Here is a 144179-nt window from a genome sequence, read left to right as displayed (position 1 = left end):
GATATGTCCAAATATTGACTAGTTTTCTCAATGTTGGAGGAGTAACCAAGAGGGTGAGCCCTCTTTTCCTCCCTTAGGAAGGCAAGATGAACAGGTAATTTTTTAGGAATATAGGAGGAACACTGATACAGGAAGAGTTTGAAGTCATATCTCCATTTGGAGATGGACCCTAGCCATGCCCCCAAGATGCCTGCTCTCCTCCTTATCATACTCTTAGTTCTCTTTATGGAAAATGCCAGGTGGCATAGAATCTTTGAGCCAAGAGCTAAGCTTCTTTAAACTCAGTCTGGGAAAATGTATCTGTATTTCAAATAAGGCTTAATCTCAGCTGTAATCTCTACTTTATAATCTCTAGAAAAGGAAAAAAAAAGTCTCAGTCTTTCACAGCACTCTGTAATACAAGTTTTACAACCAGTGATTTTGTTGCAGACAACCCCCTGCACCCTCCTAGTTATACTACTTCATCCTTTTCATGCATACTTTTACTGGGCTGCCTGAATTTCACTCTCTCTACCTGGTCACCCACACAGACGCACACAGCCATATCTTGTCTTTCATGGCTTCTTACTGCAATTCTTTACTCTGAACTTGCTTTGGATTTTGGTTTCCTTCACTGATTCATTCATTAATTTAGTGAGAAAAAAACATTAAGCATCTTCTGTGTGCCACACCTTCCTAATGCTGAAAATTCCACTGCCTATGGCAATCTCTATGACCTTAGGAAAGAAATTCTTTATTCCAAACCTGGATCTCATAAATATTTCCATTCAAGTTTGCATGGTTCCTGGAACATTCTTCTCCACTCCCCATCCCAAGATTCAACATCTTTCATAGAAAAATTATCACTACCTTGCTTAGGGCTTATGAGTTTCTTCATCAGAAGGGCTACTTTTGCTCTTCAAGATCCTCTGCCACTTACTGATATTCTTCTAACAATGGGTAGGTATCTCCAAATCATGAGAAACCACTTTCTATATCAGGTAACTGCTGCATAACAAACTACCTCAAAACTCAGTGGCAAACACCAGTTGCTACTCATTATTGCATATATATCCTTGTGTTAGTCTTTGCTCTAGCTCTAGGCTAGCCAGTCTAGGGCACCTTAGCTGTAGCAACTTTTATTCACATGTCTTTACTCATGCCTCTGGGAGCAGCAGACTAAGAGAGGCATGTTCTTTTCACTTGGAAGGAATAAGCACAAGAATGAGTGAGCCCAACTGTGCAAGTTCTTTTGAAGACACACGTTTGCTTGTCCCATTGTCCAAAGCATGTAACTATGACTAAACTCAGGAGCTCAGAATTAATATTCCACCTATGCTGGAGAGGACTGCAAAAGTACATGACAAAGCACATGGATACAGGCAGAAGTGAAGAACTGGAGTTACTGATACAACAATTTGCCCTTCTTAGGCCTCTACCCCCACTCATTTCTCTTGTAGTCTTTCCCCTAGACTTCATCCACATATCTGCCCAAACCACATTTCAGTTTGCCATGCCTTTTGGCATTATAAAAGGTGCCTTTCTCTGGAAAACTTTTAATTTACATTTAGGCTGCTTAAACTGTTTGTTTACTTCATTGTCATGTTCACACCTTTGTCCTATGTAGTAAAATGGCAAAATCTAGTACAAGAATAATCTTAATATACATAAAATTATTTTTAACTAGGAACCAGCTTGTGAAAATATTATTATTAAAGACAAATGATTATTAAAGAATATCCTAGATCAGAATTTTAAAAACTACTTCATGTGCAATTTGATTAGGAGATGGCCTTGGGCCCAGGTCTATAGCTTTGAGTTAGTTTTGAGAAGTAATATGACCAGGACATGCAAGAGGATGTACAAATTTAAATGGTGAGGTTTAAAAAGACACATGACTCCTCAGGCATTCTTTCATTTGGTGGCAGTGAAAGAACCGGTAATTCTGGGATGATATTGACGTGAACTTGAAGTCTTATCTCTTGCAGGCTGGTTCAAAGAAGTCAACAGAGCAGCAAGTAGTGGCAGAATCAAGTGTGATCTTAGGGCATTATGATATGGAAAGATCACTAAATTGGCAGTTCAGAGCTCTGAATTTTAGATCCTAATAAGCCACCATATTAGCTGTGTGTACTTGGATGAGTCTATTAACCTCCCTGAATCTTAGCTTTCTCATCTGCAAATATGGGCTGAAATTAGATATTCTGAAGGCTTTGCGTAGCTCTAATATTCCATGATCCTAAGAAGTAACATGACATATCTAAGAACTGGAATCCTTTCCAATTGGTTCTAAGCATATCATAGATGCTAAAAAGGAATGTAAGGATTTGCCAGAGTTAATTATGTATGATGAAAAGATAAACCTTACCATATATAATGTTCCCAGTCCTGTTGTATCTTGAAGCTAGACAAAAATATATAACTTACTTTAAAAAAACCCTCATTTTTAACTACTTGAAAAACAGCTCAAAATGTATGCCCTACTGATAATGGGTTAGCATAATCATGTTTATACGCAGAGAATCCTTCTTTCCCCATTTAACAAATGCATGCTCTAAATAATATAATGAAGACCTTGCTAATGAATGGTGACTGGAGTGTCTTTTACCACCTCAAGAACTGATTTTAAAATCAATTAATGATGGCTTATTTTTCAAATCCCCACTGCTGCTATTTTAGTTACATGCATAAAGGAATGGCAAAGATACTGTAATTCATTTACTGGCAAGTTTACAGCCTCCATCGGTGTTTTATTGGGTTTATACAGCTTCCTATGAATTTCAGCAGCTGAAGTTACCCACTTGTTATTTCCCAGTGCCTTAAGTCGGTGGTATGATAGGCTGTCTTTGGATGCAGGTTATATCTTCCATCTACTTCTCTCTACCATTAGTAAGTTAGATGGTTTTTAGACCATAATTACTGTCACTTGAGCTCTTAGAATCAACACATTCACTCTATAGTTCAATGGAGCTCTATCACCAAAAGCCAAATATTTTGGATACCTGGGAGTAAACAATCATTATGAAAAAAATAAGTTCTATCTCACATTATAAATAGATGAGGTAATGCCAGAGCACTTTGTACATTGTAAAATGCTATGCAAAAGCATGTTAAAGTTATTTGCATTTTTTGTCTATTTTTTTGTTCAGAAAGGTAAAATTAATGAAGTCTTGTCCATAAATGATTATTAGCTATTGTAGTTTTTACCACCAGTCTAATGTCCCTAATTGTCATCTCTAATTAAGACACTGAAGTTGTTATATGTATTCTTTTACACTTCTCTCCTTCTGTCTTTAGTGTCTTTGTTTGTGTGCATCTCTATTAATAAGTAAAAACTTCACAATGAAAAACAGCTACCATTCCCTGATTTAAGCCTTTTTTTTGGTCCTTTAATTAAAATCTCCCTCTAAGAAGGAAACAATCAACAAAACTAAAAAGCAACCTATGGAATGGGAGAAGATATTTGAAAATGACATATCTGATAAAAGGTTGCTACCCAAATATATAAAGAATTTATAAAACTCAAAATCCCAGAAACAAATAATCCAGTTAAAAAATAGGAAAAAGACATGAATAGTCATTTTTTCCAAAGAATACATACAGATGGCTAACAGGCTCATGAAAAGATACTCAACATCCCTCATCGTCAAGGAAATACAAATCAAGACTACAATGAGATATCACCTCACACCCGTCAGAATGGCTAAAGTTAACAACATGGAAAACAATAGGTATTGGTTAGAATGTGGAGAAAGGGTTAGTGGGAATGCAAATTGGTACAGCCACTTTGGAAAACAGTGTGGCATTTCCTCAAAACATTAAAAATAGAATTATCCTATCACCCAGCAGTTGCACTACTACGTATTTACCCAAAAGATACAAAAATACTGATTCAAAGGGACACAGGGAGGTGGGCAGGGGAATGGGTTAAATGGGTGATGGGTATTAAAGGAGGGCAGTTGTTGTGATGAGCACTGAGTGTTGTATGTAAGTGATGAATCACTAAGTTCTTTTTTTTTTGATATATTTTTTCCAATTTATTTATTTTCAGAAAAACAGTATTCATTATTTTTTCACCACACCCAGTGCTCCATGCAAGCTGTGCCCTCTATAATACCCACCACCTGGTACCCCAACCTCCCACCCCCCCGACACTTCAAACCCCTTAGATTGTTTTTCAGAGTCCATAGTCTCTCATGGTTCATCTCCCCTTCCAATTTACCCAAAAGCACATACCCTCCCCAATGTCCATAACCCTACCCTCCTTCTCCCAACCCCCCTCCCCCCAGCAACCCACAGTTTGTTTCGTGAATCACTAAGTTCTATACCTGAAACTAATATTGCACTGTATGTTAAGTAGCCACAATTTAAATTAAAACTTGGAAAAAATAAAAAGCTTATGGAGATAAGAAATAAAATAAAATAAAATCTCACTCTAACCAAAGCCACTGAATTTTATGTCCATCTTTTCTTGTCTCTTAAATTTTAAATCACCAAGAGATAAATCTGTGGAAACACTTTTAAGATTTAATCCTAAGTGCCCAATACCAATATGAATCTACGGTCTTGCATTCAAGTCTAGAAAACTGTTTAATGTTTTGTTAGGGGGTCCTCATTCTCTATTTGGTAAAATCCTTCCATTTTAATCCCTCTAAAATGCTGTTCTAAAATCACTTCTAGCTTTTGATGTTCCTTAAATTTCTAAGGAGACTCTGTATCAGAAAAACATGCTATGGTACCCAGGTTCTTTTGTCATTTCCATCAAATTAATCAATGTTAAGGAAAATCCACTTATATATCTGATATCCTCAATCATTCTACTACAGCATAAGTGAAATTGATATCCTAATTTATACCCACCAGCTTAGACTAGAATTTCTCAACCTCAGCACTAGGTATATTTTTGGCCAGATAATACTTTGCTGTAGGAGCTGACCTGCGCATTACAGGATGTTTAGCAACATCCATGGCCTCAATCCACTAAGTACCAGTATCACCTCCCTGAAATTGTGACAACCAAAAATGTCTCCAAATGCCCCTGCAGGACAGCATTTCTCCTGAGAACTACTGGCTGAGGTATTGAATGCAAGGTATTCCTCAGTTCAGTTTTTATATTTTTAAAGGTAGAAGCTTTGATTTGCTCAATTTAACCTGCAGTGTATGATCATTCTCTGTTACTAAGCCATTCTCTGTTACTAAGAACAGTTATTGTTCTATGCCTGGAGCTAACTATTCATCTGCAGTAGAGACCACCTACTTACACTGGCTTACAATGCTATTTCTGCTTTTAAGTGTTACTTATATAGTATCTCATTTAGTTCTACTGTTTCACCTATGATCAAAGTGAGGCAGGAAACCCAATCTCCGGGGAAATTCTTACCCAGGTTCTAGATAAAGCAAATGTTCTAGTCCCTTAAAACCCCTAAACAGTTTCTGCATTCTTGGCTATCCTCATTTTGTGACCTTGAACAACTTACTAAAACTCTAAATATTTTAATTTGTCAATAGTGTTAGTTATTATAATTATAGAAACTACAGTTTGAGAAAAAAAATTATTCTTTGGCTTAGAATTCTACTTGAAACCTCCCTCAGCAGAAGCTTTGGATTTCCGTGTAGCTTGTTGCAATTTTGTAACATTAGAATTGTTCCTTTTGTTTCCCCTCTCTTTGAAGTTTCAGACATTCTCCACATATAGATACCCAATAAATCCTTGCCAACTGACTGCATAAACAATCATGAATAAATACAAACTGAATTATCTAAAGAAATTCAAGGTATTTTTTCCCAAAGATATTAACAATCCTTGGTATCCCAGCAGTTGATGATTCACTATGAATATTTGTGTGTTTTGACATATTCTAGTAGCTTATGTCTCTGTATCAGAGGGCTCTTATCAGCATTTTTTCAAATTCTGGGCTGTCAACAATAGCTATTCCTCACTTGGGCCTCAACAGACATTAACTTTAAAATCTGAGACAACTTGCAGATGAAGGGCAAAGATCAGGCATCAATTTAGTTACGTGAAAGATCAGTCATCAATTTAGTTACATGGAGTTGGCCTTATAAAATTGAACTTTATCTTGAACCTTTCTGTCTTCACTTCCTTAAGACTGTGTATGTGGTCTGTTGCCTCAGAATAATAAGGCTGCTAATGTGTGGTCCGAGGCAAATGAGGTATTTCCATGTCACCATACTGTGAATGGATGGTCACAGGAAGGCAAACAATGGCCAGCAGTATTGGATACTATTTAGTAATTGATAAATGAGATTGAGTGTTTTCTTTTCTCCAAAAGACAAAGGGTGGAGATAAATATAAGGCACTGGCAGGGTGGGTAAATATCAGAGAACAAGGAACTGGGACTTTGGGATTAATTTATGTAGGAAACGAGCTTTGTTGCAGTGATATCCACTTTTGACAGTGCCAACACAGCATGTGCCTCGTATAGGAGAAAACATTTTGGCTGTTTTTCTTTGAAGTAATGAAGGGATAAGGAACATTAGATTGCATTCTCAAAGGTAGATCTGTAATCTCTCTCCTCAGAGGGTCTAATATGTGAATGCTTTTGGTTTGGACTGCATCTGAGTCTTAGTGGCCCAGTTCCATATTGGCCATTAAGTATTATTTCTGTCCGAAGGAAGCTGCTTTTTAAAACTGCATTGTTAAATCTGTATTTTTAGATATGGACATCATTCATTAGGAAGAGTTATGAGCCTTTGGTGCTCAAATCAATTAATGTGGCCTCTTAACACTGCCAAGAATAAACCATGCAAAGCTAATTGAAGTAGAGTTCACTCTTCTTGAACAAACAAGCAGAGGTTTTTATGGTCAAGAACATGAAAATTATTCTCTCTCTTATATTATATCAAGGAAATAGACCAAGTCTCAGGTCCAGGAGCTCCCCTTGAGTGAATACAGTTATAAACAGGAAACATGAGCCCAAAAAGCTATTGGATGAACAATGTTTAAGCTTTCTGGTAAGGAGATTCTCACCAATACATATTTCATGTATTGTTTATCAAGACACCTTTTTCAAATATATTGTAAATTAATGTTTAAAATCCTTGCAAGAAACACCATATGCTAGTCAAAGCATTTCCTTAGGTGGCCTAAGAAGCCAGCTCTGAAAATAAAGCCAGCATTGGTTAAGTCAGGAAGCATTACTGCAAATGTTTAATAAAACATTAAACACAAATGCCAAGACTGATCTACAGAACATTCGGGAGCTAAAGATCATACTCATGTGAAATCTTACCTATAAAATGGGATATTTTAAAAGATAATATATAGAATGCTGAGCACATGGAATAAGAAGCATTCAGTTACCTCAGAACCATTTATCCTTTCTTCCCAATATATCTCATATACATTTGTATAAATATAAGTACATAGGTATATATAAAAATACATACATATATATCACTTTTCAAGTTGTTTCTGGGACTATAAATGTTTATTATAGCAACTTTTAAAATTAGTGTTTGTATTTCTTTGATAGTTTTAATTAAGAAACTCTGGTTATTCTTTACTAATAGATGATAATATCTATACTGATTTAACTTTCAGTGAGGGATCTGGAAGTTAGTCTACGTTACTCTAAAACAGAAATGATTTAAGGTAAATTTCCAAAGCAATGGCTCCCAATGCACTGGGATTCTCAACTGTAAGATAGTGATAATCATATGATGTATTAGACAAAATAAATGTGTTTGTATAGATTAAATCAATGGAAGGAATGTTGTATCAAGAAGATAAACACATGGGGTGCCTGGGTGGCTCAGTTGGTTAAGTGACCAGGTCTTGATTTCAGCTCAAGTCATGATCTCAGGGTACTGAGGTCAAACCCCTGGTTGGGCTCTGTATTCAGCATGGAGTCTGCTTAGATTCTCTCTCTCTGCCCCTTCCCTCTCTTTTTTTTCTCTCAAGAATAATTAAATTAAAAAAAAAAAAGGAAACAGTCAATAAAACAAAAAGGAAACCCACGGAATGGGAGAAGATATTTGCAAATGACAGTACAGACAAAAGGTTGATATCCAGGATCTATAAGGAACTTCCCAAACTCAACACACACAAAATAGATAATCATGTCAAAAAATGGGCAGAAGACAGGAACAGACACTTCTCCAATGAAGACATACAAATGGCTATCAGACACATGAAAAAATCTTCATCATCACTAGCCATCAGGGAGATTCAAATTAAAACCACATTGAGATATTACCTTACACCAGTTAGAATGGTCAAAATTAGCAAGACAGGAAACAACGTGTGTTGGAGAGGATGTGGAGAAAGGAGAACCCTCTTACACTGTTGGTGGGAATGCAAGTTGGTGCAGCCACTTTGGAGAACAGTGTGGAGATTCCTTAATAAATTAAAAATAGAGCTTCCCTATGACCCTGCAATTGCAATACTGGGTATTTACCCCAAAGATACAGATGTAGTGAAAAGAAGGGCCATCTGTACCCCAATGTTTATAGCAGCAATGGCCACGGTCGCCAAACTGTGGAAAGAACCAAGATGCCCTTCAACGGACGAATGGATAAGGAAGATGTGGTCCATATACACTATGGAGTATTATGCCTCCATCAGAAAGGATGAATACCCAACTTTTGTATCAACATGGACAGGATTGGAAGAGATTATGCTGAGTGAAATAAGTCAAGGAGAGAGAGTCAATTATCATATGGTTTCACTTATTTGTGGAGCATAACAAATAACATGGAGGACATAGGAAGATGGAGAGGAGAAGAGAGTTGAGGGAAATTGGAAGGGGAGATGAACCATGAGAGACTATGGACTCTGTAAAACAATCTGAGGGTTTTGAAGGGGCGGGGGTGGGAGGTTGGGGGAGCCAGGTGGTGGGTATTATGGAGGGCACATTTTGCATGGAGCACTGGGTGTGGTGCATAAACAATGAATTCTGTTATGCTGAAAAGAAATAAATAAAAAAATTGATATTAAAAAAAGAATAAATAAATAAATAAATAAATAAATGTTTTAAAAAGGAAGATAAACACATTAAGTGTTCAGGGATCATTATTAGAAGCAAGGACAGGTAGCAGAAGGGGCATTGTTCAAACTCAGCTTCCAACGGCACTGGTAGTTTCTTGTCCATATACTACCTCTTCTCACAGAGAACTATAACATCTCAAAGGCTCTACAGCCCCCAAATATTGTTGAGTTAGCATCTTTAATCCACATTCATGACTCCATAAACAGCCTCTTTATTATACTTGATAACAAGGTCAACATCTCACACTTGTTCCATAAGAAGAGAGCCCCAAAAGTAAAAGGTTGTCCCCATTTGAGTCAAACTTAGGCCAGATCCAGAAAATGCTCCCCAGTGGATGATGGACAAATTAAGGGACCATGATCATCTCTGATAGCTGACTCTAGCCTTGTCAGTTTTCTCTTTCCTCATTAATACCTACTCCTTAACCTCAAATTTTTTGACTTGTGAAAGTTGTCCTAACCCATTGTATGACAAATGGCAACCCTGGAGATAATCAACAGCTTTCTTATTTATTCTTTATTCATTCACAATTTTGACACCACAGCATTGTGCTTGAAGCATCATTTTTAAGTTTGGGATGAAAGATATTCATATTTGAAAGATATTTTAGTATCAAATAACATATGAGAGGGCAACTATTTAAAATATTTTTATTAGGAAAAATTTTCTGGGGATTCTAAACTCAAACTACATAAGTGGTCATCTACTGTGTAACACTGATCTTGGAAAAGCTTTATTTGGACATTATGAAATGGAAGAACAGTTATTAAATAAACTTTGTTGAAGAAAGGATGTTGAGAATTTCATTTAACATGGAATAAGAAACTAAAAACTTTTCTTTTTCTCCCTTTGTTTCTTACAAGTTTTAAACAAATGTTAATTTATTCTTTCCTTCTTTCCTTTCTTCATTGATTTAACATGTATCTCTCCTTTCTGAAATATAAACTTTGTGAGAGCAGTATCATTGTTGGACTGGCATACTCACTGAAAGAACAGGGCCAGGCACAGAGCAGGTGCTTAATTAAAATCTCTCCAATAAATGAATGAATGAACACATGTACCACTGGAGATAGAGAATGGACCTTTTATACACAGCCTCAGTATTTACATATTTAACAATATAGTAAGAAAGACAAACAAAAATAATAATTCCAACAAAGTACGATGATTTCTACCAAAAGAAAAGTAGATGATATTATAATTTTTTGTCATGTGTGTGATGCGCTGTCCTACATACTGAGTATAACTTGGTGAACTAGTATAGTACCTAATGAAGTTCCCCAGAAGAATTGACATTTAGGTTGGAGACATGAAGGATAAGGAGGACTGGAACAGATAAAATGAAAGTTGTTCCAGACAGAAGAATGGCATGATGAAGGCTCAGAGATAGAGAACCCTGAAGAATTCAAAGAAATGAAAGAAGTTCTGGAGAGCTGGAAAACAGAGTGAGGAATAAATGGCAAGAAATAAATTAGTAGTTGATCCTCATAAAAGAGTTGGGGCATTATCCTAAAGGCAGGAGGAAAGACTTGGAAGATTTTTTAGAAGAAAACGAGTGGGTCTGATTTGTGTTTAGAATTATCATCTTAGCTACATGTTTAGAATGATTTGGGAAGACTGTAAGAAAGATGTCCTTCAAGAAACAGGATCAGTTTAGATGAATATGATGTTAGTGGGCTAAAAGTAAGAATATAGGGGTTCTCAAACCTCGCTGCACATCAGAATCAATTGGAGATTTTAGAAAATCTTGATGCCAAGGGCATATCTGAAACAAATTAAATTAGAACCTCTGGAGGTGGGACTAAGACATGACAATTCTTTTCATATTTTAAAAGATTGATTCAGTTAAAGTTGATGTGCAACACACTGCTTATATTTAAGGTATGCAATTTGATCAGTTTTAACATGGGTATGTACCCACAAAACCATCACCAAGAAATATGGGTATATGTATATGTATATGTATATGTATATGTATATATGTACACACACACACACACACACACACAAATATACACACACCCCCATCCCTAAAAGTTTCCTTGCTCCCCTTGGTAATATCTCTGTTCTGCTCTTCCTCCCTCTCCAAATCTCTAGGCAACAATTTATCTGATTTCTCTCATTACATATTAGCTATATTTTCTATAATTTTATATAAATAAAATAATATAGCATGTACTTCATTTTTTCTGGCTCCTTTCAATCATGATAATTATTTTGAGATTCATCCATGTTGCTACATATATTAACAGTTAATCCCTTTTTGTTGTCGAGTAGTATTCCAGTACATGAATATAACACCATTTGTTTACCCATTCCCATGTTGATGGGCAGTTGGGTTGTTTCCAGTTTGGGGCTACTTCAAATAAAGCTGCTATGGATATTTTGTACATGTCTCTGTATTAACATATACTTTCAATTCACTTAGGTAAATATGTGGGGATGGAATGTGTGGATATTTAGTAGGCATTTAACTTTCTAAGGAACTGCCAACTTTTTCCCCAAAGTGGTTGTACAATTTGACATTCCCAGTATATGACAGTTTTATTTGCTCTACATCCTTGCTAACACTTGATAACACCTTTAATTTTTGCCATTCTAATAGGTATGTAGAGGTTTTTCATTGTGGTTTTCATTTGCATTTCTCTGCTTATGATTTTGAGCATCTTTTTATGTGCTTACTAGTCATTCAAATACATTTTTTGATGAAATACTTCAAATGATTTTTTCCCTTGTTTTAGTAGGATATATATTTTCTTATAATTGACTTCTTTAAATCTTTTTAAAAATTTTTATAAACATATAATGTATTTTTAGCCCCAGGGGTACAGGTCTGTGAATTGCCAGGTTTACACACTTCACAGCACTCACCATAGCACACACCTTCTCCAATATCCATCACCCAAGCACCCTCTCCATATGGCCCCTCCCCCCAGCAACCCTCAGTTTGTTTTGTGAGATTAAGAGTCTCTTGTGGTTTGTCTCTCTCCCTATCCCATCTTGTTTCATTTATTCTTTTCCTACCCCCCAACCCCCCCACGTTGCGTCTCCACTTACTGATATCAGGGAGATCATATGGTAGTTGTCTTTCTCTGATTGACTTATTTTGCTAAGCATAATACCCACTAGTTCCATCCACGTCGTCGCAAATGGCAAGATTTCATTTCTTTTGTTATAATTGACTTTTGAGAGTTCTTTATATATTCTGGATACAAGTTTATAATCATATATGTAATCATAAATATTTTCATCTAGTCAGTGGCTTTTCCATCCATTTAATAGTCTTTGGAAGAATGGAAGTTCTTAGTTTTGATGAAGCCCAATTTATCAATTTTTTCTTGTACAGATTATGCTTTCAGCATCATTTTCAAGAAATATTTAACTAATAAAGTCACAAAAATTCCCTTATGCTTTCCTCTAGAACTTTCATTGTTCTAGTTTTATGTTTGAGTTTATATATGGACCAACTTTCATTTTTAATGTACACCTGAATGTTTATAGCAGCAATGTCCACAATAGCCAAACTATGGAAAGAGCCTAGATGTCCATCAACAGATGAATGGATAAAGAAGATGTGGTATCCATTATATTCCATATATACAATGGAATACTTGGAGCCATTAAAAAAAATGAAATCTTGCCATTTGCAATGACATGGATGGAACTAGAGGTTACCATGCTAAACAAAATAAGTCAATCAGAGAAAGACAATTATCACATGATCTCATTAATATGAAGAATTTGAGAAATAAGACAGAGGATCGTAGGGGAAGGGAGGGAAAAATGAAACAAGATGAAACCAGAGAGAGAGACAAACCATAAGAGATTCTTAATCTCAGGAAACAAACTGAGGGTTGCTGGAGGGGAGGGGGATGGCAGGGATGGGGGAGCTGGGTGATGGACACTGGGGAGGGTATGTGCTGTGGTGAGTGCTGTGAATTGTGTAAGACTGATGAATCACAGACCTGTACCCCTGAAACAAATAATACATTATATGTTAATTAAAAGAAAGGGAAAAAAAGAATATTTACATTTCTATTCATGAGGGATATTATTAGTTTGTAATGGTTTGGGAGGGGTAATATGCCCAATGATCTATTTCATTTGGGGTCACATGTAAATTTTAACAGTTTGAACTGTTTAAAAATTGGTCCATTTTATCTAAATTGCCAAATTTATATCAGTAGTGTTTTTCATAATAGTCCTTCATTATCCTTTTGATGTTCATTTCTGATGTTATCAACTGGTATCTTCCTCTTTTTGGTCAGTCTTGCTAAAGGTTTGTCAGGGTTTTTTTATTAATTATTTTTATTAACATATAATGTATTATTTGCCCCTGGGGTACAGGTCTGTGAATGGTCAGGCTTACATATCTCACAACAGGTGTGTCAGTTTTATTGTTCTTTTCAAAGAACTAGTTTTTTTTTCACTGACTTTATTATTTTTTTTGTTTTTAATTTCACTGATTTCTGCCCTTATCTTTTTCATCTATTTCTTTCTCCTTCCTTTGGGTTTACTTTGCTCTTATTTTTCTAGTTTCTTGAATTAGTGGTTTATATTACTAATTCAAGTTATTTCCTCTTTTATAATGTAAACATTTAGTGCTATAAATTTCCCTGTCAACACTAATGCAGCTGCATCTCACAAATTTGGTATGTTGTATTTTCATTTGCATTCACTTCAACAAATTTTAAAATTTCCCTTGAGATTTTCTTTTTGGATGCATAGATTATTTAGAAGTGTGCTGTATAGTTTTGCAATATTTGGAAAATTTCCTGTTCTTTCTGATTTCTAGTTTGATGTTATTGTGGTCAAAGAATGCACTCTGTAGGGTTTAAATTATTTTAATTGTTTTGAGGTTTGTTTTACAGACCAGAATATATTATATCTTGGTATATGTTCCATGGGTTCTTGAAAAGAATATGCATTCAGCTGTTGTTAGATGGAATGTCCAATAAATGTCAGTGAAATTCTGTTGATTAATGGTGTTAAGTTCTTCTATATCCTTGATTTTTCTTACTGGTTCTATTAATTTTTGAGAGAGAAGTACTGAAGTTTCCCATTATAATTGTGGATTTATCTACTTCTTTCAATTTTTAAGTTTTTACCTCACATATTTTGAAGTTCTATGGTTTGAATACATATTTAGGATTACTATATTTTCTGGTGGATTGACCTGTTATCAATATGTACTATCTCACTCTGTCCCTGGTAGTTTTCTTTGCTCTGAAGTCTACTTTAACTGATATTAATGGTCACTTGTGATTTCTTTTTATTATTATTTGCATGGTGTATTCTTCCATTATTTTACATTCAACCTACATATTTCGTTTTATTTGAAGTGAGTTTCTTGTAGATGGCATATAGCTGGGTCATTTTTTAAAGGTCCTCTGCCAATCTGTTTTTTAATGTCATATTTAGAGCATTTCCAGGTAATGTAATTGTTGTCATGTTAGGGCTCCAGTGTGCTATTTTACTTTGGGTTTTTTTTTTTTAGGTTTTTGTTGTTGTTGTTGTTCTCTCTGTTTTCTATTTCTCTGTTTTCCTTTTGCTGTTTTTCTGTGGGTTAATTGAATATTTTTATAATTCCATTTCTACCCATCTAAAGTTTTTCCTTTTTTTAAATGTATTTTTTATTTTCAGCATAACAGTATTCATTACTTTTGCACCACACCCAGTACTCCATGCAATCCGTGCCCTCTATAATACCCACCACCTGGTACCCCGACCTCCTACCTCCCGCCCCTTCAAAACCCTCATATTGTTTTTCAGAGTCCATAGTCTCTCAAGTTTTTCTAATTTAGTTTTAGTTTATCTCTTTCTATAGCTTTTTTTTTTTTACTAGTTGCAGTATGTCATCTATCTAACCTATCAATCATTATATATCTATCTAAAAGCACTCTAATGGTATTGTGGACTGAAAGTTTGTGTCCTTCCAAAATTCACATGTTGAAATACTAAACCCAAATGTAACAGTATTTGGAGATAAGACCTTTACAGAAATAAAGTTAAATAAGATCATAAGGGTGGGATCCTGATCAAGTAAGATCATTGTCCTTGTAAGTAGAGACACAAAAGAGTCCTTGCTCTCCCTCTCTGTCTCTGTCACCCTCTCTCTCTCTCTTTCGGTCAGGTGGGCACACAGCATTAAGGTGACCATCTACAAGCCAGGAAGAGAGGACTCACCAGAAGCTGACCATGCTGATACCTTGATCACAGACTTCTAGCCTTCAGAATTAAGAGAAAATAAATGTCTGTTGTCTAAACCATCTGGTCTCTGACATTTTGTTATAGAAGCCCAAGCCTACTAGAATAACTTGTGTCAATATATTAGAGTTTGAGGGAAGTGTAAAGATCATTCTTTCCTTTACATTCCTTTACACCCAATCATCTTAAATATTTTCTGTTTACATTGAAAACCATATCAGATCATATTATAAATTTTGCTGCAACTATCAAACAAAATTTAGAAAACTCGGGGCGCCTGGGTGGCTCAGTGGGTTAAGCCTCTGCCTTCGGCTCGGGTCATGATCCCGGGGTGCTGGGATCGAGCCCCACATCGGGCCCTCTGCTCAGCGAGGAGCCTGCTTCCTCCTCTCTGCCTGCATCTCTGCCTACTTGTGATCTCTCTCTCTGTCCAATAAATAAATAAAAATCTTTAAAAAAAATTTATAAAACTCAAGAGGAAAATAATAATCTATTCATTTGGCTCACACATTTACTCTTTTCTTTTTCTTTCTGATGTCCAAGATTTCTTTTATCATTTTATTCTTTTGAAAGAACTACCCTTACCATTTTTTTAGGTTCAGTCTACTAGCAACACTTTTCTTAGTTTCCTTTATTGTGACTACACTTTGCTTCTGCCCCTTAGGATATTTTCATTGGATATAGGGTTCTGGATTGATAATACTTTTAGCACTTGGAAAATATTGTACCATTTTTTCCTGGTTTCCATGGTTTCTAATGAGAAATATGCTGTCATTCAAATTGTTTGTCTCCCTTTGCATTGTTCTTCTTCAGTTTCTTTCAAGATTTTATCTTTGTATTTTTCTGATGTTTGATTATGATGTGTCTTCTGGATTTCTTTGAGATGATCCTATGTGATGTTCGTTCAGTGTCTTGAATTGGTAAGTTTTTCCCCTTTTGCAAAGTTTGGAGAAACTTCAGTCAGTATTTCTTGAATACTTTATTAACTACTCTCTTCTCTCCTTCTGGGACTCTGAGGAAAGATCTTCTGTTAAAGCCACACAAATCCCTGAGGTTATGCTATTTTTTTTTTTTTTTTTTGGTCTACGTTCTCCCGTTTTTTCAGACTGGGTAATTTCTATTGTTCTAGTTTAAAGTTTATCAACAATCCTTTTCTCTCTCTCCATTATTCTATTTTAAACCCCAAAATACACTGTTAGAATTTTTGCTCTAAATCATCAATCATCTTTCCAGAGAGTTAAATTATTAGCAAAGCAGTTTTTATGTTCTTACATAGTTACTATTTCCAGGGCTTTACATACACACTTCCTTCTAATATCGTTTTCCTTTTGCATGAATTACTTCCCTCTTTCATAGTCCAGTTCTGCTGCTGATAACTGATTACATGTCTGAAAAAAATGTTTGTTTTACCTTCACTTTTGAAAGATATTTTTACAGGATATAGAATTCTAGGTTGAAAGTTTTGGCTTTTTTTTTCTCTTCAGTACTTTATTTATTTATTTATAATTAAAATTCAGTTAACCAATATATACTGCATAATTATTTTCAGATGTAGTGTTCATTAATTTATCGTTTATGTATAATACCTAGTGCTCATCACATCATGTTCCCTCCTTAATACCCATCACACAATTACCCCATCCCCCTACCCTCCTCCCCTCCAGCAACCCTGTTTGTTTCCTATAGTTAAGGGTCTCTAATGGTTTGTCTCCCTCTCTGATGACTTCCCATTCTGTTTTCCCTCTCCTCCCCTATGATCCCTGTGCTGTTACTTATATTCCACATATGAGTGAAACAATATAATTGTCTTTCTCTTATTGACTTATTTCACTCAGTATAATCCCCTCCAATTCCATCCATGTTGATGTAAATGTTAAGTATTCATCCTTTCTGATGGCTGAGTCATATTCCAGTGTGTGTGTGTGTGTGTGTGTGTATGGCACACTTTCTTTATCCATTCATCTGTTGATGGACATCTCGGTTCTTTCCATAATTTGGCTATTTTGAATATTGCTGCTATGAGCATTGGGGTCCAGGTGCCCCTTTGGAACATTACCTTTGTTTCTTTGGGGTAAATACCTACTAGAGTCTTTCCTGGGTTGTAAGGAAGCTCTATTTTTAACTTTTTGAGGAACCTCCATATTGTTTTCCAGAGTGGCCGTACCAGGTTGCATTCTCACCAACAGTGTAAGAGGGTTCCCCTTTCTTTGCATCCTTGCCAAACTCTGCTATTTCCTGTCTTGTTAATTTTAATTAGTCTGACTGCTGTCAGGGGGTATCTCATTGTGATTTTCATTTGTATTTCCCTCATGCCAAGTGATGTGGAACATTTTTTCATGAGTCTGTTGGCCATTTGTATATATTCTTTGGAAAAATACCTGTTTATTTTATTTATAATTGATAGATCTTCTTGTTGGATAGACCGTTTAATTATGATATTGTGTCCCTCTTCATCCCACACTACAGTTTTTGGTTGAAAATCTAATTTGTCTGACATGAGGATTGCTACCCCAGCTTTCTTCTGATGTCCATTAGCATGATAAATGGTTCTCCAGCCCTTCTTTGTTACTTTTGGGCTCTCTCTTCACTTATAGAATCCCCTTTAATATTTTTTGCAGGTCTGGTGTGATGATCACAAATTCTTTTAGTTTCTGCTTGTCCTGGAAGCTCTTTATCTCTCCTTCCATTTTGAATGATAGCCTTCCTGGATAAATTATTCTTGGCTGCATGTTTTCATTTAGTACCCTGAATGTATCATGCTAGTTCTTTCTGGCGTGCCAGGTCTCTGTGAATAGGTCTGCTGCTAGCCTAATATTTCTGCCCCTGTAGATTAAGAATCTAATTTCTCATGCTGCTTTCAGGATTCTCTCTTTATCTCTGAAATTCACAAGCTTCACTATTTTGTGTTGGGGTGTTGATTTATTTTTATTGATTTTGGACGGTTCTCTCTACTTCTTGGTCTTGAATGCCTGTTTACCTCTTCATATTAGGAAAGTTCTCAGCTATGATTTGCTCAAATATACCTTCTCCTCTCTCTTTCTTCTTCTTCTGGGACCCCAATAATTCTAATATAGTTTTGCTTTATAGTATTTGTTTCTGGAAGCTTCCCCTCATAGTTCCTTAGTTGTTTTTCTCTCTTTTCCTCAGCTCCTTCCTTTCCATCACCTTCTCTTTTGTATTACTGACTCTTCTGCCTCATTTACCCTAGCTCTTAGAGCATTCAATTTAGACAGCATCTCAGTCATTATTAATTTTGGAATGATTAGATTTTATTTCGGCACTAAGGGATTCTCTAGGATCCTGTTTGCTTTTCTCAGGTCCAGATACTAACTTTATAATCATTATCCTGAATTCCAGCTCTGACATTTTACTTATATTCATATCAGTTAGATCTGTGGCAGAAAGTATTACCTCTGTTTGTTGTTGTTGTTTTTGTGAATACCTCCTTCTAGTCATTTTTCCCAGAGAAGAATGGGTGAATAAGAAAACAAATAAAAATATCAACTATGACCCAAGTGAAATATATACTAGACAAATCTGAAGAGGTCAGAAACCAAAAAAGAAATGAAAAGGAAGAAAAAAAGAGGGGGTTAAAGAGAGAATATACTCTCCAAGATGGACAAAACAGGGTGATTCATTTGGTCCTGGGTGTGTTTCAGTAAACCCTCAGGGATAAGCAATCTTATCCTCTCTTCAGTAAACCCTCAGGGATAAGCAATCTTCACTTTTGTGTGTGTGCCAAACTCTGCAAACTTCTGCTGTTTACACCCCTACTATTCCTCCCAGGGGAAGGTGGAGGGTTGCTGTGTTTCTGCCCTTTGCAGTGTCCTTGCATGGAGAGGAGTCACCCAAACATGCATACATCCATGCTCTCCCTCCCAGGGGAAGACAGAGGATCCCTGTGTTTCTGCCCTTTGTAGGGCCATGCAAAGAGGGTTGTTACCTGATGGTGCCATGGTTCACTGTTTATGGTTAACCTAGCTGAGAGCCCCCTTGTGGACTCACTGACTGTAACCAGGTTCCCTGCTCCAGTGCTTGGGAACTCTGCCAGCTCAGGCATCTCCATTCTTTCTGTGACCCTGGGGTTCCTGAGACCACACTGTCCCACCTAGGGTTCTGCCACATTTCACCACCTGAGCACCTTTTAGGAAGGGACATCTCTCACTGGAGCAGACTTCTATAGATTCCAATTTTGAGCTCTGGGACTATATCACTTTTCAGAAGCTGGTTCAGGGAAGCTCCCTCCCCCCATCATTTATCTTCTGAATATCACCTGACATTCACTTTTCCATACCTCCTACCTTGCATGAAGTAGTTTTTCTATTTGTAGAATTCTAGCAATTCTTTTCTTACATTTCAGATTAAAATTATAGGTGTTCAGGATGATTTTATAGTTATCTAGAAAAATTCAAGGGACCAGAGGAAATGAGGTCCCCTACTCTTCCACCATTGTGTCTCCTGTGAAGATATCAACTAACTAAGTGATTCTCATTTTTAGTTGAGATATAATTCACATATCAAAAATATAGTGCCACAGTATTCTGGTTTGCATTATTTTCAATAAGGAGTCTATCATAATTCTTTGTTACTCTCTTATTAGTGTATATTTTTTTCCTTGAGCTGCTTTTAAGATTATTTTTATCTGTGTTTTTAAAATTATTTGATTATAATGTGCCTTGGTGTTTCTTGGTGTTCTTATTTCTTGTGCACAGTTTTGTTCAGTTTCTTGGCTCTGTTGTTTATCTTTCATGCAGGATGGTAAATCTAGTCCCAGTTAGTCCATCTTGGTCATTAGCAAAATTCTATATTACTAATCTTTAGAGCCCTCCAGGCATTTCCACTGTGCTTCTAAGGTTGAGAATCACATGGTGATAAAGAAAAGTGGACAAATGTAAGAAATAATAAGTAAGTAAAATGGCCAGACATGATTATTGAGTAGACATGTATGGAAGTGGGGTATAGTTAAAGAGCATGAAGAGACAAAATGGGTTTCTTGCCTCAGTAACTATGAATTGAAAGAGATGCTGAAATACAGAACTCCATGATTAATATTATTTCGAGAGGTAGAAAACACTAAATTTTAGATACCTGAAGTGTATCCAAGCAGAGTTACTTTGTAATCAATTACTTGGAAAATAATAAGAGAGATATTAACTTGAGAACTATACATAGGTTGGGTTAATTTGCATGAAAACAGTATGGAAATTCATGAGTTAACAGTATTATCCAGGAAGAATGTGCATAGTAACCCATTTTTATCTTTAACCTGGTATTCCTTTTGGAGAAACAGTGATTTGATAAAACTCAATATCCAAATGGATATTTCAAAATTAAAATTGAAGAATGTTTCTTCCTTTTACCTTATATTTCAACTTTCCATTAAAAATTTTGACAAAACTGAAACAATTTTTAAATATGTTACAGTTAGAATAGTAGCGATTCATGAGCTGTTAAATAACTCCAGGTGAATTTTTCTTTTCTTTTCAATGGAGGCAGACCCACCTTCATATTACTTATGAGAAGTTATATAGAGTCTAAAACTTTAAATATGAGGTCTTCTACTTTTCTAAAGCTATAGTGAACTCTGAGTGGTAGTTTGTATGTTAATTCATCTTTGATATGATTACAGCAGGATGCACAATGATGTGGAACTTCACAGTTTTTTATGACAAGACAACTACATTGGAAGTTCTATCAGTTTTAGGTACAGAATTTAACTCACCTACTTGCAGATCTTCCATATTTTTTTTAGGATTGTATTTATTTATTTGACAGAGATCACAAGTAGGCAGAGAGACAGGCAGAGTGAGAGGGGAGAAGCAGGCTTGCCGCTGAGCAGAGAGCCCCACATGGGGCTCGATCCCAGGACCCCAGGATCATGACCCGAGCTGAAGGCAGAGGCTTTAATCCACTGAGCCACCCAGGCGCCCCAGATCTTCCATATTTTAAGAAAGAATTCCAAAGCCTTGCTTTAGTTATACTTGTATAAGGCAAATAGCTCTAGTGAAGCAATCTAAATGCCATTACTTTAGGCTATAAATGTTAAATCCTCAGTTTAATAATGTGAAAGGCAGTGTCAGTGCTGCACAGAAGTTACTTGGATATTAAAGTATTTTTAAAATGTTCTGGAGGGTGGTGACTCATTTGTCACTGAGACTCTAAAGAGAATATGGGAGCAGCTTGGAAACTGAGCTTGAAACCTGAGGTCTAAACCAGGTAGACAGTACAAGTCTCCCTGTAATGGGACTTTCGGGTCATTGGGGCTTGCTAATCAATTTCAAGTGTTCTTTTTTCTGTATTATAATTCCTTTAGAACATCCTGAATACTTCAGCAGCTTGGAGTCAGTTTTGTGTGTGTGATACTTAGGGAACAAGAGGAAGGGGTTATATATATCTTTTTATAAATCAGCCAAAAAAACAAGTTTCTATAGTTATTAATACTTCCTTATCTTTTAGTTGCACATTTTGTCCATGTTGTTGATTATATATATACTTTATTCAAGGAGTCTTACTGAACTTTAGAGCTGTTCATTCTTTGGACATATATATGTACACATTTTTGGATTATTTTTATGGTCTCCATTAGCTCCTAATCATTATTTTCTTCTTGGATTGTTGAAGGGGCAAATTTTACATCCTTCCCAGACTGCTATAGTGGAAAGAGCACTGTCACTTGAGGTAAAAGAACCTGAATCAAATCTGGCTGACTGACCTTTGGCAAATCCATTTGACTTGACATTGACTTTATCTTCTGGCTATTCTCATCTTAAGCATCTTTCTCAAACTATTCTCTAAAACATCAATCTGCCGCTTAATGGCAGGCAAATTAGATTTGCCTTTTCAAAGTATAGTTTCACTGTTTGTGGAAAAGTAAAATTATAAAGAAAAAGCTTCAAAATAAGAAGGATATCAAAAAATTCATTCTGTGGACCTAGAAATCACTCTTTTAAAAGTCTTTCAGTAAAACAATCATCTGGTAATAAAATATAAACACTTGCCTTAAAAACTTCCTTACAAAGTCTTCAAGAAAGTTGAAACAAAAAAACTTCATCTGTGTTTAAAAAATAAATATGAGCCCTAATTGAAAAATAGCTCTCTTCCCTTACTAAATGTGACACCCTCCAAATAACAGCCATATGAAAGTAAAATGTTTGTTTGTATCAATAGGTGGTTTGGTTTAGCAGCAATATGGCTAAATAATTTTTTTAAAGACTACAGTGCCTGGTTTGTAATGCTCAAAATCTTATTTTGGGGGGCTCACTGCATGGTAATGAGCTGTAAGGATGATATGACATCATTAATAATGAAGGTATTTAAAATAGGACTCAGGCAAGGCTGACTATTTACAGAGCTGCCTGACTGGTGTGAATCTGCACAGACCTATTTCTGGGCTTTTGTTTGCAATTCATGGTAATTTACAGAGTAAATGGCTCAGGATTTGCAAAAGGGAACAACAGCCTATATAGATTTCAGAGGGCTAAATGGAAATTTTCCTCTTTGACACAGGCAAATTGGTATATGATAAATAGCTGATGGTTGGATTTTTATGCTCTTGCATAAAATTCAATTTAATTTCTTTGGATTTTAAGTCAACTGATTGATAATGTGTGAAAATGAAGAAAAGAGAACTTACTTAGCCTTTGGGAATGTATTTACTCTATAGTAGATGCTATTTAATAGATAAGGCTTATTTGAAATATTGAATTACTTTCTAGGACTATCACATCTACTAGTATTATGGTGCAATATAGTGGAAGAAACACTAAAGTTAGTAAATATGTGCATAGAATATAAAAAAGGTACACTTATTGAGCACATAGTATGCCTTAGGCATTGTGTTAAGCAATTTATATATATTATTTTATTTCACCTGTATTCCAGCTCTATTTCTACTTAACAGCCATTCACCCTGAGATAAATTATTGAACATCTCTGAAAAAAAATTATTTTGTCTCATCTCTATAGTAGAAACTTTACTAAGTGTCTTGCTTTCTCATTCACCTATTCATTAATGCAACAAATACTTTCAGAGTGCCTATTACATGCCAGTAGTTGTACTAGGTGCTGGGGATACAACAGTGAATCAGACATTTTCCCTACCTCAAGATGAGATATGTAGGTATATATGTATTTTTTCCCAACACTTGTTCAAAAAATATTTTAAAGTGGTAAATCTAATGGAGTTGTTATTGGGATCAATTGAGATAATGTACATGAGGGACACCTGGGTGGCTCAGTTGGTTGAGCGGCTGCCTTCGGCTCGGGTCATGATTCCAGCGTCCTGGGATGGAGTCCCACATCAGGCTCCTTGCTCGGCAGGGAGCCTGTTTCTCCCTCTGCCTCTGCCTGCCACTCTGTCTGCCCGTGCTCACTCACTCACTCTCTCTCCCTCTCTCTCTAACAAATAAATAAATAAAATCTAAAAAAAAGAGAGATAATGTACATGAAAAGTGCTTGATAAATGATAAAAGGACACAAACCTATTTTGATTGGAAAGTGCTTAGCAGTAAGTCAAAAAATTCCTTAAAAATAAAAAACACCTTCAGGCTAATATTTTAGATTAAACTCTGAAGGAATGTATTTTTTATTTTGTTAACTTGAACTACAAGCTATTGCTTGGATAATTAAAATATGCCAATACTCATCAAAGACTACTGCTTGGTAAGATTATAATGTGAGGATGATATTAAAACAGTGGTCTTCCTTTTTTAAATATTTTATTTATTTCTGAAAGAAAGAGAGAGAGAGAGTGCATAAGCAGGAGGGAGGGGCAGAGGGAGAAGCAGACACCCCACTGAGCAGGGAGCCCAATGTAGATTAAATCCCAGAATCCTGGGATCATGATCTGAGCCAAAGGCAAGCCCTTAACCAACTCAGCTGCCCAGGGGTCCAACAGTGGTCCTCTTTTACAAAGCAGACTGGACCTGATTGTCATGATAGTTAAAGATATCATCCAAATGAAGAAGCTTATATGTAATTTGGATGATAGCATTTTTATTCAAGGAGAGCTAATAAAGCTGAATGTCAAATTCTTGTGAGAACAATGTTTGACTTGGAAGATGTACTACCAAAAATACAAACTCATTCATTCATTCATTCATTCATCCATAAACCTTCTCAATCCAAAAATAACTTGGAGCCCAAGGACCGACCTCCTTAAATCCTTCACTTCTTTTGGCAGATAATGGAAGGGCATGATAGCTGAGGGGCAGCTCAAAGATACAATAAAATGAGACCATTAAAAAAATTTTTTAAACAGAACCAAAAGACAACTGTCAGAATGGGAGATATTTGCAAATGACATATCAGATAAAGGACTAGTGTCCAAAATCTATAAAGAACTTAGCAAACTCAACACCCAAAGAACAAATAATCCAATCAAGAAATGGGCACAGGACATGAACAGACATTTCTGCAAAGAAGACATCCAGATGACCAAAAGACACATGAAAAAGTGCTCCATATCACTCGGCATCAGGGAAATACAAATCAAAACCACAATGAGATATCACCTCACACCAGTCAGAATGGCTAAAATTAACAAGTCAGGAAATGACAGATGCTGGCGAGGATGTGGAGAAAGGGGAACCCTCCTACACTGTTGGTGGGAATGCAAGCTGGTGCAACCACTCTGGAAAACAGCATGGAGGTTCCTCAAAATGTTGAAAATAGAACTGCCCCATGACCCAGCAATTGCACTACTGGGTATTTACCCTAAAGATACAAACATAGTGATCCGAAGGGGCACGTGCACCCGAATGTTTATAGCAGCAATGTCCACAATAGCCAAACTATGGAAAGAACCTAGATGTCCATCAACAGATGAATGGATCAAGAAGATGAGGTATATATACACAATGGAATACTATGCAGCCATCAAAAGAAATGAACTCTTGCCATTTGCGACAACGTGGATGGAACTAGAGCGTATCATGCTTAGCGAAATAAGTCAAGCGGAGAAAGACAACTATCATATGATCTCCCTGATATGAGGAAGTGGTGATGCAACATGGGGGCTTAAGGGGGTAGGAGAAGAATAAATGAAACAAGATGGGATTGGGAGGGAGACAAACCATAAGTGACTCTTAATCTCACAAAACAAACTGAGGGTTGCTGGGGGGAGGGGGGTTGGGAGAAGGGGGTGGGGTTATGGACATTGGGGAGGGTATGTGCTTTGGTGAATGCTGTGAAATGTATAAACCTGGCGATTCACAGACCTGTACCCCTGGGGATAAAAATACATTATATGTTTATAAAAAATTAAAAATTAAAAATTAAAAAAAAATTCTTAAACAGAAACTACATCTTTGGTTTTCCTTCATTTCAGACTTTATTTTGTATTGGTTTTCTTAATTAACACAGTTAGGTTGTTTTTCAAAGCTTGAGTTTTCACTGTTTCTCCTAATTTTTGCCCCTGACAGACTATACTGGGGGAAATGAGTGACCAGTGAATGTTCCTTCAAACTGAAAAGTTTTTGCAAATTATTATGTATTGAATTTTCCTTAAGATAAGGCATAGAAGTTCCAACATGAAATATCTATAAGTTAAAGCAGGGAATGGCAAATTATGGCTCAAGGGCCAAATGTAGCCAATTGCCTATTTTTGTAAATAAAGTTCATTGGAATATGACCACTCCCACTTATTTACAAAGTATCTGTGGGTGCTTTCACACTACAAGGACAGAGCTGACTAGTTGCAACTAAGATTTCATGACCTACAAAACCAAAAATATTTACTATTGACTCTACAGAAAAAGTTTGTTAACATCTGAGCTGAACAGTTATCTAACATTAAATATATATGATCCTTTTACAGATATATAATTGATTTATAACACTTACAGAACCATGGTGGTTAATAATATGCTTAAATTGGTATTTTAAAGATTTATTTATCTACTTCAGAGAGAAAGAGCACACAAGAGAGAAAGTGGGGGGAGGGGCAGAGGGAAAGGGAAATGAAAAGAGAGACAATCTCAAGCCGACTCCCCACTGAACATGGAGCCTAATGTGGGTCTTGATCTCACCACCATGAGATCATGACATGAGCTGAAGTTACAAGTTGGACACTTAACCAACTGAGCTATCCAGGTGACCCTATATGTTTAAATTCTTTTTTTTAAAGATTTTTATCTATTTATTTGACACACACACAGAGAGAGAGAGAGATCACAAGTAGGCAGAGCAGCAGGCAGAGAGAGAGAGGGAAGCAGACTCCCTGCTGAGCAGAGAACCCGATATGGGGCTCCATCCCAGGACCCTGAGACCAAGACCTGAGCTGAAGGCAGAGCCTTAACCCACTGAGCCACCCAGGTGCCCCTATATGTTTAAATTCTTAAGTAAATTATTTGTGAGAATCATTTTAAAAATATCTAAGTAGGCAGGTTTCCTTCAAAGGCAGAATTCAATCAAGTCTTCCCTCTCCCAACTTTTCCTACCACCTCTAAAGCAGCAAGGAGTGCTGGTTATTTAAACATCTTAATTACAGTGCTAAAGAAAGAAGGCATGATCATTCCTCTCCCAATTGTTCAGCAAAATCATTCCTTTTCAACAAGAATACTAAAGTAATAGCTAGAGTGATATAAAATAGCTGATGCATAGTATCATCAAATTAAATAATATATTTCATAATTTTAGTATAACTCAACCTAAAGTTTCATATAGAAACCATGCCTTAACTTTGAAAACTCCAAATCTTATAAGGGAAAGGATCATTCTCATTACTAGAATGTGATTGTAAAATTTCCACAATAATCACAAACTATTCTGTCTGAAAAGTATAGTTTTATTTAATGCTTTCAAAAGGAGAAAGGAGGGCATAAAGGGCATATCTCCTTTCAAAAGGAGAAATGTCAGATCTTGTTCTTCAGACTATAGCTACTCCAGAGATATTAATTTAGTATGATAAAATCAGCAATTATTTTAAAAAGTGAGGATTTATATTTGCCAAGTGAATCAATGAATCATAACACCACTTAGGTTTAGGTAATTCACAAAGTAACTATACCATTTGTTTGCAGGGACATGAAGATGCCCTTTGTTCTCAAATATTTTCTGATGTATCTCTGAACCTGAGTGTGGGAACACAGGGAGTAGACACTGTTCTTGATAAAATGAAACATCCCCTTGACTTTGGTCAACTATGCTTACCTAGTTATCTTTCCAAATCAATAGGTTGCTCCTTTTTGCCTCCTGTACCTGCCTGTTTTCCTTCTCTCTCCTTTTGTATGTAGACATTTATCAAAGTGCTTCCTCAGTACTTCTTCATTAAAAAAAAAGAAAAACAAACCTTTATTTAGCTATAATTTCTAACTTAGAGGAAAGTTGCAAGAATAGTACAAGGAATTTCCATTTCCTGTTGTCCAGATTCATCAATTGTTTACATTTTGATCTATTTGCTTCATCATTCTCTTTTCTTTCCTCTCTCTCTCAACCTCTCTTCCTTTCTCTCTCCATATGTGTATGTGTGTGTGTGTGTGTGTGTACACATATGCATGTGTATGTGCATATTATTTTCAGAACCATTTACTAGCATTGTGCCCTTTACCCCTACATACTTCAGAGTGTACCTTCTAAAAACAACTACCTTCACTTACATAACCAAACTAAAGGTATCAAAATCAAAACATTTAATATTAATGTGATAATATTAATTCATATCCAAATTTTATCAATTTTCTGAATAATGTCTTTTACAGTTATATTTTTTTTCAGTATAAGATCCCAATCCAGGGTCATTTCTTTCATTCAGCCATCTTGTCTCTAATTTCCTTTAATCTGGTATAGTTACTCAGTCTTACTTTTTGTTTCTTGGACTAGACATTTTAAAATAGTGTATTTTGTAGGAGTCCTTTAACTTGGTTTATCTAATGTTTTGTTAGCAGTTATCAATTTATTACTTCCCAAACAATCTGTCTTCTAGATCTCATCTAACTACCTAGCTTCAACATCTTCAATCAGTTCTCTTGTCTTAAAGATACACTATGACTTCTATTTCTGGCATGCAGCACAACACCTATTTTGGGGGAAAAAAAAAGAGAAAGCCCTCCAATATAAAATGTCTTGCTACGCTGGATTAACATTATTTTAAATGCATAAATTGAGCATACACACAAAATTTAAAATGCCCCAAGGGACAAAAATGTGATGACAGCCAGAAACCAGGATGGGAAACTATCTCCGGCCATCCTAAAGTCAACAGTTGGGGTCTGAACCGAGATTCCTCAATAATTCCTTATAGGGGTACATAGCCAAAGAAAGGGTGAAATGGAAGACAGAATCTACCAGCAAAAGAAAATGACAAAGAAATCTGCTTGCATTGACAAATTGATCTGGGCTCTAGATACAAATTTAAAACTCTTTCCTGAGAATTTGTGACCACAGGTTTACTTTGTACAGATTTGGGGTTCAAATTTATACAACTTATATATTTTAGGAAGCCCCAAATCAGTGTAAGAAATTAAAGTGATCCTGAGTTTCCCTGGAAGAAGCAAATTCATATCTTATTAGAAGGATCACACTCCAGCACTTACAGGATTCCCTTAGATAAAGACTAATCAAGTATGAAGTCATAATCAAAGGTTAGAAAACGCATGGAGGAGGAAACCTACCATGAACAAGAATTGGAATTCAACTCTCCAAAAACTCATATGATAGAATTATTGGCTACATACCACAAAACAAGTATGCTTAAGGTGAGTAAAGAATAAGAAAATAAAAGTAATGACATGACTCAGTATAAAATATTACCAGGAACTTCCAGGAATGAAAAAATAAAGTCATGAAAGTAAATGAAAATAAATTGGTTAAACAGCAGAACATATTCAGCAGAAAAGAAAGATGAAAAAATATTATCATGATTTCAACACAGAAATGTAAACATAGCAAATATAAAAGAGATTAAGAGACAGAGAATAGAAAGAGATCTAACCTGTTTTTCAACAACAAAAGATTAATATCTTCTGCATGCTGAGAGAAAACAACTGTGAAATTACAATTGTTATATATAACACATTATTCAAGAATAAAAATGAAATATTTTTTTAAACAAAACAGAGTTTACCAACAAAGCTGCATTAAAAGAGCTTCTAAAGTACATGCTTTAAGAAGGAAAATGACTCCAAAAAAGGACTGAATTCAAGAAAGGATGGTGAACAAAGAAATTGGAAAATATGTGGCTCTAAAAAAGTCATGGAATATTAGTAACTTTAACTTGAATACATCCTAACTTGCTTAAGTTGGGCACACTCATTTCCTTCTACAGCTTCCTGAAATTCCACTAAAACAAATATAAAGAAAATTTTTTAAGGCATGAATTCACAAGGGCATTGCAAACAAAGAAGAAGGATAGCAATTGTGGATTATGGAAAACAGAGAAATAAGTATTCACTAATTTAGCAAACCTGAGAGAGCTATATCTTAAGCCTAGAGCAATCTGATTTGTATCACGGAACTCTGAATTGGAGGTATGAGTTACCAGTGGAAATGGAGGTGCATTAGAGTTCAAAATAAGAGAATTTATTGAAGGTCTGCTTAACATGCAAATTCTCACAATCCCCTCCTATTACCCAGCCAGGTAACTTCCTTTCTGAATGCAGGGTCTTTTTTTTTTTTTTTCTTGAAAGAGAGTAAAACAAAGAAGTTCTAGGCTTGAAAACAAGGGTATTGTACAAAAAAAAAAAAAGAGGATTAAGTCAAAGATTACATGCAAAATGTTAAGACTTAAGATTTCTTGGGGCACCTAGGTGGCTTAGTGGGTTAAGCCTCTGTCTTTGGCTCAGGTCATGATTTCAGGGTCCTGAGATTGAGCCCCACATTGGGCTGTCTGCTCGGCGGGGATCCTGCTTCCCCCTCTCTCTCTGCCTGCTTCTCTGCCTACTTGTGATCTCTCTCTCTCTCTCTCTCTCTCTTTCTTTCTCTGCCAAGTAAATAAATAAAATCTTAAAAAAAAGAAACCTTAAGCTTTCTTTCACTTAACACCAAGAATGCTAATAAGCAGCCTTATACCTTCCAGTCAAGGTACTGGAAGCTTCTTTTCAGGGTTATCTAACCAGGCTGAGAAAAAAGGCCAAAAGATAATGATACACAGGACTCTTCAAGGAAATGGCTCAGCCACATTATTCTAGAATGGTTTAAGCATATTGAAAAAAAGATTTATATAACAAGGGGAAAGTTTGGCCTTGAATTTGTAAGTATGGAGAAAACTAAGCAAAACAGAACACAACACAAAACAAAACAAACAAAAACCCCATTATTATTTTTTTCCCTTCAAAACTACCATTATCCTCAGAGAGAACAAAACCATTTCCAGGAAAGGAAGTGTGACCATAGCATGCTATCTGGCCTCACATGGATTAATATCTGTGTAGTCATAGTAACATAAATGTTGAATTTTGGTGTTGTACTTTTTTTTTTTTTAAGATTTTTATTTATTTATTTATTTGACAGGCAGAGATCACAAGTAGGCAGAGAGGCAGGCAGATAGAGAGGTGGAAGCAGGCTCGCCGCTGAGCAGAGAGCCCGATGCAGGACTTGATCCCAGGACCCTGAGATCATGACCTGAGCCCAAGGCAGAGGCTTTAACCCACTGAGCCACCCAGGCGCCCCTTTGAATTTTGGTGTAACATCCTGTTTTTTATGCTGGAAGAAAATAGACAATTAGTAAAACCAAAGACTCAAGAAGTAATAGTATTTTAAATATTCACTTAGAAATATGGAGATAAAACCAAAAGAATTATTTAACAGCACTGAAAGTAGTCTCTTTTGGCCTCAGAAAATGATGGGGAAGAATAGGACATGGCCCAGCTATTTTTCCCAAGAACCTTATAGTTTTTTAGACTCTAAGTCATTCTACATGGATAATGTTGATATCAAATAAAACAAATTAAAATGTAATAATACAAAATCAATTAATGTCTAATTTTGGGATTAACAACATGATAAAACTAAGACACTGGAGAAAATACGTAAGAAGAGAGGGCTTGACTGATATGAGGAAGTGGAGATGCAACGTGGGGGTTCGGGGGTAGATAAAGAATAAATGAAACAAGATGGGATCGGGAGGGAGACAGACCGTAAGAGACTCTTAATGTCACAAAACAAACTGAGGGTGGCCGGGGGGAGAAAGGTAGGGAGAGGGGGGTGGGGTTATGGACCTTGGGGAGGGTATGTGCTATGATGAGTGCTGTGAAGTGTATAAACCTGACGATTCACAGACCTGTACCAGGCGAATAATACATTATATGTTTATAAAAAATAAAATTATAAAAAAAGAGAGGGCTTGAATGTAATTAAAATACTCATTATACAGGAGATATTAAGTTTAGTCTTTGTTAATGATGCATTTTTAAATATTAAGAAATGGATATAAAATATACCTTTCATGCCAATAGAAGAGAAAAATTATATTTACAAAATGCAAACATATATTAAAATACATAGAAAGATATAGGTATAGATGAGTTAGATAGAAATGCAGTAGATATAGAAGCACTGCTATCACAAAATCAGGGGTTCTACTACAATATCCAATATTTGAGTCATGCTATAATTTCTTATTGACCAGTTAATACTAAAATTTTTTTCAACCGGGACGAGGATAGACTAAAGTGGATCATTACCATCATTTTTTATAATTACATTAATAGCTCTAAGTTGTGATGTTTGTTTTAAATTTGCTTCAAGGGAAGAATAAGAGACTTTTCAGCTAGGTTTATATGATATGGATAATAGTAAAAATACTCCCGAATTAAGCCATAGGCTCAGCCTAGAACCTATTGAGTTTAGACTACATTTGATTCTCAACAAGATCCTAGCTAATAGGATCCAAATGTACCTTAAAAAGATTATCTACCATGACCAGGTGGGATTTATGGTTCAACATTCTCAAATCAAACAATGTGATAGAACAAATCAGTAAGACAAGAGAGAAGAACCATATGGTCCTCTCAATTGATGCAGAAAAAGCATTTGACAAGATACAGCATCTGGATGTTCCTGATTAAAACGCTTCAAAGTATAGGGATAGAGGGAACATTCCTCAACTTCATAAAATCTATAAAAAACCCACAGTGAATATCATTCTCAATGGGGAAAAGCTGACAGCCTTCCCTTTGAGATCAGGAACATGACAAGGATGTCCACTCTCACCACTGTTATTCAGTGTGGTACTAGAAGTCCTAGCAACAGCAGACAACGAAAAGAAATAAAAGGTATTCAAATTGGCAAAGAAGAAGTCAAACTCTCTCTCTTTGCAGGTGACGTGATACTTTATATGGAAAACCCAAAAGACTCCACTCCCAAACTACTGGAACTCAGACAACAATTCAGTAATGTGGAAGGATACGTTTGAATGAAGAAATAGGTATCAGAAGAACCACACTCCATATATGCAGCATCCTCTTAAAGGAAACCAAAGATTTTTGTTGTTGTTATTTTGTCATTAGGAGTTATTATAGAACAAAATCCTACTGAATCGTGGAGTTATTTCTGGAACAACATATCAGATTTCTTATTTCAGTTCTAAAACAAATTTCCAGAATCATGGAGAGAAGTATTGGAAGGAAATGTTCTATGTATTTTTAATACAGAATCCACCAAAACTAATATATTTCATGATAAGACGTAATAGCAAGATAGGAAGCCCTCTGGGAACTTAGGTTTCATTTTCTTCTTTTATTTTAATAGATTAGATACAGAAAACAGAAGCTGACAGGGTAGGTCTAGGAGTACAAAACAAAGAGTTGACTTCATCTGTATTATATGCCAAGGGTAATATGAACACAATACAGTCTCATTATTTTTAATTTGAAAGTGCCTAACATATTAAAGGAAAATGAACAAATTGTCAGAAGGAAAACAGGTTGCATTTTGCAATGTTGTTTTCTTTTTCATTAAGATTCTGACTTCTTGTCCCTCTTTGTGCATTTTATACCTGTACGAATCTTACCACATAGCAATCATTTGTCCAGTTTTACTTTAAGCAGTAGTTCTCAAACCCAGTTGTGACATTGGAATTTCCTGGGATACTTTAAAACCTACTGATGCCTGGGCCCCACTCCCATGGATACTGATGTAATTGGTCTAGAGAGCAAAAGGGAATATTGGGATTTTTACTCCCCAGGTGATTCTAATATATAGCAAAGAAATAATGAGAAACACTGAGTTGGAGGGTCCAACTTAGGCTTCTTACAACATCCAAACCCCTGGGTTCCTAAGGGCTTTGAAAAATTAAGGAAGTTAATTTCTCTGGTTAAAATTAATAATGTTAAACAAAAGCTCTCCTTTTTTTCTTCCTTTAAAGTTAACGAGGCCTGCAAGTCCTCTCTCTCTCCCTCATCTTATTTCCCACCCACTTTACTTTCCCAACCATTTAAATATTTACCCTGATCCCAGGCAGTACAAAGGGTGGACACCCAGCCCCACTTTCCTCCTCATGACTCATCCTAAAAGCTGTTTGCCAAATGGGGTTTTGGTTTTTGTTTCAGACTGCGTGCAGGGGCATCCACAACCCTGCATAACAATGCCTGTTCTAACTCTACTCCCCCTCTGTCCCCGCCCAACCTCCCACTCTCTATTTAAAGCCAAGCCAGAAGAAAAACAAGGCATTTGTCCCCAACAGTCTGCAAACCAGTCATGCTTTTCCAACATATGCAAGGCTAGCATTCAACAATCCAGGATTCATGAAACTAGTTCCCTAAGCATCTATCAAGTAAACCTGCAGTTCTCTGAGGACATTCAGAATTTCCAGCCTCTGACTAAGGATAGACTAGGGCTCTCACCACACTGATTTTCAAATATTTATAGGATTTCTGTATCTTATACCTCTAGGCAGCATATAAGTCCCCTTTTAGAGCTATTTGCTAGGCATTTGCACCAAACTCTCCCATGAGAGCTCTATTTGGCTGTTTCAGACACAGTTGTGTATCTGTTGGTTAACCACAGAGGAAAGAAACATGATAGGGACTTGGGAAGGAGAGATAGAGCCAGATCTGCCCAGTAGTAAGGATTCCACAAGCAAGTACATTGATAAGTGAACTTTGGGAACCAGAAGGTGACTAAGGACAGTGGGTGATAGTCCTTGCCTGACATGGGAACCATGAAGGAAGAAAAGAGGATGACAGATCTCTGAAACACGGCCAAGAGGAATCTAGCACGAACCTCCTAAGCTCCCAGCAGGCCAGCAGTCAGTATTGGGTCAATCCCTCCATGACCCTCACTCCACTTGTTAAGAATGGGATGGAGTATGAAATGGTTTAAAGTGGCAGTAGAGTAGAATAGAGTATAGTAGGGTCCTAAACCTCGAGGAAATTAGACAGGGACCCGTTAAGAATCATCATTAGCTTGTCTTTCTTTTTAAACTAAAGCGCTGTTAACTTACAATGTTACATTAGTTTCAGGTGTACAACATAGTGATTTGACAAATCTCTACATAATGCTATGCTCATCACAAGTGTAGTTACCATCTGTTGGTATATAATGTAATTACAAGGCCATTTACTATATTCATTATACTGTACCTTTTATCCCCATGACTTATTTATTCCATAACTGGACATGTGTATCTCTAACACCCCTTCAGTGATTTTATCCATCTCCCCATTCCCTTCCCCTCTGGTAACCATTTGTGGTTCTGTGCATTTATGGGTTGGTTTCTGCTTTCTGTTTGTTTGTTTCTTCGTTTTGTTTTTTAGATTCCACATATAAGTGAAATCATATGGTATTTGTCCTTTTCTGTCTGACTTATTTCACCTAGCATAACACCCTTTCGGTCTGTACATGTTGTCACAAATGGCACGATCTGATCCTTTTTATGGCTCAATAGTATTCCACTGTATATACAAATACCACTGATTTATCCATTCATCTATCAATGGACACTTGGGTTGCTTCCTTATCTTGGTTAGTAAATGATGTTGCAGTAAATGGAGAGATGCACATATCTTCTTGAATTAGTGTTTTCATTTTGGGGGGAAATATCCAATAGTAGAAATACGGTAGATCTATTTTGAATTTTTTGAAGAACTTCCATGTTGTTTTTTATAATATCTGCACCAATTTACATTTTCACCAACTATGTATGAGGGTTCATTTCTCTATATATCCTTTTTCTCTACCCTGGTTATTTCTTGTCTTGCTGATTCTAGTCATTCTGATAGGTGTGAGGTGGTTTTGATTTGTATTTCTCTGGTGATTAGTGATGCCGAGCATCTTTTTTTGTGTCTATTGGCCACTGTTATGTCTTTGGAAAAATGTTTACTCAGATCCTCTGCTCACTTTTTAATTGGATTATTTTTTTTCTGGGTATTAACTTCTATAAATTCTTTATATATTTTAGATATTAATGCCTTATCATATATATCATTTGTGAATATCTTCTTTTTTTAAAAGATTTTATTTATTTATTTGACAGAGAGAGAGAGAGAGTGCCCAAGTATGCAGAGTGGCAGGCAGAGGGAGAGGGAGAAGCAGTCTCCCCACTGAGTAGGGAGCCCGATGTGGGACTCGATCCCAGGACCCTGGGATCATGATCTGAGCTGAAGGCAGTTGCTTAACCAACTGAGCAATCCAGGTACCCCATTTGTGAATATCTTCTATTGACATGTCTTTTAATCTCAGTTCAAGATATAGCTATGAGAGAAAAAAATTTTGTTAGGAGGCTGGCAAGATGGAGTAAGAGGACCCTAAACTCACCTCATCCCAAAGATAAAGCTAGATAACACTCACATCAGTGTAATAACCCAGAAAATGACCCAAAGACTGACATAATAAACTCCACAACTAACAGTAGAGAAGTGAACACATCCAAGAGGGTAGGAAGGTGAAGGTATGGTGGAAAGCCAAACAGACCATTGTGATCCATGGAGCGGAGGGAGCCAAAGGTACAGAGAGGTAAGGGAAAGAAACCTTGAAACCAGGGAGCCTGAATGGAAAATGAACTCTCATAATATTTAGCCTAGAAAAGAAAGAGGGGCCAAATTTCATGAGTTCTTATTATCAGTGAGGCTTAAAGGCTGGAATTTTAAAAATCAGTGGGCTCAGCTCTGGGAGAGCCTGGAGTATGAGAGGAAGATGAGCCTCTGTCCTTTAAGAAACAGCATGATAAACAGTCCATAAAGTTACAGCATAAAATCAGCAATTGAAAAAACACCTAGGACATATTGGGGGATACTTATTTACTCATCTCAAAGCACATCCTGGAGGGATAGTGTTCCCGGGGAGATTCCCCCAGGAACAAATGACCTGGCAGGTGCCATTTCACTCTTCTGCCCAACACCCCCAGCACAAACATATGGTCACCTACAAGAACCAACAGAGAATTAAAATTCATGACCTAACATGCTTATACCAAGCCCCGCCCTCATGCACTTTGGTGGGTCTGTCTGTTCCACTCACATTTGCGTCAGTACCATCATTGCTGGTTCCCTCTTGGAGAAGAATAGTACAAACATTGCCAACACAGCAACTCTCTACCTGTGCGTTTTACAGTGTTTCAGTCCACACAGTGGTGGTTGTAGGCCCTGTAGAAGCCCTATGTGCACCTTGTTAAAACTGCCTCCCTTTCAAAAAAAATTGCCTGCCCTTCCATGAGTGATTTTCAGATCTGCCCAGGCTAGCCCAATCCCAGCAGCAGTGGCCAGTATCATTTCACAAGCACCACTAACTACATACCTTGTTAAAACTGGGCACCCCAGACCAGATGGGGACCAAACACTATCCACAAATGGCAAAGAAAGTCACCACAGATGACTGGACTGAAGGAAAAAATAGCAGGAACACAGTATCAGGGTGCATGCAACACATAGGAGACACCCCTGAAATACCAGGTTCTGGTGAAGAGAGGACACAGCACTGCAGGACACTATAGGACCTCTTCTTCATAAGGCCTACTGTCAAGAGAAGAAGATGTAGCTAACTTTCCTGATGCACTGAAATAGACACAGAGAGTTAGACAAAATGAGGAGACAGATGAATATGTCCCAAATGAACAGGATTAAAGCCAGAGCAAGAGACCTAAGTGAAACATATATAAGTAATATGGCTGATAAGGAATTTAAAGTAATGATCATAAAGATACTCACTGTACTCAAGAAGAGTGTGGAGGACATCAGTGAGACCTTTAACAAAGAGAAAAAACACAAGCAAAACAAAACAAAAGAGATTAAAAAACAACCAATCAGAGATGAAGAACGCAATAAGTGAAATTAAAAATACACTAGATGGAATAAATAGCAGGCCAGAGGAAGCAAAGGAATGACTTAGTAACCTAGAGGACAGAGTAATAGAAAATAATCAAGTTGAACAAGAGAGAGAAAAGAACCATGCATAATGAGAATAGATTTAGGTAATTCAGTGACACCATCAAGTATAATAGCATTTGCATTATAGGGATCCCAAAAGAAAAAAGAGAAAGGTGGCAGAAAATTTATTTGAAGAAATAAAAGATGAAAACATTTCGAATATGGGGAAAGAAACAAATATCTACATCCAGGAAGCATAGAGATTCCCTGAACAAAATCAACACAAGGAGGTCCACACCAAGACACATAGTAATTAAAATGGCAAAAAGTAGTGATAAAGAGAAAATTTTAAAAGCAGCAAGAGAAAAGAAAACAATTACATACAAGGGAAACCCAATAAAGCCATCAGCATATTTTTCAGCAGAAACATTTCTGGCCAGAAGAGAGTGGCATGATATATTAAAAGTGCTGAAAGGGAAAAATCTGCAGCCAAGAATACTCTATCCAGCAAGGCTATCATTCAGAACAGAAGGGGAGATAAAGGGTTTCCCAAACAAACAAAAGCTAAAGGAGTTCATTACCACTAAAGCAGTGCTACAAGAAATGTTAAAGGGGGGTCGCCTGGGTGGCTCAGTGGGTTAAAGCCTCTGCCTTTGGCTTGGGTCATGGTCCCAGGGTCCTGGGATCAAGCCCCGCAATGGGCTCTCTGCTCAGCGGGGAGTCTGCTTCCTCCTCTCTCTCTGCCTGCCTCTCTGCCTACTTGTGATCTCTGTCTGTCAAATAAATAAATAAAAACTTTTTAAAAATCACAAATGAAAAAGTAGAAATAACAACCAACACCAAGGAAATACAAAAGATTGTAAGAGTGTCATAAAAATTATAAATTGGACAACCCAGAATAAATGAATAAATTCCTAGAGACATATAACCTCCCAAAACGGAATCAAGAAGGAATAGAAAATTCAAACACTGACTACCAGCAACAAAATTGAATCAGTAATCAAAAAACTCCCAACAAACAAAAGTCCAGGACCACATGGATTTACCGGTAAATTCTATCAAACATTTAAAGAAGAGTTAATATCCCCTCTTCTCAAACTATTCCAAAAAACAGAAGAGGAAGGAAAACTTCCAAATTCATTCTATGAGGCCAGCAGTACCCTGAAACCCAAACCAGATGAAGACACCACTTAAAAATGAGAACTGCAGGCCAATATCTCTGATGAAAATAGATGCAAAATCCTCAACAAAATACTAACAAACCAAATTCAATGATACATTAAAAAAATCATTCACCACAATCAATAGTATTTATCCCTGGGATGCAACAGTAGTTCAATTTTTGCAAATCAATCAATAAAAGAAAGAATAAAAACCATAGGATCATTTCAATAGATGCAGAAAAAGAATCTGACATAGTACAACATCGATTCATGATAAAAAGCCTCAACAAAGTAGGTTTAGAGAGAATATACCTCAACATAATAAAAGGCCTTATATGAAAAACCCAGCTAATATCTTCCTTAATTGTGAAAAACTGAGAGCTTTTCCCCTAAACTCAGGAATAAGACAAGGATGTCCACTCTCATCACTTTTATTCAACATAGTACTAGATGTCCTAGCCAAAGCAATCAGACAGCAAGAGGAAAGAAAAAGCATCCAAATTAGTAAGGAAAAAGTAAAATGTTCACTTATTTGTAGATGACATAATACTATATATAGAGAGGCGCCGGTGGCTCAGTGGGTTAAAGCTTCTGCCTTCAGCTCAGGTCATGGTCCCAGAGTTCTGGGATCAAGCCCCACGTCGGGCTCTCTGCTCAGCAGGGAGCCTGCTTCCTCCTCTTTCTCTGCCTGCTTCTCTGTCTATTTGTCATCTCTGTCAAATAAATAAAATCTTTAAAAAAATACTATATACAGAAACCCCAAGAGACTCCACCAAAAAACTTTCAGAACTGACAAATTGAGGGTTTTGAAGGGGTGGGGGGTGGGAGGTTGGGGGAACCAGGTGGTGGGTATTGGAGAGGGCACAGATTGCATGGAGCACTGGGTGTGGTGCAAAAAACAATGAATACTGTTACGCTGAAAAAAAAAACCTGACAAATTAATTCAGTAAAGCCACAGAGTACAAAATCAATGTAATCACTGCATCTCTATACACTAATCCTGAAACATCAGAAAGAGAAATTAAGAAAACAGTCCCATTTACAATTGCACCGAAAGTAATAAAATAACTAGGAATAAACTTAATTAAGGAGGTGATAGACCTGTACTCTGATAACTACAAAACAGAGATGATGAAAGACAACAGAAAGAAATGGAAAGACATTCCATGCCTGTGGATTGGAAGAACAAATACTTTTAAAATATCTGTGCTACCCAAAGCAATCTACAGATTTTTGCAACTACTATCAAAATACCAACAGCACTTTTCATAGAACTAGAACAAACAATCCTAATATTTGTATGGAACCATGAAAGACCATTAATAGCCAAAGCAATCTTGAAAAATAAAAAGAAAACTCGGGGTATCACAATTCCAGACTTGGAAGTTATATTGCAGAGCTGTAGTAATCAATGCAGTGTCATACTGGCACAAAAATAGACACATAGAACAATAGGATAGAATAGAAAAACCAGAAATAACCCACAATTTTATGGTCAATTAATCCTCGACCAAGGAAGCAAAGAATATGCAATGGGAAAAAGACAGTCTTTTCAACAAATGGTATTGGGAAATCTGAGCAGCTACTTGTGAGAGAATGAAATTGGGCCACTTTCTTACACCATGCACAAAAATAAAGACCAAGTGTTTTAAGGACCTGAAACCATATACATCTTAGAAGAGAGCATAGGCAATGATTTCTCTGACATCAGCCATAAAAACGTCTTTCTAGAAATGTCTCCCAAAGCAAGGGAAACAAAAGCAAGAGTAAACAATTGGGACGACATCAAAATTAGAAGCTTCTGCACAGTAAAGGAACAATTAACAGAGCTAAAAGACAACTTACTGAACGGGAGAAGATATTTGCAAATGACGTATCTGATAAAGGGTTAGTATCCCAAAAAGACAAAGTACTTATATGTAACTGATAAATTATTGAACATTGCATCTGAAACTAATGATGTATTATATGTTGGCTAGTTGAATTTAAATAAAAAATATTTTTAAAAAGAACATAAAATTCAACACCCCCAAAACAATCCAATTAAAAATGGGCAGAACACATAAGTAGACATTTTTCCAAAGAAGACATAAAGATGGCCAACAGATACATGAAAAGATGCTCAACATCAGTCACCATTAGGTAAATGCAAATCAAAACCAAAATAAGATATAAGAGTTCTGAACCTAAGCCTCAAAATGATCTCACACCTGACAGAATGGCTAAAATCAACAATATAAGAAACAAAAGGTATTGGCAAGGATGTGGAGGAAAGTGAACCCTGGTGCACTATTGGTGGAAATATAAATTGGTACGGCCATGGTGGAAACAATATAGAGGTTCTTCAAAACTCTAAAACTAGAAATGCCTTACAATCCAGTAATTATGCTACTGAGTATTTACCCAAAGAATACAAAAACACTAATTCAAAGGGATATATGCACCCTTATATTTATTGAAACATTACTTACAATAACCAAACTATGGAAGCAGCCCAAGTCAACTGACAGATGAATGGATAAAGAAGAAGCGATATATACAATATAGTATTATTCAGCCTTAAGAAATAATGAAATCTTGCCATTTGCAATGACATGAATGGAGCTAGAGTACAATGTTAAGTGAAATAAGCCAGCCAAAGAAAGATACCATATGATTTCACTCATGTGTGGAGTTTAACAAACAAAATGAACAAATAAAGGGGAAAAAGGAGACAATCCAAAAAATAGACCCTCAACTACAGAGAACAACTGATTGTTATTGGGGGAGGGGGCATTTGAGGATAAGTGAAATAGGTGAAGGAGATTGAAAGTATACTTATTTGATGAGCACTGAGTAATATATGGAACTGTGGAATCATTATATTTTATACCTGAAACTGATAGAACACTATACATTAAGTAAACTGTAATTAAAATTAAAAAAAATATATATATATACATACACCTGTTAGTACTTGAGAAGTGACTTAACATTTTGAGCCTTATCTTTGACATCTTTAAATTGGGTTATGTAATACTTGCCTCTCAAGAGTTTGATAACGATGAAATGGCATGGGGGTGCCTGGGTGGCTCAGTGGGTTAAGCCTCTGCCTTCCGCTCAGGTCATGATCTCAGGGTCCTGGTGGGATCGAGCCCCACATTGGGCTCCCTGCTCATCAGGGAGCCTGCTTCCCCCTCTCTCTCTGCCTGCCTCTCTGCCTACTTATGATCTCTGTCTGTCAAATAAATAAATAAAATCTTAAAAAAAGAATTTTTAAAAGGCTGTTAAAAAAAGATTAAATGGCATGATCAATGTATAGCAACTAAACAGCATCTTTGGTAGATTCTATATAAAAATGGCCTTATTATCCCTTTTTCTACATCCATACCCATTGTAATGTGACTTTGTAGCTCCTTATATCAAGAGATGAAGTCTCTCTCTTCCCTTCTTGAGTCTGGGCTGGTCTTGTGACTTGCTTTGGACAATGGAATATAAGAGTTCTGAACCTAAGCCTCAAAATGCCCTCTTGATCTCTTGGAATGCTGCTGCTGCTGCTGCCATGTAAACAAACTCAGGCCAGTTTGCTATGGGCTGGAAAACATGTGGCCTTATTGCCTGGAACATCTGAGGATAGCCAGCAAATCCCCCAGAGCGTAACCACTTAGCCAACTGAAAGTTGACTTTAGACATATGGAAAATAGTCAAGACCAGAAATGCCCAGCTGAGCCCAGCCTCTGTTGCCAACCCCAATTTTGAGATAAATTAAAAATTGTTGCTTTAAGCCACTGAAGTGGTTTTTAATGCAGCAAAAGCTAACTGGTACAATAGCTGACACATATTAAGAGCCCATTGATGATGGCAGTTGTTATTAATAATGTTAACTGAGTACAAGATGGGAGACCTGGAATCAAATGAAATTCAAAGATGTATATTGTGTGGTCCAAACAGTGGTGACTATACATTATATGCTTTTAAAATTGATAGCAATATTTTAAAACTGGGAGACTTTACATCTTAACATAAAGTCAGCTAGGTCTCCTTTCCTAGGCAACAACTGTAAGCTCTGAGTAGTTGCTGCCCCTTGAAGTGTGGTAAGTGTACCCTAGATGTTCCAGTCTTCCCCACTCCCTATGGTTTCTAATACACAATTATTCATTCAACAAATATTGGTTCAGTTCCTAATATGTGCCACACATTGTTCTAGGGTCCGAAAATTCAATGACAAACAAGAAAAAAAAAACAAGCTTCCTACTTTACCATGGAGTTCATATGTGTGTAAAATGTATGGAATGGGCTGGAAGAATGGAGGTTGTAGAGCGGCTTGGGACTAGACCACAACTAAGTCAAATCTTTCATCAGACTATAAAAAGCCAAAGATAAATAAATTTGTTCATTATTTCTAAAAGCAGGATAGCTTAGAAAAGAAAGAATAATAACAACTCATTTGCTGAACCATAAATCGTTTGTTGCAAACGGTATTATGGCTTCATCCAAACTTAGAGCAGAGTTCTCAACTGAGGCTACTGACATTTCAGACCAGATAATTCTTTGTTGAGCAGGGGGTGCTATTCTGTGCATTACATGATATTTAGCAATATCCCTGGCCTTACCCACTAGATGCCAGTAACACCTCCCAGTTGTGACAACCAAAAACTATCTCTACACATTACTAAATATCCCCCAGCAGGGAAAACTGCCCCTTGTTGAGAACCATTGGCATAGAATGCATAAGTAATATGATGGGCAAGAGCTGAGAAAGTAAAGGTCCGCATTTGCCATCTGCATTGGTGGGGATAAATCTAGCTCCTATAACAAATAAACCCTCAAATTCAATATCATGGAAATAATTTCCTGCTCACAGAGTAGTCCAACATGGAACTCCTAGACAGCAGTCAGTATAAATGGCTTTCCAGTTTTCCATGTTAATTTGCATCAATCCAACAAATGAAGAAAGAACATGAAGGATAGTACCTTGGGGTGTTTTATGGGTGATGCAGGAGTTTGTGTATATCAATTCTGCTTATATTATATTGACTAAATTTCAGTCACATGGCTTCACAGGAAGCTGCAATAAGCTAGTTCAAGTTATGTGTTCAGAAAGAAGAAGAAAGAAGTTTGGTAAACAGCTTTCACTTTTCTCCATCATTCTTACACTAAACTATATTGGTCACCACAGATAACATTTCTATAGAAATTATAAATAGAAATCAATAAACATTGAGCCTTTCATTGTATTCTTCATTTTAAGGAGATTTACTGACCTTCGTATTAACAACACACTGCTAATCAACGTGGTTGTTTCAAGTCCGGCAAGACCAATTTAAAGGCTCAAATGAAAAAAAAAAATCGAAGGCACTGCCTAGGGAATATATTCAGTGATATTATAATTGTGTTGTATAGTGACAGATGGTAGCTACACTTACATAGCATAACCTATAGATATGCTGAACCAGTATTTTATATGCTTGAAACTAACATAATATTGTGTCAATTATACTCAAATAAAAAAAAATAAACAAAAATAAGAAAAACAGATATGTTTATATATACAAATCTCAGAACCAAGCATAAAGACTTCCCTTCAGAAAACAATAGCAGAAAATTAAAGAAGCCCCTCATGGGACATAGGAAGGCTATTGACTTATTTATGGAGGGGGAATAATAATGTTATTGTTGGCTCAGAGTATAACAGTGGGATTTCCATATATTACCCTTGGGTAAAACATCGATGTGATGGTTGCATGACTACATACTTATGCTATGATATTTCCACATACAAAAAAATGCTTCTTTTACCTAAGCATTACTGGGAAAAATGATTGTAATGTGAGTAAATTAAAATTCCAACAGCTTTCACTGCACCCTTTGTCCCTTTCCCCTTGTCTCACAGGTATAAGGCATGCAGAAGAACTGAGGAGCATTCTGTGCAAAAATAGAAGTATAAAAATGGATGTACAATGTGAGATTGAGTACCTCTCCTTTTGCTGTGTTTGATATGGAATCTGTACTATTTTTATAGTACCCATTCTCATTATTGTTTTTTACATTAGGTATTGGAATGATTTTTCACATGATGATGTTTCTCTCTCCTCATTCTGGGCTGTGGGGGTTGGAAGCAATAGATATGCTTACTCATTTTCCAAATCCTTTTAATTTTGTAATTCACCAATCCCACCAAATTGGAACTAGATTTTTCTTCCTCGAAGATTTTATTTAAATTCAAATTAGTTAACATATAGTGTAGTATTAGTTTCAGGAGTAGAATCTAGTGATTCATCACTCACATATAACACCCAAATTGGAACTAGATTTTTAACAGCTGCTGTGAAATCACTTTAATATCTACAAACTAAGGCTCTCTGCTTCAAAAAAATAACCTTCTCAAATATCCCCTTTTCCTGGTTGAGTTGAAGATCTATACTTCATGTTGTTTTATGTTGATATGCAATCATCCCCTCTAATTTTGTCACAGAGTGTGCTCTACAGGAAGCCCCCATTGCAGGAGATTTATGTGATTCCTGGTGAGGGATTCAATCAGAAACTGGGGAATGTAAATGAGCAGTGGGATTGGTGTTCTCTACCTTTACTAGTTTATTAGCATCTTCTTGAAAGATTTCTTGCTTCAAGGTCCCATATTAAACAAGAAAAAAAGAGAATCAGGTGTTTCCTGGATTTTATCGTTACAAAAAATCTGTACTGCACTAACTCACTTTTTGAAAATAATCTTTCTCCACTCCTAAGGTAGTTTTATAAGTGCAGATACCCTGGATAACAAATTAGCAGAGGTTTTCTTTCTAGCTATATTGCAGTGGTTTCTCTCTGCTTTACTCGCTTCTAAAAAATGGCTCAGGGAGAGTCTGAAGAACTATGGGGCAACATCTTAACTACTAAAGCTGTAAAGGATAATGCTATCTATCTTTTGCTCCTACTGCAATAGGCACTTTAGTAGGAACAGTATATCTATGGTAATTCTTAAAACAATCCTCTGAATTTATTGATAATATGTATTTTATAGAGCAGGAAACTGAGGCTCAGTGAAATTAAGAAACTTAGCTAGAATCACATAATTATTATTTGGTAGCATAAATTTAGGTTGGTCTTCCGCTAAGACAAATGCATTTTTCAGTTGTCCACTAATGTCAAAGCTCCTGTCTTACTTCATTTGAGGATATGTGGAAGTAAGACATTGAGCAAATCTTACAACATTAATGGGTAGTACTGAAAATGATGGTACTTCCAACAGCAGGCTTCTCCTTGAGCAAAGGTTATCTCTAGAAGTGGTTGAAGCTCTTTTGGGATTCTACAACTTTACCATTCAAAATAGCCACTTCCCTCTTTGAATGTCTCTCCATCTGAAAGAGTACAGATCAGTTCCCATCCTAGGTTGACATTTTGCAGAATTCCATGAGGAGCTCTTCTATTCAATGCTTTCACCTTAGTTTGCCACTCTTTCTATTTAAAAAGGCTCTGAATACTACTCATTTTATTTGGTGATTCATATCTAATTTTCACCTATCTACTGCTTATTAACATTGTGACTAAAAGTTAATACTTGCTAATACATTCAAAAATAAAACTTTATTTTCTTACTAGCATGTTTAATTCCACACTACCATGAATACCTCAAGTTGATCTTGCTCCTAACATAATACACATCTGTTTCTTCACACTGAACTTTACTATGAAGGTACACCCTTGCAATATCAACAACAGACATAATTTGTAAAGAAATTATCAAAAGAGCCCAGACGTCCATTGACAGATGAATGGATTAACAAGATGTGCTATATCTATACAATGGAATATTACTCAACCATCAAGAAGAATAAAATCTCACCATTTGCAATGACATGGGTGGAACTAGAGGGTATTATGCTAAGTGAAATAAGTCCGTCAGAGAAAGACAAATAGAATATGATTTCACTCATATGTGGAATTAAAGAAACAAAATAGGTGAACATAGGGAAGGGAAGGAAAAAATAAGATTAAAAATAGAGAGGGAGGGAAACCATAAGAGACTCTTAACTATAGGAAACAAACTGAGGGTTGCTGGAGGGGAGGTGGGTGGGGGATGGGGTAACTGGGTGATGGGCATTAAGGAAGGAACTTGATGTAGTGGGCACTGGGTGTTATATGCAACTGATGAATCATTAAATTCTACCCCTGAAACTAATAATACACTGTATGTTAACTAAATTGAACTTAAATAAAAATATTTTTTAATGAAAAAAATTCTTCAGGAAAAAAAAAACAATAGTTTGTCCTGTGTAAACAGTTTCTCCTTTCCCCTAGATTTTTTTGAAAAGATTTTATTTATTTATTTGACAGACAGATAGCACAAGTAGGTAGAGTAGCAGGCAGAAGGAGAGGGAGAATCAGGCTCTCCAGTTAGCAATGAGCCCAGTGCGGGGCTCGATCCCAGGACCCTGGGATCATGACCTGAGTGAAGGCAGTCACTTAACCGACTGAGCCATCCAGGTGCCCTCCCCAGATCTTGAATGAGTTGGAATCAAGCAAATTCGATTACTATGCAGAAGAGTTAACATAGCAGGCCTGTGACTGCTAAACTTTAAAAGGCCTGCTTGCAAGGCTGGTCTTTGGTTGGCATCAGGGAACTTTGATTTGGGGAGTGTTCCTACCCCCTAACTAGTAAGAGTGCCTAACTGTGCTTAAACTGTTTGTGCAAATGATATGGTTTATGCAGAATACCTGCTTTCCTTCTGGGAGTCTGATACTTTGGTATGCACTGGGCATAGGATGCCTATGTGACAGTCTTCCAATAAAAACCCTGGGTAGTGACTGATTAATGAGCTTCCTTGGTAAACAACATTTATATTAATCTATCTTCAAGTTCATGGAGCCTGTGTTCAAATATGTCCAGTCTACTGATTGTTCCATCGAGGGAATTTTTTACTGATAATGGTTGATCTTGGGTGGATTTTCCTGGGCCTTCCTCAGTAGTAACGAACTTCTGGTTAGTAGTGGTGTAGGATCTAGGGTCCAAGATAGTTTTCTGCCTTCCTCCAGGTGGAGCAGATTTTCACTTCCATATTTTCCCCAACTTGTAGGCCTTTGAGGGCAGAGATCATACCTAGTCTTTGCATCTCACATTGCCTGACACATAGTAGGTTCTTAGTAAGTGACTGCTGGATAACAAGCAATTTTATCAGCTACCTATCATGCTTCTAGAATAATGTTAAGAAGGAAAAAGGAGAATAAAATGAAGAAAAATAGTCCCCCATTCTTAAGGAATGTATACTGTTGGTAGGTAGACAAATTAACATTAAGAGTACATTAGACATTGAGACCAATTAATTCAGTTTGCCTTGCAAAGTAAGATTTTCTCAGTATGTTAGTTAATTGTTAGTGTGGTATGTGACAAAATATCAGCTGATTATTTCTTCAAGGATTATAATAGTTATAGATGTTTAAAATTGGGCCTGGAAGAGTGAACAATGATATTTTATATATTACAAAGAGTGTTAGCAGAATTTGGAGTTTTTTTTAAAAATAAGAATATATTATATTCTTGGCTCATTTTCTCAACTAATGTTTCACATCCTCCAAAGGTTTTTTAAGTGCACAAATTCATTTTGCCAAGAGGAATATATATCTTCTCTTAAAGGAGCATATTTTAACCAAATTAATTCCATAAATAGCAGGGCAATTTACAATGCTTCTTTTAATAGATAACATTTTTTTCTACCACATAAAGAGATTTGCATTTCCAATCTCCTCAGTTATCTTTGGGTTTGTAACAAACCACCCCAAAACTTAGTGGCTTAAAACAACAACAATCCATTATTTATGATGGTTCTGTATGTTGATTGGGCAGTTCTTTTGCTCTACTGTAGAGTTATCTGGGCTTGGTCACATGATTGGATTCAGCTGCTACCTGATTTGATTTACAAGGCCCATGAAAGCTTCTCTCTTATATCTGGGCCTTGATGCAGATTGTCGCCTGGTATACTTCAGGTTTTTTTTTTTTTTAAGATTTTATTATTTGAAAGAGAGAGAGAGAGAGAGCGTGAGCGCAGGTGCATGAGTGAGGTGAAGGGCAGATGAAGAAGCAGATCCCCTACTGAGCCAGGAGACTGATGCAGGGCTTGGTCCTGGGACTCAATCCCAAGACTCCAGGATCATGACCTGAGCCAAGGCAGACACTTAACCAACTGGGCTATCCAGCACCCCATATATTTCAGTTTTACTCCACGTGATCTTTCTATATACATGGCAGCTCATCCTGTAGGACCTTGCCTCATGTCTTCTATCTCTACCATGGGAACAACGTTCTGATGAAATGAAAGTATAAAGTGCCCCCTGGAACACTTGCACTTTTGCTATATTCTATTGGTCAAAGAAAGTCACAGAGCAGCCTAGATTCAAAAACAGGAAAGCCAGACCCTTCCTCTTTATGAGAGGAAAATCATGCGAGTAGAGGGAAAGGAGAAACTATCATGAATGTCTTTAGAGACCATCTACCATAATTCACCCTTTACCACAATAATTCAGATCCCTTCCTCATGCAAAATACACTGAACATCATCCTCAAAAATATCATATCATCATAGTATTAGCTCAAAGTCCAGCATGTTGTCATCTAAAAAATGTTTAAATGTGAATCCTCAGGTGCAGTGTATGTGTGTGTACATGAAGCTGCTTAAGTACAGAGCCTCTCAAATGAGAAAACTGCAAATTAAAAATAAAATTTATCTGTTCTCCATACTCTCACCACAGAGAAGTGAGACAAGAATAGAAATACAATAAACACATCCATTCAAAAAGTAGGAAATGAAAGATACAGCAGTCAGTGGCCCCTAGTAATTCTGAAATCCACCCAGCTACATAATGTCAGGCTTCCCGACTCTGAGAAACCTATAGTTTTTATACTATCAAATTATAATCTATTCCATTAAACAAAATCCCATGATTTTTTGCTTAATAGGCTTTCTCTACATCAGGCTATGGTCAAAGTGTTATAGAACAATGCCCCTATCATTTTTAAAAGTCTCTTTGTCTAGCTGAAAAGATTTTTGAGGCACTTCATTAAATGGTTAACCCTCACATTCAATATTGACCTTGAGGCTATAGTTTACTGGTAGCATCCTGAATTTAGTGTTTTCCCTGAGTTCATTTTGAACAGTTTTCTCACTGCACAGAAGCTCATCGACCAGTTGAGGAGACTATCTTGGGCCTCTATGTTACCTTTTAGGTTCTTATTAAAAACTTTAACAGTTCCTTCTTTAGCTTATCTTTCTCTTGAAATACATCATAGAGAACTTAGAGAAGTCAACTGGCATCTTCAACATTCTTTCTTGAATTTTAGCCAAACAACACAAATTTGTTGGGTTTCATTCTATCTTACAAGTTACTAAAGGCAAGAATCTTGCCAAATATTCTGTTAATGCATAACCAAACCCCAACTTGCCTCTAGTAGAAAATTCCTCACCATTTTTCCATCCTCTACCTTTTGCCAAGCCTCAAAGCCAATGTAACATGTCTGAATTGTTCCTTTTTTTGTTTTGTTTTGTTTTTATTTGGTAACATCCTGGACTAGGTATGAATGTCTGTCTCTGTTATTTATTGATAGGTAACAAACCATCCCCAAACTTAGTGCATTAAAACAACTATTTTTTATTTATTATGATTCTGTGGGTTGAATGTTGGCTCTTATGTTCCATGTAATGGAGCATAAGTACTATTAACTAGTGGGATCATTCTTGTGATTGCATTGGCTGGGCTTGTAGATACAAGATGAACTCTGTTGCACTTCTGTGGTCTCAGTGCTATCAGCTGGGGAATACAGTTCTACTCAGTGTGTCCTCTCTCCATATGTCAGCTCATCCTCCTCATTCTCTAGGGTTTCTCCTAATGTTCTCTCTCTCCAGCAGGACAACTTGCACTTCCTTTCAGAATGACAGCTGGATTCCAGGAAAGCAAAGGTGAAAACTGCTTCTTAAAGGTGCTAAGCCTGGAACTGACAAAGTCACCAGTCAGCCTACATTTAAGGGAAGGAAAAGTAGATTCTACGTCTTAATGGGAGGAATGTGAACAACATCTGCATATAGTTTGGGAAGAAATTGCTAGCAATCATATTTGGAGGCTGTCTACACATACTCCTTAGCATATAGTCAACAAGGAAGGACTTGTGATTTTCAACTTTTAATTTCAGCCTTCCAAAAACTATGAATACATAATCTCATGTACTTCTTCTAGGTAGAAAGGAATCCATTACATGTATATAAATGCCATTAGGTAAATCTTATAATAGCTCGAAATTATTCTTTGAGAAAGATATTTTAAATACACAAACCAGGAAGGCATGAAAGTTTGTCTTTGACCTTAGAATTCAACCAGTATCTTGTTTTCAACTTGTGCTTTGACTGTAGTCTTTAGAAAGCTAAATAGTCTTTTCCTTTCATTAACATCATTTGAAAGATAAGTTGCCATTTCATATATTTAGTGTAATAGTAACAGTAATATAAGTAATAATGGTACAGTGAAAGTAAGATAGCTCATCAGGATTTATTGTTAATTTCTTGATATTCATCTTTAAATATATATAAGCATTCTAGGTATAACATGGAATTAAAATATCCTTGTGTACTTTATTTGTTGGAATTCTAATAGTCAATTAGAGAATAAATTTTATTATTGTGGGGTAAATACTGTAATAATTAATGATGATGGTGAAAACCATTAATTTTTATGTAAAGACAGTTAATAACATTCAAAGAGTTAAATGAACAATGAAAAAGTGAACAGTTTTTGTAAATATTATGAAAGTATATGAGGAAAATACTTAAGAAATAATTTTTCATTATGACTAATACTATATAACTTTAATAATAAAATACTGAATAATAGATATTCAATTACATATTATTTCTAACTTTTGTAGGATTGCTTGGTATATGAACAATTACATCAGATAAAATAACCTTTTAAGAACTTTATTTAAAATGTAGTTATTTACTTCCATTTAGGCAGAGTATTTCAAGAAAAAAATCCTGAAACAATTCATCACATCTTTGGAGGATTATTATTTTCTTAAAGATCTTACTTATTTACTTGACAGACAGAGATCAGAAGTAGGTGGAGAGGCAGGCAGAGAGAGTGGAGGAAGCAGGCTCCCTGCTGAGCAGAGAGCCCGACATGGGGCTTGATCCCAGGACCCTGAGATCATGACCAGAGCCGAAGGCAGAGGCTTAACCCACTGAGCCACCCAGGCGCCCCTCTTTGGAGGATTATTTAAAACCAAATGTCAATTTTTCCATCTCAAATTATCACAAGCAGAAAAAACTAAAAAATAAACTAAAAGTTAATTTAATAAATACCATTTTATTCTAATATAATAAGTGTATACAAATACAGAAAATGTTAGAAATAAGATACCCCAAACTTATTTTGTTCTCATCATCAAACTATAAAAATAACAGATTTTAAAAGAATACACTTTAAGACGGCAATCCCTTATAGTTTTAAGTATTCAAAACTTAAACTTTTAAACAAAAACTTATTTACATCATCCCTATAGAGTGCCAATCATTTCTTTGAGTTAAAGAGAAAAGACTTTTGAGTTCTCTGAGTTTGGACACTTAAAAAAAATCCCAGGTACAAATTTCATCCAGAAAACATAGTACTGAAAGAAAGTCTTTCTGAATTATGTTCTGTTATTAATAAGCCTAGTGGTATTATTAAATATGCAATCTCTGTATCTTGTACATCAGACAAATGGTAGTTCAGAAATCAGTAGAAGTCTTCTTTAAGTTTAACAGCTTGGTGGATCAAGAATGAATTCAACTGTGTTTCTGCTTTACTTGCTTGTCAAGGGATGTCTAGGTTTTATACAACTAACACAGCCCATTTGATTGAAAAACTATTTATAGAATATAAAATTAGGACATAAAATTATAATGTAATTGTCTTCAAGAATCCAGCAAATATAACTGGAATTATATATCACTCAGGATCGACAATCATACAATGTTTTGTCTACTCTTCACTTGTGTGCTCAAAAATAAACTGTAGGGGGTACCTGGGTGGCTCAGTGGGTTAAGCCTCTGCCTTCGGGTCAGGTCATGATCTCAGGGTCCTGGGATCAAGCCCCACATCAGGCTCTCTGCTCGGTGGGGAGCCTGCTTCTCCCTCTTTCTCTGCCTGCCTCTCTGCCTACTTGTGATCTCTGTCTGTAAAATTAAAAAAAAATAAAATCTTAAAAAAATAAATAAATAAATTGTAGGACAGCACAATAGTGAAACACTTTTATCATTCTTCAGCAAGGACAGATTCCTTATCATACAAGAGATTTTGGAGTGGTATGTTAAATAGAATTGCAAGCTACTTTGGAAATGTTTTGTCATGTGTTTTACAAGATGTCCAAATGTGATGGAAGGACCACCACAACTATATGTCTAAAAAGATAGTTGCCATAACTATTAGCCATTAAGCTAAAAAGCTTAATGCCATACTTTGGAAATAATAACAACATTGTTGTGTTTAATGAAAACTGTTGCTTGTGGAGAAGGTCATTAAGGTACTGGAACCAGTTGAAGAAAAACACTATGCCTTGAGAATGAAAGAGTTCTTATATCATAGTTGATGGAAAGACACTTCTACCATTCTTCTCCAGTCAAAATTGGTACCCAGGCAATGAAAACTAAAATGCAGAGGAAAATTCAGGGAAGATTTTTATCTTGAAAATTAACTACTTAGTTCTAAAGCCATTTATTTTGCCCCATTAAATCACAGAGACTTTTTTTATGCTTTTGTTTCAACTAGCAAATGCATAAAAATATTAGAAATAAACAATATAATGGGGACATCAATTGTATCTTTGCTTCTGAAAATATTCAGACAGCTTCTCTGAATAGTGCACAATATTACAGTTTATGGGATTGCTTTATTGCATTAGCATCATCATCATCAGTCAACCATCATGACTGAGAGTTAAAAAGCAGATGTCTCTATGTTATCCATTTGCTATTAAAGAGGAAGTAAAGCATAATACCTTAGTGGCATCATTACCAGTAGTATCTTACACTGGCAAAGCTAGCAAAGATGATCTTGTTCCTTTACTACTTCAGCTGAAAGGGGAGACTATTTAGTATCATGGGAACAAACCAGTACTAAGCACATTATTCTTGCCCTACATTATCAAATATTTGAAAGCTAACCACTAAATTTTGGGGGGGAGTGTAGTTTACATATGTTTGCATAGAAGGGTGCCAAAAAGGCTGAATTGTTTTTCCTAATTACAGTAGTGAAATTTATTATAAAAATCCAACTTCATATAGTTGGATTTGAAAACTTCTGGTCATCTTCCTTTCCAGAGATAACCACTATTTATAGTTTAGTGCTTATTTTATTTATTTTTGTTTTTTAATTTTTTTTTGGTTTTTTTTTTTGTTTTTTAATTTTTTTAATGTTGAGCAGTAACCTTTTGCTTTATTAACTCTATTTTTTTTATTTATTTATTTGACAGAGAGAGAAATCACAAGTAGATGGAGAGGCAGACAGAGAGAGAGAGGGAAGCAGGCTCCCCGCCAAGCAGAGAGCCCGATGCGGGGCTCAATCCCAGGACCCTGAGATCATGACCTGAGCCGAAGGCAGCGGCTTAACCCACTGAGCCACCCAGGCGCCCCTAATTTTATCTTTTCAGTGTTCCAAGATTCATTGTTTATACACCACACCCAGTGCTCCATGCAATACATGCCCTTCTTATTTTAAAATAAGATGTCCTGTCATTGGATATAATCCAGTTGTTGCTCAATACAAGCTCTCAATACAAGCCTAGTTTCTATTATCAAATGTGGACAAGTCAAAGCTCATACTAAGGTTGGGGGTGGAAAGGGATTTGGAAGTGACCACCTATCTGGGACTTGTTATGTTTAATGAGAATATTTTAGTTTCCAAAAACTCAACAAAAGGAGCAGTGTAAAGGTGTCCAGTGGATGGAGACAGCTACCAGGTCAACATTACCCTGTCTTGGTGTCCAATCCCTATAAAGAGACTCATTTCCCTTTCCTTCCACCCCGCCTAGCTTTATGCTCATTCCTGACTTGTAGTTGGTCCAAAGCATCTTGCTGGTCAGGTTTCCCTCCCTGTTCCTGGACTAGATTAAAAAAAAAGCAGCATAGATGCCTGCCTAGGAACTCCACTGGGGTAGCACCACCCTGGGTCTTGGGTGCACAAGACTGACGCCAAGTTCTTGGAAGATTTTTTCTTTTAAAGTTGTTTTCATTATGTGTGGAATTTAAGAAACAAAACAAAGAAGCAAAAGAAAGAGAGAGAGAGAGAGAGAAACCAAGAAACAGACTCTTAACTATAGAGAACAAACTATAGTTACCAGAGGGGAGTTTGGTGTCTGGTGTGTGAAATAGAAGATGGGGACTAAGGAGTGCACTTGTGATGAGCACCAGAAGTTACAGAAGAGCTGAATTGCTATATTGTACACCTGAAACTGATATAACACTGTATGCCAACTAAACTGGGATTAAAATTAAAAACGTTATTTAGGGGCGCCTGGGTGGCTCAGTGGGTTAAAGCCTCTGCCTTCAGCTCAGGTCATGCTCTCGGGGTCCTGGGATCCATCGAATCCTGCATCAGGCTCTCTGCTCCATGGGGAGCCTGCTTCCCCCCAACCCCACCTGACTCTGCCTATTTGTGATCTCTGTCTGTCAGATAAATAAAATCTTAAAAAAAACCCTTTATTTAAAAAACTGGTTTTCATTAATATTGCAGTGATGCAACCTTGCATTTTATGGGATGGAAATATTTGGACCCTATTTATGGCGTTATATAGTAGGGTTTGGTGGTAGTCCAAAATTTACTAGGAAGTCATCCATTTCCGTTAGATTTTCAGTTTTGTTGCCATGGACTTCCATATCACCTCTTATAATTTCTTTGGTCTTTTCCATTGTTGTGGCTCTAGTATCCGTTCCATATCCAATAACAACACTTTTGCCTTCTCTTTTCCAGAACTGAATTTGCCAGATTTTGGCTTATTTAATTTTTCAAAAAAAAAAACAAAAAACAAAAAAACAGAACTTATTTTCCTTTCTACTGTCTCTGTTGTTATTGTTTCATTTAATTTTTACCTTTCTTCTGTATGAAATCCCTCTTCCTACTTTCTCTTGGTTTACATTGTTGATTTTTTAAAATTTGAATTGTGTAGTTCACTTATTTTTAATCTTTTAAAGAAAATGAAAGTATTTAAGACTATAAACTACCTGAATACAGGTCCCATATAAAGTGTTATTTTTATTACTTTTCTAGATGATTTTCAAATTCCTCTTTTATCTGGGCGTCGTTTAGGAGGAGGTTTCTTGGTTTCTATGTAGTTTTTTTAAAAATAATTTTATGATTTTTTGAATTTTTATTTGGTTATAATCAAAGAATATGGTCTTTAAAATCTGCTTCGGGGGTTTATTAAGGATATTTCTCAGTGACAATAAATAAATTGATTTTTATAAATGTTCTATCACATAATAAATGAATGTTGACTTACTTAAGTTCTTTATATTATTCCAGTGCTGTGTCTTTACTTTTTGTTAACTTGATTTTTCAAAATTCTGAAAGAATATTAAAACCTTCTACCATTATTGTGTTTTTTTTTAAATAAAGAACTTGTATCTTTTTAAAATAAAGAACTTGTATTTCTGAGAGGTTTTGTTTCACGTATCCAGCTTCATGTAGTATTTGGTTCATATCGTCTCATGCGGTAGTCCTTGTATTGTTATAAAGTATCCTTTGTTCTACAAGATTTAATTCTTTTTTTTCCTTTAAAGCATTTAAAGTTGTTTATTTGTATCTAATTTATTTTATTTATTTTAAAGATTTTATTTACTTATTTAACAGAAAGAGACACAGCGAGAGAGGGAATACAAACAAGGGGAGTGGGAGAGGGAGAAGCAGGCTTTCCACAGAGCAGGGAGCTGGATGTGGGGCTCAATCCCAGGACCCTGGGATCACGACCTGAGTTGAAGGCGGACGCTTAACTAAGAATGTTTTAATTTTTCCCTTTCTTAAGGCCTCACCACAATTAGAAGTTTATAAATTATCTGTATATATCTTGTTACACTCATTGTAACACCAAGTAGATGAGATCATCTTTCTTCTTTAGCATTTATTATAAAACATATAAAGATTTCATGCAGCTGAACTAACATTTAACAGATATCTACAGCATTTGCCTCTTTCTGTTTTCTCTTTTTTTCTTTTGGCCTTTTAACCCCCTTCACCCATTTCTCTCACTTTCCACCTCTGCTTCTGGCAACCACAAACCTATTGTCTGTATCTTTAAACTTTCTTTTTTTTTTAGATTCTACATATATGAAAAATCAGACAATATTTGTCTTTCTCTGACTTATTTCATTTAGCATAATGTCTTTGAAGTCTATTCACATTGTCACAAATGGAAATGAATAAGATTCATATATAAATAGAAATAGATTTTATATATTATTTTATATATAATACATAATATATATAATTATATATTATATATTATAAAATATATATCATAAAAATATTATATATTATAAAATATATATAATACATAAAATACAAAAATATATGTATTTTATATAAAATACATAAAATATATAAAATTATATATTTTATATATAATACATAAAATCTATTTCTAATTTAAATTAGAATATATAAAATATATTTTATATATTTCTAATATATTTTATATATATTTCTATTTATATATGAATATATATAAAATGGAATATCATACACATGCACACATACACACCTATGTCAAAGGACATGTAGGTTGTTTCCATATTTTGGCTAATGTAAATACTGTTGCAACAGACATGGGGGTACATATATCTTCTTGAGTTACTGTTTTTGTTTTCTTTGGATGAATTCCCAAAAGTGGAACTGCTAAATCATATGATAGTTCTAGTTTTAATTTTTTGAGGAATCTCCATACTGTTTTCCATAGTGACTGCATCAATTTACATTGCCACCATCAGTGCACATGGGTTCCCTTTTCTCTACATCCTCACCAACACTTACTGTTTTTTGTCTTTTGATAACAGTGATTTGCACAGGTGTGAAGTGATACCTTAGTGTGGTTTTGATTTGCATTTCCCTGATGATGTTGAGCATTTTTTCATGTCTGTTGTTCATCCATATGTCTTCTTTGGAAAAATGTCTGATTATTTGTTCTTTTGCTATTGAGTTGCATGAATTCCTTATATATATATTAGATATTAGCCCCTTAACAGGTTTATGATATGCAAATACTTTATCTCATTTCGTAGGTTGCCTTTTCATTTTGTCAATGGTTTCTTTTGCTGTGCATAAACTTCTTAGTATGATATAGTCCTGTTTATTTAGTTTTGCTTTTGTATCTTTTGCTTTTGGTGTCCCATTTTTAAAAAAATCATCACCAAGTCTTATGTCAAGGAGCTTACTACTAGTAAAATCACAGGATACAAAATCAATATACAAATATCTGTTGTGTTTCTCCACACTAATAATGAACTATCAGAAAGATAAATAAAGAAAACAATACCATTTATAATTGACCAATAAGAATATAATACCCAGGAATAAATTTAACCAGGGAGGTGAAAGATCTGTATGTTGAAAACAAGACATTAATGAAAAACTTGAATAGGCATTTTAGACACATATAAGGGGAAAGATATTCTGTGCTCTCAAACCAGAAGAGTCAATATTGTTAAAATTTCTGTACTACTCAAAGCACTCTAGAGATGTACTGCAATCCCCATCAAAATTTCAAAGGCACTTTTCAAAGAAATAGAACAAATAATCCTAAAATTTGTATGGGAACACAGAAGATTCCAAATTCCCAAATCAGTCTTGAGAAAGAAGAACAAAGTTGAAGGCATCATTCTCCTTGATTTTAATCTATATGACAAAAATATAATAATTTAAACAGTATGGCACTGACATAAATAACAACACACATCAATTACTGGAACAGAATAGAGAGCCCAGAAATAAATGCATGTACATGTGGTCAATCAATTTATAGTGAAATAGTCAAGAATATGCAATGGGAAAAGGACAGTCTCTTCAATAAATGGTGCTGGAAAAACTGTACAGCTACGTGCAAGAGAATGAAACTTGACCACTACCTTATACCATACACAAAAATTAACTCAAAGTGGATTAAAGACTTGAATGTAGACCTGACACCATAAAACTCCTAGAAGAAAACAGGTGATAAGTTCCTTGATAGCAAATTTTTTTAAAGATTTTTAAAATTTATTTGACAGACAGAGATCACAAGTAGGCAGAGAGGCAGGCTGAGAGGGTGGGGGGAAGCAGGCTCCCTGCTGAGCAGAGAGCCTGATGCGGGACTCGATTCCAGGACCCCGAGATCATGACCTGAGCCGAAGGCTTTAACCCACTGACCACCCAGGTGCCCCGATAGCAAATTTTTAATAATAAAATTATAATTTTATAATTGTAATAAATAATATCTATCCCAGAAGGTAATTCTATGATGGTGGTATTCAGCTTTAGATGAATCTTAATTTTAGAATTTGGCCATTTGTCATTTTGTAAGATGTATATTTAGGGCATCTCTAGCAAAAATCTAATCATGAAGATATAGTGAGTTTGTGAGGAGAGAACTTAGTCACCAAAGCAGAAAATGATAAATCTAGGACCTAGTCATTGAAAATGAAAATATCAATCAAAGTGAGATACTGGCAAAGCTACTACATGTATGTACCATACAATGGTAAGAAGTTCCTTAATCAACCTTCTCACAAGTCCAAGTAGACTCAAAGATCAAACAGAATACACAAAGTATTTGGAGAACTTTATCAGTTACCTATAGCTGTATAACAAACCATCCAGAACATCATGGGTTAAAGCAAGAGTCATCTGATTGACTTAACTCAACTCTGTGGGCCTGCAAGTTAGCCTGGGTGAGCTAGGTGACTGATTCTTAAGGGGGGGCACCTCAGAATTCATTCCTGTGGTCTCTCAACCTCTAGCAGTCTAGCTGATGCTTGTTTACATGTTACCTAGTGGATTCTGAGAGAAAGAGTGGAAGTGTGCAAAATCTCTTGAGGCTTAGTTAGGCTCAAAACTGGCACACTGTCATTTACAACACATTCTATTAGCCAAAGTGAGTTGCAAAGCCAACCCCGGGCAAGGGCTGGTAAGCTAGATTATTTTTCTTTACGGTAGAAGCTACAAAGTCACATTGTAAAGAGACTAGATACAAGGAGGGGTGAAGGATTTGGGCCATTATTTAATCAGTTTACCAAAAGTCCACTGGCTACAAATGTAGGGACTGAGGGGATCTGAAGACGGGGATGACCAGGTAGTTCTTTCTAAGACACCAGCATTTAAATAGACTGTATCACAAAGTAGCTGAAATGTTTTAATGAAATCTATCCACTTTGAGTGGAAAATTACTTCAAAATCATCCTTTAGGTGATGGCTTCAATTATGAAATAATCTTACTCATCTTTTAAGGCTCCTCTCTCATAATTACTGGAACATCACAAGTCCTCTGCTGAGTATATGTTTTTATATTTATTTTCCCTTTGAGGAAACAGAACCCCAGACAATGGTCCACAAAATTTGCATTAGAATCACTTTGAGAGGCTGCTAAAAAAAGAATTTCCTGGGCTATACCTTAGATCTGTTGTGTTAGTTGAGATTTTGTGTTGCAAGCAATAGAAACTGACCCTGTGTGATATAAACACATATCAAATGTATTGGTAGGTCAATAGTAACTCACAGAGCCAGGAAGACAGAAGGATAAGGTATAGAAAATGAGTACTATTGAGGGAGGCTAAGGACGTATCTGATGAAAGCACTGCTGTGGCCATTGCCAAACACTGTACTTAAGAGCCTACACCACGGCTTCTAGGAATTCTACACACTGGGCACCACGACGGACATGTACCTCTTACCACAGCTCCTCTGAAGACAGTGAGGGCTGCCACCACTGCCAGCCAATGCCACAAGATTTGGTTTTCATTAACTCGGCTTCACTGTGTTATTTGTTCCATGTTCAATATCTCAAGCAAGAGCATCTGATTGATGGAGTCTTACCTGCAAAAGAGGCTTGGAAAATGAGTATGTCCTTTTTTCAGCTTCCATACTAGAAGGTGAGCTCTGTTCTTTGCCAGAATTTGTGGGTTAGGTAATTCCTCAAACATAAGAAGGTGGTCTAAATCCTAGAGAGTAAAAAAATAAAAAATAAAAAATTAATATCCACTCTATCTTTTGGATACAAAATTTTAGTTGGAAGGTATAACACACAGTACAGTGCTTCACTCTTTTCCCCTCAGTTCTCACTTTCACATGTTATCAAAGGCTGCTTTACTTCAATATTCATGACCCTATCCAAGTACTACTTGTCTGGTGGAAGCACTTGGCCTGCCCAATGGCAGAGCCAGAGTTGATGGCCCCAGCAATAGTCTTTTCACAGAGAACGGGCAAGGAGTCAATAGATTAATACCCCAACTTACTTGCACATCAGCTGAGATCATTTTGAGGCATAGTCTTATATTAACCCCCAGAGTCCCTTAGAGGAGTCAGATAGTTACCCACAGTGATGGCTGTCATGATAACGCACATTGGCTCTCTTCCTTTTGCTGTCTCATTTGCTGGCTTCTTTACCAATGTTTCCTGCTATCATGTGCCCAAGCACATCACTTGCACTTAAAATTTTGTTTTAGGGAAAGTTTCTGGGGGAACTCAAAATAAAATGTGGATACCTTGGTAATTTAAAGGGTTTTTTTTTTAAAGATTTTATTTATCCATATGACACAGAGAGAGAGAGAGAGAGAAAGACAGAGAGTGAGCACATGCAGGAGGAGTGGCAGAAGGAGAAGGAGAAACAGGCTCCCCACTGAGCAGGGACCCTGATGTAGGGTTCGATCCCAGGACCCTGGGATCATGACCTGAGCTGAAGGCAGATGCTAAACAACTGAGCTGCCCAGATGTCCTAGTATTCGAAAGTTTTAAAAAGTGATTTACATGATCCAAAATGTGTTCTCATACCAAAAGTTTGAGAACCAATTGTCCGGACAAATGGAAAATCTTGCCCAAGTTCTCATTAATAGTCAGAGCTGTATCCCATATCGGAAATCCAAATCCCTTCTTCTGGTTCTTGGGCAAGTTCTCTCATCACTAAATTATATTCATGGCAAAAAAAGTAGACTTTTATTTCCAGATGACCTTATGTGAGGAGAGATTTATAAGGCAACCAACATAATCATGCCCAGATTTCAAAGAATAGATAATGTCACTAGTGACTTATTGTTTTTAAATATATAACAGCCTTTCCTCTTTGTTTCTTTTCATTAATGTTTCTGCCTTTGTAAATTTTTTGCATAGAATTCACCTCCAATATTATTGTTTTGATTGACAGTTTTATTTCCATTTTAGAAAAATGGAAGAGACAAATATGAAATACTCATCAAAGAATGAAACTATATTTTCAAAAAACAGAACACCATCTTTGTGATGTTTAGAAAGAGAAATGCAGTTATTATTGTTGTAACCTAATGTTAACAGTTTGTCTTTATAAATGGTATTGTACAACAATATTTTTGAAGGGGGAAATAAAGGCAGAATGAAATTCACAGTGGTGGCCTACAATGATTTACAGAGTAATATTATAAGAGCAAAAAAACACTCTTCATTAAATAAAATTGAAATGGAGCCAGAGATAAATAATTAGAAACAAAATGTGAGAAGAAATAACTAAGATGTTTCCTGAGAGAATCAACAGAATATGTTTAGGGTTGTTCTTTTCACATATCAGTTGAATAGGGAAAGTAAATTAAAATCTTCAGGAGGAATAAATGACTAAGTTGTTTGGCTTAGTTGTTTCTATTAGATTACATTTTTCTTAAGATATTTTGAACAACTTCCCAGGGATTTTCACTCATTTGAATTGTCCTCAGTTGTCTACACCAAAGATTTTTCTCAAATGTTTCAGTATAGCACAGAAGCAGCATATATTTCTGATCTTTTATAGGCTTGTAACTAGTGTCAGGACCTATCAGTAATCTGATCTTGGGCTAGAATCGTGCGATTTCTCAGAACTTTGCTATTTGCCTTTTAAATGACCATATATATAATAGTTTTCATTTTGCAAAGATATTGTATGGACCAAATGAAATAATATCTGTGTACTTTATAAAATTCCATATACATATTAGCATGTAGTGCTTTATTATAATCAGAAGTCTCCCTTGATTGAGGTAACAAGTGCATATTTACAGCATGGACTATGGGATCTTACAGGCCTAGACAAACCTCGATTCTTCCAAGTATTAGCTGTGTCGTCTTGGGAAAATTAAATAGCGTGTAGCCTCAGTTTTCTTACCTGGAAAATGGAGATAATAATGTTTTCCTTTGAACACAGGAAGTGCTCAAATAGAAGAGGATATGAGTGATGATGATGATGATGATAATCTGCCATAATTTAGGGACTTTTCCTCGATTTTTCTACTCTAAGTTTCTACTGTTTCTTGGATCATTTTTCTTAAATAGTCATATTCAAGATCATATAACAATATACAGGGCCTGAAGTATCCACTTAAGGACCTGTAGCCTATTGGCTTAATATGTTAGCACTGGACATCACTTTGTGCTTCTGCAAGGTTATCAAAAATGGTGGTATCCCCATCTCAAAGTTCTCTATTAGTTCATCATTATCAAAAGTAGCAGTAAGCTATAGACATAACAGCACAGTATAACAAACTGCTGCAAAATTCAGAGATCTGCATTCATGGTAGGGGTCTCTGTTCTAACCAGCTCTCATCCTCTCTGGGCGCAGTGGGATAGCTAAGGGTATGTACCTCCTATAGCACTGGTAGAGGTGAATGAAGTGAAGCGGAAATATGCGTGATCTCTTAAGGCATAAGCTCAGATCTGGCACTTCATCATGTCTTTCTATTACATTGGCCAGAGAAAGTCACATGACTGAATCCTTAGTCAAGTGGAAAGGGAAATATAAATTGTTCGTTTACTGAGAACAGCAACATCACATGGCAAAGGAATTGAATACAGGGAAAGTTGAAGAATTAGAGCAACGATGGCAATCAATCATGGTTATAAATGACTAAACTGAAGTCCTTGAGGAGAATCAAGTCTTGTTCATCAATGAATTGGCATTTCTAAACCAAAGTCTGACACATTGAATCACTGGTCATTCAACAAGTATTATACCAGGGCTGAGAATATACAGCCTAGAAGAAAGGCTCCTCCCCGACAGAAGTAAGTTCAATGAAGAGTTATAGAAGATTTTAATTACAGCCTATATAGGGTTTTGTAGTGACACAAAAGAAGGTGGTAGGCACATGTGAGAGGTACTAAATGCCTATTCATACTACTAGGTTTTGAAAAAATAGTTTTGTAAAAATCAGGCAGGTAGGAATACCCAGGCAATAAGGGCAAAGAGTGGAAAAAATTTCACTTTTTAATTCTTCAAAAAGGACTTGAAATTCCTTCCAATTTATGGGAAATTCCTACGTATGAGGACACTACTGAATTTTCCTACCACTATAGAAACTAAAAATGCCAAACACTAACTTTCTCATCCTCTTGACTGCTAGGGTGTGGCCACATGCTTTTCAATCACTTGTACCCTCTCCAGACTCTGAAACTAATGGACAAAGAAGCAAGGCCAATAAGGAATTCATACATGTGCAGGCAAAGCTAATCTTCTTTCTAGGGGCAGCTGTGGTCATAGTTCTAAACAGTAGTGTAGTGTCTAGCATTGGTGGTTTTGGCTATATAATCCATCGTGCCTGAGTCTAGTGACAATAATAACTATATCTTCACAAAGCCAGTTCCGAAATTTAATTTTTTTGTCATTAATCTTGACTCCAAACTTGGTTCTCATGGAAAATTGCAATATCCCTTAAGTAAATTCCTTTGTTGGCTCAATTAGTTAGAATTTTTTTAGTTCTTCCAGCTAAGACTGACTTATCAGAAGGCTAGAGCAGAAATTGAAAGAAAAGTCAAAGTGAGTGAAAAGATAAAATGAGATCAGTAAATGAAAGAAAGAAGAGATGGTCAACCTATGGCAAGTGATGAGTAAGCAGGAAGAACCCTAAGAAACCAATGGCAGAGGCACTGTAAGTCTTTAGCTTCTACCACAACCAATAACTTCTATCAGTGTTTGGCAGCTTTGGCTGCACTTTGAATTACTAGATAATTTTTTAAAATTCCAATGCCCAGGTCATATCCCAGATCACTTACATCAGAATTTCATGTAACACTCTTTTTCTAAAAGCTCTCCAGATGACCAAATGTACAACCAATATGCAACCAGGGCTGTGACAGGATTAGAGGAAATGAAGACTGTAGATGGAGAACAAAACAGGTGCACCTGTCTGGAATGAGGAATGAAGGGGAAGAAGCAGAACTCTTAATGACATGAAATAAACACACTGACTGGATGCACTGAATCATATATGGTGTCTATTCCAAATAGCTGGCCTCACCATGACCCATCATTTTTAATTCTATGGTGTATATCTAAACCACTCTTCTCTTCAAATCCACCTTCTCATGTGACCTATCACTACCACCTTCCAGTTGGCTCTCCTGCTTCCATTCATTCTTAACTCCAAGCCATCTAATACAGTACTTCCAGAATTGGAATAATCTTTTTAAAGGGCAAATATGTTTGTGTTACTTTACAGGTTAACCTAATCTAATAGATTCTCCAAACATTGCCAGATAAAATCCAAACTTTTTAGTATGGTTTAAGAATCTCTTTATGCTTTGTTCCTACTTAAGTTCCCAGCCTCATCTTCTGCCTCATCCTTGATCTCCATCCATCCAAGCACTCACCTATTCCTAAACATAACATCATCTTTTACATCTTCCTGCCTCTTTGCTGATGCAGTTATTCTTTCATTGAACTGGGTGTGAATGTTTGTAAGATTATCTTTTATGCATTTGTCATTTCCTACTTAGATATTTTGATCCATGTAATATTCGCTGAAAAAGTTAGAAGTTTATAGAATGCAGAAACTCCACTTTCTGATCTACAAAATACTTCCTGATGATGCTGATGTGTTCAACAGTGATGAATATGATGATGAATGAAAATGGTGTGATAGATGTTACATGTTTTTAAAAGGTCAGAATGAAGAGAAATTACCTAATTTTTTGTGTCCCAGGGAAAGTGTGAATGAGCCTTTAAGCAATAGAGAAAATGAGATAATTTCTGAAGTTGTAATAATTACATTATTCACTTATTGCCATAAAATGCCAGAATGGATGACCTTTTGTGTCTCTCAAGATAAAACTATTTTGCCAACGTGACTAACCCACCCACATTTTCTCAATAATAAAATAATTGTCTAGCTCAAGTGTTTTATTTATGTTAAATCTGAAAAGATCAAATTTAAATAGCCTAGCTAGTAGGCAAGAAGGTTCATATATGTAGTATGTAATAAATATCTGATTTGGAGTGATATTTTCCAGTTTAAAAGAAATTCAGTTTTATTTCTTATAAGTCATAAAAGGTCCTAGATTCAGCAATGTTGCCTCATTTCAAAATGTTTGTTTATATCTGATTTGGAGTGATATTTTCCAGTTTAAAAGAAATTCAGTTTTATTTCTTATAAGTCATAAAAGGTCCTAGATTCAGCAATGTTGCCTCATTTCAAAATGTTTGTCTTTACCTATATTCTCTTCATTTTCATTTCAGTTTTTTCTAAAGGAATTTTTAAGTGGCTATATATGGTAATATTAATTTATGTATTAGAATGAGTAAAATAACTTATAATGTATGGATTAGGAAATTGTCCTTATTCATTATTAAAAGTATTTAATTTTTAATATTTAATTCTCAGATTTGTATGCAATTTACTTGCCTAGAACTCTAAGTCCATGGCTATAATTATCATATAGGACACAATGACACATGGGGACAAAAAGGTGCAGTGTCTTAACTGATCTCTGGTTTGCCAGCTCTACTGTCCATGCCCTAGGTGTTTTTAACACCAGATTTCTAACATTTTTGTTTTAAGAAGGGTTTTCTCATTTTATAGTGCTATTGTTCGGGAATTAGAATATTAGCCATAGGTTTGATTAAGACTGATCAAATTAGCCTTTCTATCATGTGAGGAGACCTCAGCTATAAAGGAACAGGAGGGCCCTCAAGAGAACTGGACCATGCTAACACCTTGATCTTATACTTCCCAGTATCCAGAAGTGTGAAAAATAAATTTCTGTTGTTTATAACATACCCAGTTTGTGATATTTTCCTATAGCAGCCTGAATGGACTAAGACAAAAAGTTGGTACCAAGAAGTGTAAAACTAATAATGAAGCATCAGAAAGAGAAATTTAAAAAAATCCTACTTTTCTTACTTCAATTGCACCAAAAATAATAAGATATCTAGGAATAAACTTAACTAAAGTAGTGAAAGAAAAAGAAAAGCAAAGCTGGGGATATCACAATTCTAGACTCCAAGTTATATTACAAAGCTATAGTAATCAAAACAGTATGGTACTGGTACAAAAAGAGACACATAAAGCAATGGAACAGAAAAGAAAACACAGAAATAAATTGACAATTATATGGCCAATTAATCTTTGACAAAGCAGGAAATAATATCAATGGGAAAAAGACAGTCTCTTCAACAAAGGGTGCAGGGAAAACTGGTCAGCTACATTCAAAAGAATGAAACTGAATCAACTTTTTTACTCCATACATATCTATATACTCAAAATAGATCAAAGAAAAAATGGATCGAAGACCTAAATGTGAGACATGAAACCATAAAAATCCTATGAGAGAGCACAGACACTAACATCTTTGACATTGGCTGTAGTAACATTTTTCTAGATGTGTCTCCTGAAGCAAAGGGAAATAAAAGAAAAAATAAACTGCTGGAACTATATCAAAATAAAAAGCTTCTGCACAGTGAAGGAAACAATCAACAAAACTAAAAGTCAACCTATTTAATGGGAGAAGATAGTTGCAAATGACATATCCAATAAAGGGTGTATCCAAAATGTATAAAGAATTGATACAACTCAACATCAGGGAAATGCAAATCAAAAGTACAATGAGACATCACCTTACACCTGTCAGAATGGTTAAAATCCAAAATACAAGAAACAACAAGTGTTGGCAATGATGTGGAAAAAAGGGAACCCTGGGGTACTGTTGGTGGGGATGCAAAGTGGTGCAGCCACCATGGAAAACAGTATGGAGGTTCCTCAAGCAGTTAAAAAAACAAAACTATTCTATGATCCAGTAATCACACTACTGGGCATTTACCCCCAAAATACAAAAACACAAGGATATACACAAGCTTGGGAAGATGGTGGAGTATGGGACCCTGAGCTTACCCCGTCCCATGTTGACAACTAGATATCATTCACATCCATGTTAATAAACCAGTGAACAGTCTGAAGACTGGAAGAATAAACTCCACAACTAAATAGAAAGAAGCTGCATCTGAAAGATTAGTAAGGTCAGAAAGGCAGACAGAGATTGCCCACAGGCAGGGAGGGAGCTATGTGCAGATAAGGCAGAAAAAATGGGCCCTCCCATCAGAGAGCTCTCAGAAAGAAGGCTAATACCCATCAAGTTTGGCTTTAAAAGCCAGAGAGGTTGAATTCTGTGAGTTTTTGAAGCCAGTGGGCCTTGGAGCTTAGAGCTTTACAAGTTAGCTGACTCAGCACTGGGTCAGTCTGGGGTGATACTTGGATCACCTTCCTTAAAGAGACAGCAGCTGGCATGGAAAGGCAACATAAAAACAGTAGCTTACACAATGTCGGGGTCAAATGGGACACAGATTTGTTCACACTGATTTCAGAGCATGTTGGGGGTTTTCTCCAAATAGGAGAGAGCTGGCAGGCACCGCTTTCCTTCCCTGCCCCCACTCCAAGCATAAACACAGAGCCAACTGCAGGAAGCAGCACTGCGCAGATACTTGTTACCTAACCTGCTAACAGTGTGCCATGCCATGAGTTGTCCTGAGGACTCACCCAATCCTGGCCTGCTAGCCTCAGCTGTGGGCTCAGGGCAAATTAAAAGAACATTTTAAAAAAGATTTTAGTTATTTATTTGGCACAGAGAAAGAGAGAGAAAGAGAAAGAGAGAGAACACAAGCAGGGGGAGCAGGAGAAGGATCATGACCTGAGCCAAAGGCATACACTTAACTGACTAAGCCACCTGGGTACCCCTCAGGGCAAATTTTGATAAAGCCATATGCATAACCTACTCAGTTGCCAGTGCACAATACTACTGCATGCTGCATCCAGCTGCCCCTCAGGGCCTGGCTGCCACACAGCACTTAGGCATATCTGTATGCTGGGCTACCCATTGGGCTCATAGTTGCTGCCACACAATGCACCCAGCCACCAATGGATGCTGGGCCCAGCTGCACCCTGCCATCACCCCAGGTCATACCCAGGCTCATGCCCCCAGCCACCTTGGTACACAGCCCCCAGCTGCTGTGGCTTTGGAGATCTGGCAAAAGACTAGTGGTCTAGTGCAATTTTGCTAACACTGTTGCCCCACTCCCCATTTCCCCAGCAGGCTTACTACCACCTCAGTGCTGGCCGGCCTGGGGCCCATTAACACTACCAAGAGCAAGAAAAGCCTACAATAGGCAGAGGGTCAGTGCAGATAGATGAATGCACTGAAAGGAAAAGTGACTCAGACACAACAGCAGGACATAAGCTACAGATAAAGAAGACTCTCCTGGAGTGCCAGTTTCTGTTAAACAGGGGACACTGAACTATAGGGCACTCCAGAATCTCCTCTTCATAAAGTCAGGACTTTCAAGAGCAAAAGACATAGCTGACTTTCTTAACACAGAGAAACAAAGAAAGAAGAGCAGACAAAATGAGGAGACAAAGAAATTTATCCCAAATGGAAGAACAGGACAAGGCCACAGCCAGAGATATTAGTAACATTCCTGATAGAGAATTTAAAGCATGATATAAGGATAATGACTGGACTAGATAAAAGAGTGGAAGATATGAGTGAGACCCTTAACAGAGAGATATGGAATAATATAGCAGAGATAAAGGGCTCAAAAAACAAAATGAGAAATATGCTTAATGGAATGAATAGCAAGATGGAAGAAGCAGAGGAATGAATTAGTAACCCAGAAGAGAGAGTAATGGGAAAGTAATCAAGCTGAACACAAGAGAGAAAAAAGAATTATGCAAAATGAGAATAGACCTAGGAAACTCAGTGACTTCATCAGAGATAATAACATTAGTATTATAGGTGTCCCAGAAGAAGAAAGAGAAAAGGGGCCTGAAATTTATTCGAAGACATAATACTTGAAAACTTGCCCAATCTGGGTAAGGAAACAGATATCCAGATCCCAGAGGCCCAGAAAACGCTCATTAAAAAAAGCAGACCCACACCAAGACATATTGTAATTAAATTAGGAAAATAGAGTGATAAAGAAAAAAAATTAAAAGCAGCAAAAGAAGTCAATAACTACAAGGAAAGCCCCATAAAACTAGCAGATTTTTTCAACAGAAACTTGGCAAGCCAAAAGAGAGTGGCATGATTAATTTGGAGTGCTAAATGGGAAAAACCTGCAGCCAAGAAGACTCTATCCAGCAAGACTATCATTCAGAATAGAAGGAGAGATAGTTTCTCAGACAAACAAAAACTAAGGACCACTAAACTAGCCCTGAAAGAAATATTAAAGGAAACTCTTTGAGTGTAAGGAAAGACCAAAAGTGATAGTAGTGAAGAAACACAGAAGCAATACAAATGAATATTTCTGAAAAAAAAATTAGTCAAGGAACTCACACAAAAACAATAAAGATATAATGATAGGGGAGGAGAGGAGAAAAAATAGGTTTAAACTTAAATAGCCATCAACTCAATATAGATATACATGTACAAGAGGTTATATACAAACCTAAGGTTAACCACAAATCAAAAACCACTGATAAATATACAAAGAATAGAGAAAGAAATCCAGACATATCACTAAAGAAAATCAGCAGAACACGAAAGAAAGACAAGAAAGGATCAGAAGAAATCTTCAGGAACAACTGCAAAATGAGTAATAAACTGGCTATAAATTCATATCTATCAATAATTACTTGCCTTTAAATGGACCAAATAATCCAATCAAAAGACATAGGATGACAGAACATATTAAAAGAACAAGACCCATATATATGCTGTCTATAGGAGACTCATTTTAGACATAAAGACACCTACAGATTGTAAGTGAGGGCATGGAAAAACACTTATCACACAAATAGATATCAAAAGTAAGCCATAATAGCAATACTTACATCAGACAAAATAGATTTTAAAACAAAGACTGTTGGGACGCCTGGGTGGCGCAGTTGGTTAAACGACTGCCTCCGGCTCAGGGCGTGATCCTGGAGTCCCGGGATCGAGTCCCACATCAGGCTCCCAGCTCCATGGGGAGTCTGCTTCGCTCTCTGACCTTCTCCTCGCTCATTCTCTCTCTCAAATAAATAAAATAAAATCTTTAAAAAAAAAAATAAAACAAAGACTGTAACAAGAGACAAGAAAGGGCACTATATAATAAAGGGAACAAATCAGCAAGAAGATATAATAACTTTAAGTATATATACACATGGGAACACCCAAATACATAAAAGGATAACAAACATAAAGGATTTCATCGATAATAGTATAATAATAATAGAGGATTTTGACATCCTACTTACATCAGTGGGCAAATCATTTATACAGAAAATCAACAAGGAAACAATGACTTTGAATGACACACTGGATGAGATGAACCTAATAGATATAATCAGAACATTTCATCCTAAAACAGCCAAATACACATTCTTTGCAAGTATGCATGGAACAAACATTCTCCAGAACAGAGCATATATTAGCCTATAACACAAGCCTCAAAAATTAAAGATCAGGGATGCCTGGGTGGCTCAGTGGGTTAAGCTGCTGCCTTCAGCTGAGGTCATGATCCCAGGGTCCTGGGATCGAGCCCCGCATCGGGATCTCTGCTTAGCAGGGAGCCTGCTTCCTCCTCTCTCTGCCTGCCTCTCTGCCTTCTTGTCATCTCTCTCTGTCAATAAATAAATAAAAAATCTTTAAAAAATTAAAGATCAAATTCATACCATGCATCTTTTCTGACCACAATGTCATGACACTAGAAGTCAACCACAAGAAAACATCTGGAAAGAGCACAAATACATGGAGGTTAAATAACATGGTATTAAACAATGAATGGGTCAACCAGGAAATAAAAGAAGTAAAAAAGTACATGGAGGAAGGGGGCAAGATGGTGGCAGACTAGGGGACCTTGTTTCATCTGGTCCCTTGAATTTAGCTGGATATCTATCAAACCATTCTGAACACACACAAATTCAACCTGAGATGTAAGATTTATCTGGATCTCTACAAGCATAAAAATGACAACTTTTTGCAAGATAGGAGGTGAAGAACTTGAATCTTCGGGGAAAATATCAGAAGATAAACAGAGGTGGGAGGAAGCCTCCATAAGATGGTCACCAGAAAGTGATATAACCCTGGAGAAAAAGTTGGGACCCTTAGAAATCTGCTCCAATGAGAGACATCCCTTTCTGAAAAGGGTACAGGGGATGAATAGAACACAATACTAAGTGAATTGTTGTGGTCTCGGGATTTCAGGAGACTCAGAAAGAATGGGGGAGCCTGAACTGATAGAGTGCCCAAGCAGTAGAGCAGGGAGACTGGTTATGGTTAGCAAGCCCAGAAGGGACTCTTAGCTCTGGTCACCATAAACTGCAAGCTGGGCCAGTAGGAAGACCACTGTGCCTGACCACCCTGAAAAGGACAAGAAGGTGCAGGCTGTTTAACGTTCCCGGGGAGATGTAAAATGGCTTGTGCCCATAACAGGGCAACAGCTCTCAGGGCAATGTGATCCACAAAATGACACTGGAGCAGCACCCAGCCATGAACTGGAAGCCCCAGAAGAGGGTGAACACATAAGCCCATGGCCTCTCACAAACACAAAATTACAAAGCACAGAGATACTCCCGGGTCCCTAGAATGCCCTTGGGAGAGTTACAGTGGGCATGGGTAACACAGGTCTGTGGAGTTTTGTACACACAGAAGTGGAGATGGTTTGACCTGGAAGGTTTACTGAAGGTTTACTGAAGAAAGGGGACCATGACCTTGCAGTTCTGGGCCAGAGAATCCAACATGGCCGTATTTGCTCTGACTCCCTACAGAGAATGGAAAGCCGCCAGGGAACAAAAGCCACACAGACAATCAGCTCACTTTAAGCCCACCCACCTCACAAGGGGTGGGGAAACTGCACCCAGGCAAAGACACCTGAGAAGCCTAGCAGCATCCCCCTCCCCAGGAAGACAGACAAGAAGAACAGATGAATGATAAGCTTATTTCCCACAAGACTGTAAAACTCCAGGTGTTCCCTCAGGACTCGTCTATACTTCAAGCTAAAATTTTACATTTCTTTTTTGTTTCTTTTCTTTTCGCTCTTTTCTTTCTTTCTTTCTTTTTCTTTCTTTCTCCCTTCTTCCATTTCAAGTAGATTCTCATTTCCCAACTTGTGTTTTTAAGTTGCTTTTCAACTTTTTTTTTCACACTTATGTTTTATAGATTTATGCCCCATACTATCCTATTTTTCACTCTATTAAATTTTATCTTGATACACATCCATATAAATTCCCATTTCTTTGCAGTTTGGAGATATAGTGTCTTCTAACACACACATCAAAAAACAATCAGGAACAGGCAGATCACCCTTCTTTGTCCTCCCTGAAAGATTATATTTTCTTCCTTCCTCTTTTTCAAAAAATTGTTTTGGATCATCTTGGCTTTGTTTGCATATCTGTGGTAGCTTCTGACCAGTTCAGATTTTTATCGAGGGTGCATTTTGCTTGGGTAGTGGATGATATTTGGACTCTGTTCATTTGCTCAACCATCCCTCAGCAGAATGACTAGGAGGAGGAACTCTCAGCAAAGGAAAGCACCTGAGACATATGCCCTCTGGACCAGAACTAACAAATATGGAATAAACAAGATGTCAGAGATAGCCTTCAGGATAATAATCATAAGGTCAATACCCGGGCTTGGAAAAAATGTCAGTGACAATATAGAATCTCTAAGGGCAGAAATGAGATCTAATCAGGCCAAACTGAAAAATGCTATGACATGCAGTCTAAACTGGATACTCTAACAGCCAGGATAAATGAGGCAGAAGAATCAGTGATCTAGATGGTAAGCTGATGGAAAAGAAGGAGGTTGAGGAAAACGGAGATAGGCAGCTAGGAGCCCATGTAAATAGCGAGATTAATGATGCCATGATATGTTCCAAAGTCAGAATTATTGAGATCTCTGAGGGGGTGGAGAGAGAGAGGACTAGAAGATATATTTGAGCAAATCATAGCTGAGAATTTCTGTAATCTGGGGAAGGAAACAAGCATTCATGTCCAAGAGGGAGAGAAGACCCCTCCCAAAATCAATAAAAATAGACAAATACCCCAACATACAATAGTTTGTTGTATAGAAGCTTGCAAGTCTTTGAAGAGTCTATCCTAAGAATAGCTAGGGAGAGAGGGTTCCTTACATATGGAAGAAGGAACATCAGAATAACATCAGACCTATCCACAGAGACCTGGCAATCCAGAAAGGGCAAGCAAGACATATTCAGGGCACTAAATGAGAAGAACAAGAAGTAAAGAATACTTTATCCAGCAAAGCTGTCATTCAGAATGGATGGAGAGATAAAGAGAATTTTTATTCTCTTTAGTTTCTTTCAGAAACTAAACTAAAAGAAACTAAAAGAATATGTGACCACAAAGCCACATCTGCAAGAAATATTAAAGGGGATCCTTTAAGTAAAAGAGCCCAAGAGTAATATAGACCAGAAATTAACGGAGACAATCTACAGAAAAAGGGACTTGACAGGCCATTGTATACACGATGGCACTAAATTAATATCTTTCAATATTTACTCCAATGTAAGTGGGCTGAATGCTCTCATGAAAAGACACAGGGTTTCAGATTGAATAAAAAAGTAGGATCCATCCGTATCCTGTCTAAGAGACTCATTTTGAACTAAAGACAGCACCAGATTGAAAGTGAGGGGATGGATGGGGTGCCTGGGTGGCTCAGTGGGTTAAAGCCTCTGCCTTCAGCTCAGGTCATGATCCCAGGGTGTCCTGGGATTGAGCCCCACATTGGGCTCTCTGCTCAGCGGGGAGCCTGCTTCCCCCTCTATCTCTGCCTGCCTCTCTGCCTACTTGTGATCTCTCTCTGTGTCAAATAAATAAATAAAATCTTTAAAACAAATAAAAAAATAAAATTGGTGAAAGTGAGGAGATGGAGAACAATATACTATGCCAACAAACCTCAAAAGAAAGCTGGAATATCAATCTTAATATCAGACAAATTAGATTTTAAGCCAAAGACTCTAGTAATAGTTGCAGTGGAACACTATACCATACTTAGAGAGTCTATCCAACAGAAGATCTAATAATTGCAATCTATGTCCCCAGTATGGGAGCAGCCAATTAAACCAATTAATAACCAAAATAAAGAAACATATTGGTAATAATAGAGGAGACTTCAACACTCCACTCGCAGCAATGGACAGATCATCTAAGCAAAAAATCAACAATGAAACAAGAGCTTTGAATGACACATTGGACCAGATGGACCTCACAGATGTATACACAGCGTTCCATCCTAAAATAACTGAATGCACATTCTTCTTGAGTGCACATGGAACATTCTCCAGAATAGATCACATACTTGGTCACAAATCAGATCTCTTCCAGTACCAAAAGACTGGGATTATTCCCAGCATATTAACAGACAACAGTGCTTTGAAACTTGAACTCAATAGAAAATTTGGAAGGAACTCAAACACTTGGAGGCTAAAGAGCATCCTACTAAAGAATGAATGGGTCAAGAAGGAAATTAAAGGGGGAATTTTTAAATTTCAGAGAAACAAATGAAAATGAAAACACAACTGTTCAAAACCTTTGGGATGCAGCAAAAGCAGTCCTAGGAGGGAAGTAAATAGCCATACAAGCCTCCCTCAAGAAATTAGAAGAATCCCAAATGTTCATGCTAACCTTACACCTAAAGGAGCTAGAGAAAGAACAACAAATAAAGCCTATACCAAGCTAGAGACAAAAAATAATAAAGATTAGAGCAGAAATCAGTTAAATAGAATCCAAAAGGACAGTACAACAGATCAACAAAACTAGGAGCTGGTTCCTTGAAAGAATTATTAATATGATCGATAAACCCCTACCCAAACTTATCAAAAAGAAAAAAGAAAGGACCCAAATTAATAAAATCATGAATGAAAGAGGAGTGATCACAACCAATACCAAGGAAACAGAAACAATTTTAAGAACATATGATAGTCACCATACAGTACATCATTAATTTTTGATGTAGTGTTCCCTGATTCATTGATTGCACATAACACTCAGTGCTCCATGCAATCCATGTCCTTCTTAATACCCATCACCAGGCTCACCCATCCCCCCCAACCTCCTCCCTTCTAAAACCCTCAATTTGTTTCCTGGAGTCTGTATAATGATGTACTGTATGGTGAATAACATAACATAATAAAAATAATAACAAATAACTAAAAAAAAATAAAGAATTTCAGAGGAAACAAACAAACTCCCCCTGCAAAAAAAAAACAAAAAAACAAAACACTAAAAAAGAGAACATATTATGATCAACTATATGCCAACCAATTGAGGGATCTAGAAGAAATGGATGCATTCCTAGAAACTTACAAACTACCAAACCTGAAACAGGAAGAAATAGAAAAGCTGAACAGACCCATCACTAGCAAGCAATTGAAGCAGTAATAAGAAATCTCCCAACAAATAAGAGTCCAGGGACAAATGGATTCCCAGGGGCACATTTAAATAAGAAGTAATACCTATTCTTCTGCAGCTATTTCAAAAATAGAAATAGAAGGAAAACTTCCAAATTCATTCTATAAGGCCAGAACTACCTTGATCCCAAAATGAAGGATCCCAATAAAAAGGAGAATTATAGACCAATATCCCTGATGAACATGGATCCCAATATTTGCACCAAGATACTATCCAATAGGATCCAACAGTACATTAAAAGGATGATTCACCATACCAAGTGGGATTTATAACTGGGCTGCAAGGGTGGTTCAACATTCACAAATCAATCAACATGTTACATCAAATTAATAAAAGAAAGGACAAGAATCATATCATCCTCTCAAATGATGCAGAAAATGCATCTGACAAAATATAGCATCTTTCTTAATTAAAACTCTCCACAGTGTAGGGATCAAGGGAACATACCTCAATATCATAAAAGCCATCTATGAAAAGCCCACAGCTAATATAATTCTCAATGGGAAAAACAGAGATTTTCCCCTAAGGTCAGGAACATGATAGGGATGCGCATTCTCACTGCCGCTGTTCAACATAGTACTAGGCATACTACTCTTAGCAATCAGACAACAAAAAGAAATAAGATGCATCCAAATCAGCAAAGAAGAAGTCAAACTCTCACTCTTTGCAGATGATATGATACTTTATGTGGAAAACCTAAAAGAATCCACTCCAAAATGGCTAGAACTCATATAGGAATTCAGTAAAGTATCAAGATATAAAATCAATGCACAGAAATTAGTTGCATTTCTATACACCAACAGCAAGACAGAAGAAAGAGAAATTAAGGAGTTGATCCCATTTACAAATACACCCAAACCATAAGATACCTACAAATAAACCCAACCAAAAAGGCAAAGAATCTGTACTCAGAAAACTATAAGGTACTCATGAAAGAAATTGAGGTAAACACAAAGAAATGGAAAAACGTTCCATGCTCATGAACTAGAATAATATATATTGTGAAAATGTCTATGCTACCTAAAACAATCTACACATTTAAGGCAATCGCTATCAAAATACCATCACCCTTTTCCAGAGAAATGGAACAAATAATCCTAAAATTATACAGCACCAGAAAAGACCCTGAATAGCCAAAGGAATATTGAAAATGAAAACCAACATTGGCAGCATCAGAATCCCTAACTTCAAGCTCTATTACAAAGCTGTAATCATCAAGACAGTATGGTACTGGCACAAAAACAGACACATAGATCAATGGAACAGAATAGAAATAGACCCTCAACTCTATGGTCAATACACCTTCCACAAAACAGGAAAGAATGTCCAATGGAAAAAAGACAGTCTCCTCAATAAATGGTGTTGGGAAAACTGGACAGCCACAATCAGAAGAATGAAACTAGAACATTTCCTTATACCACACACAAAAATAGACTCAAAATGGATGAAAGACCTCAATATGAGACAGGAATCCATCAAAATCCTTGAGGAGAACACAGGCAGCAACCTCTTCTATCTCAGCTATAGCAATTTCTTCCTAGAAACATCACCAGAGGCAAGGGAATCAAGGGCAAAACTGAACCATTGGGACTTCATCAAGATAAAAGCTTTTGCACAGAAAAGGAAAGAGATAACAAAACCAAAAGACAACTGACAGAATGGGAGAAGATATTTGCAAATGACCTATCAGATAAAGGGCTAATATCTAAAATCTATAAAGAACTTATCAAACTCAGTACCCAAAGAACAAATAATCCAATCAAGAAATGGGCAGAGGACATGAACAGACATTTCTACAAAGAAGACATCCAGATGGCCAACAGACACATGAAAAAGTACTCCACATCACTCGGCATCAGGGCAATACAAATCAAAACCACAATGAGATACCACCTCACACCAGTCAGAATGGCTAAAATGAACAAGTCAGGAAATGACAGATGTTGGTGAGGATGCAGACAAAGGGGGAACCCTCCTACATTGTTGGTGGGAATGCAAGCTGGTACAGCCACTCTGGAAACAGCATGGAGATTCCTCAAAAAGTTGAAAATAGAGCTACCCTATGACCCAGCCATCAGACTACTGGGTATTTACCCTAAAGATACAAATGTAGGGATCTGAAGGGGCACATACACCTGAATGTTTATACCAGCAATGTCCACGATAGCCAAACTACAGAAAGAGCCTAGATGTCCATTAACAGAAGAATGGATAAAGAAGATGTGGTATATATATACGATGGAATACTATGCAACCATCAAAAGAAATGAAATCTTGCCATTTGCAATGACATGGATAGAACTAGAGGGTATCATGCTGAGTGAAATAAGTCCATCAGAGAAAGACAATTATCATATCTCCCTGATACGAGGAATTTGAAAGGCAGAGTGGGAGGTTTGGGAGTAGGGAGGGAAAAAATGAAAAAAGATGGGATCAGGAAGGAGACAAACCATAAGAGACTCTTAATCTCAGAAAACAAACTGAGGGTTGCTTGGGGGAGGGGGGTGTGGAGCAGGTGGTTGAGTTATGGACATACGTGATATGGTGAGTGCTGTGAAGGGTGTAAGCCTGACGATTCACAGACCTGTATCCCTGGTGCAAACAATACATTATATGTTAGTTAAAATAATTAATAAAAAAATGTAAGACTGTGAAGTGTGTAAACCTGGCGATTCACAGACCTGTACCCCTGGGGACAAAAATATATTATATGTTTATTTTTAAAAATAAATAAATAAATAAGCTTTTTTAAAAAGTAAGAAAAAAACAACTGTATGACATATGATACAGGATATGTATTTGTTTTCGAATATATGCATTACCCAAAATGCATAAATTCTTAAAATTTTTTGTGAAGGCTAAAAAAACCCACAATGTTTTAAACCTTGGGGTGAGGCAAAACTGGTTCTAAGAGGGATGTTTATAGCAGTACAAGTCTACGTCAAGAAGCAAGAAAAGTCTCAATTAAACATCCTATGTTTAAACCTAAAGGATCTATAAAAGAAGAGTAAACAAAACCTATAACCAGCAGGAGGAATGAAATAATAAAGATTAGAGCAGAAATAAATGATATAGATACTAAAAATTGAAAAAAGCACACACAAAAAACAATGGACAGATCAATGAATCCAGGATCAGATTCTTCGGGGGAAAAAATCAATAAAATTGATACAACTCTAGCCAGGCTTATAAAGAAAAAGAGAGAAAGGACTTAAATCAGTAAAATCACAGATAACAACTAATACTACAGAAATAAGAGAATATGATAAAAACTATATGCCACAAAATTGAACAACCTAGAAGAAATAGATACAAACATATGAACTACCAAAACTGAAACAGAAAGAAAAAGAAAAATAGAAATAGAAAATTTGAACAGACCGATTACCAACAATTAAGTTGAATCAGTCATCAAAAAACACCCAACAATCAGAAATCTAGGTGGATGGGTGCAGAGAGGCAACAACTCAGAGCAGGAGCCCAGCAAGAGTTTGGGGCCATGGTGAGAACCCTCCTCTCTCCCTTGGGAAGATTGGTGTGGGGGTACACCACAGGAGCCTAGGGAGTTTGGTGCACAGAAAAATGACTGACTCCATTTCTCTGAAGGTACACTGAAGAGTGGGGGCCACGATCATTCGGCTAAATTTTGGTTCATCTCCCTGATTTCTTCCCATTCAGTTTTCCCTCCCTTCCCCTGTGGTCCTCCACACTATTCCTTATGTTCCACATATGAGTGAAACCCCATGATAATTGCCTCCTGGGAAAAGAAGCAGGGCCTCACAGCAGTTTTGCTGCTTGCGGGGCCCCTGCTTGGAGAGTGGTTGCTGGATCATGCTGAGGTTCTCAGTTTATGGCAACACCTAGCTAATAGCTAACTCCAGGGCTTGCTAATTGTAGCTGGGTTTCCCACTCCAATGCTTGGGAACTCTGCCAGCTCAGGCACCCCTGTTCTTTCTGTGACCCCAGGGATTCTGAGACCACACTGTCCCACCTAGGATGCTGCCCTACTTCACCAACTGAACACCTTTCAGGCAGGGAGGTCCCTCACAGGAGCAGATTTCTAAAAGTTCCAATTTTGCACTCCACTGCGTATCACTTTCCAGTAGCTGGCTTCCAGAGGCTCCCTCCCCCTGTGGTTTATCTTCTGATATATCCTCCCACATTTGCTTCTCTGCACCTCCTTCCTTGCAAAAAGTAGTCGATATTCTATTTGTAGTATTGCAGCAATTCTTTTCTTAGATCTCAGGTTCAATTCACAGATGTTCAAATGATTTGATTATATATCTAGCTGAATTCAAGGGAACAGATAAAAGGAAGATCCCCTAAACTTCAGCCATCTTCCCACCCATCCTCTGATTATTTTATTAGGATATCCACAGAAAAGTAGAATCATCAGGAAAAGGGGAATTAATATTTTTAAGGCTCTTGTAACATATCAAATTGTTCTCCCAAAATGGTGGCATCAGTCCCTATTCCTGGCTACTGTGAATGAGAGATTCCTTCAATGTACCTTCACCAGTATTAAGTATATGCTTATTTAAAAATCTGGGCTATTTTGAAAGACATAAAAACACACTTTAGTTTATATTTTTATTATCAGTAACATTAACTAGTTTTTCAAAAATTTATTGCCAATTTTCATTTTCATTTTGGATGAATTTCAAAATATGTAACTTCTTTCATTTTTTGGAAGCATTTTAATTCTTACAAGCTCTTTGTAAATTAAGTATTTAATCTTTTTCTCTCACATTTCTTATATATAGTATTCCCAGTTTATTGTTTTATTTCTAATTCTGATAAGCAGATAACTTAACACTGTTATGTAGACATAGCTATTACAATTTCTATTTGATATTTTTTGGTTACTTTCTAGTTAGAAAACTTTTCTTTATCCCTAAATCAGACAATTACTCAGCCATTTTCTATTGTGCTTTATATGTTTTAACTGGGGAGGAGGGCTTCTGAATATTTAATCAGTGGGTAAATCACAGCTTTTAATAATTATATGTTTAGAAAGAATGAATCATCCCAGGTGATCTGTGGTAAAAGAATATTTCCTTCTCCTCTTTTGGGAAATATACGCTTATGAAATTGTGATGAAGTTAAAAGATATTTAGTTTAACTTTGATAGTTGAATTTTTTTTGTCATATGGTTGAGCTTTTTCTCTCTAATCCACAGAGATACAGCACTATCTCCAAGAGAGATGACCTAGATTCATTCTCTGTTTGAAAAAGCCAGTTGAGAGAAGTAAGATCTGTTTCCACATCAGTGATCAGTCTGACCACTGTGATGAGAAATTGGGAACACACATATATTCAAGAGAATAGATAGACAATATAACATGTAGGAATTGGTCTTGATGTTTTTTGTTTTAATAAAATTACTTGGAGGTGTCCAGATTTTCCTCATCTTAATTGTTTCCTGATAGCTTCCTAATATAATCAAGGACTTTGTTTTCTCAAAACAAAGCTAAATCCATCCTTTATTACAATATGCTTGGATATCGCTGCAATAAAATTTGAGCTAGAGTAAAATAATGTATTAACAGCATTGGAGGTTTTATAGAAATTATGTGTTCTCTACCTACTTCCAAACCTAGAGCAGTTTACAAAACCAGATACTATAAATACAACAAATCTATAATTATTAAAGGGGAAGTACCAAGTCAGGGGACCTAGGGTTGGGACAGAGATGAAAAAGACAAGAGTGGAATAACTAAAATAGAAAACAGAGTCAAGGTAGGTTATTATTTAATAAATCAAATAACCCCAAACTTCATGGAAGCCAAGGTAAAAAGAAAAACATAAGGGTTAACCAGCTGTCTAACAAAAGGAGACACACAAAAATACCAAGAGAGACCAACCATAGCTCAGAACTCTGAAAGAAACTGAACACATATGTTGGGTACTAAACAGTATAATGAGTCGACCTTCCATAGAGATTTTACAACTACAAAGACCTTCTTTATATGCCCATTTTTGTATTGGTTCTATATAAGAAACGAAAGCATAATGTTATTCTTTATTTTGTGAAGGCATTTCTTGAAACATCAGTTGAGAAGGTAATATTGAGCAAAGGGAGGATTTAGAATGAAGATCTATAGCACAAAGAATGCTGCAGGTATTAAGGCTAGTTAGTAGAATTAGGATTTGTGAAATCAACCAATTCAGTACCACGTTTACATGTTATCTGAACATCACGGAAAGAGAGATAAAGTCAAGTTGGGGGAAAGGAAGGAGGGTAAGCTGTAGAAAGGCTATATTTTGGCTGCAGGATCCATTTTTCACTTTGTTCTTTCATGTGGTTCAAGAGTCTGCATTCTTAATAACTACTTTTATACTCCCTAGACAAGAAAGCTGTAGATTCTCTTTTACTAGCCAGGGAACAGGATACAGAATTAAATTGAACTTAGGAAGAGAAGTGATTTATAAAAATGATCATCTTTTGACAGAGCTGGAATTCTTAGTTTAGGACCCTCTCTTCTAATTTCCCTGGATTTCTATCTGAGCCCACTTAGTTCCCCCTTATTTTATGGCAAAATTAAACACTGTTACTAAATATATAGAATATGAGAAAAAATACATATTCATTGTTACAATTCTATACTCAATTTGGATAATCTCTTCATATGAATATCTTTTAAAGTTTTTAATAGGGAAAATTTCAAACATGTAGTACAGAGAAGGGTATAATGAATCCATTAACTGTATCCCTGCTGCATAGTTATTGGCATTTTTGTCAACTTTATTTCACTTCTCCCATTTCTCACTTTTTCCAACACTTTACTATAAAATTTTCAAATATGAACAAAAGTAGAAAAATGGTAAAATGAAACCTCATATGTCTACCACCTAGATTCTACATTTTTTTCTTATACTTGTTTTACATCTACCTATTCCTTCTCTTATCTGTCCACCAATCTCTCTTACAGTTTGATGTATTTCTAACTAAGCTGTATACATCAGTGTATTTCCCCCTAATGCTTCAACTAGCATATTAGTAATAGAGTTCAGCATTTGTTTATAGTTCCCTATTTTGAGGTAAATTTTATATACAGTGAAATTCACAAATCTCAAATGTACCATTTAAAGAGTTTTGACATATGCATACACCTGTGTAATCCAAACTCCTACTAAGACATAGAACATAACCTTCATCTTAGAAAATTCCCTCATCCCCTTTCTAGTCAATTCATGCCTCCACCCTGACTCCAAGAGACAACCACTTTTTTGACGTTTTTCCCTTTAGATTAATTTTTCCACTTTTAGAAGAACTTTATATAAATGGGGTCATGTAGTATGTGCTATTCGTTCACTCAATACTATGTTTTTAAGATCTATCCATGTTGTGTGTATAAGGAATTTATTTCAAACTTCCATCTAAAAAAATTTATTTAGATGAACTATTTTAATGACAACCCCCACATCATGTCCTTTTGCCCACCAATGCTTCTATTTCATCTGTATTCTCATTCGTACATAAATGTGGCGTGCCTCAGTTTTTTCCATTATAATCTTTCACTTCCTCCCTTCTGGTAAGTCACAGGTCATCTAATAGTTTTGCCTGCATGGACTCCATGCCGCTGACCTACTTATGTCACCAGATACTTTCTGGTAACAGCATGAATGAGAGAAATTTAATAACTTTACCTTTTCAATAAGCATTATTGCTATATTGTTCCTTTAAATTTTCTAGGGAATCATTTCTTTTCCTTCCCTAGATCTTCCAAAAATCTTTCTGCCCACTTAGTTTTCCCACCCCCATCTCTGTGTCCATCACATCCCGATCACCCTTACTGCACTCATCTGTGTTCTATAACAGTAACTATTTCAAGTGAATGATCCTGTTCTCATGGATCCTTTGTTTCTGTCATCCATAGGTAGGGGAAAACCACAGTAGATAGAATAGGGAATCACGGAGGGCTGAGAGTGCCATTTTCACTTTACCTAAAAGCCCCTCCTTTTCCTGAATATTTTGGTAAAAATACTAAAGAGGTTGCTTTATACTTTCAGTCAATTTGAAATTATTTTACTCTCAAATTTCCAGAGATAAGCTTCTGACCTAAACTACCAGCAGTTTAATTGTGGGACTGGAAATGAACAAGGTTAGTCTATGTTCCACTTCACCACAGATGTCAAGTTAATTAGTAAAAAGCCCAGAAGGAGCAGTTTGGGGATTTGATTTTCATCACCCACTGGAGGGAAAAACATTAGCTACTGAGATAGTGTTTTCAGTGTGTCTACACCCTGTTATTCCTCCACTTAAAAGTTGACCTCCTGAACAGAATGCACCCCCTTGGGGGATAACATGTGGTGATAAACACATTTACTTCCTCTTTAGTGAGAAGCAGAAAAATGCGAATGACTTACTTATTTATAAAAGATGTTGGTACCTAAAATTTGAACCAAAATATAATAGAAAATCAAGATTATATTGTTAATATCTCTTATAGGATTATATACTATATTACACAGTACAAGTAATATGTACTTTAAGCAAAAAATAAAGAGCATATTCTTTGGAAAATGCAATAGTTTGACATGACTTACCATAAAACATGTTAAAACATCTAATCTGGAGACATTTATAAAAATGAGTGTCCCAGGACTTGGTAGATTTTCCCTTCCTCTCTTTAGAAATGGCCACAACAGGATATTTAATAGCACAAAATTGCTATGAAAATGGCATTCCACATTGGCAGAAAAAGAAATGTCTGTTGAAAATAAAATTTCTCCCCTCCTTTCACATGTTTCTGTCCTCTTTTCCCACAGTGTTTCTGTTGTGTACCTTAACAAATGTTTGTTGAAACAGTAAGTATAAATAAAAGTATAAGTAGGTATAAACTGTGTGGATTTAATAGAAGATGGCAATTAGCTGGATCTATTATTTAGAGGTCCACAGATTATTTTAGTTTCATTATTATTTTTGATATTTTCAAAATTCATGATGTATGTAGAGTAGATAAGGCTCAGTGACGTTCAGTATTTTGTCCAAGGTCACATAGCTGTGAAAATCAGAACTCTAACATTGTTCAACTGAGGTTACAATCTAGTTTCCTTCCTCTTATATCAGACATTTCCATTAAAGACAGAAGGCATATACACACACAAGTAATTATAATAGGAGACCATAGACAAGGAATAAGGTATATGTAATGTAAGATTCCATATATATCATGTCCAGGTGGGATTATCAGGAAGCATCTTGGATGACACTGCATTAGCCCTTTCTTATTGAAGAGATACGCTGAATTTTTCTCCCATTCTGATATATTTAAGGCTTCTGCATTTTGATGCAAATGAAATGTGCAAATGTTTTAGGCCTCTGTGTCCTTTGTAAACACAACTTCCTGTTGGATTTTAGGAAGATTCTAAAATGACTTAAATGACTTCCTGAGTATTAAATAGCTCATGAAGAGCAAGCTCTTGATAAATTATGTGTAATCAGAAACACAAATCCAACACATGAATTTTAAAATTCCCCTAAAACACACATGCTTCAAAGAGGCAGAAGGGATGATTAGCTCACACACAAAAAAAGGTTCTGGGATTTTCCCACTCCTTGAATGGTCACAAATTCCATAAAAGGTTAAAGGTCTAACAAACAATATTGCCTGTTCATACATTTTGCTCCTACGCTCAATTTTGGACATATTTTGAGGCTTTAAGGCAAATGATAGCTAGACACACACTAGAAGTTATTCCTGAAAGAGGGGCTGAGAAGTTTGAATCAAGTCCTTCCTTCCACCAGCCACGATCTGATGGTTATTGTGGGATATTGGCCTCCAGAAAGTGAGGTCATTGAGCTTCTTCAGCCAGTATCCTGGTTTTGTAGGTGTCTATATGGAATGGCAAAAGAAACAAGAACACAGTACCACTAACAGAAAAGCAATGTTGAAAGCCTGGAAATATGGTCAGAGGAAATTTGTTTCTATCACCTCTATATCTTCCTGAAGGCAATACTCACAGCTCTTTTTTATTCTCTATACCCTCAGTGGGGCCACTCAACACCATGGGTGGTTCCCTTCCTGATCACAGTCTTGACTTAAACTTCCTGAAAAAGTCTTCCTTCCCCAGCACCCCAATGTCCAAGGGAAAGCCCAGCCTTCACATCTCTCCACATTCATTTGATCAACTGACTGTAGCTCTGGCCCTTCTGCTGCCTCTGTGGACCTCTGTAAGCTTGTGGGTGTTGGCAGGTACTGTCCTCAAGCCCTTACTTCAAAGCTGGGACACCAAATATGGAAAGGAAGATCTGATAATTAGGAAAGACAAAAAGAGGAACAGTTAAAATGATGCAAGGGAAGTGGTAAGACAAGTGCAAATGTCAATATCTGAGTAAGAAGAAAGGAAAGTAAACAAAGAGGCTTATGTAGGGAGGAGGAGAAGACACACTGCCTCCTAGGAAAATGCTCCTTCCTGTATGAATGGAAGAATTTCAGAATATTTATTCCACTTATACTAGGAAAAAAATCATCTTGCAGGGTACAAAACTGATTAAGCTTCATAGGTCAATAGGCCACCTTTTTAAAATAGGCAAGCATATATTGCACATAAGATACTGAAATATACACTTTTATGATAATCAAACTCTAGTGTTAGCCATCCATCTTTTTTTCTTATAGAAAAAATATGATGAGGTTAGTATATTTCAGGCTCTGTACTTTCTGTATTTTCAATCTTCTTTATTAGGTATCAATAACCTTGTGGCCAATATCATTCTATAGTTATTCTAAAGCCAAAAAAAGAGTGAAACTGATATTATACATTTGCTGATCTTTATAACTGATAAATTTGGTAGGTGTGAGAATGTCAGTATTTATAGGTTTTATAGTATAGTATAGCATTTATAGTATAGTATTTATAGGTTAATTGTTTTAAGGTTAATAGCATCTCTGTGCTTGAAGGAGGAGTCAAGATGGCAGAGAAGTAGCAGGCTGAGACTACATCAGGTAGCAGGAGATCAGCTAGAGAGCTTATCAAACCATTGCAAACACCTAAAATTCCAACAGGAGATCGAAGAGAAGAGCAGCAATTCTAGAAACAGAAAATCGACCACTTTCTGAAAGGTAGGAATGGCAGAGAAATGAATCCAAAGTGACGGAAGATAGACTGTGCGGGGAGGGGCCGGCTCCCAGCAAGTGGCAGAACAACAGAGCACAAAATTAGGACTTTTAAAGGTCAGGTCTAATGAGGGTCATGGCTCCAGAGGCTAAACCAGGGTGAAGCCCATGCGGGGTCAGCGTGGCCCCAGGTCCTGCAGAGTCACAGAAGGATCAGGAGTATCTGAGTGTCGCAGAGCTTGCAGGTATTAGAGTGGAGAAGCCGGCTACAGACAGAGCCGAGAAGCGAGCTTTCAGCTCGGAGTTACCTTGAACTGGTCACAGCCTGGGTGAGCTCGGAGCGCAGCCGGAGGCCAGGGAGATGGGAGTGATTGAGCGCTTTTCTCCCAGGGCGCACTGAGGAGTGGGGCCCCGAGCTCTCGGCTCCTCCATGCCGGAGACCGGGAGGCCGCCATTTTCATTCCCGTCCTCCAGAACTCTACGGAAAGCGCTCAGGGAACAAAAGCTCCCAAAAGCAAACCCGAGCAGATTACTCAGCCGGGCCCCTGTTAAGGGCGGTGCAATTCCGCCTGGGGCAAAGACACTTAAGAATCACTACAACAGGATCCTCCCCCAGAAGATCAACAAGAAATCCAGCCAAGACCAAGTTCATTTACCGAGGAGAAGAGCGGAATTCCAGAGGAGGAGAAAGCAAAGCGTGGAACTCATGGCTTTCTCCTAATGATTCCTTAGTCTTGCAGTTAATTTAATTTTTTTAATTTTTTTTTCTTCTGCTAAATTTTTTTAAACTTTTACCCTTTCCTTTTTAATGTTTTTTAACTAGTTTATCTTAACAATACCTTTCATAAAAAATAATAATCTTTTTTGAACCTTCATTATTATAGTCATATTTTATCCTTCATTGTATCTAACTTTATTTTTTGTATACACATAGGGTTTTTTTCTTCTAAAAAATTTGGGGTACAACTTCTTCTAATAGATCAAAATATACCCTAAATCTAACTCTGGGCTTGTTCTAGTATCCAGCCCAAACAAATTCTTTCCATGTCCTTTTTCTTTATTCTTCCAACCAACTTACTTTATCAACTCCTTTTTTAGAAATTAAAAAAAATTTTTTTCATCTTTATAGGCATATTCCATCCCTTCATTGTGTTTACCCTTATATATATATTTCATTCTTTAAAATTTGGGGAGGTAGTTTCTTCTAACAGACCAAAATACTCCCAAAATTAAGTGGGTTACCCTGTTCTAGTCACCAGTCTAATATATATAAATATATATATTTTTTCTTTTTTATATTTTTTCTTTATTTGTTTTCTTTTTTTAATTTTTTTTCTAAATTTCTTTTTATCCGCTTTCTCCCCACCATGATTTGGAGTATCTTCTGATTTGGTTAAAGCATATTTTCCTGGGGTCTTTGCCACCCTATTTGTATTTTATTTGCTCCTTCATATATTCTTATCTGGACAAAATGACAAGGCAGAAAAACTCACCACAAAAAAAAGGACAAGAGGCAGTACTGAAGGCTAGAGACCTAATCAATATGGACATTGGTAATATGTCAGATCTAGAGTTCAGAATGACAATTCTCAAGGTTCTAGCCGGGCTCGAAAAAGACGTGGAAGATATTAGAGAAACCCTCTCTGGAGAGATAAAAGCCCTTCCTGAGAAATAAATGAACTAAAACATAATCAAGTTGAAATTTAAAAAGCCATTAATGATGTGCAATAAAAAATGAAGACTCTTACTGCTAAGATAAATGAGGAAGAAGAAAGAATTAGTGATATAGAAGACCAAATGACAGAGAATAAAGAAGCTGAGCAAAAGAGGGACAAACAGCTACTGGACCACGAGGGGAGAATTCGAGAGATAAGTGACATCATAAGGCAAAACAACATTACAATAATTGGGATTCCAGAAGAAGAATAGAGAGGGGAGCAGAAGGTATATTGGAGAGAATTATTGTACAGAATTTCCCTAATATGGCAAAGGGAACAAACATTAAAATCCAGGCGGTGCAGAGAACCCCCCTCAAAAGCAACAAGAATAGGTCCACACCCCATCACCTAATAGTAAAATTTACAAGTCTTAGTGACAAAGAGAAAATCCTGAAAGCAGCCTGGGAAAAGAAGTCTGTAACATACAATGGTAAAAATATTAGATTGGCAAAACCATAATGAGATACCACCTCACACCAGTCAGAATGGATAAAATTAACAAGTCAGGAAATGACAGATGCTGGTGAGGATGCGGAGAAAGGAGAACCCTCCTACACCGTTGGTGGGAATGCAAACTGGTGCAACCACTCTGCAAACAGCATGGAGGTTCCTCAAAAAGTTGAAAATAGAGCTACCCTATGACCCAGCAATTTACACTACTGGGTATTTACCCTAAAGATACAAGTGTAGTGATCCAAAGGGGCACGTGCACCCGAATGTTTATAGCAGCAATGTCCACAATTGCCAAACTATGGAAAGAACCTAAATGCCCTTCAACAGATATATATATACAATGGAATACTATGCAGCCATCAAAAGAAATGAAATCTTGCCGTTTGCAATGATGTGGATGGAACTAGAGGGTATTATGCTTAGCGAAGTAAGTCAATCGGAGAAAGACAACTATCATATGATCTCCCTGATATGAGGACATGGAGATGCAATATGGTGGTTTGGGGGTTAGGAAAAGAATAAATGAAACAAGATGGGATCGGGAGGGAGACAAAACATAAGTGACTCTTAATCTCACAAAACAAACTGAGGGTTGCTGGGGGGAGGGTGGTCGGGAGAGGGGGTGGAGTTATGGACATTGGGGAGGGTATATGCTATGGTGAGTGCTGTGAAGTGTGTAAACCTGGCAATTCACAGACCTGTACCCTTGGGGCTAAAGATACATTATATGCTAAAGATACATTATATGCTTATAAAATTTTTTTTAAAAATTAATAAAAGGAAAAAAATAGCATCTCTGTACTTAACATTTTGTATGATCTCCTGAAATACTACAATAGAAATTAATCCATTCTTGCTTTTCCTCAATATTCGCAATGGAACTGTTCTGTTCCTGGGGAAAACCACTTTGGGCTTCTCATAAACCCCACTTAAATCCAATGCAAATCATGTCTGTTAAAGTGAAAAGACCAGACAGGATTGAGCACTTACTCTGAGCTAAGTGCTTTCATACACATTTCATTTAATTCATATAACAACCTCTTCTAGTTAGCTTTATCCATCTTCACTTGAGAAAATGGAACCCCAATTGTAAAATAGTCATAGAACCAGTATTTGAAGACATATGTCTCTAATTCCAAAACATGTGCCTCTTTCACTATACCCTATGACCTTGTTCTACAAAACAGAGTGTGCTGTTTGTCTTTTTTAGAACAGAAGTTATAAACTGGACCAGAGTATTTTCTTTTGGATCTGTCCAGCAGAAGGGGGAGATGCAATGGATGTGTCCTCTAGTCCTTTATAAGTCAACTCCTGTATGTTCTTCTATAAAAAGTTAAATGGCCATTTAAAGTCCTCAAGTATTAACTATTCCTTCTAAAAAGATTTTTTCTGTCATCATATTTAACACCCTTGGATAAAACTTTAACAATTATAACTTTATTCACAATTCACATTAAAAATGTATTTATACACAATAAAGTATTGTGACTGACACTATCTTGATTTTTGTTCATGGCTTGTTTTGGTCCCATGGGGTCTCCTTTTAGGAGAGCACATTTGTATTATTACATTTATTTGGTAGCAAATGGGACACAATTTTTGAGGGGTTGCCTTGCAGTAAGGTTTCCACAGAGATTTTTATGGAAGAAATAAGCTGCTAATAAACTGGAATACTTGCAATCCTGAGCATTGCAACCTTAGATATAAATTAGGCTTCTACAAAAAATGACTATAATGGGCAACTTAATAATAATAGTGTTGTATTTTGGCTAAAAGTCCAGAAATACAAAAATGAGAAACATTGGGATTTAAGGAATAAATCTAGACTATTTAGATCAACTGCCCTCTCTCTACCATTTTCCTCCTAAAATTGCTTTTATATATGTAACAGTTTGTAGATTTTTATTCTCTGGGGAAACCTACTTTTCTCTAACAACAATTTTACAAAGCTCATTACTGCCACAAAGATATATAGTGAGGAGAAAGATATTGACCTTGACCATTCTGAGAAAAATAAAGCATTGGAAAAATTCTGTAGAAAAACTATTGGTTTGGGCCAATTTTGTGTGAAGAATGTTGAAATACAGTATAATTACATGATGCAAATAGGTAAGCACTTCTGGACTGTTTAGTGTGCCAAATACTTTGAAATTGTCAGTTACCCACCCTTCTGAGTTGGAAGATGTAATATGTCCTTTGTGAGAGAGAGGGTTATTCTGCAAGTAAACAGTCTCCCAACTCAAGTGTTATAGGTGGACATATGGTTGCATTGATTTAAAAATGCTTAACTGACTGAGACATCTAGAAAGTAGGAAAATAATTATTCTGGTCAAAGGTTAATTTGTTGCACTGCAATGTTTGGCACCAAGAAGTACATTCTAATCGTTTTTTGGTGCCACAGTTGTGTATCAAGTCCAGCAGTGGGTTGTGCAGTTGATTGTACGCCAGTGGCAGGCTGCTGAAATGCTATTTTCACTGGGGCCAGCTTGCAGTTATTATAATGATTTGACACCTCTCCACAAATTTAGTGTCAGAAAAGTTGAAATCTCATTTCTGAGGAAGAGTATCTGAGGTATGGGAGTTGTGCTTTCTGAATATCATTTAAGTTAATTTTAGAACAAAAGCCACATAGTTATTCCCGTTGTATCAACTTGATCCAAAGACTTATAAAATGGTTATGATCACAGACAAAACATTTCTGGAATTGTTGTTGTTGATGAGGAGCTCCCTTGGAAAAGCAATGAAGGAAAGATTATATTAGTTTGTAAAGATCTTGGTTCTATCACTGTTTGGTGATTTTGGGGGGTGCCATTTCATCTTATTACATTTTCCCTCCTATTTGTAAAATGGTGATAATCCATATTCATGAAACTCTACAAATCTACGATACCATCTTCTCAGTGTAATTTCCATAGTGTAAACTAGAACATACCTTGCTTGACAAACTTCCTTTCCCTGAACTTTTTTTTTCATGAGTTGTTTGACTATAAAACTAAGACTACAATGTACCTGTTCTTTTTCTCCTTCTAGTCCCACAGCATGTCCTCTTACAGTCCTCCCTGCAACCAATTTCCACTTACCTCTCAGGATATTCTGATAAAAATGCAAATCTGATTATACTCATTTCCCCGACTTTCCAAGTGCCAAAACCCTCCTCCCAAGACAGAGGCTGGGGAGATGGATGGCCTTTGTCTAATAGCTAATTGGAAAATTTCAAGAGGTAATTTCAAGCTTTAACCAGGTCTTTTTGTAGCTAACTGAGTGGTCATTAAGAGGTATACGGCTTAGTAATGGGCCATTTCTTATTCTTGGCACACTTAAGAAGGTACAATTTGAGAGAAGAGGATAATAGAAAGGAAATAACACTGCTTTGCCTAATTATGTACTGTACTAACTCCATTGTGAGAGATGTGACCTTATAAGTTATGGAACCTTAGGGAATTATTACCTTTTCCTTCTTACGGGGATTGTTTGTACTATCTCTGCCAAACAACTTTTGTCCTCTGAAGACTGGTTGAGTGTATGTGGGTACACATAAGTATGTGTTCCAACAGTTAACCATTGAGCAATCAGAAAAATAGAGATTTGTATGCAACTCATGCTGGTGAGAGGAGCTCAAATTAGAACATAAGAGAGGTGCCAATGCACACCTAGCTTTCTATGGGAAGCAAAATGTCAGAGATTACTACAGATTGTCCTGCTGGACCTTAGATTATGGTTATAGATTGAATAGCTCAGACTTAGGGAAATTGGTGGGAGCAGAGAGATATACCCTAAGCAGAGAACAAAACATGTGTGCACTGAAAATCTGTCCTGAAAGGTCAATAAAGACTTGCAAGATGGATTAGAAGAAGGTTCTCTTGAAGAGGAAGTAGATCTGAGAATATAGATTTGGAATTTGGATACCCCTCCCCACATATATACTAGGTGCTTTCCCTTTGGGTTATGTAGGTAAATATATTTGTTGTTCTCTTTTAGATTTTTTTCTTTCCTACTCCTCTGTAATTTTTGGCCATTAAAGGAATTCTAATATCCATACAGATTTAAAGGGTGAAACTATTGGGATAAATGGACAGAATGAAAGAGGAAACTGTGTCCTGCCTCATTTCTCTCACTGGAGCCATAGGAAGGTGCTGTAGCCCATCAGGGAATTCCGCCTAATGTCTAAGCTTCAACTGCAATAGAGAGCAGGAGTGAGGCAGCACAGAGAGGTAAGCTGCAATCTACAACACTGAAGAAATTTGTATGTGGAAAACTCAGAGGCCAAATCAGAAAAGTTCTCCCCTTCCCCAAACTGCAGAGGAAGTGAACGTTAACTGAAGAATGTCAACTGCCATTTGCATTGCTGATTTTGTTACTATCCTAATTAGAGTCTTTCAATAGCTTCTGATTGCCCTTAGAAAAAATAGACAAAAAATTCAGTGTTGTACAGAAGGTCTTACAGGATGGTGTCCCTGCTAGATGCTCTAAAAAATCTTTTTCTCTACCTTAGGACCTTCAAACTGACGTGCTTTTTCTCCCCTCTCAGTAAACAAACTCCTTCTTAGCCTTTAGTTTCCATCTTAGAAGTAGTTCTGCTGCATCCAATGATTTAGAACTATTGTGTTTATATTTTAATTTTTACATGTAATTTTAAAATTTCTTCTTCTTTGATTTTTTTGCTTGACCCTTTCATTGTTTAGTAAAAGAAAGACATAAAGATGCATGCAGATTGAAAGTGAGGGGATGGAGAAACATTTACCATGCAAATAGATGTGTAAAGAAAGCTAGGTAGCAATATTTATATCAGAGAAAGTTGACTTTCAAATAAATAGACAAAGAAGGAAACTACATAATCATAAAGGGAACAATCCAACAAGAATATTTATGCATTTAACAGAAAGCAGCTATTAACAAATACATCAAGCAGCTATTACATAAATATATATATAATACATAAAGCAGCTATTCACAGATATAAAGGAAGTAATTGATAGTAATACAGTAATAGTGGGACACTTCACTTACATCGGTGAATAGATCATCCAAATTAGAAAATCAGTAATAAAACAATGGTTTTGAATGACACCAGACCAAATGGCACTAACATGTTCAGAATATTCCATCCTAAAACAGCAGAATACACATTCTTCTCAAGTTTATGTGGAATGTTATGAGGAATAGATAACATATGAGGTCACAAAACAGTTTCAAAAAATTCAAAAAGATTGTAGCCATACCATACAACTTGTCTGACTACAAGGTTATGAAACTCAAAATCAACCACAACAAAAAGTCTGGAAAGAATACAAATGCATGGAGATTAAACATGCTACTAAATGATGAACGCATGAAACAAGAAAATCAAAGAGGAAATAAAGAAATACATGGAGACAAGTGAAAATGAAAACACAGTGGCCCAAAATTTGGGGGATACATCACAAGCTATTCTAAAAGGGAAACATATAGCAATACAGGCCTACCCCAAAAAACAAGAAAAATCTCAAATAAACAACTTAATCTTATAGCTAAAGGAGCTAGAAAAACAAACAAAACCCAAAACCCGCAGAAGGAAGGAAGTAATGATAATTAGGCCAGAAATAAATGAAATAGAAACTAGAACAACAACAACAACAACAAAAAAAATAGTAGAACAGATCAATGAAACCAGGAGCTGGTTCTTTGAAAAAGACAATATATTTGATAAACCTTCAGCCAGACTGATTAAAAAAAAGAAGAAAAGAAAAAATGGGAGAGAACTCAAATAAATAAGATCACAAATGAAAGAGAAGAAATTACAACTGACACCACAGAAATACAAAAGGTCTTAAGAGAGTATTTTGAAAAATTATATGCCAATAAACTGGATAAACTAAAAGAAATAGAAAAATTCCTAGAAATATATGATTTCCCAAAAGGGAATCAGAAAGAAATAGAAAATCTGAAGAGACCAATTACCAGCAATGAAATTGAATCAATCATTGGAAAACTCCCAAAAAACAAAAGTCCAGAACCAGATGGCTTCACAGGTGAATTCTGTCAAACATTTAAAGAAGAGTTAATACCCATTCTTCTCAAATGATTCCAAAAAATAGAAGAGGAGGGAAAACTTCCAAATTCATTCTATGAGGCCAGCAGTACCCTGATACCAAAACCAGATAAAGACAACACTAAAAAAAGGGAACCACAGGCCAATATCCCTGGTGAACACACATGCAAAATCCTCAAAATACTAGCAAACTGAATTCAACAATACATCAAAAAGAATTAATCACCATGATCAAGTGGAATTTATCCCTGGGATACAAGGGTGGTTCAATATTCACAAATCAATCAATGTGCTTCATCACATTAATAGGAGAAAGAATAAAAACCATACGATCACTTCAGCAGATGAAGAAAAAACATTTGACAAGCTCCAGCATCCAACCTTGATAAAAACTGTGAACAATGTAGGTTTAGAGGGACCATACCTCAACATAATAAAGGCTTTATATGAAAAACCTACAGCTAACCACATCCTTAATGGATAAACTGAGACCTTTCCCCCTGAGGTCAGGAACAAGTTAAGGATGTTCACTCTCACTGCTTTCATTCAATATTGGACCTGAAGTCATAGCCACAGCAATCAGACAACAAAAAGAAATAAAAGGCATCCAAACTGGTATGAAAGAAGTAAAACTGTCACTATTTGCAGATGACATGATACTATAGATCGAAAACCCTAAACGCCACCAAAAATATCCCAAAAAACTACTAGAACTAGTAAATGAATTTAGTTACAAGATAAAAAAAATCTATGTACAGATATGTTTGCATTTCTATACACCAATAATGAAGGAGCAGAAAGAAAAATTAAGAAAAAAAATCCCACTTACATTTGCACCAAAATAAAATAGCTAGGAATAAACCTAACCAAATAGGTGAAAACTATACTCTGAAAACTATAGAACACTGATGAAAGAAATTGAAGATGACACAAAGAAACAGAAAGACATTTCATGCTCATGGATTGGAAGAATAAACATGGATTGGAAGAATAAATATTGTTAAAGTGTCTATGCTACCCAAAGCAATCTATAGGTTTAATGCAATCTCTATCAAAATACCAAAAGCATTTTTTACAGAACCAGAACAAAGAACCCTCCAATTTATAAGGAACTACAAAAGACCCTGAATAACCAAAGCAATCTTGAAAAAGCAGAACATATTGGAGGTATCACAATACCAGATTTCAAGATAGACCACAAAGCTGTAGTAATGAAAACGGTGTGGTATGGGCACAAAAACAGATACACAGATCAATAAAACAGAACAGAGAAACTAGGAATAAATCCACAATTACGTTGTCAATCAATATTTGACAAAAGAGTCAAGAATATGCAATGGGGAAAAGTCTCTTCAACAAATTGTGCTGAGAAAACTGGACAGCTACATGGGAATGAATGAAACTGGACCACTTTTTTACACCATCCACAAATATAAACTCAAAATGTATCAAAGACCTAATGTGAGACCTGAAACCATAAAAACATCCTAGAAGAGAGCACAGGCAGTGTTTTTCTGTCAACATAAGCCATAGCAACATTTTTCTAGTTATGTCTTCTGAGGCAAGAAAAACAAAAGCAAAAATAAACTGTTGGGACTACATTGAAATAAAAAACCTTTTCACAGCAAAGGAAACCATCAGCAAAATTAAAAACAAACCTAATGAATGGGGGAAGGTATTTGCAAATGACATAGTACCCAATATGTAAAAACAACTTGTAGGGGCGCCTGGGTGGCTCAGTGGGTTAAGCCGCTGCCTTCGGCTCAGGTCATGATCCCAGGGTCCTGGGATCGAGTCCCACATCAGGCTCTCCGCTGAGCGGAAAGCCTGCTTTCCTCTCTCTCTCTCTCTGCCTGCCTCTCTGCCTACTTGTGATCTCTCTCTGTCAAATAAATAAATAAATAAATAAATCTTTAGGAAAAAAAAAAAAACAACTTGTATAACTCAGCTCCAAAAAACCCAAATAGTCCAATTAAAAAGTGGGCACAAAGCATGCACAGAATTTTCTCCAAAGAAGACATATACATGACCGACAGACATATGAAAAGAAGCTCATCACTAATCATCAGGGAACTGCAAATCAAAACCATAATCAGATATCCCCTCACACCTGTCAGAATGGCTAAACTCAAAAATACAAAAAACAAGTGTTGTTGAATATGTGGAGTAATAGGAACCCTTGTGCACTGTTGGTGGGAATGCAAATTGGTGCAGCCACTGTGGAAAATACTATGGAAGTTCCTGAAAAAATAAAAAAATAGAATTGCCTTAATTCCACTACTGGGTATTTACCCATAGAATATGAAAACACTAATTTGAATAGTTGTATGCACCCCTATGTTTATTGCAGCATTACTTACAATAGCCAAATTATGGAGATATATATATATAATCCATAATTGTATATATCTAATAATATATATTATTCTATGTATATAATAATATATATAATTCAGCCATGAGAAAGAATGTAGTCTTGCTACTTGCAACAACATGGATAGATCTAGAAGGTATAGTGATAAATGAAATAAATCATTCAGAGAAGAAAGGCAAACACCATATCATTTCACTCATACATGGAATTCATGAAACAAAACAAATGTACAAAGAAAAAAAGAGAGAAACCAAGACACAGGACTCTTAAATTTAGAGAACCAAGTTCTGGTTGCCAGAGGGGACGTAAATGGGGGAGATGAGTCAAATAGGTGAAGGGGATCAAGAATACACTTATCTTTATGAGCAATGAGTAATGTATAGAATGTTTGAATCACTATATTGTACAGCTGAAACTAATATAACACTACATTAATTATACTGGAGTAAAGAATAATTTTTTTAAAAAGAATAAACAATAAGCAAAAATTCAGTGATAAAAAAGGTTCACACAGCATAATCTCGAGATTATGCTGAGTGAAATAAGTCAAGCAGAGAGAGTCAATTATCATATGGTTTCACTTATTTGTGGAGCATAACAAATAGCATGGGCGTTAGAGAGGAGTAGGGAATTTGGGTAAATTGGAAGGGGAGGTGAACCATGAGAGACTATGGACTCTGAAAAATAATCTGAGGGGTTTGAAGTGGCGGGGGGGTGGGAGGTTGGGGTACCAGGTGGTGGGTATTATAGAGGGCACGGCTTGCATGGAGCACTGGGTGTGGTGAAAAAATAATGAATAATGTTTTTCTGAAAATAAATAAATTGGAAAAAAAAAGGTTCACAGATAGGGTTTGAGATAATAGTTGTTGTTCTAAGCAGCTAAGTATGCAATCATTTATTAAACACCAAGGAAAAATAATAAAGCATTCTATACACTTATTAAAAATTAATAAATAAAATAAGGGGTGCCTGGGTGGCTCAGTCATTAGGTGTTTGCCTTCAGCTCAGGTCATGATCCCAAGGTCCTGGGATCAAGCCCCATGCTGGGCTCCCTGCACGGCAGGAAGCCTGCTTCTCCCTCTCCCACTCCCCCTGCTTGTGTTCCCTCTCTTGCTTCTCTGTCAAAGAAATAAATAAAATATTTTTAAAAATTACTAAATAAAATAAAATAAAACTTCCAACTCTGTTTTTTTTCCATTCTTTCCTTAAGTTTTGTAAGTTTATTTCCTAATATAGTAAAGTTCTGTTATCAGATGGCTGCATATTTAGGATTGTTATGCCTTCTCAATATATAGACTATTTTTCTTTTAAAATGTTTCTTTATCCTTGGTGACACCTGTAGTGTACTTTGTCTTGGAGAAGTCTACTTTGTGTGATATCAGGATAGCTTTACCAGCTTTCCTATGCTTCTTGTCACTTTTTATCTTTATTTCTTTTCATAGTTAAAAGTCTGAGAAGAGATGTTTAATTTACCCTATAAAATTTGTTGAGCAGTAACTCCTACTAGCTCTGATTTTATCTTATTTTTTATTTTTTTCAAAGATTTTATTTATTTGACAGTCAGAGATCACAAGTAGGCAGAGAGGCAGGCAGAGAGAGAGAGGAGGAAGCAGGCTGAGCAGAGAGCCTGATGTGGGGCTCGATCCCAGGACCCTGGGATCATGACCTGAGCCGAAGGCAGAGGCTTTAACCCACTGAGCCACCCAGGGACCCCTTATTTTATTTTTTAAAGATTTTATTTATTTATTTGGGAGAGAGAGAGAGAGAGAGAGAGAATGAGTGTGGGAGGGTGGGCAGTGGGAGAAACAGCAAACTCCCACTGAGCAGGGAGCCTGATGTGGGGCTCAATCCCAGGACCCTGAAGTCAGACCTGAGCAGACACTTAAATGACTGAGCCACCCAGGTACCCCAAAGTAGCTCCCATTTTAGATGGCACTAGCAAAGTCTTCAGAACATCATAGAATTGTCTTTCCACTGCATGCAACTGAGCTTTTCATTCAACACCTCTCTTAGGCTATGCCAAGCCTTTAGATGATGACTAGTTACCTGATGGGACCTGAATGAATTTTCATTTCAATAATGCAATATTCTTATCAAGATTTAAAGAAAATCTATATGAATAATGTATAGATGGTTTATAATGAGATTTAGCACCACAAAATGTGGCATCCCAGAATATTCCCCATTGCTCCTAGTTATTTTGAACAAACAACTGTTACTATGATCTGGGGACATTGGTATCCAAGAAAGTGACTTCAAGAGGTCCTAGAAGAGGAAAATTTCAACATGCATGCATACTTTGAATAATGGAGAGCAATGATTTGGATGGTAGGTCACATATTTGAGAATGGTTTCCTCCTGCTTAGTCTAAGATAGCTTGAAGTCAGATCTGCCGCAACATGACTGATGACATGGCATTGTAATACAGTTTGCCTACAATTTATATTCTTATCGATGCATAGCCACAGTGAAGGACTCTGAATTGGAATAACAGCTTTACACGTTAAAAAAAAAATCTCTCAGGAAGTTAAATGTGAATGCAAAGGCTTTAATTGGTGCTAAACATCCTATTCACAAATAGAATCTTTAAGTCTAGTGACAGGTAAGATGCAACAGGTTGTAGAAGAAATTCTGACATGTGTCTACAGTTGTATGGGTAAAAGAGGAATGGTTAGAAGAATAAGCACTGGAATTAGACAGTGATGTGTACAGTCTAATTGTGTGCCCTTAAGCATGTTTCTTAATGAAAGATTCAGTTTTCCTATCTGTAAGATAGAAAAAATAATGGTACATGACAGGTTTTTGGTGAGGATTAAAAGAGAGAATCCATTTAAAGCAATCAGCATGGTCCCTGACACATGGTAAACATGCAAAAATCTGTAGTTATTATTTTCATTATCATCATCATCATCCTTACTGGTACCATGTTTTAATGGTCTAATTACCAGTGGCATAATTAAAGGAAGCTTTACTTCCAGGAAAAAGAAAACGAACACAGAAGGAATGTATGAGATGAAAGAAAAAATGCTGGGCATGTAAAATGGTCAACACATAGGTAAAATTAAGCATATACGATATTAATATATATAATTATCAGGGTTAAAACTCAAAATAGAATTACATGATTGTATGGTCAATGAAAGCATACAAGTTGTGAGTAAAGAGTGATTAGTTTTAAGGTACTTTAATTATTTGGGAATATAACATTATTGATTTACTTTAGAGTCCATAGTCTCTCATGGTTCACCTAGCCTTCCAATTTACCCAAAAGCACATACCCTCCCCAATGTCCATAACCCTACCCCCCTTCTCCCAACCCCCTCCCCCCAGCAACCCACAGTTTGTCTCGTGAGATTAAGAGTCACTTATGGTTTGTCTCCCTCCCTATCCCATCTTGTTTCATGGATTCTTCTCCTACCCACTTAAGCCCCCATGTTGCATCACCACTTCCTCATATCAGGGAGATCATATGATATTTGTCTTTCTCCCCTTGACTTATTTCGCTAAGCATGATACGCTCTAGTTCCATCCATGTTGTCGCAAATGGCAAGATTTCATTTCTTTTGATGGCTGCATAGTATTCCATTGTGTATATATACCACATCTTCTTGATCCATTCATCTGTTGATAGACATCTAGGTTCTTTCCATAGTTTGGCTATTGTGGACATTGCTGCTATAAACATTCGGGTGCACGTGCCCCTTTGGATCACTACGTTTGTATCTTTAGGGTAAATTCCCAGTAGTGCAATTGCTGGGTCATAGGGAAGTTCTATTTTCAACATTTTGAGGAACCTCCATGCTGTTTTCCAGAGTGGTTGCACCAGCTTGCATTCCCACCAACAGTGTAGGAGGGTTCCCCTTTCTCCGCATCCTCGCCAGCATCTGTCATTTCCTGACTTGTTGATTTTAGCCATTCTGACTGGTGTGAGGTGATATCTCATTGTGGTTTTGATTTGTATTTCCCTGATGCCGAGTGATATGGAGCACTTTTTCATGTGTCTGTTGGCCATCTGGATGTCTTCTTTGCAGAAACGTCTGTTCATGTCCTCTGCCCATTTCTTGATTGGATTATTTGTTCTTTGGGTGTTGAGTTTGTTAAGTTCTTTATAGATTTAGACATGATAAATAACAAGAAAAATTCTAGGGTAATCACAAAAAATAGAAATAGAGTATATTTTCCAATCTAGTAAAAGTGAAAATTGGAATCTTGAGGGAATAAAAGCAAAAATAAAATTCAATCAATACCTAAAGAGGTAAGAAAGGAGAACTTGAAGGCATTATGCCTCTGTGTACTAACAACAAGATGGACAAGATACGCAATAAAGTTTACAATTTTTTTGATAGAATAAGAAAATTTTGAGTAAGTTAGCTTGGTTCTGAAGTTCAAGAATGAAATGACTTACATAATCCAAATATCTGGTTCATGCGAAAATTAGAACACAGGCAATGATGTCTTGCTCCACAAGTTCTCCTTCATCTACCCCTCTGAACTGGACACATTTTGCTTTGAGGGAATCAGGTTAAACTGAATTAGATCCAGCTGAATGTGAAGTAGCCCAGAAGGTCTGGCGAGGCTGAGGCTAGAAAATCTCACACTCTCAGATCCTCTGTATATTAGGAGTTACTCTTAAGATTCTGACTACAACCAACTCCTAATTCTATCCCTAGAGAAGATCTAAATTATTTTTTGTCATATTTCCAGGTCTTTCCAAGTCAGCAAACAGGTGGTGAGCTATGATCCCTAGTTTCTCACTAGAATGTACACCATGAGAATGGGAATTTTTGTTTCATTCACTGTCATATTTCCAGTCTATGGAAAAGTGCCTGGCACATAGGGGGTTCTCAAAAAATACTTATCTAATCAATAATTTAATGAACGATACAGCTAGCATCCTATCTGTGAAAGGTGACACCATGGGGTCCTAGAGCTAAAAGGGTCATAGAAAACATCTTGTCCAACACCAGTAGTTTACTTTGTCAACAAGTTAGCTAACATGGTATCCGTGGAAGAGTTCAATCTATACAATTGTTTTGTTGGCCACATGGACAATGAAGCCTCACTCATGTGTTCCTCCAGCCCAGACCCATCGTTGGAGCACCAGACCCATGCATAGAAATGTTATTGACATTCATAGTTAGAGTCCCACAGACACCTAAACACAACATTCCAATCAGGCTTGTTAAGTCCTGCTTTTGAGGGTAATGATTCTAAAACTGACCTATAGCATAAGTTGATCAACTATACATCAAATCATTTTTTTTTTCATTTTGGCTTCAAGAGTAGTACCTGCTCATGCCCAAAATCTTTGGCCTATTTATATCTTATTTATATTCCAGCCCATATTTCCTAATCTATTTTGTATTCTCCCTGGTCCTGGTGTTTTATTTTTTATTTATTTAACTACTTTTTTCCTGTGTATTTTATGAAAGACACTTCAAGTCCTTTGTGGTATTCAATAGACTATAACCAAAAGAAAACCTTATGATCTCTTCCTACAAATTAGTTCCCCTTCTTGTATTCTCTATTCTGGTTTTTCCAGCCATCTTCTTTTCTGGCTCTAACATAAGAGCTTCCTTATTGGTATTCCAGTCTTTTTTGTGTCTTTCCCATACTTGGTTTATATTCCATAAAGTTGCCAGAAAAGGCTTTTTTTTTCTTTTTAAAAAAATGTTTATTTATTTTTTAAATTTCTTTTCAGTGTTCCAGAATTCTTTGTTTATGTACCACACCCAATGTTCCACGCAATATGTGCCCACCACAATACCCACCACCAGGCTCAAACAACCTCCCACCACCCTCTCCTCCAAAACCCTCAGTTTGTTTCTCAGAGTCCACAGTCTCTCATGGTTAGTCTCCCCCTCCAATTTCTCCCAACTCACTTCTCCTCTCCATCTCCCCATGCCCTCCCTATTATTTGTTATTCTTTATGCTCCACAAATAAGTGAAACCATATGATAATTGACTCTCTCTGCTTGACTTATTTCACTCAGCATAATCTCTTCCAGTCCCATCCATGTTACTACAAAAGTTGAGTATTCATCCTTTCTGATGGAGGCATAATACTCCATAGTATAAATGGACCACATCTTCTTTATCCATCTGTCCATTGAAGGGCATCTTGGTTCTTTCCACAGTTTGGTGACTGTGGCCATTGCCGCTATGAACACTGGGGTACAGATATCCCTTCTTTTCACTACATCTGTATCTTTGGGGTAAATACCCAGTAATGCAATTGCAGGGTCATAGGGAAGCTCTATTTTTAATTTCTTAAGGAATCTCCACACTAAATTACATCCTTGGTAATGTTCCTTGCTTGTCTTAATTCCTTCATTAATGCTTCTCTACTCCCTAGGAATGAAATCTAGATTCCATTGCATGAAAGTCAAGGCCAACCTCTGAAGATATGTCTCTGAGTGCTTCTCCTCCCACTCTTTAGTTGGAGAGATCAAATTTCCTATACCTGCCAGGAATACCCCCTGCAGTTCCACATCTACATACCTCTACAAAAGTTGTCTTCTGTGTATAAGCCCTGCTTTGACTAATCAAGTTCTGTAACCTACAGGACTCAGTTCAAGAGTAACTAATATCTCTTAGGGAGAATTCCCTAAACCCACTTTGTGCTATTTTTTATAGAACCCACGTACCTTCTACTTTCTTTTGATACAGCCCTCATCCCACAGTTGTGCATCTATTTAAGTCCAGTTTGTTTTATTGTTCTATAAGTTCCTCAATCACACTGTTTTTCATTCTTAGTTTTCCCCCAGAGCACCTAAGCCATTGCCTGGCACATAGGAGGTGATCAATAAATTAATACTGATCATAACAGCCAATATTTATGAAAACATACTATGGATCAAGAACTATTCTCAAAATAATCCTAGGAGATAGGTATTATTTTCAAACCCATTTTGTAGATAAACTACAAAGAGTGGAGAATCATTAATGAAGGAATTAAGACAGGCAAGGAATATTACCAAGGATGTAATTTAGTGTGGAGATTCCTTAAGAAATTAAAAATAGAGCTTCCCTATGACCCTGCAATTGCATTACTGGGTATTTACCCCAAAGATACAGGATATAAGTAACTTACCCAAGGTCACACAGTTAAGTCCTGGGGTGAGGATTCAAACCCTACAATATGGCTCCAGAGCCACTGCTCTTAAACACAAGGAGATACCCATATAGTAAAGGATTCAAAAGAAGAAAACAGAGTCACAGAGACTTTAAGGGACAATAATAAATCAGTGGTAAATATTCTAAGATAGACACAGGTTAATTTTAAAGATCAGTGATGTTGTTGGATGATAGTAGGCTATAAGTTCTGACTCTGCCAGAGTAATTAGCAGTTCTTATTGTTGTGTTATTGGCAGACTCCTTCAGAAACTCCACTAAAAATTAAATAAAAATTTTTAAAATATTTTTATTCATTTATGTGTCACAGAGAAAGAGAGAGACCAAAAACAAGGGGAGCAGCAGGCAGGGGGGAGCAGCAGGCTCCCTGCTGAGCAAAGACCCCCCCCCCAACAAAGTGGGCCTTGATCCCAGACCCCGGGATCATGACCCAAGCCCAAGAGAGATGCTCAATTGACTGAACCCCACCCACGGTGTCCCTAAAAATAAAATAAATCTTAAGAATTTTAGTTTATGTTTGAGTGGAACTCCCAAATGACAGTCACAAGGGAAAATGTTTTCTTCAGGCTCCAGGTCTATACCTGAATTGTGGCAAGGGTGTTTATACACATCACTTGATCTTTAATCTCCTGAACACATTATGAACTATTTGAATTATTTTGGGTCTTTTGAGAAACAGATGCCAAGAGAGGATTAAATGTTCAAGAAATGTGTTAGGGGACATGCCTATGAGAAAATGGAGATGAAGCTGGGAAAGGCTGGAAGAGTCATTAGATTGTAATGCAGGTCTAAACCCAAGGGAAGGACAGTGGGAAGGAAGAAAGTTTAGGTGGAAGCATCTTAGTCTGCCATGAAGTTCTGAGTCTGGTAATACTGTAAAGGAGTCCTTGAACTTAAGTCACTCATCAGAGGAGTTCCATATTTTCCAGAATGTGCTTGCTTTATTGTACTCAGCTTTATTGTACTGTGTATTGCTTTGTTGTACTCAGTCATTAGCTGGGAACAGCTCAGCCAAGCTGTCATTGACTGGGAAGTGTGGTTTTGGACCAGAATGCAGAAAGATTTCAAAATGCTGCATCTAGGGCTACGTAAGTTAGGTCCCCAGAGTAGAAGATCCAAGATACATTCTCATGGCCACCATACTATTTCATTACCCTACTGTCTGAAATCAGTTAAAGTCTTTGTTAAGTTTTGTTCTTGAATTACAAAGGTGACTTACTAGTCCTATTTTTCTTTCTTTTTTTTTTAAAGATTTTATTTATTTATTTGACAGAGAGAGATCACAAGTAGGCAGAAAGGCAGGCAGAGAGGGAAGCAGGCTTCCTGCTGAGCAGAGAGCCCCATGCCGGGCTCTATCCCAGGACCCTGAGATCATGACCTGAGCCGAAGGCAGAGGCCTAACCCACTGAGCCACCCAGGCGCCCCCTAGCCCTATTTTTCCAAGCATCACAGGTTTTCAAAATTTTGGTGAAAGGGAAAAATATTATAATATTGTTTTTATTCATAACACATTAAAATCAAAGGAACTGACTTTATAGAGGAAAAAAGAACCACTATTTCAAAAATTTAATTTGTGTTCCTTTAGGTAAGTTACTTAATATATCTTTATGCTATGTTATTGGATTTCTATTTAAGTGAAATTATTAGATGAGAATTTGCCTCCAACAGTTACTAAAGTGGAGTAGATAGGTGAGAGAATGGATAGAGAACATTAGGAACCAAGTGCTTTCATAAACACCAAGGTAAATGTCAACACTCTACTTCTAAACCAGACCATCTTTTGAGACTTGTCTTCATCTTCCTTTCTTTAATTCCATATTTTATTTCTTCACTATATTATTATGCAAGTACTAAACATGGAGAACCTTTTTAGAAATACAGATAATCAAATCAAACAATATTAAAACAATATAAAATTCTATGACCTAAAGATAGTCACTGCTAACATTTTGGTGTGATCTTTCTAATATTTTCCAATGAAAATATGTACATGTAAAAATAAAAATCATAGAATAATTACTATTTTGTAATATAATTTTTCATTTTTCTATTATGAATATTTTTCTATTGAGTAAATATGTACATGACTCATCGTTTTTTATGGCTGCATGGTATTCATGCTTTGTATTGTGAGCTCAAAAATACTGGGAAAAATTTCCTAGTGTAAGACATTGAGACATTGAGTTTGTACCTGGTCCTTCACTACTTATAAATAATGCACTAAAATATCTTTACGTATATGTCATTTTAACTTGACTGATTAGTTCTTTAAGATTAATTCTTCAAAATAGAATTGCTGGATCAAAGAGTATGAAATTGGTTAAGGAATGTGTAGTATATAAATTACATTAAAGTTATGCCTTGAGGGACGCCTGGGTGGCTCAATTGGTTAAGCGGCTGCCTTCGGCTCAGGTCATGATCCCAGCATCCTGGGATCGAGTTCCACATCGGGCTCCTTGCTCGGCAGGAGCCTGCTTCTCCCTCTGCCTCTAGCCTGCCACTCTGTCTGCCTGTGCTTGCTCTCTCTCTCTCTCTCTCTCTCTCTCTAACAAACAAATTAAAAAAAAATCTTAAAAAAAAAGTTATGCCTCGAGTGGTGGTCAGTATCAGCAAGAAAAACTTAGTTTGAATTGTAGATTTCCCATTTTTTGAGGAATCCAAAGAATTTAGGGCTGCCTCATGTCATTCCAAATAATGGTCTCTTCTTTCCTTTTGGTGGCACCAGGAGAGGATTCTCAGAACTGCAAGCAGATATGCTTCCTCTTCAGGACAGACTAGAATGCTAGGGAAGAATAGGGGTGTAGAAGGTTCATAGTGACCATATGAAAAAGAGACAAGATTGGGGGAACAGAGAAAGGTGAGATGAGGTCTCCAAGATGCCATGTGAAATAGATTCTGTACATACTGAAAGATAATCCCAAGTAAATGAACATTTCACAGCTCCTGGACTCTGTGTATCTGTGACCGTATAATAGATAATTAGCGTTTTTTCCCCCTAGTGGTTGTTACTGAATAAGCTACCAGATATAAAAAGCATAACAAAAGTGTTACAGATGGTACAAGACCCTGACTATTGTTCAATCCATGTTCTCTTCCTCCTGGTCCCAGACAAAACTACATTTCCCAGAATCCCTTAAAATTGAATTCTGGCCAATGGAATGTGAGCCAAAGTGATGTATTCTACACCAGCCTCACTCCCAAATCTTCCCTTGTTTTCCACCTTCTTTTACTTTGTCCGATTCTGGAGCCACAGGACAGAAGTCATTGGTCAATTATACACCCTACAGCTGAAGATCTGAAAGATGTATTCCCATAGATACTAAGAGAAAATGGGGGGGGGTATTCTTAGCAATTCACTAGGTCAGCAGGTGTAAATGAGAACTGCTCTGGTCAAAAAAAGACATAAGTACATTTTCTCCATGACCCACCCTTTAGGAACATAATGGTTAAGAATATGAGCTTTGTAATCATGATATGATATGGAAGCAGTTTATAAACTAGCCCCTCTAATTTAACTATCCCTGGTTCCTTGGGCAAGCTAGAAAACCTCACAAAATTTCAGTTTACACATTGGCAAAATGGGAATAAATCTAATATAACTTTGCCAATTTTTTTGTGAAGAAAAAAGTTATATACATGAAGCAATTAATATAAAAAAGGCTCAATTAAAGAAATATTTTTCTAGTTTTTTAAAACTTTTTCTTTTTTAAAAAAGATTTTGTTTATTTATTTGACAGAGATCACAAGTAGGCAGAGAGGCAGGCAGAAAGAGAAGGAAGCAGGCTCCCTGCTGAGCAGAGAGCCCGATGTGGGGCTCGATCCCAGGACCCTGGGATCATGACCTGAGCTTAAGGCAGAGGCTTAACCCACTGAGGCATCCAGGTGCCCCATTTTTCTAGTTTATTTGAAGAGATCATGTACACTAAAAATATTGTCCATGCCTTCCAGCTCCAATTTACATCATGCAACCAGCCCACGAGGTGTCAGCATTGAAGACTGAGGACTGGATAGTGGCATAAAGACTTCTTAATCAGAAATAACTGGCTAGAAGAGTTGAGATTTGAACAAATATAATGGCATGGTTTAAGGAGAATGATTATCTCTTTAACAACACTGGCATTGATAGATTCTCTAAATTTGGTCAGAATTATTTTTTAGCCTGATGCAAATGCCACTAATTGGCATTTTTATAAGACACTTCCTACCCCTTCCCATGTTTAAGCATAAAAGACAGCACTTTTTGAACATACAGAGTATAGAAAATTGATTCAAACAGTAGGCATTTTTAATTCTTGCCATAATACACAGAAACAAAATTAATGGAATTAGCTAAACTCCATACATTAAGGATACAGGTTATAAAGTAGTCAGATACGTCTGGGGGATTTCTTTCTTTCTTTCTTTCTTTTCTTTTTTCTTTCTTTCTTTTTTTTTTTTTTGCTAATATGCATTAATTCAAAGAAAGCACCTGAAACTCTTAATGCTATTAATTTACAAGATTTCTTTTGGCAATAATGTTATAGTTAAGCCCACTCTGCAAACATATATCCACCATGCTACTAAAACTGACGGGTTTTTACAATCATAATTAGCTAAGAATGTCCTTTTTGAACTTGGGTTAATTCCAGCTATTAATTTACCCCCTGGAGAGTAAATCTGCCAAACGTTCTCATTACCTGTTCTTTTGAACAACTAACTTACCCACTGGCATCCCTAGCACTCTCTCTACCAGCTTTTGGCCTCTTCTTTCCCAATGATCCAGATGTGTCTTATGAGGAATTTTTTTCTCTAAGCAAGATTTTTTTATTAGTTTCTTTTTAAAAATAGACATATTGAGATAAAATTCACATATCACAGAAACTACCCTTTTACAGTGTACAATAAATGGCATTTAGTATATTCATAGTTATGCATCCATCACCACAATCAACTTTAGAACATTTTCATCAGTCCAAAAAGAAATCTTGTACCCCTTAGCTCTTACCACCAATTTCCTCATCTGTCCCATCCTAGGCAATCACTAATGTACTTTATGTATTTATGGATTTGCTGATTACTGACATTTCATATACATGGAATCATACAAGATGTGGTCTTTTGTGACTGGCTTCTTTCACTCAGCATAAGTGTTTTCAGGGTTCATCCATGTTGTAACATGTACAGTACTTCATTTATTTTGACTACTTAGTAATAACCCATTGTGTGGATAGGCCACATTTTATTCAACCATTAATCAGCTGAGGGACATCTGGGTTGTTTCCACTTTTGGTTTTTATGAATAATACTGCTTTGAACATTTGGGTCCGAATTTTTGTGTGAGGATATGTTTTCAATTCTCTTAAGTACATACCTGGGACTAGAACTGCTAAGTCATATGGTAACTAAGTTTAACCACTTAAAGAACTACCAGACTGCTTTCCAAAGTGGTTAAACCATTTTGCATTTCAACTAGCAGTACATGAGAGTTCCAATTTTTCCACATCCTTGCCAATGCTTATTATTGGCTGTATTTTGGATTACAAGATCCTCCCTCCATCAACCCTCAGTTTGTTCTGAATCTTCAAGAGTCTTTTATGGTTTGTTTCCCTCTCTATTTTTTCCCACTTCCAGATGTTCTTCTGTTTTGAATCTTAAATTCCACATATGAGTAATATCATGTGATATTTGTCTTTCTCTGATCGACTTATTTCACTTAGCATAATACACTCTAGCTCCATCCACAACCTTGCAAATGGCAAGATTTCATTCTTTTTGATGGCTAAGTAATATTCCATTGTGTATATATACCACATCTTTATCCATTCTTCAGTCAATGTACATTTGGATTCTTTCCATAATTTGACTATAAACATTGGGTTGCATGTGCCACTTTGAATAAGTATTTTTATATCCTTTGGGTAAATACCTAGTAGTGCAATTGCTGGATCATAGGGTAGTAGTATTTTTAACCTTTTGAGGAACCTCCACACTGTTTTCCAGAATGACTGCACCAGGTTGCATTCCCACCAACAGTGCAAGAGTGTTCCCCTTTCTCTGTATCATTGCCAACATCTGTTGTTTCCTCTGTTGTTAATTTTAGCCTATCTGACTGGTGTGAGGTGGTATCTCATTGTGGTTTTGGTTTGTATTTCCCTGATAGTGATGTTGAGCATCTTTGTGTGTTTATGAGCCATCAGGATGTCTTCTTTGGGAAACTGTCTTTTCATGTCTTCTGCCATTTCTTAACTGGGTTGTTTTTTGGGTGTTGAGTTTAATAAGTTCTTTATATATTTTGGATACTATCATTTATCAGATATGCCCTTTGCAAATATCTTCTTCCGTTCTGCAGGCTACTTTTAAGTTTTATTGTTTCCTTTGCTATGCAAAAGCTTTTATTTTGATGAAGTCCCAATAGTTCATTTCTGTTTTTGTTTCCCTTGCCTCTGGTGATGTTTCTAATAAGTTGCTATGGCTAAGGTCAGAGAAGCTGCTGCATGTGTTCCTTTCTAGGATTTTCACAGATTCTTGTCTCACATTTAGCTCTTTTATCTATTTTAAATTCATTTTTGTGTATGGGTTAAGAAAGTGGTCTAGTCTCATTCTTTTCCATATTGCTGTCCAGTTTTCCCAACACAATTTGTTGAAGAAACTGTCTTTTTTTCCATTGGCTATACTTTCCTGCCTTGTTGAAGATTAGTTGGCCATAGAGTGGTGGGTCCATTTATGGATTTTCTGTTCTGTTTCATTTATCTACGTGTCTGTTTTTGTGCCAGTACCATACTGTCTTGATTATTATAGCTTTGTAATATAGCTTGAAGTCTGGAATCATGATGCTTCCAACTTCGCTTTTCTTTTTCACAATTGCTATAGCTATTCACATTCCTTTGTGGTTCCATACAAATTTTACAATCATTTGTTCTAGCTCTGTGAAAAATTCTGGTGGTATTTTCATAGGGATTGCTTTGAATGTGTAGATTGCTTTTGGTAATATAGACATTTTAACAATATTTGTTTTTCCAATTCATGACCATGGAATGTTTTCTATTTCTTTGTGTCCTCCTCAGTTTCTTTCATAAGTGTTCTATAGCTTTCAAAGTACAGATCTTTTACCTCTTTGGTTAGGTTCATTCCTAGGTATCTTATGCTTTTTGGTGCAATTGTAAATGGGAATAATTCCTTGATTTCTCTTTTTGTTTCCTCATTATTGATATACAGAAATGTGACAGATTTCTGAACATTGATTTTATACCCTGTGACTTTGCTGAATTCATATTATTAGTTCTAGCCATTTTTTGGCCAAGTCTTGGGTTTTCTACATAGGGTTTCATGTAGTCTGCAAGGAATGAAAATTTGACTTCTTCCTTGCTGACTTGGATGCCTTTTATTTCTTTTTATTGTCTGATTGCTGAAGCTAACTTCCAGACTGTTAAATAGCAATGGTGAGAGTGGATATCCCTGACTTGTTCCTGACCTTGGAGAAAAGCTCTCAGTTTTTCCCCATTAAATATAATATTAGTTGTGGGTTTTTCATAGATGGCCTTTATTACATTGAGGTATGTTTGTTGAGGGTTTTTAATCAAGAATGGATGTTGTACTTTGTCAAATATGGGGGGGGGTTGCATCTATTGAGAGGATTTTTATGGTTCTTCACCTTTCTTTTACTATTGGAGTGTATCATGTTGATTGATTTTCAAATACTGAACCAGCCACATGGCTTAGGAATAAATCTCACTTGATTATGGTGAATAATTCTTTTAATGTACTGTTGGATTCGGTTTGCTAGTATCTTGTTGAGAATTTTTATATCCGTTCTCATCAGGCATATTGGCCTGTAATTATCCTTTTTTAAAAGATTTTATTTATTTATTTGACAGAGAGAGAGATCACAAGTAGGTGGAGAGGCAGGCAGAGAGAAAGAGAGAGAGGAGGAAGCAGGCTCCCCGCTGAGCAGAGAGCCTGATGTGGGGCTCAATCCCAGGACCCTGGGATCATGACCTGAGCCGAAGGCAGAGGTTTTAACCTACTGAGCCACCCAGGCACCCCTCTCCTTTTCAGTAGGGTCTTTGTCTAGTTTTGGAATCAAGGTAATGGTGGCTTTGTAGAAGGAGTTTCAAAGTTTTCCTCCCATTTATATTTTTTGGATCAGTTTGAGAAGGATAGGAAGTAACTCTTCTTTAAATGTCTGGTAGAATTCACCTGGGAAGCCATCTGGTCCTGGACTTTTTTTGTTGGGAGATATTTGATCAGTAATTCAATTTCTTTTATGGTTATGGATGTTCAAATTTTCTATTTCTCCCTATTTCAGTTTTAGTAGTTTGTATGTGTTTAGGAATTTGTCCATTTTTCCAGATTGCCTAGTTTGTTGGTAAATTATTTTTCATAATATTCTCTTATAAATGTTTGTACTTCTGTGGTGTTTGTTGTGATGTCTCCTATTTCATTCATGATATTATTTATTTGGAACCTTGCTCTTTTCTTTTTGATAAGTCTGGCTAGGGGTTTATCCATTATATTAATTCTTTCTAAGAATCAGCTCTTAGTTTCTTTGATCTGTTCTATTATTTATTTCTGCTTTAATCTTTATTATTTCCCTTCTTTCGCTTTATTTGCTGTTCCTTTTCTAGATCCTTTAGGTGTAAGGCTAGGTTGTGTATTTGAGATGTTTCTTGCTTCTTGATGTAGCCCTGTATTGCAATATACTTCCCTCATAGGATTGCCTTTGCTGCATCCCAAAGGTTTTAGACTGTCATGTTTTCATTTTCATTTGCTTCCATGTATTTTTTATTTCTTCTTTGATTTCCTGGATGACTCATTCATGCTTTAGTACCATGTTTAACCTCCATGTGTTTTTATGATCTTTCCAAATTCTTTCTTGTGGCTGACTTCAAATTTCAAAGCATGGTGTCTGAAAATATGCATGGTATGATCACAATCTTTTTGTACTTCTTGAGGCCTTATATGTGATCCAGTATATGATCTATTCTAGAGAATATTCTGTATGCACTTGAAAAGAATGTGTATTCTGTTGCTTAAGGATAACATGTTCTGAATATATCTGTTAAGTCCATCTGGTCCAGTATGTCATTCAAAGCCATTGTTTCCTTCTTGATTTTCTGCTTAAAAGATTTGTCCATTGCTATAAGTGGGGTGTTAAAGTCCCCTACTCTTTTTTATTATTATTAAAGAGTTTTGTTAAGGTTGTTTTCAATTGATTTACATATTTGGCTTCTCCCAAGGTAGGGAGGGGCATAAATATTTACAATTGTTAGGTCTTCTTGATGGATAGACCCCTTGATTATGATATAGTGCCCTTTTCATCTCTTGTTAGTGTTTGGTTTGAAATCTAGTTTGTCTGATATAAGTATGGCTGCTCTGGCTTTCTTTTGACATCCATTAGCATGATAGATGGTTCTCCATCCTTTCACTTTTAATCTGCAGGTATCTTTAGGTGTAAAATGAATCTCTTGTAGGCAGCATATAGATGGATCTTGTTTTTTTTTAATCTATTCTGATACCTTATGTCTTTTGATTGGAGCATATAGTCCACTTACAGTCAGAGTGATTATTGAAAGATATGAATTTAGGGCCATTGTGTTACTGGTAGAGCTGGCATTTCTGGTGATATTTTTTATTTTTTTCTAGTCTTTATTGCTTTTGGTATTTTTTCCCACTCAAACAGCCCCCCTAATATTTCTTGCAGGGCTAATTAAGTGGTCATGGACTCCTGGTTCTGTTTGTCTGGGAAACTCTTTATCTCTCCTTCTATTTTGAATGACAGCCCTGCTGGATGAAGGATTCTTGGCTGCATATTTTTCCCACTCAGCACATTGACTATATCCCACCATTCTCTTCTGGCCTGCCAAGCTTCTGTAGACAGATCTGTGGCAAAACCGATCTGTCTTCCCTTGTAGGTTAAGGACTTTTTTCCCCTTGCTGCTTTCAGGATTCTTTCATTGGCATTTTGAGAATTTGACTATGATATGCTTTGACAATGGCCAGCTTTTGCTGAATTTAATGGGAGTTCTCTGTGTTTCTTGTATTTTGATGTCTGTGTCTTTCCCCAGATTGAGGAAGTTTTCAGCTCTAATTTGCTCAAATAAATGTTCTGCCCCTTTATCACTCTCTTAATCTTCTGTGACTTCTATGATATGAATGTCATTATGTCTTAATAAGTTACTGAGTTCCCTAAGTCTACCTTCATGGTCCATTACCTGTTTCCGTCTTTTTTTCAGTTTCATCATTTACTATAATTCTATCTTTTATATCATGGATTCTTTGCTTCATCCATCCTTCTTGTTATGGCATCCATTCATGTTTGCATCTTGATTGTAGCACTTTTAATTTCAGCCTGACTAGATTTTACTTCTTTAATCTCAGCAGTAAGGGACTCTCTAGTGTCTCCTATGTTGTGTTCAAGCCCAGCTCGTAACCTTATAATTGTTGTTTTAAATTTTAGTTCAGACTTCTTACTTCTATCTGTATTTATTAAATCTCTGGCCATTAGTTCTACTTCTTGTTCTTTCTTTCAGGATAAATTCCTCCTTCTTGTCATTTTGTCCAGAAAAAAAAAAAATCCCCCAAAACAAAAAACACTTAGATCCCGGGTGTGTTTTGGTCTGCTTGTTAAGAGAAGTTACATCCAAAAATAAAAATGAAAAATATATGAAAAATATATGCAACTAAAAAACTTAGAAATAATTTAAAAATATACTAGAAAAATTTTTAAAAAGTAAAAATAAAAAGAAAGCTGGATCCTTTTTCTCCTAGAGCTGAAGCTCTGCAGCCCTCGATGATCAGTAGACTTGGTGTGTGTGAGGTGTTTATATTCTTCTTCTGGGGGAGGGGGCCTGTTGCACTGACTTTCAGGAAGGCTTGACCTAATGGAGATGTATGTGCCTGCAGGGTGCAGCTGGGCAGGGCTTGGTTCAAGTGGCTCTGGCCACCACTAGGTGGGCCTGTTTTGCTCCCTAAAGACTTAAAAACTGACGGGCAGGATGAAAGTTGTGGCATCCTGCTCTGTAACCCAGAGCTGAGAGTTCATTCCCACTACTCTTCAGGAAGCTCTGATGAAAGAGCAAACAATCACCCCTCTTGTGTTCCCAGTTTCTCTTGTGTTCCCAGTTTCTCAGATCCCTCTTTTCACCTTGCCTATGTCCAAGCTGTTTTATCTCAGGTGCATGGTTGGGTTTTAAAACTCCACATTTTAGGGACTCCAGCAGTATGGGCCTGTGCTGATCCCCTGGGCGAGGTTCTCACTGCACTTTTGCTATTTGCCACCTGTGCAAGGAAAATGGTCCTACAACCCAACAGTGGCTCATAATTTATGGCAAGGCAGAACGTAGAGCCGGCACCCAGCCTTGCTGCCCTCAGCTGGAGTCCCTGTCCCTATGCCTGGGAACTGTGCAGCACATTGGCAGCACTCATTCTTGTGGCCCAACGGACTTTCAGATCATGCTTTCCACTTCCAGGTCTCTGTCCTCCTTCCCCAATGGAGGACCTTTAAGCCGGGCATGACCACGGTGTTGGCAGACTTCTATAACTTTAGATTTTGCACCTCCCCACTTATAATACCTTGTGGTGGTTTCCCTAAGCAGGGCTCCCTCTCGTCTGCCCCTCTACTAATGCAAAACCAATCTTCAACTAATAATCCTGGAGTGAGCACTGCACTCTTGAGACCCTTTCTTAAGGACTTTCAGGATCATGCTGAGCAGCAGCATATTGCAGCCCAATAAAAGGCAGCTATGCCGCACACACGTGCACACTCATAAGGATACTTCATAACTCAAGACTCTGCCTTTGGGAATCTTATTCTTCCCATCTCGCCTTGACACAGAATGAAGAATTTGTAACCAAAGTAACTGTAATGTCAGATGCCAAAGCTATCATCATTTAGTGCTGTATAAACGGTGACTTTAAGAATTTTGGTGAAATTTTATACTTTTTGCTTCTTTAAAAGAAAGGCGTGTGTAAGTCAAAGCAGAAAAGGAGGGTCACCAAGGGGATGAGAGTTTCGGGAGCTGTGTTATCTGAGGAACTGATTATGCCACTTGTGACTGTTTTGGAACACAGTTTGATATTTGAACCCAAATCAGACTCTGAGTTGGATGATCATATAAATTTATTCTCCACCCACTAACTAGGTGGACTGAATATATCATTGTTCACAGTAGACTTTCATGAATCATTTATAGTGCTTAAAAGAAATGAGAGTGCTTTTAAAACTGTGAACCAATAGGCTTAAATAAGTTATATTCATAGTTGCTATTTGTAGAATTGCTGTCAGTATACCTTTTGTGTTTATAGTCAACTTGTCATCCTGAAATATTCTCTAACTCATAACTAACTCCCTTATTCTCCGTTTTCAAAGAAAATATAAGATAAGACTAAGTTAGTAACCAGTCTTAAACATCTTGTATAAACCTATGCTACTATAAATTATGTGACTAAATGTGATTAAAAACAATGGTAAGGACTTTTTTTTTCATGATCATCAAAATATTGTTTAATATTTTTAAAGAATCTCAAAAGTGCCTAATCTGTTTTGACTATATTTACTGCTTGTCACAAATGAAGAGCTTCCACCCCAGGCACCACTCACAAGCAGATTCTTTCAGTTGTTCTTGGTGGGGGTTGGCACTCCGGAGGACATGTGGCTCACCATGTTGTCATTCATTTTAGCCAGTGGGCAAGGTGGAACTATATTCGCAACGTCAAGTGGTTTCTCTGGTTGCTCAAGAAAAACAGGATGTGAGCTTTCTCTGGTGGGTATGCATCCCAAAGATTTACTAATTGCTTGGCTCAGCTTCTTTGCAGGGGATTTCCAAGAGGAGTGCTCCTTCATCTGGTATAGGTTGCTGTGAGGGCTGCTGGCATGGCCATGCCAAAAGGAGTTTTGGCAGAGCTGGTAGTTATGGCACTGCTGGCATTGGTACTGGAAACCCATCATACTCTCCCAGCAGCAGTAGGAGCATTCAATGGAATGGGAGACATTCTCAACTTGGGTGAGCCTAAGCATGAGAGGTAGCCAGACAAGGCACTGGAGAACAAGAAAAGATAGTTCTTATCTCCCTCAAATCAACTCTGCACCTCCCATCTTCCAGAAGGTGGTAGCTTTTCTACATTCAGACTTGCAGTTTTGTTCTCTCAGTCTGAGGGCTGATTGATTTCTTAGGTGTTAAGAATGACTTGATAATTATCTATCTGTATTCAACAGATGAGGCAAGCTTAGGGTTCCCCTACTCCTTAACCATCTTATTTGATTCTGAAGTGATATCTCATTGTGGTTTTAATTCCTATCATTCTGATGGTTAGTGATGATGAGCATTTTTCCATGTGATTATTGGCCATTTGTATAGCTTCATTGGAAAAATGTCTATTTACATTATTTGCTCATTTTTAGATGGGGTTATTTGTCTCTTATTATTAAGGTACAAGAGTTTTTAAAAATATGTCTTAAGTAAGTTTTTTTATTCAGATATATGATTTGAAAAAAATTTTGAACATACAGCTTATTGCCTTTTCATTTCTTAATAGTGTCCTTTAAAGCACAAATGATTTTTTACTAACATACAATGTATTATTTGCTTCAGGGGTAGAGTTCTGTGACTCATCAGGCTTACACAATTCACAGCACTCACCATAGCACATACCCTCCCCAATGTCCATAACCCAGCCTCCCTATCCCACTTCCCTGACCCCCCAGCAACCCTCAGTTTGTTTCCTGAGATTAAAAGTCTTTTATGGTTTGTCTCACTCCCCGATCCCATCTTGTTTCATTTTTTTCCCTCCCTTCCCCCACGACCCCTCCACTGCCTCTCAAATTCCTCATATCAGAGACAATATAATTGTCCTTCTGTGATTGACTTATTTTGCACAACACAATACCCTCTAGTTGCATCCATGTCGTTACAAATAGTAAGATTTTGGGTTTTTTGATGGCTGCATAGTATTCTATTGTATATATTTTCCACATCTTCTTTGTCCATTCATCTGTTGATGAACATCTAGGCTCTTTCCATGGTTTGGCTATGTGGACATTGCTGCTATAAACATTTGGATGCACGTGCCCCTTCAGATCACTACATTTGTATCTTTAGGGTAAATACCCAGTAGTATGATTGCTGGATCAAAGTTTAGCTCTATTTTCAAGTTTTTGAAGAACCCCCCTACTGTTTTAGAGAGTGACTGCACCAGCTTGCATTCCCACCAACACAGCAGGAGAGTTCCCCTTTCTCCGCATCCTCGCCAAAATCTGTCATTTCCTGACTTGTTAATTTAGCTATTCTAACTGGTGTGAGGTGGTATCTCATTGTGGTTTTGATTTGTACTTCCCTGATACCAAGTGATGTTGAGCACTTTTTCATGTGTCTGTTGGCCATTTGGATGTCTTCTTTGCAGAAATGTCTGTTCATGTCTTCTGCCCATTTCTTGATTGGATTATTTGTTCTTTGGGTATTGAGTTTGATAAATTCTTTATAGATTTTAGATACTAGCCCTTAATCTGATATGTCATTTGTGAATATCTTCTCCCATTCTGCCGGCTGTCTTAGTTTTGTTGACTATTTCCTTTGTTGTGCAAAAGCTTTTGATCTTGATGAAGTCCCAATAGTACATTTTTATCCTTGCTTCCCTTGGCTTTGACCATATTTCTTGGAAGAAGTTGCTGCGGCTGAGGTAGAAAAAGTTGCTGCCTGTGTTCTCTTCAAGAATTTTGATGGATTCCTGTCTCACATTGAGGTCTTTCATCCATTTTGAGTCTATTTTTGTGTGTGGTATAAGGAAATGTTCCAGTTTCATTCTTTTGCATGTGGCTGTCCAATTTTCCCAACACCATTTTTTGAAGTGACTGTCTTTTTTCCATTGGACATTCTTTCCTGCTTTGTTAAATATTAGTTGACCATAGAGTTGATGGTCCACTTCTGGGCTCTGTATTCTGTTCCATTGACCTATGTGTCTGTTTTTGTGCCAGTACCATGCTGCCTTGATGATTACAGCTCTGTAATAGAGCTTGAAGTCAGGAATTTTGATGCCACCAACTTTGGTTTTCTTTTTCAACTTTCCTCTGGCTATTTGGGGTCTTTTCTGGTTCCATACAAATTTTAGGATTATTTGTTCCATTTCCTTGAAAAAAATCAATGGTATTTTGATGGGCATTGCATTCAATGTGTAGATTGTTTTAGGTAACATAGACATTTTCACAATATTTTTTCTTCCAGTCCATGAGCATGGGACTTTTTTTCCATTTCTTTGTGTCTTCCTCAATTTCTTTCATGAGTGCTTCATAGTTTTCTGTGTACATGTTCTTTGCCTCTTTGGTTAGGTTTATTCCTAGGTGTCTTATGGTTTGTGGTGCAGTTGTAAATGGGATTGATTCCTTAATTTCCCTTTCTTCTGTCTTGTTGGTGTATAGAAATGCAACTGATTTCTGTACATTGATTTTATATCCTGACACTTTACTGAATTCCTATATGAGTTCTAGCCATTTTGGAGTGGAGTCTTTGTTTCCACATAAAATATCATATCATCTGCAAAGAGTGAGAGTTTGACTTCTTTGCTGATTCGGATGCCTTTTATTTCTTTTTGTTGTCTGATTTAAAGCACAAATGATTTTAATTTTGACAATTTCTGACTGATCTATGCTTTTTCTTTTGTTGCTTGTTTTTTGATATTATATCTTGCCTAATCTAAGATCTCCAATAATATGTTTTTCTTCTGAGAATGTTATCGTTTCAGCTCTTATAGTTAAGTCTTTGATCCATTTTGTGGGTGTCTGTGTGGCTCAGTGGGTTAAGCATCTGCCTTCGGTTCATGTCATGATCCTGGGATTGTGCCCCTCAATGGGCTCCCTGCTCAGCAGAGAGCTGGCTTCTCCCTCTCCCTCTGTTGTTCTCCTTCTTTCTGGCTCTCTCTCCGTCAAATAAATAAATAAAATCTTTTTTAAAAAAAAAGTCTTTCATCCATTTTGAGTTAATTTTTATATAAAATGTGAAGTAGAGATCTAACTTCATTATTATGCATGTAGATATCCAGTTGTCTCAGCACACTTTTTTTTACGATTTTATTTATTTATTTGACAGAGATCACAAGTAGGCAGAGAAGCAGGCAGAGAGAGGGGGGGAAGCAGGCTCCCTGCTGGGCAGAGATCCTGATGCGGGGCTCGATCTCAGGACTCTGGGATCATGACCTGAGCCAAAGGCAGAGGCTTAGCCCACTGAGCCACCCAGGCACCCCGTCTCAGCACAAATTATTGAAAAGACTATTGCTTCCCCTACTGAATTGTCTTGACACCTTTGTCAAAAATCAGTTAACTGTAAATGTAAGGGTTTATTTCTCAACTCTAAATTCTATTCCATTCATCTATCAGTCTATCCTTATGTCAGTACTACACTTTGTTAGTTATTGCCACAGTACAGTAAATTTTGAAATTGGGTGATGTGAGTCATCCAAATTTGCTCTTCCTTTTCAAGATTGTTTTGACTACTTTGGGTCCCTCTCACCCTCTCATTTCCCCATGAATTTTAGGATGAGCTTATTAAATTCTGCAAAGGAGTGGACTGGGATTTTGATAGGGATTGCATTGACTCTGTAGATCAATTTGTGGTGTAATGTTAGCAAGAAATGTCTTTTCATTTATTTAGATATTCTTAAATTTCTTTCAGCAACATTGTTTAGTTCTCAGAGTATATGTTTTACACTTTTTGGTTAAATTTATTACTAATTTTTAATATTATTATAAATTTAATTGATTTACTATAAGGCTTTGTTTTAAATTGAATACTACACAAAAAACTAATGATGTACTATGTTGGCTAACTGAACATAATTAAAAAAATAAAATAAAAAAAGTTTCACAAAAGGCTACTTCTTTGAACATCAGGTTGAAACTTTAGAGGTCAAAAATTATTATAAACAAAAGAAAAATCTCAGTTCTAGCTTACCATTACAAAGGAATGCTCTGGCAAAGCAATATGCTGTCACGTTTAAGACATGGCACATTGTCCCAGTTGTGAAGAGTGGCATTATCAATTACTCTGTTTGCAAAGCAGCTTCTCTTCATAGCTTTGTTTTTGTTTGTTTTTATTTTTTATTTTATTTTATTTTTTTTGGAAACCTTATCCCCAACATGGGGCTTGAACTCATGATCCTGAGATCAAGAGTCACATGCTCTACCAACTGAGCCAGTCACACACATCAAGGCATCCTCTCTTCAGACTTAGGAAGCATGTGAATTTTGTGTTAAGCTCCTCCACTCCTCTTTCTTTAGAACATCAACATAGTGCTAGAAGTCCTAAGATTACCAATCAGACAACAAAAAGAAATAAAAGGCATTCAAGTTGGCAAAAAAGAAGTCAAACTCTCTCTCTTCACAGACGACATGATCCTTTATGTGGAAAACCCAAAAGATTCCACCCCAAATTACTAGAGCTCTTATAGCAATACAGCAATGTGGCAGGAAGAAATTGATTCTATTTATAATAGCACCAAAAACTATAAGATACCTAGAAATAAACCTAACCAAAGAGGTAAAAGATCTATACTCTAGAATCTAAGAACACTTATGAAAGAAATCAAAGAAAACACAAAAAGATGGAAAAAGATGCTCATGGATTGGAAGAATAAACATTGTTAAAATGTCTGTCCTGCCCAGAGCAATCTACACTTTCAAAGCCATCCTTATCAAAATACCATTGGCATTTTTCAAGGAGCTGGAACAAACAATCCTAAAATTTATATGTAACCAGAAAAGACCCTGAATCACCAAGAGAATGTTGAAAAAGAGAAACAATGCTGGGACATCACATTGTCTGACTTCAAACTCTATTATGAAGCTGAGATCACCAAGACAGCATGGTATTAGCACAAAAACAGACACATAGACCAGTGGAACAGAATAGAGACTCCAGAAACGAACTGTCAACTCTATGGTCAACTAATCCTTGACAAAGCAGGAAAAAATATCCAATGGAAAAAAGACAGTCTCTTCAATAAGTTGTGCTGGGAAAATTGTCCAGCTCACATACAGAAGAATGAAACTGGAGTATTCTCTTACACCATACACAAAGATAAACTCAAAATAGATGAAATACCTCAATGTGAGACAGGATTCCAAAATCCTACAGAAGAAGATAGGCAGTAACTTCTTTGACATTGGCTACAACAACTTCTTTCAAGACACATCTCTAAAGGCAAGGGAAACAAAAGCAAAAATGAAATTTTGGGACTTCATCAAGATAAAAAGCTTCTGCACAGCAAAGGAAACAGTCAACAAAACTAAGAGAAAATCCATGGAATGGGAGAAGATATTTGCAAATGACATTAAAGATAAAGGTTTGGTATTCAAGTTCTACAAAGAACTCAAACTGAACACTCAAAAAACAATCAAGTTAAAAAAAAGGGGGGGGGGGAGAAAGCATGAACAGACACTTCTCTAAAGAAGACATAGAAATGACTAACAGACATATGAAAAAAATGTTCAACATTGCTAGCCACCAGAGAAACACAAATCAAAACCATAATGAGATACCACCTTATGCCAGCTAGAATGGCCCAAAAACAAAACAGGAAACAACAAATGTTGGTGAGGTTGTGGAGAAAGGGGAGCCCTCTTACACTGTTGGTGGGAATACAAGCTGGTGCAGCCAATCTGGAAAACAGTATGGAGGTTCCTCAAGATGTTAACAATAGAACTACCCTATGACTCAGCAATTGCACTACTAGGTATTTACCCCCAAAACACAGATGTAGTGAAAAGAAGGGGCACATGCAACCCAATGTTCATAGCAGTAATGTCCACAATAGCCAAACAATGGAAGGAGCCAAGATGCCCTTTGAAAGATGAATGGATAAAGAAGATGTGGTCCACATACACAATGGAATATTACTCAGCTATCAGAAAGGATGAATACCCACCATTTGCATCGACATGGATGGAACTGGAGGAGATTATGCTGAGTGAACAAAGTTAAGCAGAGAAAGACAACTGTCATATGGTTTCACTCATATGCAGAACATAAGGAATAGCACAGAAGGCCACAGGGGAAGGGAGGGAAAACTGAAAGGGAAGAAATCATAGAGGGAGATGAACCATAAGACTATGGACTCCAGGAAAGAAACCAAGGGTTTAAGTTGGGGAGGGGTATGGGAGATGAGGGTAACTGGGTGATGGGTATTGAAGGCACATGTTGTGATGAGCACTGGGTGTTATACACAACTAATGAATCAATGAATGCTACATCAAAAACTAATGATGTACCATACAATGGCTAACTGAACATAATAAAAAAAATGAACATCAACCACAACTCTCCAGAGTCTCTTAAGGCATGCCAGCTTTCTTGCTATTCCTTGGATAACCAGTGGCTACCAGTGTGATCTCCTACTTAGGCTTGCCTTTCTTTGTTCACCACAATTCTGAATCCTTCATTTCTTACCCTCCCACCTCAAGCTTTCTGTGTGATGACATTTTTCTTAGTACAGAAGTCAGCATAATATAGGTTTAATGTATTGCTTTCCAGAGACAGTAGCAGACTATGATGAGGGGATAGTTGGGACAGGAGATGTGGCCACAAATGTATTATCATAGGCCCCAAAGTTGCAGGAGGACTTCAGTGATAGGTGCTGTCACATGCACAGAGGGAAGATCCAGGAATAAAGTCAAGAAAAAATGGCCACAAACAGGAGTCAAAGCAACAATAGTCAATAGGGCTCACTGAGATGTCATCAAGTGCAGGGGTAAGGGCGGGGTCAAACAATAAGACAGACTGTAGTTTGAACAAAGGGCAGGAATCAGCAGTGGAGCCAGACCTTGAGACAGTGGCAATAGAACTGACACTCAGGTATAACCTGCTTCCCTTAGTTACTATCAGTCAATCTCCTTCCCCTTGAGGTGCTCCTCCAAGTTCTTATAGAGTCCAGGCTTCTAGTATCAGTCACAGTCTCATTTGGAAAGCAGAATCAGTAAGAGATATCTATCCCCTTTTTTTTCTCATCTTCATCACTCCCTATTACTATCTCTCTTTCAGGTACCTAAATGTATTAATATCTATATCTATAGATAGCAATATTAAGGGATTTATTATAGGAATTTTACCATATGCAATTGTGGAAGCTGTTAAACAGCCCATGTGAAGCTGTTGCTTTTGAGTCTGGTGCTGGAGCCCAAACTGATGCTAAATCTGCACTGACAGGGCCAGTATTCAAGAAGGGATGACAAACATAAAGTAGAGGAAACAAAGGTAAGTTAGAACTTGCAAGGTTAAGCTGGAACCCCAAAGATTAACTGGAACCATGTTTGTCTCTCACCATGACCTTTAAGCCTCCATCTCTGGTGATGGGAGTTTCCTACATAAGTTGCCACCCTTCATCTCAAAGCTAAACACTCAAATGTCCCAGGAACTGGAAAAGTGGTAGGAGGCAGGAACTAGAGGATCTGTGAGCTCAGCACCCAACGGGTAAGAGAGAAGCTGTAAGAGCTGCAACAAACTGTGTGCACTATCTTGATCATTCAGGATAAGAAGATGGATCCGCTTCATTTGTATTTTCTTTTTTTTTTTAAAGATCTAATTTATTTTTCAGAGAGAGAGAGGGGGAGAGAGCGAGCACAGGCAGACAGAATGGCAGGCAGAGGCAGAGGGAGAAGCAGGCTCCCTGCCGAGCAAGGAGCCCGATGCGGAACTCGATCCCAGGACGCTGGGATCATGACCTGAGCCAAAGGCAGCTGCCCAACCAACTGAGCTACCCAGGCGTCCCCATTTGTATTTTCTTAATCTGATACAAAATATCCCTTGTGGCCCATCTTAACCCAGAACTATGCAGGAAAGGAAATTCTGGAGAGACGTAGTTTTGGCTCAGCTAAGTCGACACTGAACAAACATACAATGCTTGTCAACCCAGATCATTTTCTCAGTGAAGAACTCCTTATCCTTCCAGGAGCACTTGATGTCTCATCTTCAGAAAAGAACCCTCATTCTGTGGAGCTCACGTTCCCAGTGCATAAGCAGGAACTGGCTCAAGGCCTTTTGTGGTGAGAATCTTAATAGCTGGGACCTTTTTTTAAAAAAGACTTTATTTATTTGAGAGAGAGAGAGAGAGTGAGTGAGAAAGTGAGAGATAGAGGATATGAGTGGGGGTAGGGGAAGAGAGAGAAGCAGACTCCCCACTGAGCAGAGAGCCTGATGGGGGTTCAATCCCAAGACCCTGGGATCGTAACTTGAGGTGAAGACAGATGCTTAAGTGACTGTGCCCAGAAAATTCTTCTTAGGACTTTAGTTAAGATCCCAGCTATCTGGGGCACCTGGGTGGCTCAGTCAGATAAGCATCTGCCTTGGGCTCAGGTCATGATCCCAGTGCCCCATTGGACTCCCTGCTCAGCAGGAGCCTGCTTCTTCCTCTCCTGCCAGTTTGTGCTGTCTGTCATTATCTCTGTCTCTCTCTCAAATAAATAAATAAAGTATTTTTTTTTATAAAGAAGGATTTTCCACTTAATGAAATACCCAAAAAAGACTGAAGAAATATAGCTAAAAGGACAGAATTTCTCAGTCAAATGACATCAAATAGGTTTATAACTCATAAAGCTGAACCTTTATGTTCTCATGGATTATGGTTATAGTCTCACATACATTTTAACCACAAGCTGGCCTCCTGTGAAATTTGCTCTTAAGTAATGAAGGAAGCCAATGAAGAGGGAGATAGGGTTGCTTGACATTTATAACTGGACTTATTTAATGGATGTGACCATAGCTCTCTAAATATGACTAAGAGTGTCTTGTTGAAGCACAAAGAATGTAGAATGATGAGACTACCCATATACTACTTAAGGCAAATGAATTTCCTTCCTTTAGTCACTAATTTAAGATATCTTTATACTGTAAAAATAGATGTACCCAGCATTACCCATTTAATTTTGTTTCTTGATTTGTTTGTAATCATTGTTAATTACTGAAGGTAGAAAAGCATAACAAAAAGAAAAAAATACTGGCTTTGGATGGTTATATAAAACTAATTTAAAATTTGAAGAAATCCTAACGAAGAAAAGACTTACAGTTTAGCCTTACAAATTGTCAGCTGCCCCTGACCAAACATGGTTTATGTGTACAGTATAGATTTCAGTTTGTTTCTTGTTCTTCCTTAAGGTTGCATTTTCCTTCTAGTAAATATGACATCTTCCTTTCATATACATAAATATATGTCTATCACCAGTAATTTTAAAAAATAAAAGCAGAGTTTTGTCTTGTTTAGATACATTTTATATGCTTCTTGTTAGCAAATGGCCTGGATCGGTTTTTCCAATAAACTACAAACTAACCCTATTTAGGTTTCTTCAATAGGAAAGAATCTTTTCCTAAACACAGCTGAACAAGATCATGATTTATTGATCTAAAATAAAAAATATACGGGCGCCTGGGTGACTCATTCATTAAGCGGCTGCCTTCAGCTCAGGCCATGATTCCAAGGTCCTGAGATAGAGCCCCGCATCAGGCTCCCTGCTCAGTGGGAAGCCTGCTTCTCCCTCAACCACTCCCCCTGCTTGTGTTCCCTCTCTTGCTGTGTTTCTCTCTGTCAAATACATAAATAAAATCTTTAAAAAATAAAAACAAAATAAAAAATATATTCTTCATCAAAATCTATAACTTTTATCTTTTTCTAAAATAAGTAATTATGATAATTGAGTACTTGTATTTTTTTTCTTCTTTGCTACATAATTCTCCTTATTAGGAAACTTTCTGGAACCAGCATGCCCTATATTCTTAATGACTTAGAGAACCAGATTTATCCCTCTAGTTTCGTCCCTATTGAAATCCCATTAGAAAAAAATGGTCTATTGTTACATTTCCACTACAAATTGCACACCTGATATTTCAGGACATTTAAAAATTAAATAAGCAGCATGACTCTCAAGTAACTGTAAAACGATTTGATGGCAATTGTCAAAGACCTACACTTTAGATCCAACAGCTTCTACTCTAAGAGGAAAGGATGCCAACAGCCATCAAAGAGTTAGATGGAGGAGTATACAGCTGAAATTACTGTGGACTAGAAAAAAGCAGGCAAAAAGAGTACATGCCTTCTCTAAAACTCTCTTATAAACGGGAAACAGGAATACTTTACACAGTGATTGGGAATGGTTGTCCCATGTATGTGACATATGTAATATTTTAATATCCTTAGCCCAATACCTCTTCTGATCTAGTTTTGGTGAAGGAGTGTTTGTTTTATCTTGTTTTGTTTTGCAAATCCAGAGTCTGATGAGAAATAGATGGTTCTTATCTTTAGAAAATACACAGTCTAAATACTGGGCTAATGGACAGTTGAGAATGGTTAGAATTAACAACCAAGTCACTAGTCTTTCTAAGCTGATGCTAAATCCACTCTGACTTTCCCCTAAGAGTCCCCCCGGCCTGTTTATTTTCACCTCTTACTGGAAAAAATACTTTCATTGTCTCCAGGTCTTAAATAAAAGAGTCATGGCTGGTTTGTGGGATTTTGCCTAAAAACAAAGCTTCACTTGTCTGTATTTCAGTCACATTCTTGGATAATCCAAATTTTGTCTATGGGTATGGGTTTTCTCATCAGGGATGGTATTTTGGGGATGGTATTTTTTTGGACTGTTTATCTGTGTTCTGATGGCCTAATAAGGAAGAAAGTATTTGCCAGGGGCAGAGCATCACATAACTAAGGTGTTAAAATGTGAGGCTGTATGTGAATGACAAGGCCATTGGGAGTCAGAAATACCTCATGATGAATGAATCTTTGGTCATTGTTTTCTCTAGGTCAATTGTTCTCAACCCTAGCTACATATTGGAGAACTCCAAAAATTACTAATCCCACCACCAATGACTCTGATGTCATTGTTCTGGGGAGTGGCCAGGGCATCAGGATTTCTACAAAAAAACTCCCAGATGATTCTTATGTGTAGCCACGGTCAAGAAACAATTGTAGAGTAAGGATTTTTTGGTGCTTGACTCTTGCCTATACCTTGTGATGCTTGTCCGGCATAAATATAAACCTGTAGAGAAATCCTCCTGAGGTTTCACTGGACTCAGCCATAGAAGATGGATCACTGGGATAGGATAAAAAAATTTGCACTTGAGTCTTGGATGTGTCACCTTTAAGCTGGGTGATTCAAGAAATTCCCAACTTTGCCAATTATAGTAACAATTTAAGAGCTAGCATTTAGGGGTGCCTGGGTGGCTCAGTGGTTTAAGCCTCTGCCTTCAGCTCAGGTCATGATCTCGGGGTCATGGGATCGAGCCTTGCATCGGGCTCTCTGTTCAACGGGGAGCCTTCTTCCCCCACCTCCTCTGTCTGCCTCTCTGCCTGCTTGTGATCTCTGTCTGTCAAATAAATAAATAAAATCTTTTTTTAAAAAAGAGCTAACTTTTTTTAAATTTTATTTACTTATTTGACAGAGAGAGAGATCATAAGCAGGCAGGGAGGCAGACAGAGAGAGGGGAGGGAGGAAGCAGACTCCCCGCTGAGCAGAGAGCCCGATGCGGGACTCGATCCCAGGACCCTGAGATCATGACCTGAGCCAAAGGCAGAGGCTTAACCCACTGATTCACCCAGGTGCCCCAAGAGCTAACATTTATTATGCAATGATTGTGGACTACTAATTAGACATCGCAAACATGTCTAGTCCCCAGTAACAACTCATGGTGGGCATTATTTCATTTTACATCAGAGGAAACTAGGGCTTACCCATATTTAGGGATTTGCTCTCATTTATCCTTATCTGCAAAGTGGATATAATAATAACCTGCCATACATAATGACCAGAAGAAATAATACACATAGAAGTTCTTTGTAAACTGATGCAGTAAAAAGAAGGGCCATCTGTATACCCCAGTGTTCATAACAGCAATGGCCACAGTCACCAAACTGTGGAAAGAGCCAAGATGCCCTTCAACAGACAAATGGATAAAGAAGATGTGGTCCATATATACAATGGAGTGTTATGCCTCCATGAGAAAGGATGAATATCCAACTTTTGTATCAACATGGATGGGACTGGAGGAGATGATGCTGAGTGAAATAAGCCAAGCAGAGAGAGTCAATTATCATATGGTTTCACTTACTCGTGGAGCATAACAAATAGCATGGAGGACACTGGGAGATGGAGAGGAGAAGTGAGTTGGGGTAAATCGGAGGGGGAGACAAACCATGAGAGACTATAGACTCTGAGAAACTGAGGTTTTGGAGGGGAGGGGAATGGGGGAAAAAAGAAGTCCTTTGCTGCTCTGCCCTCCCCAATATGCAATTTCTACTCAGTGTTCCAAGATAATTGCTCTACCTCCAGACATCAAGGCTGCATTCCAGTCACCAAAAAGGAAGAAAAGGGATGAGAAGGGCATACTCCTTTCCATTAAGGACTCAGCCTGCGAGTTTCACATACCACTTTTATTTATAGCCAGTAGCCAGAACTTAGTCAAAGAAACTACAAAGAAGACTACAAAGAAACTCCTGGGAGTGGTATATAAGTCCACCTATCCTTAAATTTATCCTCTTCTCCATAAATAAAGACATGTACTTCCTGGAAGACATGACACTCTTCCATGTCCTTTAACTTTTACATGCTATTCCGTTTGCCTAGAACTTTTCCTTGCTTTGCCTTGCCAAAAAACACCTACTTCCCTACCAGGCCCAGTGCAGACTTCACCTCCTCTGACTCTCCTAAGCTGGACTGCGTGGTCTCATAGCACCCGCACGAACCTGCATATAAGCACATTGCCTTAGAGTTGTAGGCTTACAATTGTAAAACGTGAGCTCCAAGGCTGTATCTTACTTACCTTTGAACCCTTAACCTCCAAGAACAGTGCCTGGGTTCAATGTATGTTTTATTAAACATGTGAATAAAAAAACCAAATACCAAACTTACTAGGCTCGTGTACCATGTTTGAGTAAATAGACTTGGAATAAAGGCTTGAGGAACTTTCCTTAGTACATGAACTTAGTACATAAACTCAAAGCCATTTATTTGGAGTATTTGATCGTTTTCCATGGCTTTCTGATTCTTTCTTGTGCTATAGACAGTTGATACTGTTAGATAATTGACTTTCAGTATAGAGTGTTATTATAATACGCTCAAAATTCAGCATAAGGCATGCAGCATAAAAAAGGAAAAAAGGTACAATTCTCACTTTGAAGTCTATTGATAAACATCCTGGACAGGAGTCAAATTCTCTCCTCATACTGGGTCAGCAACTAGCTTGAACAGGTCAGTTAACTTTTCTGGGTTTCAGTAGCCTGCAAATGAGAGATGTGAGAAAGATTATGTGTAAGTTCTCCTCCAGCTCAAACATGTTATAATTATGTAAAGCCATGTTCTGAAAGGAAAGTGGATGTGTTTTATAATTTAGAGCATTTTTTGCCCTTGGTATTTAATCCTGATTTACAAAAATAAACTGAATCTCTTAAAAGAAAGATCATGAATGCAGGGGAGTAAGGTCCAGGTAAAGATGGTCTTAAAACAGGAGAGCGAGGGTGGAGGTGGCAAATGAGGCTTGTGACCCAGCCACTCTTTTCTCCCTCTATCCTCACGGTGTCCTATTTATTTTTTAGGGCAAGAGATGAAAGTAGGTTGGACTGGGAGGGGGATGGGCAAAGGGGCATCCTGCAGCTGCAGTTTCCTTTCATGTTCCCCTTAAACCCAGTGACAGGGTGGAGGAAAAGCTAATTGAGGTGGGATAACTTCTCGTGTGCCTGAGGGTCCTAAATCCTTTCATCTCCCCTTTCCCTCTGAACCTTTCAAGTATGCATAATGACAAACACCAAGACTGCAATCCTGACAGGACAGGGCTGAGCATTTTCTGTTAAAAATGTGTTCTTTCTAGACTCTGGGGCCTGGAGGGTTTTATGAGGGGAGACGTAGGACTTTGGCTGCCTCTCTCTGTTCCAGATGAAAAGGCAGCTGCCTTTGGAATTTGTGTGTTGGTGATTTGACAGACATGAAGATGGAAATGGCTGTGATTGAGAAAGCAAATGGAGAAGCTGATTTCTCCTAAAAGAGATGGGAATTGCACTCTCAGAGGAATGCAGTGTGATGTGGGAGTGTCTGAACTAGTCCCCCAGAAGGTTCTAATGGGATTCTCTCCTTCAGTAACTTTTTTAAGCCCTGAGGCTCTGTCATACAAGGCTGTGTTCTGCTAACGAAGTGTGCTCCTGAGGTGGTTAACAAGTAGCTCTGTTCTTAGCTCTTAGCAGGCAGCGGGTTTTCAGCACTTATTATTCAGCACTTACGCGTGCCTTAGGTTCTCTCCAGGATGTTTGGATTCTTGGTTGTGTTTTGTTTTGTTTCTGATAGTTTATATAGTGAATGAATGGGGTAGTCTTTGAAAAAGACCTCCCAAGCTTCCAGTTTCCTCATTATACTGGGGAACTTGTCAAAAGAGGAGCCATCAGCTCTACCAAATAAGCAGCTATGTTCCTTTGTAATGGTCTTTACTGCACATAATTACCCTTGACCTCTTCATCCCAGATTGGATCAGTGCCATATTGTTTGCAAGATCTTTCTTTTCAAGCCCTCATTTCCCTGCACTTGGAAATGTGGCATTTGGACAAATGCTGCAGTAAATAGCAGGGCCAGTGGATACATTCTCACTCTCCTCAGTACCAGATCTCTCTGTGAGGCTCCCAGAGAGGTGAGTTATCTTCCAAGTGCCTTTCACCTTCACCTGGCCATTTTCCCTCAAAGTTTTACATTTTGCTGTATTTGTTCATTTATTGGATTACTAAATTTCACATGGTGCAAAATGAAAATGTGCAAGAGTATTTGGTGAAAAGTCTCCCTCTTATTCTTGTTCCCCAGCCTACCTGTACCCCCTTCAGAAACAACAAATATTACTAGCTTTTCTGAATCCTTCTAAAGATACTCCATACTTACACACAGCAACTATGTATACAGGCTATTTTTATTTCTTATTTCTTTTTTTTTAAGATTTTATTTATTTACTTGACAGAATGAGAGAGAAGGAGAGCATGAGAGGAGAGAGGGTCAGGGGGAGAAGCAGATACCCTGCTGAGCAGGGATCCTGATGCGGGACTTGATCCTGGGACTCCAGGATCATGACCTGAGCTGAAGGCAGTCACTTAACCAACTGAGCCACCCAGGTGCCCTATTTTTATTTCTTTATAAACCCAAATGGTAACACACTATTCGCAGCTGGATCCTTGCTTGAACAACTTATGTGTTTCAGAGCTTTTTCTATCATCAGTCTATATACATATACCTGATTCTTTTTTTATGGCTCCACGGTATTACATAGTATGGATGTGACATAATATATTTAACCTACTGTGAGGCCATTTTTAGCTCTTATGAATATGTGTACAGAAAACACTGCTGCAATAAACAGCATTATTGCAGTTTCCTCATGCCCTGTTAGGGTAAGTTACATGGTATCGGTGTCTCCTCCCATAGTTTGGTGCTAAACTTGTCCATAGCCTGAAAAATGCACAGCCTCTCACCTCTCTACCACCAAAACCCTAATACCCAGGAATCATTTTCTTTGTTCCGGTGAGAAAGCTGGATATCTGACCTCTCAACCTACATTATTTTATTAGCAATATTACTTTTTTATAGTTTCTATTATTATGCTCTGGGCTTGGGAAAAATTTGTTTTACCACTTCCAGGCCACTTAAGACTGCAACATGTTACTGGGATGTCATAGCAAGTAATTGCCATGTTACCCTATTCCCTAGTGTTATATACATGTGTCATCAGCAACTCCACTGTACCTAGATACATATCACAGGTTACAGACAAATTACTAGAGCTCTCAGGTTTGTTTTAGGAGTTGAATAATAACAGTCATTATATTTAACAGTGGTTATTAGTTCCTTTACAAAACTCAGTAATATATATGGTTCCCAAACTGAGCTTCCTAATGTCAGAATCATCTGTCTTATTCATCCCATTTCCTTCAGGGGCTACCACAGTGCCTAGTAGCCAGTAAGTATTTACCATAGGTTAAAGGATTTGGGTATTTGGAAAAAATATTAGAAAAAAATAAATCACACTGAGTTTTACATAAGGTCTTTGTATCTGTAGGGTTTTGATCAGAGAAGCAAAATCATAAGCAATTATGTAACAACAAAGGGTTTATTACAGGAATTTGAACTTACACAATCAAAGAAGCTGATTAAATATTTTTTGTGTGACTGCTGCTTCTGCACCAGGCCCTTGGTCTGAAGTCAGCATGATAGGCTGTTGGGGAGAAAAGATGGATGCAAGGACAAACTAGAACTTGTGTGACTCTTCAACTGCCCGCAAGCCTCCAGTTCAGTGATGCAGTGATGTGAAGGAGAACCTGGCACCCTTCATCGCAATGTTGAACATGGATTTGACACAGTAGTCAGAGAAGCTGAAGATATAGTTGGAACTCTGCAGAGCTGCCTATTTCCCCAGAAGCTGTCTCGACTGGCACAGGAGTTGGAAAAGCTGTAGATGGTCTGGCAGGAGCTACAGGAGCTACAGGAGCTGTGGCTCCAGCTGCTGACCCATACCAACAGGGTGAGTTATCAGATCAGCAAAAACATGTGGGAATTAAAACAGCACCTGTAACCCTGCACCATCCTTCCAAGTATAAAAAAGAATATGGTGCTTCACTGCCACCATTCAGATCTTACCCAAAATGTCTCCTGTGGCCCATATTAACCAAAAACTATGCAGAGAAGGTAATCGTAGGCTATGCAGTTCCAGGTTATCTAAGTTGACAGTACAAATCTACCACAGTCCCATCAGTTTTTGCTATCTTATGATATTATCACAAACCAAGTTCTCTAAAAGAAACACTCACATACTCTAAAGTAGCTTCCCAATTTAATCTTCACTATCTCTGGAAAGGCAACAAAAAATGCCATATCTTTGTGCTGCTCCCTAAAGACAGTATTTTTATCCTCATGGGAAACCCATGATTATACTAAGAATATGATAAACACTTCCTCTGAAAGAATCTACTTTACAAAAGCAAAAGTATTAATCTCCAGATTATATCACAGAATGCAGTTTAGGCAAGAAAAAAAGACAATCATGTTTTATCAATATCTGATTCCTTGTTAAGTATTTTTCTTAGCCCACTCAAGGTTAAAAAAAATGTTTTGTTTTGTATATGAGTCCTTTTTCTCTCCTTCTCGAATTTTTATTTTATTCTTAAATTTTCTAAAAGCAGTAAAACATCTCGATAGTGGATTTCAGAGAATCTAGTCATGCTTTAAAATGGAGATCTTTTCAGCCCATTCCAAAGTTGCTCAGTTCTACTCAGATACTGTGGTAGATTGCACAATTGGTCCCGATTATTCACTCCCTGTATCACACCCTTGTTCTGTGACTTTGCACTTCCTCTGATTACAGGGACAAAATATGTTTCCTCACTGCTTGACCTAAGTGACTTGCTTTGATCAAAGGCATGTTAGCAGAAACAACAGTGACCAGTTCTGTGCATGGACATTAAGTGACCTTGTGTCTCCTGCTTGTCCTCTTAAAATTCTTCTATGCCATGAAAGGAGTTTGTCCCAGGGACTATAATCCCTCAGATTTGTCGCATAAAATGAATGAACATGAGGTGGAGCTGGTCTAGGGGAGCTGAAGATCTGTGAAAACAAAGGACTGCTGGTGGAAGCCCACGAGTTTCGGGTGGTTTGTTACAGTGCATTTTTGTGGAAATACCTGTTCTAGTTATTTTGTGCTTTGTAACCCCCACGGCTACCAAACAAAATTTAGTGGCTTGCATCAGCAACAACCGTTTATTTGCCCATAGATTAGAAATTTGGGCAGAGCTCTACAGGGAAGGCTCATCTTTCCTCCACATGGGGCTGCTTACATAGGGCTGGAAGATCGTCTCCTAGGAGTCTCACTCATATGACTGGAAAGTTGGTGCTGGCTGCCTCCTGATCTTTCCACATGTACCTCTCCTTGGGTCTGCCAGCTTCCTCAAACATGGTGGCTGCATTCCAAGAATGAATATCTCAAGAGACAGAAAACAAAAGCTGCCAGTTTCTTGAGGCCTAAACCCAGAAATTGTCCCAACATCACTTCTGCCATATTTTAGCTGTCAAGCATTCCCAGAGCCTATATTCAATGACAGGGGATATAGATTTTGCTTCTGGAGAAGTGTCAAAGACCTTTGATATTAGTTGGAGCTCTCATGAATGGAATTAGTGCTCTTACTTAAAAAAAAAATACCCCACAGAATTCCCTAACCCTTTCCACCAGGTGAGGACATAGCAAGAAGTCAGCAGTCTGCAACCTGGAAAAGGGACTTCACGTTCTAAAGCTGCCACAATACATTACTGGTACAGATAGCTTTAGGCATAAATCCTTCTACCAGCAATGGAAAACACATCTTTAGGGATAAAAAATAAAAAGAAGTAAGGGAAACACAGAAAAGGTGCGTGAGAAATATCACCTACCTTATACCTTTTTTTTTTCTTGGAACTTGCACAGTTTCAAGTCTAGCAACAGAGCAAAAGAAGAGACCAATGTTTAAGAGGCCCATTTGAGGGGCACCTGGGTGTCTCAGCGGGTTAAGCCCGTGTCTTCGGCTCAGGTCATGATCTCAGGGCCCTGTGATTGAGCCCTTCAACCGGCTCTCTGCTCAGTGGGGAGCCTGCTTCCCGCTCTCTGCCTGCCTCCTCTCTGCCTACTTGTGATCTCCCTCTGTCATATAAATAAAATCTTAAAAAAAGAGGTCCATTTGACAAGTAGAAACATTAAGAGAACTTTGGACTCAAGGAGTTACATTAGGAATTTGAGAAAACAAAATTTGGACCACTGTGATGTTATGGATGGAAAAAGAACTTTAATCAGGTGATCAGGCTCTGTCTTTATCCTGCACTGCTTTAGTGTGACCTCTGGAACATTACTTAAGCTTGTGGATCTCAGGTCTTTTCATCTGTAAAATGAAGTGAACAGGGATGTATTTGAGATTTCTTCCTGTTCTAACATTCTATGAATCACTGTCATTTTCTTTATGACTCCAACATCCAAAAGATGACCTGAACTTTCTATATTTAAATCCTCAGGTTCTATTTTTGTTACATGCCCTCAATAATGAATGGTATTCCTTAATAAAACCAAATATTACAAGGTCTAAGAAATAATGAGCTTCAGAATAATGATGGCTGGGCTGAGTGGGTCAGTCATACTAGGAGCTGAGCACTCACTTCTCCCTGTAACTGAAATAAAAGGAAAACATCTTTTCTCCCTCTACCTCAGCATAGAAGAAGCAGAATAATAGTTTCAAAGGAGTTTACTAAATACTAGGGAAACAAAACAGAAACAGTTGTCTCCAAAATAAATGTGTATAAAAATGTCCATTTCTAAATAGAGGAAAGAGAAGCAATAAAGAGTTTTTCTGGAATGAAATCTTACACTAAATAGTGACAAGCTTTCCCTGTGGTGGTATGGATTAAACCTGATAAGACTTGGGTTCAAATCCCAGCTCTGTCATTTAAATCTTAAATCTGGGCTAAATTACCTAAGCATATTAAGCCTTAATTTCTTCATCTCTAAAAAGAGGATAATCATAACTGCTATGGACTGAATATTTATATCCTCCTCAAATGTATATGTTGAAATCCTAGCCTCCAAAGTAATGGTATTTGGAGGTAGAGCCTTTAGGAGTTGCTTAGGGTCATGGGGACAGAGCTTTCATGGGTAGAATTAGCGCTCCTATAAAAGGCATAGAGCTCCCTAGACTCTCTCGTCATGTGAGGACATAATAAGAAGTTGACGGTCTGCAACCCCAAAGAAGGCCTTCACCAGAATCTGACTATGCTGGCACTTTTGGCCTCTAGAACTGTGAAAAAAAATGCATTGTTTATAAGCTACCCAGTCTGTGATATTTTGTTATAGTAGCTCAAACTTATTAAGCAATAACTATTGGTCACAGTTATTAATATTAAATTAGATAACATAGGCAAAGCTACAGGCTCATAGAAAAGCAGACCCAAATAAAAGTATTCTGGTGCTTATGGTTTATTGGGGAAATGTGGGGAATATAGCCAGGGAAGTGTGGTCATGAGGGAAGAAAATGTGGCCAATAAAGAGCATGATTATTAACATACCTACTGAAGTAAAGTGGGTGACTAAATCTTACTGGGGAAATGTTAGGAACTGTTAAAAAAACATGCCTCAGATAACCCTACATAGGAATTAAGGAAGCTAGAGTCTTTATACATCCACTTCTGTCAGTCAATGTTTGAGAGCTTCTCCTGAAGTTGAGTATTCCCCAGCACTTATGGATTGCTGTGAAAAAGTAGAATGGGGCTCTGGAGAAAGCCCCAGGCAGAAATAAAAATACCGGTGGGTGCAAGTTGTTGACAGCATATTGATATGTAAGGTCCAATGAACATGGGCAGTGCACAGATAGTATCTGCTGCATAAGTACTCAGTAAAGGTTTATTCCTCATTTTCTCCCTAGTCCTAATTAAAATTGGTGGCACCAAACTCAATTTCCTTTCCTCTAGATTTTTAATTTTATGTTATTATCAGACAGACATTTCTGTTTCACAACTTAAAACACAACAGTGACTAATATCAATTCACTTAATTTGGGTATGGAAGTTGCCATCTTGGACATATTTCCCTTCTTCCCTAATTCCCCAGTCTCAGGGCCATAAGCCAGAGAAAACTGAACTTCTGTCTGAAGACTGACAGCTAGAACTTCCCAAGGAGCACTGTGAAGGGATAGTACCAAGAAATGTCATTAATATAAGCCCAAGTGTTCCATTTTCAATGCCAAGGACTATGAAGTCCACCATGCTTCTCATACTAGCTATCTTATCAACCAGATACAAATCTCTCTGGCCCTTTATTCTCATTTATACTTCTTTAGCCATATTGTCCTGCTCTTCCTTTGCTGCTCCAGCTGCAACTCTTCCTTCTAAATTATTTAGCTGTATCCTTTGGAGGCACCCAGTAACCTTTAACCTGTCATTTACAAGAAACTTCATTCTTCTTGACTTGTAATTGTGAATACTGTAATATTTCATTTCTGAATCTCTCCCCCAAATCCTCTAAGCCTGAATTGCATCATCAATGAATTTACCATGAAACCACACAAATTGGAACCACTAAAACTTCCTGGTCTTTAACATTAAAATATCCAGTGAAACAAAAGAAAAATTAAATTATTGGGACTATGACAAAATAATTTTTTAAAGATTTCATTTATTTATTTGTCAGAGAGAGAGCGTAAGCAATCGGGGGAACAACAGGGAGAGGGAGAAACTGTTTCCTCACTGGGCAAGGAGCCTCATGTGGGACTCAGTCCTAGGACCCTGGGATCACAACCTAAGCCGAAGGCAGACGCTTAACCAACTGAGCCACCAAGGCATCCCATGGGACTACAACCAAATTAAAAGCTTTTGCACAGTGAAGGAAACAATCAACAAAATAAAAAGGCAACTCACTAAATGAGAGAAGATATTTGCAAATGACATATCCAATAAAGGGTCAGTATCCAATATATATAAAAAACTTACACAACTCAACTCCAAAAAAACCTTAAATAATCCAATTTAAAAAATGGGCAGAAGACATGAAACCAAATTTTCTCCCAAGAACACAAGAAACAAGTGTTGGTTAGTCTGTAGAGAAAAGGGAACCTTTGTGCACTGCTGATGGGAATGCAAACTGGTGTAGCCATTGTGGGAAACAATATGGAGGCTCCTCAAAAAATTAAGAATAGACATACCATAGGACCTAGCAATTCTACTACTGGGTATTTATCCAATGAACATGAAAACACTAATTAAAAAGATAAATTCACTTTCATGTTTCTTGGAGTATTATTTACAATAGCCAAGATATGGAAACAATCCATGTCCATTGATAGATGAATGGATAAAGATGTGGTATATACCACACAAAATGAAATATTACTCAGCCATAAAAAGAATTAAATCTTGGTATCTGAAACAACATGGATGGATCTAGACAGTGTGATACTAAGTGAAGTAAATCAGAAAAAGACAAATATATTATTTCATTCATATGTGGAATTTAAGAAACAAACGAACAAAATAAAAGAGACAAAAATATAGACTTTTGTATAGAGAACAAACTGATGGTTTCCAGAGGGGAGGTGGGTGGGAGGATAGGTAAAATAGATAAAGGGAATTAAAAAGTGTACACTTATCATGATGAGCAATGAGTAATGTATAGAATTATTTTATCACTATATTGTACACCTGAAACTAATATAAGATTATGTTAATTATACTGGAAATAAATAGATAAATAAAATATCAAATGGTCCTTTAGCTCAGGCTTCCCAGCTTGCTGGGTTTTCCTGGTCCATGGCAATTATTTCCAACATTGTCCACTCTTCTTACGCTCTGGACTCTCACCTAGGCTATCATTCTCAGCAAATGATTTTGTTTCCTACTTTACAGAGAAATTAGAGGCCATTAGTAAAGACTTTCTTATATGTCCTATAATCATATCAGTTCTCATCTTTTCATTTTTCCTTGCTGTTATGTTGGGGGAGGCTAATGCCTTCATTCCTCTGTTGTCTGGACTCTTCTCTTGTTACCTGACCTTTTCAAGAATCTTTCTCTCTTAACTCTCCTCTCTATCTCCAGTCTTGAAGCTCTCCATTGCCAGTTAGCTTTTGAACATGCCCAAGCTTAGTTAATCCAAACAAGACTAAATAAACAAAACCTTCACTCAACTTCATTGTATAGTAAACAACTGGGCCTTTCCTTATGACCTTTATCCTTGGCTCCCTCGAGGTAATCTCTTAACCCTTGGAATTTCCCAAGAGCTAAGAGTATCTTTGCTATTTGAGGTAGGTTTCTAGGACCATGTGATTTCAGTCCAATCTCCAGGAAGGGAGGAGCTAAAAACAGAATTCAGTTACATGGAAAACTACCCAATCAACTGTATCTACATTATAGAACCCAGTAAAAACTCTGGCCACCACAGCTTCTCAGGTGGGCAATACTATGTGCATATTTTTACACATCAATCTTGGGAGGGTAAAACATCCAGAAGACAACGGAAGCTTCACATTTTGAATCCCCTCAAACTTTGGCTATAATTTGTGTCCTTTCCCTGTAATAAACCATAACCATGAGTATAATAGGTTTCAGTGAATTTTATGAGTCTTTCTAGAGAATTATTGAAACTGAGTTTGATTTGGGGAAAGTCCAAAACTTATAGTTGGTGTCAGAAGCAAGGGTAATCTTTGTAGACTCTTCCCTTTAATTTTGTAGTTAAACCCCAACTCACTGTAGTTGGGCTCAAATGTTTTGGACAGGCTTGGCTGTCTGAAGGACTTTGTCCTCAACATTGCAGTTTACTTAACTCTGGGTATGCACATTCCTCTTCAGCTGCTATTGATGTTTCTTTTACCTTTTATTTTTAATTTTTTTGAAGATTTTATTTATTCATTTGACACACAGAGAGAGATCACAAGTAGGCAGAGCAGCAGGCAGAGAAAGAGGGGGAAGCACGCTCCCAGCTGAGCAGAGAGCCCAATGCAGGGCTCGATCCCAGGACCCTGGGATCATGACCTGAGCCGAAGGCAGAGGCTTAACCCACTGAGCCACTTAGGCACTCCTTTTCCCTTTTATAATTAAAATTTAAAAAGTTATCCACAAAGCCCATTTACATCTCCTTTCCGGGTGGCTCAGTGGGTTAAGCCGCTGCCTTCGGCTCAGGTCATGATCCCAGGGTCCTGGGATCGAGTCCCGCATCGGGCTCTCTGCTGAGCGGAGAGCCTGCTTTCCTCTCTCTCTCTCTCTCTCTGCCTACTTGTGATCTCTGTCTGTCAAATAAATAAATAAAATCTTAAAAAAAAAAAAAAAAAAAAAGGATACATCTCCTTTCCTCATCTTTCATAAACTCACTGCAATTCATTTGTATCCATACCAATCTAATATTACTCCCATAAAACTCACCAATATCTACTTTGTCACTAAATACAAAGGACAATAAATTTCTTCTCTGATATGTGAGGAACATTCACCACTCTACCCTTGAATCACTCTTATTTCTTGGCTTCTGTGATACCACATCTCCTGATTTCTTTCCTACCTCTGGCCACTACTTCTCAGCTTTCTTCCTGATACATTTTCTTCAACCTACCTCCCCACATACTGATATATTCTAGAGACTCCCTGAGTGGTTTCATGCTCTGGTGATTCCTAACCCTATATCTTAGCATTAAACTCTCTGCTTAGCTTCATTCAAATATCAATATAATCTACTTGAATTTAAACTACACTGTATTCATTACTCTATTTCTGGGATATAGCACAGGACCTGACATGTAGTATACACTCAGTAAATATTTCTTGAGTGAATGAATAAATGAATTAGTATATTCAATCTCATAGGCACCTCAAGCTCAATAAGTCCATAATTGAACTCATCAATAGACCCCTAAATCTACTCTTCTCTTGGAGTTCCCAGTCTCAAATAAACAGTGATACCATTCCTCAGTTGCTTAAGATAGAAACCTTGGAAGTTATCGTTGACTTTTTTCTCCCTTGACCTCCACATCCCATCCATCAACTAACTCTGTTCATTTTTACTTCCCAATAAATCATATCCATCCACTCCTCTCTACCTCTCAGGCAATGCATTAGTCCAGTCACTATCATCCATCACTAGGACTACCCTAGCAACCTCCATATTGTTTTCCCTGTCTTAGGTCTTACCTCTCCTTACCTTTCCTACCTCTTCCTACCTTCTCCTACTCATTCTTCACTTTGCAGTCAGAGTGAAGCTTCCAAATACAATCTTGATCATGCCATTCTCAAACATTTACAAACCTTTTTCTATCCTCTCAATAAAGCCTAAATCCATTAATATGGCTTACAAGGGACACCCTTGGCCTTATTTTTAACCCTTCCTTTTCCCTCCCCCATTTAATTTATGTTCCAGTCCCACTGAAGTTATTCAGACCTATCACAGTCTCTCCATCTCACACTCAAAGCCTTTGCATATACTGTTCTCTCTCTGGAACACTGCATCCTTTAGGAAAAAACAACTTTATCTTTTGGACCCCACTGACAGACTTCCTTACTTTCACATCCATATTTCCCTCTTCCCATCCAGTTTTAAGTGATGAAACTCTCTTTCCATGCAAAGTCAGTGTCCACACATCTACTCTTGATTTTACTTTCTTTCTATTTACTTCAATGTCTTGTTTAATCATTTATATATATATATTTTGGTTTTATACCTTTGATTTCTCCCTCTCTGGTGGCTCTTTCTCTCCTGCCTATAAAGAAGCTTGGGCTCCTACCAACTTAAAAAATTTCTGCTGATCCTAGATTCCCTCTCTCATAACTGTATTAGTTTTCTCTGTTTCTTCTGAACCAAGCCTATTGAAAGATCACTATGCACTCACTATCTACATTTACCCACCTTCAACTCACTCCTTACCCTACTGCTTCATCACTACTCTTCTGAAATGACTTATTCAAAAGCCACCAGTGATACCCATGTTGCCAAAATCAATAGACATTCCCCTATTATGTTCCCTTGGACCTCTCTTCTACAGGTAACCTGTTGAGCACTACTTCTTGGCAACTCTAGTAATTTTGTTTTCTATGCAGTTATTTTCTTCCAATTTGTCTTCAAATTCAATAAATTATCAGCTGTCAAATGGACATCCAGCATAATTTTGAACTTTCCTTCCTCCTCCATCCTTTCATACTGCCACTGCCCAAATTTAAGTTTTTACCATTTCTTAGTTGGATACTATAAGAACTTCCCAACAGAATTCCTTTCTTTTAGTCTTGCCTCATTAAAAATTTGTCCATTTTTCCACCACAGTCAGAAATTTTATCATAACATCTGATTGCCATCCTTTTTCTCTAATATCTCAACTATTTCCCCATTTCTTATAATGTTTAAGCTTCTTGTGGCATATAGAAACTGCCATGACTACCATCTGACTATTCTGCAAGCATACACCATCTCCTACTTCACATTTTATCCTTTAATAAAACTTAATGGCTTGTAGACAGAAGCACACAATACA

Source organism: Neovison vison, chromosome X (assembly GCF_020171115.1).
Source record: "Neovison vison isolate M4711 chromosome X, ASM_NN_V1, whole genome shotgun sequence".
Classification (NCBI taxonomy): Eukaryota; Metazoa; Chordata; class Mammalia; order Carnivora; family Mustelidae; genus Neogale; species Neogale vison.
The sequence above is the reverse complement of the archived record's forward strand: the minus strand, read 5'-3'. Positions refer to the sequence as shown.